Here is a 107,859-nt window from a genome sequence, read left to right as displayed (position 1 = left end):
TAACTGACATAACAGTACAACTGCAAATTAGCAATATAATGAAAATTAACACAATCATTTCATGAGATGATATAGTAACAGAAAGCCGTCTTAGAGGACAGCAACACAGGAATATCAGTATGTGTGCGCTAATGGCTGGCTTTAGTTTGGACAGAGTCAATCATTAAGCAGGTCACTCCTTCAGTAACCAAGGTCTGCCACTCACAAAGTGCTGTTATGTAAGTCAGATTCCACTGTCCTTAGGTCAGGTGCCAAACAACTGAATCATCATGTACCTTTGTACTCATACACAATAGGAGGTACAGTCACTGTCCTCCAATGGTGTTTAAATGTGTGCTTCTGAAACCCTATGGTGACTGAAAGTGACTAACTTACTCAATAGAAATGACCTGTCCTTACAACTTATTGTCACGACTCATATTACATGTACATATTCACTCCCAAGTCTCAGATCGTGCATTTTCTTTGCTTTCTGCCATACCACGTCCACATGTCACATGGCCTAGGGCAGTGTTTCCCAACTCCAGTCCTCGAGTACCCCCAACAGCAGAGGTGATCCATTATCCGCTCTATCAATGAAAACAAATGTCTTAAAAATAAAGGCAGTCGGGAGGCAAGATCAGGTGGGACCATTCTAGCCAATGAAAGGTTGTTTTTTTTGTTAACCAAATTCGACACACTTTGACTTCCATACAAAAACTCCTCGCTTAGTGAGTGGAAAAAACAAAAAACCGCCACCTGCTGGAGAAGATTGATTTTGGGTCCAGTTATACCTCTCGCTTCGCCTCTTCCTCTCTGGCAACAGCAAATATTTTTGTTGTAGCCCCAGACAAGCACAGCTGATTCAACTTGTCAACTAATCATCAGGCCCTCAATGAGTTGAATCAGGTGAGTTTGTCTGGGGCTACAACACAAATGTGTGCTGTTGGTAGTACTTGAGGGCTGGAGTTGGGAAACACTGGCCTAGGGGGTTGGGATAGCTGTTGGTGGTACTTGAGGGCTGGAGTTGGGAAACACTGGCCTAGGGGGTTGGGATAGCTGTTGTTGCTGACAGTTACTGTACTGTATGGACTGCAGTTTGCTCTTATTTGTATTTCATGTAGTCATGTGATTGGTATTTCTGTAAACCACTTCCGTTCTTCATGTGGGTCTTGATTTGCTTAATGATGGATAATATGCCAACTATGAATAGAAAAATAAACAGTTCAGTTAGTTAAACATTACAATGATAATACTGGGTGTATTTTTGACTGAGTTATAGTTCATCAGATGAAAATACATTAGTTGTGATGATAGGGTTGGAGAAAAAAAACTATAAGCTCTCCAGGAACAGTGTTGGAGAGCCCTGGGCAATGTTCAGTACAAAACGTTCTGGAAAGTTTCAGATAGAAATACCACAAATAGAGCTGACATGATTCCTTATTCTACATGTCAGAGATGCATGTTTGTTCTACATAGCATGAGTCTGTTGATTGCATCTCGATCTGGTCAGCCTCATCGTGGTACACCAGGGATGGGCAACTCCAGCCCTCGAGGACCTGATTGGTGTCAAACCTTTTCTCCAGCCCTAATGCTAACACACCTGATGAAACTATTTCCATTCCAAACTGAAGATCATGATAGTTGATTATTGGAATCAGATCTCACTGGGCAAAAACTGTTTGAATCAATGGTGTTTCCACGTGATTTCAACAAAAAAATTAAATGCGATGAATGTGGAAAACTGATTGGATTTGAAAAAAGTAATCAACAAAAGGGAATTTTGAATTTTTTCACCCAACTTTTAACCTAAATCCAATGACGTGGTGACATTTTCGTTGATTTCTTGTTGAAATGACGTTAGTTGACAACAACCAAATGTAAATCAACACTAGAAGTTGAACTGATGTCTGTGCCTAGTGGGATGTGTTAGCAGGGACAGGGGCAAAAGTGTGCCACATACCAGGCCCAGAGGACTGGAGTTGCCATCCCTGTGATACTATCACCATGATCACCTGAAAAACATAAATACAGTGGCTTCCGAAAGTATTCACCCACCTTGGCATTTTTCCTATTTTGTTGCCTTACCACTTGGAATTAATATAGATTTTTGGGGGGTTTGTATCATTTGATCTACACAACATGCCTACCACTTTGATGATGCAAAATATTTTCACCCCCCCAAAGTCAAACTATTCACCCCCCCAAAGTCAATACTTTGTAGAGCCACATTTTGCAGCAATTACAGCTGCAAGTCTCTTGGGGTATGTCTCTATAAGCTTGGCACATCTAGCCACTGGGATTTCCGCCCATTCTTCAAGGCAAAACTGCTCCAGCTCCTTCAAGTTGGATGGGTTCCACTGGTGTACAGCAATCTTTAAGTAATTCCACAGATTCTCAATTGGATTGAGGTCTGGTCTTTGACTAGGCCATTCCAATACATTTAAATGTTTCCCCTTAAACCACTAGAGTGTTGCTTTAGCAGTATGCTTAGGGTCATTGTCCTGCTGAAAGGTGAACCTCCGTCCCAGTCTCAAATCTCTGGAAGACTGAAACAGGTTTCCCTCAGGAATTTCCTTGTATTTAGCGCCATCCATCATTCCTTCAATTCTGACCAGTTTCCCAGTCCCTGCCGATGAAAAACATCCCCACAGCATGATGCTGCCACCACCATGCTTCACTGTGGGGATGGTGTTCTCTGGCTGATGAGAGGTGTTGGGTTTGTGCCAGACATAGCGTTTTCCTTGATGGCCAAAAAGCTAAATTTTAGTCTCATCTGACCAGAGTACCTTCTTCCATATGTTTGGGGAGTCCATCACATGCCTTTTGGTGAACACCAAACGTGTTTGTTTATTTTTTTCTTTAAGCAATGGCTTTTTTCTGGCCACTCTTCCATAAAGCCCAGCTCTGTGGAGTGTACGGCTTAAAGTGGTCCTATGGACAGATACTCCACTCTCCGATGTGGAGCTTTGCAGCTCCTTCAGTGTTATCTTTGGTCTCTTTGTTGCCTCTCTGATTATTGCCCTCCTTGCCTGGTCTGTGAGTTTTGGTGGGCAGCCCTCTCTTGGCAGGTTTGTTGTGGTGCCATATATCTTTTTTTACAACCCTACCCTGATCTGTACTTCTCCACAACTTTGTCCCTGACCTGTTTGGAGAGCTCCTTGGTCTTCATGGTGGTGCTTGCTTAGTGGTGCCCCTTGCTTAGTGGTGTTGCAGACTCTGGGGACTTTCAGAACAGGTGTATATATACTGAGATCATGTGACAGATTATGTGACACTTAGATTGCACACAGGTGGACTTTATTTAACTAATTATGTGACTTCTGAAGGTAATTGGTTTCACCAGATCTTATTTAGGGGCTTCATAGCAAAGGGGGTGAATACATATTCATGCACAACTTTTCCGTTATAATTTTTTTTTGAATTAGCAAAGAAAAAGCCATATCTCAGACTGCCCATCTTAATCTTTTATTTTTATTGGCCAGTCTGAGATATGGCTTTTTCTTTGCAACTCTGCCTAGAACGTCAGCATCCCAGAGTCGCCTCTTCACTGTTGACATTGAGACTGGTGTTTTGCGGGTACTATTTAATGAAGCTGCCAGTTGAGGACCTGTGAGGCGTCTGTTTCTCAAACTAGATACTCAAATGTATTTGTCCTCTTGCTCCGTTGTGCACCGGGGCCTCCCACTCCTCTTTCTATTCTGGTTAGAGCCAGTTTGCGCTGTTCTGTGAAGTACACAGCGTTGCACGAGATCTTCAGTTTCTTGGCAATTTCTCGCATGGAATAGCCTTAATTTCTCAGAACAAGAATAGACTGACAAGTTTCAGAAGAAAGTTTTGTTTCTGGCCATTTTGAGCCTGTAATCGAACCCACAATTGCTGATGCTCCAGATACTTAACTAGTCTCAAGAAGGACCGTTTTATTGCTTCTTTAATCAGCACAACAGTTTTCAGCTGTGCTAACATAATTGCAAAAGGGTGATCAATTAGCCTTTTAAAATTATAAACTTGGATTAGCAAACACAACGTGCCATTGGAACACAGGACTGATGGTTGCTGATAATGGGCCTCTGTATGCCTATGTAGATATTCCATTAAAAATCAGCCGTTTCCAGCTACAATAGCCATTTACAACATTAACAATGTCTACACTGTATTTCTGATCAATTTGATGTTATGTTAATTGAGGTAATAGAGGTAATTAAAGTGACTATGCATAGATAATAAACAGAGAGTAGCAGCAGCGTAAAAGTCTGGGTAGCCATTTGATTAGATGTTCAGGAGTCTTATGGCTTGGGGGTAGAAGCTGTTTAGAAGCCTCTTGGACCTAGACTTGGCGCTCCTGTACCGCTTGCCGTGCGGTAGCAGAGAGAACAGTCTATGACTAGGGTGGCTGGAGTCTTTTACAATTTTTAGGACCTTCCTCTGACACCGCCTGGTATAGAGGTCCTGGATTGCAGGAAGCTTGGCCCCAGTGATATACTGGGCCGTACGCAGTACTCTCTGTAGTGCCTTGCGGTCGGAGGCCGAGCAGTTGCCATACCAGGCAGTGATGCAACCAGTCAGGATGCTCTCGATGGTGCAGCTGTAGAACCTTTTGAGGATCTGAGGACCCATGCCAAATCTATTGAGTCTCCTTAGGGGGAATAGGTTTTGTCGTGCCCTCTTCACGACTGTCTTGGTGTGCTTGGACCATGTTAGTTTGTTGGTGATGTGGACACCAAGGAACTTGAAGCTCAACCTGCTCCACTACAGCCCCGTCGATGAGAATGGGGGCGTGCTCGGTCCTCTTCTTTTTCTTGTAGTCCACAATGATCTCCTTTGTCTTGATCACGTTGAGGGAGAAGTTGTTGTCCTGGCACCACACGGCCAGGTCTCTGACCTCCCTATAGGCTGTCTCGTCGTTGTCGGTGATCAGGCCTACCACTGTTGTGTCATCGGCAAACTTAATGATGGTGTTGGAGTCGTGCCTGGCCGTGCAGTTATGAGTGAACAGGGAGTACAGGAGGGTACTGAGCACGCACCCCTGAGGGGCCCCCGTGTTGAGGATCAGCGAGGCGGATGTGTTGTTACCTACCCTTACCACCTGGGGGCGGCCCGTCAGGAAGTCCAGGATCCAGTTGCAGAGGGAGGTGTTTAGTCCCAGGGTCCTTAGCTTAGTGAATAGCTTTGAGGGCACTATGGTGTTGAACGCTGAGCTGTAATCAATGAATAGCATTCTCACGTAGGTGTACCTTTTGTCCAGGTGTGAAAGGGCAGTGTGGAGCGCAATAGAGATTGCATCATCTGTGGATCTGTTGGGGCGGTATGCAAATTGGAGTGAGTCTAGGGTTTCTGGGACAATGGTGTTGATGTGAGCCATGACCAGCCTTTCAAAGCACTTCATGGCTACAGATGTGAGTGCTACGGGTCGGTAGTCATTTACGCAGGTTACCTTAGTGTTCTTGGGCACAGGGACTATGGTGGTCTGCTTGAAACATGTTGGTATTACAGACTCAGACAGGGAGAGGTTGAAAATGTCAGTGAAGACACTTGCCAGTTGGTCAGCGCATGCTCGTAGTACAAAGCTCCACAGCGGAGATTGGAGTATCTGTCCATAGGACCACTTTAAGCCGTACACTCCTCAGAGCTGGGCTTTACGGAAGAGTGGCCAGAAAAAAGCCATTGCTTAAAGAAAAAAATAAGCAAACACGTTTGGTGTTCGCCAAAAGGTATGTGGGAGACTCTCCAAACACATGGAAGAAGGTACTCTGGTCAAAATTGAGCTTTTTGGCCATCAAGGAAACCCATCCAACTTGAAGGACATGGAGCAGTTTTGCCTTGAAGAATGGGCAGAAATGCCAGTGGCTAGATGTGCCAAGCTTATAGAGACATACCCCAAGAGACTTGCAGCTGTAATTGCTGCAAAAGGTGGCTCTACAAAGTATTGACTTTGGGGGGGTGAATAGTTATGGACGCTCAAGTTTTCTGTTCTTTTGTCTTATTTCTTGTTTGTTTCACAAGAAAGAATATTTTGCATCTTCAAAGTGGTAGGCATGTTGTGTAGATCAAATGATACAAACCCCCCAAAATCCATTTTAATTCCAGGTTGTAAGGCAACATAATAGGAAAAGTGCCAAGGGGGGTGAATACTTTCGCAAGCCACTGTATGGTTGTGTTTGTATGATTAAATGTGGTTGAAATGTCGTATGAATTAAATAGAAATGTCATGGATGTCTGTATCACGTTTTAGTGGGCCTACAACACCGTCTTCAAATTGCCATTAAATCTGGAGTGAAACATAATGGGGATGTATTTTAATCTGCTTTAAGGAGCTACAAATGTGCATGCTCAGAGTGTTGTGGTAATATTAGGTAAAACTTAAATATAACGTTATTTAAATGTTCTGAGGAACTCCAAGATAAGGTCAAATGTATTTTGCATGAACATCAATGGAATATTATGTTAAACGTTAAACAATTATGCTATGATCGTCATAAAAACTGACTTATTTGGAAATTGTGGAACATTGTGCAACATTGTGGGAATATTCTGTGCAACCTTCGTGAATATTACAATAGTATTTGTTCAAAATCCCAGACAACTCCCATAACTTAATTAAATGTTCTAGGAACATACTTGCAACATTCAAATATTATCTGAATGTCAGGACAGTTTTAGTGTTTTCGGAACCTACCTTGTCATATCCCCACAATGTTCCCACAACCTAAAGAAATGTTTCAGGAACTTTTAAAGAACATACAAATCTATTCTGGGAATGTTCTTGCAACATCAGGTGAATGTTTTTTGCAACCTAATAAAAACATTGTAATAATCAGCCCAACTGGAAATGTTTAGTGTTTTGGGAACATACTGTATGTTTTGTGATGTCCCCACAATTTTCATACCAGACAGTTCCCACAACCTAATTAAACATTCTTGGAACCTTTAAAGAACAGACTAAATGTTTTCTAGTAATGTTCTTGTAACATCAGGTGAATATTTTATACAAAGATTGTATAATCATCAGCACGACTGGAACGTATTTGTGTTATGAGAACATTTGCCACAACCTAACGAATGTTCTGGGAACTTTCACAAAACCAATATTTTTTGCTGGGAACTTTTGTTGAATGTTCTGTGGTGGTTGTTACAGATGTTGTGCTTAACATTTTAGTGAATGTTAGGATAACATTTCAAGGATATTTCATTTAAAACATTTTTTAATGTTGGGATGTTATCATCCTAATGTTAGATAAAACCGTAACTATAACTTAATGGGAATTTTAGCTACTGTTCTAACAATGTTCCCGGTTTGCTGGGATGTCTTTACCCTCCCTGGAGAGTGGGAAAGAGAGAAAGGGGGAGAGCCATTAAGAGTATGTGTGTATGTCAATGTACATGTGTATAAACGAATAAGAGTATATCTGCGAGAAAACACAACCGCCCACAGATGCAGTTTTGCCAAATGTGTTTCTGCATTCATGTATTGGTGTAGGTCTGTGATCTCTCTCATGACCCACATGACCCACCTACCCACCTCTAGAAGTGTACTTCCCGTCTCGTTCATGTCGCCTCTCTCCCTTAGAGCCAGCACTGTACTTGTCCTCCTCACTTTTGGCCTCATTGTTATCCAGTGAGACGAGGTGGAAATACTGGGGAGCTGCCCTCTGTCTCATTGGCCAGACAGACTGCAAGCACTTCTCATTGGCCAGACAGACTTCAAACACTTCCCGCTGCCGGAAGTCGTCCGGAGGCACCCCTTCAGAGAAACACTGAGCGTGAGAGATGGGAGGAGAGAGGGATAGAGAAAGAGAGGAAGGCAAAGGGGATAGATGGGAAGGAGAGAAAATTGATATGATTTTATCAGTAAGGTATACCAGTATCAATACAGGTATTCCGTCTGGAAATGGGGTGCTTGTCGAGAAAAATAATGCATTACTAAACCTTCTAAAAAGAGATTGAGGAGCTGATACTCACGTGTACATGGAAAGGCTGAAGTCATAGGTGGACTCCTTGTTGAACATTCATTGACATTCCAGAGATTCGACTGACAGAGAGAGAGAGATGCAAATGGTGATTAGTGTGTGTGCTTCTCCTGGGGTGTATTTCTTAATGCACACCGTGGCAAACAGATGCAATTAGGCACAAAACGCTTTGCAACGGAAAACGTTTACCAACCAAATCGAGTTTCTATTAGACAAATGCAGGTACTGTAGGTGTGTCTCACCGTGTGTGTAAACTTACCTGTGATGATAAAAAAAATCAAAAATAAAATAAAAAAAGATTGACATGGTGTGGGTGATGGGGATGCACACCAACATGCTGCTGGAAAAGGGGATATGCAGGGGGGCTTTGCTCTGGGTCTTTCTGACCTCCCTGGAACCTCAACTGTCAGGCTGGCTGGTGGGGGGCAGCAGGAAGGCTGGGGAAAGTAAGGTGAGGAAGCCGGCGGCTTAAATTAATTAATTAAATCAACTGCAAGGCAGACCTGGTGAGATTTAACACAAAAAATGTAGCTAGCTATTATGCTTATCAAGACCTCTTAGAAATAGAAAGTAAACTCAGCTGCCTGGTTACAGCTAACGTTAACGTAAGATAACAAGATATTGTTGGCTAGCTAGGTTAAAGCAATGTAAAGCTAGTTAAGTCCAGAATAGCTAAATAACTGGCTGGCTAGCTAATGTTTCAACTTTAATGCTAGCTAACGTTTAGTTAGTTAACCTTCGCTGACGAGCTAGCAGGAAGACGTGAGGCTAACTAGCAAGACTAGAGTTGTTAATGATGTCCATGTTACATCAACATAATGAAGCAAGTGTAAAATAAATGAACCACATTCTGGTCATGACGAGAGAAAACAAACTGTCAGGGGAGGTTCCCTCCTGCAACGTTCATCCACTTCAGTAAATGTGGAGGGTTGCCTTGTTAATATTCCGGATGGAAACTTCAGAGAGCAAGCTAGCAAACGTGCCGTAGCTAACTGCTTAATGTTTCACCAGGGACTGTAAACAGCGAGGCGCACGGCCTAAAGCGGAGGTCGGTCACATTCTCTCTTCCTTTTCCCTGAAAACCAGATGTCTCCGCTTTTTGCCAATGGCGCTGAGGGTGGTGTTATGTTGACTGATACGTCACCACCATCTTTGCCAAAGGTCGCAAGGATGTGTAGCTAGCTAGCCAGCTAACTAGCTAGCTAGCTAACTAACGGTAAAGTGTCCGCTACATACAGCTGAAGTCGGAAGTTTAAAAATAATTTTTCAACCACTCCACAAATGTCTTGTGCATGACACAAGTAATTTACTTTGTGCATGACACAAGTAATTTTTCCAACAATTGTTTACAGACAGATTATTTCACTTATAATTCACTGTATCACAATTCCAGTGGGTCAGAAGTTTACATACACTAAGTTCACTGTGCCTTTAAACAGCTTGGAAAATTCCAGAAAATGATGTCATGGCTTTAGAAGCTTCTGATAGGCTAATTGACATCATTTGAGTCAATTGGAGGTGTACCTGTGGATGTACTTCAAGGCCTACCTTCAAACGCAGTGCCTCTTTGCTTGACATCATGGGAAAATCAAAAGAAATCAGCCAAGACCTCAGAAAAATAATTGTAGACCTCCACAAGTCTGGTACATCCATGGGAGCAATTTCCAAATGCCTGAAGGTACCACGTTCATCTGTACAAACAATAGTACGCAAGTATAACCACCATGGGACCACGCACTCGTCATACCGCTCAGGAAGGAGACGCGTTCTGTCTCCTAGAGATGAACGTACTTTGCAAATCAATCCCAGAACAACAGCAAAGGACCTTGTGAAGATGCTGAAGGAAACAGGTACAAAAGTATCTATATCCACAGTAAAACGAGTCCTATATCGACATAACCTGAAAGGCCGCTCAGCAAGGAAGAGGCCACTGCTCCAAAACCGCCATAAAAAAAGACAGACTATGGTTTGCAACTGCACATGGGGACAAAGATTGTACTTTTTGGAGAAATGTCCTCTGGTCTGATGAAACAAAAATAGAACTGTTTGGCCATAATGACCATCGTTATGTTTGGAGGAAAAAGGGGTGACTTGCAAGCCGAAGAACACCATCCCAACCGTGAAGAACTGGGGTGGCAGCATCATGCTGTGGGGGTGCTTTGCTGCAGGAGGGACTGGTGCACTTCACAAAATAGATGGCATCATGAGGAAGGAAAATTATGTGGATATATTGAAGCAACATCTCAAGACATCAGTCAGGAAGTTAAAGCTTGGTCGCAAATGGATCTTCCAAAGTTGTGGCAAAATTGCTTAAGGACAACAAAGTCAAGGTATTGGAGTGGCCAGCACAAAGCCCTGACCTCAATCCTATAGAAAATGTGTGGGCAGAACTGAAAAAGCGTGTGCGAGCAAGGAGGCCTACAAACCTGACTCAGTTACACAAGCTCTGTCAGGAGGAATGGGCCAAAATTCACCCAACTTATTGTGGGAAGCATGTGGAAGGCTACCCGAAACTTTTGACCCAAGTTAAACAATTTAAAGGCAATGCTACCAAATACTAATTGAGTGTATGTAAACGTCTGACCCACTGTGAATGTGATGAATTATATAAAAGCTGAAATAAATCATTCTCTCTACTATTATTCTGACATTTCACATTCTTAAAATAAAGTGGTGATCCTAACTGACCTAAGACAGGGTATTTTTACTAGGATTAAATGTCAGGAATTGTGAAAAATTGAGTTTAAATGTATTTGGCTAAGGCGTATGTATCTTCCGACTTCAACTGTATATCTAGTTAAGGCAGCTACACCATTACACAACAGATAAAAGGGAAATACACCCAGGGTCCTCATTGCTCTTTGCTGATTGCTATTATTGTGAGCTGTTATCTGTGTAAATACTGTCTCACTCCAACATATGTAAAGAACATTCATAGCACTTGTGATGTCACGAGAGGCTGTGTCCTGGAGGGACGTTACATCCCCCTGAGATGGCTGCAAACCCAGACAGCTATGGCTCCATCTGCTGGTATGGTCGGGAACTCCAACCCTCTATGGCCAATCTTCCCACGCAGCTGAAACCAATCAGGAGCTGATGAGCTGAAGGTTTGTTGAAGGGAAGAGACACGGTCTCCAGGCTGGGCTCTCTGGAGGACAAGAGTGCTGCACGTCCACTTCCATGAGGAATATAAGGATTTGGAGATACTTACCTTTGGGAAATACTCACCTTTGGATATATGCACCTGTGGAAATACGTGTGGGATTTTGGAAGGACGTTTTGCTGGGTTGGCCACTAGCTGCAACGTGGAATACAGTAAGGCTGGGGAAAAGTTATCTGAGCGAGTGAGAATTATGATTCTGGATGTGGAAGAGACATCCCTGAACTGTTAACCCTTAAAGAGCCACAAGAGAACAGAATTGTGTTATACTTTCGTTAGTTTCCCAAGACCTTTAATAAAATCCTTGTTTTGGTTGAACCTTGTCTCCTTGCACTACTTGAGCAATCCCGCTGAAAGCTGTGTAGCCTCTCGTGACGTCACACACTGTACACATTTGTCAGTATAATCTATCGCAGAAAAATGGGTGCCACAATTACACTGTTGTCCCTGTTATCACAGCTTCTGGGAAAAAACCCTGTAAATGAATGCACAATGTTTTAAGTTAAATATTTAGCTTTTGTCTGAAGCCGAAAAATATAAGAAATTCCAAAGACCTATGCAATAACAAGGTTTTTCAGCAGAAGCAGCTTCACGCCTTGTTAGTGCATAGGTCAAAAATTTGCTTTGAATTGCCTGTCTTTTTCTGCTTCAGACAAAAGCTAAATATTTCACTTAAAATTAAAATGTTTGTATTATTATAAAACAAATACAAATAAATATTGCTGGAGAGAGAATACCTCGAATGTGATACATACAATACTTCCATTCAAAAACCAAATTTTGATGGTGATCTTTATTCATTTATACCAGCTGTATGTTGTGAATATAGACATTTAAATGAGAGTGAAGGGAACCCTTGTAGGAGCTATTTCCTTGAGGGTGCCAGACACTTAAGTAAGCAAAATAGATTTTAAGGCTTTTAGTCAAGGCTCTCGCTGGGCCACTCAAGGACATTCCCGATGCCACTCCTGCATTGTCTTGGCTGTGTGCTTAGGGTCATTGTCCTGTTGGAAGGTGAACCTTCACCCCAGTCTGAGGTCCTGAGCACTCTGGAGCAGGTTTTCATCAAGGATCTCTCTGTACTTTGCTCCATTCATCTTTCCCTCGACCCTGACTAGTCTCCTGCCGCTAAATAACATCCCAACAACATGATGCTGCCACCACTATGCTTCACCGTAGGGATTGTGCCAGGTTTCTTCCAGATGTGACGCTTGGCATTCAGGCCAAAGAGTTCAATCTTGGTTTCATCAGACCAGAGAATTTTGTTTCTCATGGTCTGTCCTTTAGATGCCTTTTGGCAAACTCCAAGCAGGATGTCATGTGCCTTTTACTGAGGAGTGGCTTGAATCTGGCCACTCTACCATAAAGCCTGATAGGTGGAGTGCTGCAGAGATGGTTGTCCTTCTGGAAGGTTCACCCATCTCCACAGAGGAACTCTGGAGCTCTGTCAGAGTGACCATCAGGTTCTTGGTCACCTCCCTGACCAAGGCACTTCTATCCCGATTGCTCAGTTTGGCCGGGAAGAGTCTTGGTGGTTCCAAACTTCTTCCATTTAAGAATGATGGAGGCCACTGTGTTTCTTGGGGACCTTCAATGCTGCAGACATTTTTTGGTACCCTTCCACAGATCTGTGCCTCGACACAATCCTTTCTCGGAGCTCTACAGACAATTCCTTCGACCTCATGGCTTGGTTTTTGCTCTGACATGCACTGTCAACTGTGGGACCTTATATAGACAGGTGTGAGTCTTTCCAAATCATGTCCAATCAATTGAATTTACCACAGGTGGACTCCAATCAAGTTGTAGAAACATCTCAAGAATTATCAATGGAAACAGGATGCACCTGAGCTCAATTTCTAGTCGCATAGCAAAGGGTCTGAATACTTATGTAAGTAAGGTATTTCTGTTTTTTATTTTTAATACATATGCAAACATTTCTAAAAACTTGTTTTCGCTTTGTCATTATGGGGTATTGTGTATAGATTGATGAGATTGTTTATCTTTTAAATTCATTTTAGAATAAGGCTGTAATGTAACAACATTTGGAAAAAGTCAAAGGGTCTGAATACTTTCCGAAGGCACTGTATATTTGTTTCTGTTGGAAAGCAGCCTGAATCAGATTTTCCTGTACCGAGTTAGGAAGGACATCTGTATCTTTGTATTGACCATGCTCATAGGGATATTCATTAACAGTTTTTTTTTGTTTTACCAATCTACCAATAGGTGGCCTTTGCAAGGTATTGGAAATCCTCCCCCGTCTTTGTGGTTGAATCTGTGTTTGAAATGTACTGCTCAACTGAGATACCTTACAGATAATTGTATGTGTGGGGTACAGAGATGAGGTAGTGATTCAAAAATCAAGCAAATTTCTAAAAACATAATTCCACTTTGACATTCTGGGGTATTGTGTGTAGGCCAGTGGCACAAAATGTAAATTGAATCCATTTAAAATCCGGGCTCTAACACAACAAAATGTGGAAAAAGTCAAGGGGTGTGAATACTTTCTGAAGGCATTGTATACATATTATGTTAATTACGCACATTACGCATTGTGGGAGTGGATACAATACAAAACATGGCTATACAAAAACACCTATACGCATAATCAATAATCAGAGAGGTACATGTAGGCATCAAGGATTAAATTCATATATACAAATCGTGCCGGGTTGGAACCTAGACAACAGTAAGATAATATTACGTTGAAAACTGTTACAATAGCTGGCCCCCAGGTTTAAACCATAGGGAAAAAAATTCCCTCTTTTTCTCTCTCTAGTTAATAACAGAGTTTAAATGTTTATATAATGTGCCTCCCTTTTCCTTCCCCCTCCACCCATCCCCCTCTATAACTGTGTGTGTGTGTCCACTTGCCTGGTCTGACAAAAGCTGGAGCCAGCGTGTGTGTGTGTGTGTGTGTGTGTGTGTGTGTGTGTGTGTGTGTGTGTGTGTGTGTGTGAGAGAGAGAGAGAGAGAGAGGTGGAGAGGAGGGGGTGGAAAGGGAGGCGGGAGGGAGAGTGGAAGAGGGAGGGATCAGGGAGGGAGGCAGCCCCAGCCCAGCAGCACAGTGGGAGGACTATCCCATGCCAGGACTTGTGGCGGCTGCAGCGGCTAGCAGCCTCGACTGACTGGAGGAAGTGTGTTGGGGGTTGAGGGGAGCAGAGCAGCAGTTCAGGAACAGAGCAGAGCTTCCATTTTAACACGGCCAGCAGCAGCCAACAGCCAGTAGTAGGAGCCAGCAGCAACAGCCTGGGAGGGAGCAACAGTGGGGGCAGCAGAGCCGGAACAAAGTGAGCTCACAGAAGAAGTGCCTCTAATCACCCTGCAACCGCATTCCAGCACGGGAGAGCCAGTCAGCTTCCTCTAAGCCTGTGTGACGGGCTGAGAGCTGTTTTACTCCTCTTCACCTGGACTGGACTTTACCCCCTTCTTCCTAGCAGTGTCTGACTGCCGAAAGATTTTAAAGAAAATAAAAGTTAATTTTTTTGTTTTTTAAACGGTAAGGTTGGGTGTTTTGAAGTTGTTTGTAGTGCTATTTGAAGTTGTTTGTAGTGCTATACTTGCAAGGGAGCTGGTTTTAGTGTTGTGCTAGTACTTCAAAGTAGTTTTATAGTAGTTTCATGCAGTTTGGTGAAGTTTTAAGTGCTTCTCTCTTAACCTGTGGTTCAGGCACATTTCATTTCGTGGAATTGATTCAAAATGCAAAATGAGGGCATTGCTTAGTCTAGTGTGTGTGTGTGTGTGTGTGTGTGTGTGTGTGGGGGGGTAGTACCAGGCGGAATTCAGAATAGAGAGAAGGGGGTCATTCAAACTCTACAGATTTCTTTAAATGCAACAGTGAGTGTTGTTAATTAAAAAATATGATCTCCTCATCAAGCTTTGGCTGCAGCTTTTCACACAGTGAGAGAATCGCACAACTGTAAATGTCCTATTTGTTGAGCTGTTATTTGCATTGGTTTGGGTCTCCATGCTGTTTGGGGCTTTGCTGTGCTGGAGACCTTTATAATGTGAAACATATGGGGCCATTCCAGAGGTAGCGTAGTCCTCACATAGCTCTATGAGTCTTGCATTTTTTTCTTCTTCATTTTCACCTCTTTTGTTGAATGACTGGTCTGCTGGGGGAAAGAAAAAGATGGAGAGAGACAGAGAGAGTGTAAGAGAGAGAAAAATAAGTTAGACTCTTCAAGTCACAGCTGCTGTGTGGTATTCGAGGCCCCAGGCCCATTGTTGATGACAAGGGTCCCTCTTACCTCAAATAGGCCACACACCCCTCTTTACTGGTGTCTAGATCCCTCCCTTTTCTCCTTAAAGTCTGGATCCAGACACACACACCTGCATTTACACCTTCGTATCTATAAAACAAACAGAAGAAAAGTTATCTTATCTTCTCTGTCTCTCTCTCCTTTGATAAAAAGGCGGCAATTACAAAAACAGATTAATAGGACCCTGATAATGTGGTTTGGACAAGTGGGTTGGCAGAGGGCTGGTGTGTGTGTACAGCAAGCTAAGCCGAACAGGGCATTCTGGTCTTCACACGACACGGACTGACTGTAGGTCTGAGGGCTGCTGGGGCATTATAGTGTGTCACAGAAAGGAAAGCTAGCTCTTTTGTAGCCACACAGCACACATATGTAAGCCATTAGCTAGAGTGAAGAGAAGGAGCGAGAGAAAGAGAGGGAGAGAGAAAGAGAGAAAGTAAGTGGAAGAAGTGAAAGAGAGGGAGAGAGGGAGAGAGAATTTAGAGGGAGGAGAGAGAAAGTGGGAGTGTAATTCATTTTGGAACGCATTCCTCTATGACCTTGGGAACGAAGGCGGTAATTAGGTGGTGCTTTGGGAGCCTGGTGGGTGCTACTGTTGCACATAGATTCACCCAGAGGCAGGGAAGCAGATCACTTTTATTTCCCTTCAAAATATCCTGTGAAGTTGAGAGACAACTATATGTTTAATTCCAAAATAAACAGCCTAAAAATATCCCCTCTTCTCCAGTTGCCCCTCCCGCAGCTTCTTTCCTGAACAGATTACACGGTTTTATTCATTTCGGTTTGTCTGTGTTGAATGGGCGTCAAAGCCACAGTCCAGCTTTTTTTGCAACAGATTCCACGGTTTTGTTTATATCGATTCTTCGGTGTTGAATGGGCGTCAAAGCCACAGTGTAAACCTATCGAGCGAGACAGGAAACGGGCAGAACAAACTGTGGACTATTCTCTTCTCCCCAAAGCTACTTCATCCATCCAGCCTGTTATGTCATGGTGGGAGATGTTATCCCGTCTACTGTTTGAAGCGTGCTGCTGCTGCTTTCTATCCATGCCAAGTTGTCTGAGTGACTGATGGGAATCAGGGTGGGTTATTAGATGGCATCCAGATTTGAATGCTAAATACCTTCAGGAGCCCACAGTCTCTGAAAAGTAGCCGTAGCAAGGATAAAGTGATATACTGCACCACAAGCAAAGAACATGCAGTGCTGAGTTGAAAAGTTGAACTTCATCCATGCAAAACTGTAACTATGCCTCTGCTCTAGACATTTTGTCTGCCTGTCGTTATAAGCTATATTGCAAATTAGTGCCTGTCATATGTGTTCCCCTGAATCAACACCTAACCTAAGTGTTATTAATATTACATGGCTCCAGATTAACATTTTCCCCTGGTGTCACTGGTGCCACTAAATTTTACACCATCCCATGATTTTCCTCTAACACGTCCAAGTAGGAATGCATGATTTAAGATATTTTGATGTGCAACCTAATCCAGTGATTGTCAGGAATTGGGATTTGGCAATACGTCTATAGTTGCTATATTTTACTGTCAAAATAGAACTCCAGAATTTCCAGATTGTTTTGGTTCAATAGAGATGAATTACATACAGTACATCTTTATGTGCACTAATTTGAGGTTCAACACCTGAGGAAGTGGAAACTTAAAGCAGATCGCTAACTCTAAATATAATACCCACTGCTGGCAGACATGTATTTATCCAACAGTAAATGTAATGTCCTAAAAAACTTTGCAGTTGTAGGCTATTACCCATGAGACCTATAAGCCTATTCCCTCACAATGGCAGGTGCGCATCAAATATCTTTGTTGTAAAATAGTTGCTATTGGGCTGAATATTTAGAGTTGAGAAATAAAAATGACAGAAAGCTGAGACCCTCCTCTCTTCGACAGGGACGAAGAGGACGAAGCTTCCAACGCTGTGTTTTTCCCGCAATTGCATTTTGAAATGTTATACGATCAGAATGCATTTTTCTCTCGAGCGCATGGTGGAGAGGAGAGTAGCTCACTCATCACAGCATCAGGCCCCAGTGGCACAAGCACAGGGACAGGGACAGGAATCATGAGCATAATGCACATTACTGTTTGACCAAATCATAGTTTTAACTGCCTAATATTATGTTTTGAGTGAGGTGACAATGTAGTGTGCTCTTTCTACATTGATAGGGACCCTTTCCATTTTTTTACAATCCATGATCATGGCTGTTTAACTGATGAAAGAGTCAGAGCAGGTCTCTTTGCTGATGTCGCGTTTAACTTTGAATGTGAGTTTGCATGACCTCAGCTCAGCCTATCAGAAAACTGGGCTGGCTTATCTTGGTAGGGGGGCCGGCTGTTGCCCAATGATCAGCCAAAGACTCATTATAGATTAGTATAACAGAGAAATGAACAGGCCCATGGGCCGCCGGCCATGTCACCGTTTTCGTTGTTTAATTTCTATATAAAAAATGTTTTGTGTGTGTGTCAATTTCGATCCAACCAACAAAAAAATTGTCCAGCCCATCTGGCATTTACCAGAATTGCCAGATAGCTAATCCGCCCCTGCATGTGGCCAATATAACCTAAGAAAACATTGTGGTGTACCTACATTCTATCATGAATGTTGGCTACCCCGGTGCAGTAAAATTATTTAGTAGAATGGGGCCTATTTGATGCCAACTACTTTCCCATTGATCTTTGAATCATATACTTTGTTCACTACATTCTTTCCCAGTATCAAACCCTCCCCTATCTATTGACTGATCTACTGGTCCATTGAAATCTGCCTCAATGAATAAGAAATTGACTATTAAGGCAGTTATTATAATGGCTTCTGGCCAGACAGTGCTGTTGAAATGGTGCCTGCTTGGTAAGTCAGGATATATGATATTACCAATAAAAAGATTATTAGAACTTCTAAAGATGGCCAGCTGTGGGAATAAGAACTGAGGACTTTATGGCTGCATAGTGAGTTAAATCTCCTGCGTGTGGTTTTAGACACTGGCTTTAAAGGATTATACTGCTTCTCTTACCTTAAGCTGTTTCATGTGCTGCTCATTTTCCCTCTAAACACAGCTTTTTCCCTTCCTTTACCATTCATATTTCTTGCTTGTTTCACTTCTCTTGAGTTTTATACACATCTCATGCTTCTCATCTATTTCCGTCCATATATATCTTGTTTTTAAACGTATCTCTCTCACATTCAAACATACGCACGGTCGCCATCACGATCACCACAATGTGTTTTTTATGGAAAATGCAACCAAATACAGTGGGGGAAAAAAGTATTTAGTCAGCCACCAATTGTGCAAGTTCTCCCACTTAAAAAGATGAGAGAGGCCTGTCATTTTCATCATAGGTACACGTCAACTATGACAGACAAATTGAGGAAAAAAATTCCAGAAAATCACATTGTAGGATTTTTAATGAATTTATTTGCAAATTATGGTGGAAAATAAGTATTTGGTCACCTACAAACAAGCAAGATTTCTGGCTCTCACAGACCTGTAACTTCTTCTTTAAGAGGCTCCTCTGTCCTCCACTCGTTACCTGTATTAATGGCACCTGTTTGAACTTGTTATCAGTATAAAAGACACCTGTCCACAACCTCAAACAGTCACATTCCAAACTCCACTATGGTCAAGACCAAAGAGCTGTCAAAGGACACCAGAAACAAAATTGTAGACCTGCACCAGGCTGGGAAGACTGAATCTGCAATAGGTAAGCAGCTTGGTTTGAAGAAATCAACTGTGGGAGCAATTATTAGGAAATGGAAGACATACAAGACCACTGATAATCTCCCTCGATCAGGGGCTCCACGCAAGATCTCACCCCGTGGGGTCAAAATGATCACAAGACCGGTGAGCAAAAATCCCAGAACCACACGGGGGGACCTAGTGAATGACCTGCAGAGAGCTGGGACCAAAGTAACAAAGCCTACCATCAGTAACACACTACTCCGCCAGGGACTCAAATCCTGCATTGCCAGACGTGTCCCCCTGCTTAAGCCAGTACATGTCCAGGCCCGTCTGAAGTTTGGGAGAATGTCATATGGTCAGATGAAACCAAAATAGAACTTTTTGGTAAAAACTCAACTCATCGTGTTTGGAGGACAAAGAATGCTGAGTTGCATCCAAAGAACACCATACCTACTGTGAAGCATGGGGGTGGAAACTTCATGCTTTGGGGCTATTTTTCTGCAAAGGGACCAGGACGACTGATCCGTGTAAAGGAAAGAATGAATGGGGCCATGTATCGTGAGATTTTGAGTGAAAACCTCCTTCCATCAGCAAGGGCATTGAAGATGAAACGTGGCTGGGTCTTTCAGCATGACAATGATCCCAAACACACCTCCCGGGCAACGAAGGAGTGGCTTTGTAAGAAGCATTTCAAGGTCCTGGAGTGGCCTAGCCAGTCTCCAGATCTCAACCCCATAGAAAATCTTTGGAGGGAGTTGAAAGTCCGTGTTTCCCAGCGACAGCCCCAAAACATCACTGCTCTAGATGAGATCTGCATGGAGGAATGGGCCAAAATACCAGCAACAGTGTGTGAAAACCTTGTGAAGACTTACAGAAAACGTTTGACCTGTGTCATTGCCAACAAAGGGTATATAACAAAATATTGAGAAACTTTTGTTATTGACCAAATACTTATTTTCCACCACAATTTGCAAATAAATTCATAAAAAATCCTACAATGTGATTTTCTGGATTTTTTTTCTCATTTTGTCTGTCATAGTTGACATGTAAATATTTTATACATGACCGTACCCTTGAACTGTAAAAAATGCACACCTTCCCCCCTCATTAAATGAACTCAAACTAATGATTACAACCACAAATAACAATAACTGTAGCAAACCAAAAATCAAAGTTAAAGAATAGGACTAATTCAAACTTTATTTTAAGTGTATTTTAAGTTACTATTTTTATTACTTAGATTTTTGGTTGAGATGCAGACGTGAATCCAACATATCAATTATTAATTTGTAGACAAACTGGAATTAAATCCAGACTAAGACAGTGGCACAGATATAACTACCCAAGCAGTAGATACATTTAGCCGTTGATATTTGGTTGCATTGTCAACCAAACACAATTCAATATTACTTTTGTAATACAGTACATAGCGTTAAGGCTATCTTACAAACTAATGTAACGTTCAACCTTAAAATGAGTATCACATCCATGGCCACGTTTTGAGGTTACATTAACAATACATTTCTTCTTATGTAATCATATAAACAGTGCATGTTCAAGATAGCATGGTCTGTGGAGGTCATCGCAGGTCTGTGGAGATCTTCACAATTGCTGTAATAATCTGTGCAGAATCTCGAACGGCATTGATCACTTGTACCATATACTTTTAATGTAATCTTTACTGCAATCCAGGTCATTTGGTTCTGCTATTAGATAAAGCACAGTGATAACACAATCTGTTGTATAAATAAACAAAATATCTGACATTATATTCCTATTTTAATTTCCCTGTGGTTTTAAATGGGTTAAATGGCATTTAAAGCACTTTTTGATGGTTGAAAGCATAGTCATAACATATTTGGAGGTCGTCTCTGAATATTGATCATTTTGAACAAGACATGCAATGACAGCAAGACTCATCAATCTCACCAGAGAAAGCATCTGAGTGAGCGAAACAGTGCCCCTCTGTATGTGTAGCCCATGTATCTGATGCTGTCTGGACATGTCATATTAAGTTTGGCCAGACAGCATCAGATACATGGGCTACAAATACTAAGACAGAGGGGCGCTGTTTGCCTCGCTCGGATGCTTTCTTTGGTGAAATAGATTCAATTATGAAACATGGATACACATGAATGAGAAATTATTTTATAAGTTTGTTTATTTTGTTATTGTATATTCTTATGAATACATGCGACTTTGTAGGCTGAAGGTCATTACACTGATGGTGTTTGTAATAGATGTCCCTTTCCATTCAAATGGCGGGTGCACAGTGCACTGTTCGGATGCTGGACTTATTTTGGAGTAGACGAACTTAACCTACGGTTTGAAGTGATTTCTTTGACAGTCAGATGAAAACATCATGCCTGGTTGTGTCCATGACACATTTAAAGGTACATTTTTACAGTTAAATTACATGTACTATAAAGCCCATAAAACATTTGTGCACACGCAAGCAGTTACCTAGCCAAAGCCATCTACTACAGCCATCTTTACCTCTGCACTGTTTTGAGAAAAACTTGTGCTGTTCCCTGCAGCTGCATCGAGCTCTCCATAAAGCCAGCCATACAAATAGCCTTCCCTCCCACTCCCAGTTGTCCCCATTGTCTTAAAGTCAGCCCTTTAATTCTGCTAAACTGCATTTGCCTTTTAATTACGGATTGGAATCATTTTAGTAGCCTAGCGGTTAAGCATGTTGGGCCAGTAACCGAAAGGACACTGGTTCGTATCCCCGAGCCGTCTAGGTGAAAAATCTGTCAATGTGCCCTTGAGCAAGGCACTTAACCCTAATTGCTCCTGTAAGTCGCTCTGGATAAGAGCGTCTGCTAAATGACTAAAATGTATTTTAAATTGTTGGTGTTAAGCTAGGGTATGGCGACTGCCATACCCTGCCATATCCAATTGACGCCCCTGATGCAAACATTGTAACAAGACTTTTGGAATTGATTTATGATTTATTGAACAGGGAAATATGCCAAACCTAAGCTGAAGCATTTAATGCGTTGAACCATCATAATTCTATTGAAAAATCCACCTTGCATCGATTAAGGTTCAAAATGTTATGGTCCCCCTAAACTGGCTCTGTGCCCCACCTTAACCCCCCCCCCATTCAAAATGTTCTGGACACTCCACTGGTGGTGTGCCCAGTGGGAGATCTCTCTTTCCATTCATCCAATGGCGGGTGCACAGTGCACTGTTTGGATGCTGGAATTACAGTATATTAGAGCACAGTAGAAGGGCTTTCTGGCTGTATTTTTACTTCTGATACTGAGATGCGCTTTCTTTAGTGGATTTATATTGAAAATGTTGGTGCAGCTTTGAATGGTTTTATGTGTGGTATGATTGCTAGTTAGCCTATTGCAGATCTGGACAACTGATCCACCTACCACTATTGTCACTATGCATGGTGAATAGAGGGCAGGATAGACAGTAAGACTGGTAGACTATATTGACTTGTGGTATAGTTAGTGTGCTGAAAAAGCGGAGTGCATAAGGGAAGTACCAAAACACCTTGATTGGGGAGGCACATGGAAGCAGATTAGGAAATGTGACTAGGCTGGAAGAAATTAGGCCTACATAGGAAAACCCACAAAACACCTAATGTAAACCATGAGAAAAACGCACTACCCTCCCCTGTGTCCAATACAAAAGACATACAACCCTCCCCAAAGCAACAAAAAAAAGGTTACACCGCCTCCCCTATTTTGGACCCACCCCTCAAGTAATTTTCGAACAGTCCCTTAGATTACTTTATTATTTGTGACAGGCCAGAATGCTGGGTTTTTGGCAACTGTTGTCACCACCCAAAAAATAAACATGGTATCACTGTTCACATGATTGGATCATGCTTCAATTCCCAGAGGCTGACCATCATTGATTACTAGTGGGTGGATTTCTTTTCCCCAGTATGTCAACAGCTCAGTGTTTCCTCTGTTGCCTCCCCTGCAGTTTATGATGGAAGATTCCATGCAGTGTCAACTACAGCCAGCTGAGGGGTGTGGTTCCCAGGAGAGATCAGGGCTGTGTGTCAATACTCTGAGGTGGCACCTCTTCACCTCGATCCTCTCCTTCATAATGGCTGAAAGAAAGGAAGCCATTGGAGACTATTGAGATGCAGTCCCAGGTCTCAGTGCTGAGTGATCTATGCTCATCTAAGCCCTGCTGACAGCGCCCACGCACCACAGCCCAGCCTGGCTTTTACCCATACCTTCAGGGGCTGTGTCAGCCAGGGAATCCAGAGTAACACCTAAATCCCTAGCATCCTAACCGAGCAGACCTGTTTCAGCTTGTTCTCTATGGAGTCTGCTGGCAACCTACTTTTTCAAACACCACTTAGCTTAGCTCTACTACCCCTTTTCTTCCACCATTGCTCTACTGTCTACTCCCAGTCATTGTGCCATGGGTGGGCTGTGGGCTGAGCTTTGCGATCCTTGGCACGGCTGCCTTGGCTGGTTGTTGTGTTATGCCGTTGTGGCCGAGCACCATGCCCTGAACCATGCCCTAAATTAAAGAGCAATTAGCTGTAGTGCGTGCTGGGGCAAGTCTCTGCTGTTTGCCTGACTTGAGTGATGAGAGACAGAATGGGACTATGGGAGAGAGGGGCCGAGTTGAAAAGAACTACCGTAGCGTATGTCTGGATGATTTATATTAATATGTGATTGAGTATAAAGTTAAGGAGTTTTAGGATTAAATGTAATACAGGAGTGGGTTTCCCTAACTTCTTTCACATGTCTGTGCTCACATTGAAATGTACGTTTGTCATCAGGTAGACTGACATATATTTTGATGCATCAAATAGACTATGTTTTGGAAATTAAAATGTCTCAATTGAATAAAAGTAGGATAGTCTGTTTATAAAGTAATTAAACGTTATTATAATTTAGGCCTACCCTCCATAGAACTTCATGGGATAAGGGAAGACTTTGCGCACATTAATTCTTTCAAATACCTTAGCGAGGGTAGACTATTAAACACAAACAGATCTTTAACCTCAGCTTTTGAATAACTTTATTGAAACAACTTTTCCTAACACCTTAGAGTCATTCAGAGGTTAAGTACTGGTGGTTACCAGAATCCCTCTCCTCTCTCTGTCACTATGCTAAAACACAGTCCAGTCCAGCCTCCCTCTCACACAGTCCCCTTCGCCACTGAAAACACAACTGTGTTGGCCGGTCGACCTGTTCATTAATTTCTCATTAGTCAAAAGTTTTTCCTGCAGCTCCTTGGGGAAATAGACTAACCCCACTATTAGCACCAACTGCAGACCCTTGTGACACCCCTTACACACACACACGCACACACACACACACACATAACCCCTACACATACACCCTCTCTTACCCCCAACCACCCAGCTCCATTACCCCCCAGTCTGTTTCCCCTAGCAATGACCCTCTCACATACACACACACACATAGCCCCCTTTTATTCCACTCAGAGGGGTGGTTTAAGCCCCCTGAGTGCAGTAGGCCATGGGTCCCTGGTTTACAACCCTGGCCCCTCTCTCTGGAGTCCTTCAAAGTGTTTGACTTTAGCCTGCAGTCACTTCAGACTTAATTAACAGGCACATTCCCCACTGGGACAGACCAAGGCCTTTTCACTGTTAATAACAACAAACAAGCAGGTGACTCGACTGGAATACTACATTTCGATTTTCCCCTTTTCTATAGGCCTATCTATGTGTGTGTGGTGTTGGGGTGGGAACAGAAAATTCCAAGCTGACTATTTGTCATCATCGTGTTGGTCTAGATTAGATGGAGAACATGCATGAAATAGATTTACATGTACATATTGAGAGTTTTGTTGTTTTGTTATTAAATTTTTACAGAGCCATGCCCTGTTGGGCAATGAAATCAATACTGTTTGAGAACTTATTAAAATGTACTCGGTTTGATTCCTTAGTTTGATTCTTGTTGTTGTCAGTGAGATTGGGAAACTGATAGAATGACATAGAAATATAATATGATTCTGATGTCAAAATGATTCCTAGGAGAATTGTATTTTGGTATTTTGGATGGATTATCTTTGTAGGGATGCCAGTTAACAGCCTGCCTGTTGTTTAAAGAATCACTTCCCAGCTGACAGGCAAGACAGAGCGCTAGGCCAGAAGCCCAGAACACAGATTACAAATGGATAGGCTAGATAAGAGATGTGTGGGGGAAGTCTCTCTCTCTCTCTCTCTCTCTCTCTCTCTCTCTCTCTCTCTCTCTCTCTCTCTCTCTCTCTCTCTCTCTCTCTCTCTCTCTCTCTCTCTCTCTCTCTCTCTCTCTCTCTCTCTCTCTCTCTCTCTCTCTCTCTCTCTCTCTCTCTCTCTCTCTCTAGCAGATACACAGGAAGTTCATGGTCATGAGGTCACAGGAACACGCCATATTTCAGGGATACACAGCACACTGCACACGACTGGTTTCAACCGGAATTCTTACAGAGTCTTCAGAAGTTTATTTTTGTTTCATTGTTGCTGTCTGTCTTGTTTTTACTGTGTCAACTTGATCAGTTGGTGACTATTTCCTTGTTTGCATATTCAAAAGCAGTTACTTTTTACATGGAGTTAATAGAAATTAGGAATACACTTAAAGTAAACACTAAACGTGAAATATTGTTTCATCAACATCTCCATGAGTCATAATGGCAGTCAGTGTGGCACCTGTGCAGACAAACAGTTGTATGTAAACAGGCGTCCTTCTTTGTCATACAACCTACAGTAGGCCTGTGTTCCTATTCTAAAGGTATCAGTGAGGTGGCCGGTCACAATTGCTGACAACAAGGACTTTGCTCATCAAACACTGACTACAGTGAAAACACAGACATACTGTCAATGTGAAGAGGAAATTGTATCGCAGGGCCTGAGGCATCTCTCTTTCTCTCTCCCCAAAAGGAAGAAAACCCAGATGTGAAGATGGAGGAGGGATACGAACTTGACCTGACTTATGTGACGGAGCGGATCATCGCTGTATCCTTCCCCCGGGCATGCTCAGAGGAGATCTACCTCCACATCCTGAAGGATGTCACACGGATGCTCAAGTCCAAGCACGCCGATAACTACCTGGTCAGTTAGGCGCTAGTCCATGTGTCTCACAACATCCTTCATCTCACTGATACCTAGTCCTTTCAAGCTTAAAAACCTAGTCCTCTATTACTGGGTTGTAGGCTTTACTGCGGTGTGTCTGACATCTTGTTGTCAGATCTACAGTGCATTCGGAAAGTATTCAGATCCCTTGACTTTTTCCACATTTTCACATTTTGTTACGTTACAGCCTTATTCTAAAATGGATTAAATAAAAAATGTACACACAATCAATCTACACACAATATCCCATAATTAAAAATACAGAAATACCTTATTTACATAAGTATTCAGACCCTTTGCTATGAGACTCGACATTGAGCTCAGTTGCATCCTGTTTCCATTGATCATCCTTGATATGTTTCTACAACTTGATTGGAGTCCACCTGTGGTAAATTCAATTGAATGGACATGATATGGAAAGGCACACACCTGTCTATATAAGGTCCCTCAGTTGACAGTACATGTCAGAGCAAAAACCAGCCATGAGGTCGAAGAAATTGTCCGTAGAGCTTCGAGACAGGATTGTGTCGAGGCACAGATCTGGGGAAGGGTACCAAAACATTACTGCAGCATTGAAGGTCCCAAGAACACAGTGGCCTCCATCACTCTTAAATGGAAGAAGTTTGGAATCACCAAGACTCTTCCTAGAGCTGGCCGCCCGGCCAAACTGATCATTCGGGGTAGAAGGGCCTTGGTCAGGGAGGTGACCAAGAACCCAATGGTCACTCTGACAGAGCTCCAGAGTTCCTCTGTGGAGATGGGAGAAACTTCCAGAAGGACAACCATCTCTGCAGCACTCCACCAATCAGGCCTTTATGGTAGGGTGGCCAGACAGAAGCCACTCCTCAGTAAAAGGCACATGACAGCCCGCAGGAGTGGCTTCGGGACAAGTCACTGAATGTCCTTGAGTGGCCCAGCCAGAGCCCGGACTTGAACCCGATCGAACATCTCTGGAGAGACCTGAAAATACCTGTGCAGCGACGCTCCACATCCAACCTGACAGAGCTTGAGAGGATCTGCAAAGAAGAATGGGACAAACTCCCCAAATACAGGTGTGCCGAGCTTGTTGCGTCATACCCAAGAAGACTTGAGGCTGTAATCGCTGCCAAAGGTGCTTCAGCAAAGTACTGAGTAAAGGGTTTGAATATTTATGTAAATGCTTTATTTCAGTTTTTTAATTTTTCATAAATTTGCTAAAATTCATAAAAACCTGTTTTTGCTGTGTCATTATGGGGTATTGTGTTTAGATTGATGAGGGGGGGAAAACAATTTAATCAATTTTAGAATAAGGCTGTAACGTAACAAAATGTGGAAAAGGTCAAGGTTTCTGAATACTTTACGAATGCATTGTATATTAGAGTGAGATCATTAAAGTTTATCTAAAGTTTGTTTTCTTGATTTGAAGTTTAAATTGTGACTGTTATTGACCAAGTGACCCTGTGTCATTGGCACATTTTGGGGGGTTTTAGAGAAGTGATGATAACAGGAAAATAGCATATTTTAACCTCAGCACAACCATCTTTTAAGTGTGAAGTACAGAATAGTAGTGTGAAGTACAGAATCTTTTTTTAGTTAATATTGGAAAGAATGAAAACGTTTGAAATAGATACATTTTAAAAAGAGTAATATAAAAGGCATAGAATTAAATAGCAAAATAAATGAATTTATTCATGCATACATACCTGAATCTTTTTTCTTTCTAGATTATCAACCTGTCGGAGAAGAGACATGATCTCTCTAAAATGAACCCTAAGGTAAAGCAACCATGCTGTATTTTTCAGAATGTGCAACATAAACAAAACATAGGGCAGGACACGAAGACATACAGGTATCAACAAGCCGCAGATCGACTAAGCTGTATTTGCCAGAAATCAATGAATATCAATGACACCATGGATCTCAACCATATCTGGGTTGTTCCACCGATTCGTTGCCTTTTGAGATGTGTAACGGATTGATTTCACCTCATTTTGACATTCTGTCATAAAGAGCATGTTTAACTTAATAAAAAACATGTTTTTCCATCTCAAAAGGTTAAATAAAAAAATGACTATAGTAAGTCCCTATTAAGTGCCAAATAAAGTAACAGGGTTGACGAATTCATCTTATGTCAGCCATAAATTCCCTTTGACAGGGGAAATGGAAGCTTGTTGTATGCAACAGGGAGTGGCAATTGAATGCAAGCAACAAAAAAAAAAGGTAACAGGTTTGATGTGTTATGCTCCACCCGCTCAGTTTTCCACCACAAAATCTTCCGGGAAGTCACAGAGGCACATGTTAAAATGCAGAATTTTGCCACTTTAGCAGTCTATTCATATTCAAAATCAGATGTATTATATTCTCAATGTGATGTACAGTACCATGCAAAAATATGGACACACCTACTCATTCCAGGGTTTTTCTTTCTTTTTACTATTTTCTACATTGTAGAATTAGTGAAGACATCAAAACTATGAAATAACACATATGGAATCATGTAGTAACCAATAAAGTGTTAAACAAATCAAAATAATATTTTATTTTTGAGATTCTTCAAAGTAAGCACCCTTTGCCTTGATGACAGCTTTGCACACTCTTGGACACAGCCCTTAGCCGTGGTATATTGGCCATATATCACAAACCCCCAAGGTGCATTATTGCTATTCTAAACTGGTTACCAACGTAATTAGAGCAGTAAAAATAAATGTTTTGTCATACCCATGGTATATGGTCTGATATACCACAGCTGTCAGCCAATCAGCATTCAGGGCTTGACCCACCAGTTTATAATAAAGGGCATTTAATTGAATAACAGGCTTTTAAAATGTAATATTGGTGCACAATTTATACCCACAATATCAAAGGGACGCAAAAGGCTCTCATTTCGTGGATGACCCATCCGTTTGAACAAATGTATCACTAGATAACCCTTTGATTCAGAAAGGCTGTCTCAAGGATTTCTGGAGACTCTGCACATGCTAATTAGGTAGTATACAGTGCATTTGGAAAGTATTCCGACCCCTTGACTTTTTCCACATTTTGTTACGTTACAGCCTTATTCTAAAATGGATTAAATAAATAAAAATTCCTCATCAATCTACACAAAATACAACATAATGACAAAGCAAAAATAGGTTTTTAGAAATGTTTGCTAATTTATTAAAAATAAAAAACTGAAACACCTTATTTACATAAGTATTCAGACCCTTTGATATGAGACTCAAAATTGAGCTCAAGTGCATCCTGTTTCCATTGATCATCCTTGCGATGTTTCTACAACTTGATAGGAGTCCACCTGTGGTAAATTCGATTGATTGGACATGATTTGGAAAGGCACACACCTGTCTATATAAGGTCCCTCCGTTGACAGTGCATGTCAGAGCAAAAACCAAGCCATGAGGTCGAAGGAATTGTCCGTAGAGCTCTGAGAAAGGATTGTGTCGAGGCACAGATCTGAGGAAGGGTACCAAAACATTTCTGCAGCATTGAAGGTCCCCAAGAACACAGTGGCCTCCATCATTTTTAAATGGAAGAAGTTTGGATCCACCAAGACTCTTCCTAGAGCTGGCTGCCTGGCCAAACTGAGCAATTGGGGGAGAAGGGCCTTGGTCAGGGAGGTGACCAAGAACCCAATGGTCACACTGATAGAGCTCCAGAGTTCCTCTGTGGAGATGGGAGAACCTTCCAGAAGGACAACCATCTCTGCAGCACTCCACCAATCAGGCCTTTATGGTAGGGTGGCCAGACGGAAGCCACTCCTCAGTAAAAGGCACATGACAGCCCTCTTGGAGTTTGCCAAAAGGCACCTAAAGGACTCTCAGATCATGAGAAACAAGATTCTCTGGTCTGATGAAACCAAGATTGAACTCTTTGGCCTGAATGCCAAGAGTCACATCTGGAGGAAACCTGGCACCATCCCTACAGGGAAGCATGGTGGTAGCAGCATCATGCTGTGGGGATATTTTTCAGAGGCAGGGACTGGGAGACTAGTCAGGATCGAGGGAAAGATGAACGGAGCAAAGTACAGAGAAATCCTTGATGAAAACCTGCTCCAGAGTGCTCAGGACCTCAGACTGGGGCGAAGGTTCACCTTCCAACAGGACAATGACCCTAAGCACTCAGTCAAGACAACGCAGGAGTGGCTTCCAGAAGGACAACCATCTCTGCAGCACTCCACCAATCAGGCCTTTATGGTAGGGTGGCCAGACAGAAGCCACTCCTCAGTAAAAGGCACATGACAGCCCGCAGGAGTGGCTTCGGGACAAGTCTCTGAATGTCCTTGAGTGGCCCAGCCAGAGCCCGGACTTGAAACCGATCTAACATCTCTGGAGAGCCCTGAAAGTACATGTGCAGAGACGCTCCCCATCCAACCTGACAGAGCTGCAGAGAAGAATGGGACAAACTCCCCAAATACAGGTGTGCCAAGCTTGTAGCGTCATACCCAAGAAGACTTGAGGCTGTATTCGCTGCCAAAGGTGCTTCAACAAATTCCTTAGTAAAGGGTCTGAATACTTATGTAAATGTGATATTTCAGTTTTTTAGATTGATGAAGAAAATAAAACAATTTAATCAATTTTAGAATAAGGCTGTAATGTAACAAAATGTGGAAAAAGTCAAGGGGCCTGAATACTTTTCGAATGCACTGTAGGTGTTACAGAGTGCGTATGTGTATGTGTGACTTACCTTGTGTGTGTTTACAGACTCTGGACACGGGCTGGCCTGACCTGCATGCCCCTCCTCTGGATAAGATCTGTACCATCTGTAAGGCCATGGAAAACTGGCTCAATGCTGACCCTCTACACGTGGTGGTCATACACTGCAGGGTGAGCACCATCATCATCACTCTGTCATCATCACCCTTTCATTATCTCTCAGTATTCTTCTGGCCTCACTTGTTTCACTTTACATTGACTTACCTATTCAAAGCTGATTTTCAAGACAGAGCAGGAGGGAGCACTGTGGCGAAGATGATCGCGTGGGGTTAGCTGGCTAGCAGCAAAGATGGTCGCCTCTTCCTTTCTGCTAGCAGCTAGCCGGGAAGTAACCCAATGACTGTATATATAAATGGACAAAGCCATCGATCACGTGACAATATTCATTCCTATGTGAAGACTCAATAGCATATTGAAGCCAAATGAAGTCGATTAATATGTTTCTCATGGACACATAACATGTGCAGTTTGAGCTACTCCAGAAAGTGACGTTGCAGGCTAGCTCAGTGCTGCCCCCTCTCATTGAGTAACTGAAGTTGAAGGCTCACCGGGGTACTGCAGGCTGCCATTAGTAACTCAATTATCCTTATAACTTCTTCTGTGTGCGATTTTAAAATAATCGGTTCAAGGACATACATCTGGTGTTTTAAAAGCAATTATTGGTACCATGATTGTCTTTGATGTATTTAATTTTTTACAAGACGATTCACCACGAAGGTTGGCATTTTTCTGTTCACTATAATGGGGGATCCTGTTTTCTGCTAACAATGCCTGCAGTACTGCGGTCGGCCTTGAACTTCTGTGACTTCAATGAGAGGGGTCAGTCATTCTTCCCTGAAGAAACCTCGTCCCCAGGCTATTGCGCACAGCGCATTTGGGCGGAAGTGTCTGGGAACGAGATTAAAAGGCTAATTGATCATTAGAAAACCCTTTTGCAATTATGCTAGCACAGCTGAAAACTGTTGTGCTGATTAAAGTTAAATTAAATAGTACCCGCAAAACACCAGTCTCAACGTCAACAGTGAAGAGGCGACTCCGGGATGCTGACCTTCTAGGCAGAGTTGCAAAGAAAAAGCCATATCTCAGACTGGCCAATAAAAATAAAAGATTAAGATGGGCGGTCGGACCATCATATAATTGGCATATACATTATTCTTACTGAATTTCCATGTGGGCGAGGATATTGGAAATTTAATCAAAGCCTATTGGATGATAACTTGTTTTTAACTAGGACAGAGGAATTCATAACTGATTTTGTCCGACATAACATAGGTACAGCAAATCCCCTTATTGTATGGGACACCTTTAAATGTGCCTTTAGAGGCCATGCAATTCAGTACTCATCTCAAAAACAAAAGCAATTTAGGTCAAAAGAGTCCATACTAACAAAGGAAATAGAAGGTCTAACAGAACAGATAGATAGCAATAGAAACTGTAACATAGAGGCTCAGAATAAATTAGAGGAAAAACTAAAAGAAATGGAGAAACTTATTCAAGAAAGATCAAGTGTAATATATTATAAAAAATAGCAAACTGGATGGAATATGGGGAAAAATGCACCAACTTATTTTTAAATCTTCAGCATAGGAATGCCATGAGTCACCCATGATTCACCAAATGATATTTTTAAGGAGGAAACAAAGTACTTTAAGCATATGTTTTCGTTTCAGTCACCTCCATCTCTTCTAACTGAAGCTATTTGTAGAGATTTTTTTTCTATTGATATTGTAAAATTAACAGCCATACAGAAAGACTGATGTGAAGGTGAAATTACAGAGGAGGAACTTCTGGATGCAATTAAAGACTTTAAGTCCGGGAAAACTCCAGGGTTGGATGGTATACCAGTCGATGTATGCCAAATCTTTTTTGATATGCTCAGAGGACCGTTATTAGCATGTTTTAACCACTCCTATGTAAATAGTAGATTATCAGACACTCAAGAAGAAGGTCTGATTTCATTATTACTGAAACAGGATACAAGTGGAAAATACAAAGATCCAGTATGTAAATAGTAGATTATCAGACACTGAAGAAGAAGGTCTGATTTCATTATTACTGAAACAGGATACATGTGGAAAATACAAAGATCCAGTCCATTAAAAAAATTGGAGGCCCCTTACACTTCAGTGTTGTGATGCAAAATTTCTAGCAAAATGTATAGCTCATAGAATTAAAAAGGTATTGTCGGACATTATTCATTCTAATCAGACAGGTTTTTTACATGGAAGATACATTGGAGATAATATAAGGCAAGTACTGGAAACAATAGAACACTATGAAAAATCTGGGAATCCAGGCCTGCTATTCATAGCAGACTTCGAAAAAGCATTTGATAAAGTACGACTGGGGTTTATATATAAATGCCTGGAGCATTTCAATTTTGGAGAATCTCTTATAAAATGGGTTAAAATCATGTATAAAAGGCGGCAGGTAGCTTAGTGGGTAAGAGCGTTGTGCCAGTAACCGAAAGGTCGCTGGTTCTAATCCCCGAGCCGACTAGGTGAAAAATCTGTCGATGTGCCCTTAAGCAAGGCACTTAACCCTAATTGCTCCTGTAAGTCGCTCTGGATAAGAGCGTCTGCAAAATGTAAAATGTAAATGTATAGTAACCCTAGGTGTAAAATAGTAAATAATGGCTTTTTCTCAGAATGTTTTAAACTGTCAAGAGGAGTGAAACAAGGTTGTCCACTATCGGCATATCTATTTATTATGGCCATCGAGATGTTAGCTATTCAAATCAGATCCAACAATAACATCAAAGGATTAGAAATCCAGGGCTTAAAATCCAGGGTGTCATTGTACGCTGATGATTCATGTTTTCTTTTAAATCCACAACTTGAACCCTCCACAGCCTCATAGAGGATCTAGATACATTTTGTAACCTCTCTGAATTACAACCAAACTATGATAAATGTACTATATTACGTATTGGATCACTAAAAAACAAAAAATGTACATTACCATGTAGTTTACCAATACAATGGTCTGATGGTGATGTGGATATATTCAGAATACATATCCCAAATAAAATACAGTGGGGGAAAAAAGTATTTAGTCAGCCACCAATTGTGCAAGTTCTCCCACTTAAAAAGATGAGAGAGGCCTGTAATTTTCATCATAGGTACACGTCAACTATGACAGACAAAATGAGGAAAAAAAATCCAGAAAATCACATTGTAGGATTTTTTATGAATTTATTTGCAAATTATGGTGGAAAATGAGTATTTGGTCACCTACAAACAAGCAAGATATCTGGCTCTCACAGACCTGTAACTTCAACTTTAAGAGGCTCCTCTATCCTCCACTCGTTACCTGTATTAATGGCACTTGTTTGAACTTGTTATCAGTATAAAAGACACCTGTCCACAACCTCAAACAGTCACACTCCAAACTCCACTATGGCCAAGACCAAAGAGCTGTCAAAGGACACCAGAAACAAAATTGTAGACCTGCACCAGGCTGGGAAGACTGAATCTGCAATAGGTAAGCAGCTTGGTTTGAAGAAATCAACTGTGGGAGCAATTATTAGGAAATGGAAGACATACAAGACCACTGATAATCTCCCTCGATCAGGGGCTCCACGCAAGATCTCACCCCGTGGGGTCAAAATGATCACAAGAACGGTGAGCAAAAATCCCAGAACCACACGGGGGGACCTAGTGAATGACCTGCAGAGAGCTGGGACCAAAGTAACAAAGCCTACCATCAGTAACACACTACGCCGCCAGGGACTCAAATCCTTAGGTGCCAGACGTGTCCCCCTGCTTAAGCCAGTACATGTCCAGGCCCGTCTGAAGTTTGCTAGAGTGCATTTGGATGATCCAGAAGAGGATTGGGAGAATGTCATATGGTCAGATGAAACCAAAATAGAACTTTTTGGTAAAAACTCAACTTGTCGTGTTTGGAGGACAAAGAATGCTGAGTTGCATCCAAAGAACACCATACCTACTGTGAAGCATGGGGGTGGAAACATCATGCTTTGGGGCTGTTTTTCTGCAAAGGGACCAGGACGACTGATCCGTGTAAAGGAAAGAATGAATGGGGCCATGTTTCGTGAGATTTTGAGTTAAAACCTCCTTCCATCAGCAAGGGCATTGAAGATGAAACGTGGCTGGGTCTTTCAGCATGACAATGATTCCAAACACACCGCCCGGGCAACGAAGGAGTGGCTTCGTAAGAAGCATTTCAATGTCCTGGAGTGGCCTAGCCAGTCTCCAGATCTCAACCCCATAGAAAATCTTTGGAGGGAGTTGAAAGTCCGTGTTGCCCAGCGACAGCCCCAAAACATCACTGCTCTAGAGGAGATCTGCATGGAGGAATGGGCCAAAATACCAGCAACAGTGTGTGAAAACCTTGTGTAGACTTACAGAAAACTTTTGACCTTTGTCATTGCCAACAAAGGGTATATAACAAAGTATTGAGAAACTTTTGTTATTGACCAAATACTTATTTTCCACCATAATTTGCAAATAAATTCATTAAAAATCCTACAATGTGATTTTCTGGATTTCTTTTCCTCATTGTGTCTGTCATAGTTGACGTGTACCTATGATGAAAATTACAGGCCTCTCTCATCTTTTTAAGTGGGAGAACTTGCACAATTGGTGGCTGACTAAATACTTTTTTTCCCCACTGTAAATGATCTCACTCCAATACATTTTAATAGAAAGTTAGCAAAAATAGATAAGATCTTGCTACCATGGAAAGGTAAATTCCTGTCAATTTGTGGAAAAATCATCTTGATTAATTCTTTAGTATTATCCCAGTTTACCTATTTGCTTATGGTCTTGCCTACGCCTAGTGAACAGTTTTTTAAATTTTATGAGAAAAAAATATTCAATTTTATTTGGAACGGCAAGCCAGACAAAATTAAATGGGCCTATTTATATAATGAATATGAATTCGGAGGACAGAAATTATTAAATATTAAAGCATTAGACCTATCACTAAAAGCTTCAGTCATACAAAAGTTATACTTAAATCCGAACTGGTTCTCTAGCAAATTAGTAAGATTGTCTCACCCAATGTTCAAGAATGGCCTTTTTCCCTTTATTCAGATTACAACCTCACACTTTCAGTTATTTGAAAAGGAAATCATCTCCCAAATATCACTATTTCTAAAACAAGCCATAGAAAGCTGGTTGCAACTTCAATTTAATCCTCCAGAAACCACAGAACAAATAATGCAACAAATATTGTGGTTAAACTCAAATATACTAATTGATTAAAAAAAATAAAAAATTGACAAAATTTTTTAAAAAGGTGTAATCTTCGTAAATGTTATCATCGGTAGGACTGGTGGAGTTATGTCGCACATGCAGCTAACAAAAACATATGGAAATGTCTGCTCTACCCAAAATTACAACCAAAAAATTGCAGCATTACCGCAAAAATGGAAGAGGAAAGTGGAAGGGGGAAAATGTATGGAACTTGTCTGTCGGCCTTGCATTAAAGAACATAATTGGTTAAAGAAAACTGTGATAAATAACAAAGTATACCAGTTTAATTTAAGGACCAAAGGATTGACAGCCATCCCATATAGATTGCAAAATAGTTGGGAAGAGATTTTTGACATACCGATCCCATGGCATAGTGTTTAGGAACTGATACGCAAAACGACACCGGATTCAAAAGTTTGAATTTTTCAATTTAAATTATTATATAAAATTATTGCTACCAATAGAATGTTATTTATATGGGGGATACAATCTTCCCAGCTCTGCAGATTTTGCTGCGAAGAGACAGAATCATTAGATCATTTGTTTTGGTACTTGTTTTTGGACATAGGTCCAGGAATGGCTAAAGGATTGCAATATTTACCTGGAGCTAACCCTGCAGATAGCATTACTGGGTGATCTGAAAAGTCATAGTCAATCGATCAATAATATAATAATACTTTTAGCAAAAATGTTTATTTTCTATTTACAATCTTTAGAAACAATGAGAATAGAAAGGTTCAGAACTTTTGTAAAACATCACAGTACAGTTGAAAAATATATGGCAAATAGAAATCCAATATGGATGGTGTTAAGAGATAGATGGGTGGTGTTGAATGGAGTTGAAGGATGGGACTAATAGCAACTAACAACAACTAATAACAACAATATAACTAATAATGTAAGCATACTGTGTCCATAATAAGTATATAGGTTATAGGTTGAGAGCTTTTGTGAAAGAGCACAGTCAGAAAGATATGGCATATAGAAGCAGACCGGATGGACATCATGAAAATGATCAGAGAGGTTGAGGGTAGAGGAAGTTCAGGAGTAAAAACAAACAAAATAGAATTATTGTAAAATTGACTGTGTCCATAAAATGTATATAGCTGGAAGTAGAGGCCTAAGCATTGTTGTTCACTAGTTTACTCCAATTAGGGAAGGGGTGGTGGGGTTGGAAAGTAATAAAGGGAAATATATTTTTTAAAAGGAAATGTATATTTATGTGTATGTATGTATATATTCCATAGAAAATCAGCCGTTTCCATCTACAATAGCCATTTACAACATTAACAATGTCTACACTGTATTTCTGATCAATTTGATGTTATTTTAATGGACATAAAAATTGATTTTCTTTCGAAAACAAGTACATTTCTAAGTGACCCCAAGCTTTTTAAAGATATACCTTATATCCGAGTTCTTCCCGAGTGGTGCAGTGGTCTAAGGCACTGCATCGCAGTGCTAGCTGTGCCACTAGAGATCCCGGTTCGAATCCAGGCTTTGTCGTAGCCGGCCGCGACCGGGAGACCCATGGGGCAGCGCACAATTGGCCCAGCGTTGTCCAGGGTAGGGGAGGGAATGGCCGGCAGGGATGTAGCTCAGTTGGTAGAGCATGGTGTTCGCAACGGCAGGGTTGTGGGTTCGATTCCCACGGGGGGCCAGTATCAAAAATAAAAAAATAATGTATGCACTCAGTAACTGTAAGTCGCTCTGGATAAGAGCGTCTGCTAAAGGACTAAAATGTAAAATGTTGTATCTGCCAGCTCTCATTGGCTTAAATGATCTCGCCTCCTCCCGCCTGCCTTCCATCTTTGAGGACATGTGTTTCCATTGTTAGAGTGGTCACTCGTCTATCTTATCAATATAATAGAACATCTTTCCGGGAAGTGATGTTGTTAGAAACTTAGCCAAGAGGTTAGCTTTCCCTGCTAATGTTTCACCATTGTTTCACATGTTTAATCTGTGTTTTGTTGATTGAAGTAGCTTGTTTATTCTAACATTGTAAAACACAGTGAAATGTGTCTTGGGTTCGAAGGCGTAAAAGATAACTTATTTTGTCACATTCTCAAAGTAATATAGGCTAATGCTCTCTGTCTCTATCTTTCTCTCTCCTCTCTCTGTCTTGTATTTCAGGGTGGGAAAGGCCGAATTGGAGTGGTCATCTCATCATTTGTACATTTCACTGACATATCTGCCAGGTAGGCTAACTGCTGCAACCAACGGCAGCTCCCATGGCTTTTCCTTAAATTTATTTACCATTGTGAAATGGGACTTTGCTCAAACCAGAAGTTCTGGTAAAGAGTGAGTGGCACTTCTTGAATGTGGGTGTACAAACCCAGATCCTTATCAACTACAACCACGTCTCAGATAAATATAGACACAAATATAATATTTCTAAGTGCCTGACCACTACGGGCCACTCAGCCCTTTCACTGAGTCAGACCGTGAGTCAAACAATAGTTATGGATGTGGGATCAAAGGAACGCCACAAGTCATGAGTCACACTTACAGAATTACACACTCTAAATCAACATAAACAATACATACTAGACATTCATGATAACAGAGTGTAACAGCATTTGTCGTTTACCACAAAGGTCAATGTAATTTTCCCTGAATGGACCTGGAAATGAATTTTGTAATGAAATATGAGTTTCAGTAAGGCACTTGAGTTCAAAATAATTTATCCTCACAAACAGAGATGAATGATATTAACACATGGTAATTTCCAGTCTGAAAGTCCATGCAGAGCAATCCCTAAAGTCATCAACTGACAGCAAACATTAAGGCAGAAAGTGGTTTATAAGTTAAAGGGAAGTGCTGTGTGTGTTTGTGTGTGTCTTGTCTTATGCACTTATGGAGATCCTTTCTGCACACAGACCCTGTTTTTATATGGGTACACATTGGTCGAGGCCGGGTTGGGTTTTGTCAATCAACGTTCCCCCTGCTGTTTTGCTCCCTATGGGAGAGACTATTCACAGGGTGACAGGGTCAGAGAGAGAGAGGGTAGAGAAAAAGAAAATGATGAAGAAGAGATGGAAAATGGAGAGTGTGTGTGTGTGTGTGTGTGTGTGTAGTGTGTGTGTGTGTGTGTGTGTGTGTGTGTGTGTGTGTATGTTTTTGGCTAAAATGTCCTTGTACTGGCACAGCGGTCTTAGGCACTGCATCGCAGTGCTTGAGGCGTCACTACAGACCCAGGTTCGATCCCGGGTTGTGTCGCAGCTGACCGCGACCGGGAGACCCATGAGGCAGCACACAATTGGCCCAGCGTCATCCGGGTTAGGGGAGGGTTTGGGCGTCGGGATGTTCTTGTCCCATCACGCTCTAGCGACTGCTGTGGCAAATGTGAGATTTATGGTTCCAACGCTGTCTTTGTGGCCTCCACAATCACCCGACCTCAACCCAATTGAGTGTTTGGGATGAGTTGGACCACAGAGTGAAGGAAAAGCAGCCAACAAGTGCTCAGCATATGTGGGAACTCCTTCAAGACTGTTGGAAAAGCATTCCAGTTGAAGCTGGTTGAGAGAATGCCAAGAGCGTGCAAAGCTGTCATCAAGGCAAAGGGTGGCTACTTTGAAGAATATAAAATATACAATATATTTTATTTGGTTACTACACGATTCCATATGTGTTATTTCATAGTTTTGATGTCTTCACTATTATTCTACAATGTAGAAAATAGTACAAATAATGAAAAACCCTTGAATGAGTAGGTGTGTCCAAACTTTTTACTGGTACTGTATAACAACAGAGTATGATGGGGAGAAAGGGGGAGAATGGGTGAGTTGATGAGCAAAAGCGAACGATTCATAATGATGTAATCACCAATTGTGAATGAAGAACAGGGCGGGCCATTCTATTGTATTGATCCATTCTAATTATAATCTTTAAATGGTATGTACCTTGTATCAGTCCACCAAATCAAAGCATCTTATTAGTCTACTCTGGCCTACTTGGAGTAGGCTACACAGTGAGAGCGTGCGTAATTGTACATGCTGAACGGCTTTTAATATTTGTGAAAATATCCACATTGGGCAGCAGGTGAGCGGGTGTCGGAGAATGTGGTGATGAGGCTTGTGGAACCTTACGTTGGCAAGGGGAGAAATGTCACAGTGGAAAATTTCTTCACTTCACTGTCATTAGCGAACAATTTGCTTGAAAAAAAAACAAGTCTGGCCGGCACCATGAACAAAGTTAGACGGGAGCTCCCTCCCTCTGCGCAAAATAAGGCACCTGCACAGCCATTGTGCAACAGGGCTGAATAATGACAAGAAGACAGGACACAATAAAGAGAAAACTGGAGACTATTACACACTACAACCAAACAAAGGTACACTCTTAGAACAAAAGGTGCTATCTAGAACCTAAAAGGGTTCTTCGGCTGTCCCCTTAGGAGAACCTTTTGAATAACCATTTTTGGTTCCAGGTAGAATCCTTTTGGGTTCCATATAGAACCCTTTCCACAGAGGGTTCTACCTGGAACCCAAAAGGGTTCTCCTATGGGGACAGACAAATAACCCTTTTGGAACACTTTTTTCTAAGAGTGTACAGTATGTCAAAGTGTGTCAAGCAAGTGAAAGTTACAGAAATTGTGTCATCTGTCAGGACAAGGGATAGCAGCTAAATGAAATCCAACTGAGGCCATTGCGTGAAGACGCACACAAGCAAAAGCTGACAATAATTGACTATTTTTGACTGCTGTCATATCGACACTTACTGTATATTCATTATAATGCAACCATTGCTTTTGTGCTGAGTTTCAATATTTATCAGGGCCACTTGGCACTTATAGTAATGTTTAGGCTACTGATGTTGTCATCATCTGACCGCGGGTCTTGACCCTTTTCCTTTTTTGGGTTGGGGTATTCTTTTTTTTGTTGTTGTTATAAAAAGAAGCTGTTACCATGTTTCAATAAATATGCTTTCTGTTTCATAGTTGTAACAAAGGCACTCCACGAATAAAATTGATTGAAAACTAGAATTTTGGTATATTTGTATATATCCTACAGTAACATAAACTAATGAAAATGCTATTGTGTTATTTGAAATAAAATAAAAAACCCAAGGCCTTCATAAACACAATCAAATGATTATTTTTGCAATAGCATATATGAAACATATTAATTACACTGTTAGAATGTTGCCATCAGAATGACTCATTAGCTTGAAGGGGGTTCCGTTGAGGCCCAGCGGTTCTAGTGTTTAAAAAAAATGATGTATGGAGGAATGGTCTAAGATCCCTCCCAATGTCTTCTCCAATCTCATTGTATTTGTGTAAAGTTATAACATTTCCCCTTTTTTTGCATACAATATAGCTCAGTATGTGTATTATTAATATTGTACAGTTTTTTTTTTGCTCATCTTTATCAAGGGTGCCAATACTTTTGGACCTTGACTGTATATTGAATATTTGCCTATGTTTGTTTACAGTGTTTACTCCACTCAGTCAGCCAGGAGTGTTTCTGGTAATAGGCAGATGACTTACGCTCAGTTCCGTTTAATTCACTCTTATTTAAAACTAAAGCTTACCAACCATGATTGTCGTGCTTACCCTGTCAGTGTTTAAGCCTAAACAGGAGGGTAAGTCAGTGTTTAAGCCTAAATCATTTCTGTGTCTGTCTCGCGTAGTGCTGATCAGGCCCTGGACCGTTTTGCAATGAGGAAGTACTACGATGACAAGGTCTCAGCATTGATGACACCCTCTCAGAAAAGGTAAGGCCTCTTCTCAGGCATAATATGAATCTACTCTTTTAGTATTGAGAGAATGTCCGTTGTGTGATAAGGATGGCGAGGTAAAGGTGTTTTTCCACACCCAACACACACACACCCACACACACATCTCTCTCCGCCCACCCTAGGGCAAGTTCAGGTCTCTGTCCCACCTGAGCCAATAGAAAACCTATTGCGTGTCTTGGTCTTGTTAATTCATTCCCATAGAAAAGGGCCCATGACAGTCCTGCCATTGTGAGTAATTGAAACAGAATGGGATCCCGTGGTGACCTGGTGTAATCTTATCCCGCTGCATCACACTGAGTCACTGTGACTCAGTCACACCGTGGGCGCCTTAGTAAGAATGTTCCCATCATAAACACACAACCTCAATGGATCTTCAGAAAAGTAATAATCCCATGTGTACTACAGTATCTCTGTTATACTTGTCATGGTTGAACCCATCCATTGATGTCATTGTTGTAAGTGATCTGTTGTTGTCTACTTCAACCTACAGTATATGCGGAGGGGTTTAGCTAGTGAGGATCCTCTTGCTAGCTATTGTGTGGATAACTGTATCTCTACTATTCTGCTATGCCAGGTACGTTTGGATCCTGAACAGTCTCCTGAGTGGGTCGATGAAAATCAATGCCTCTCCACTGTTCCTGAATTGTATCATTCTACATGGGATACCAAACTTTGACAATGCAGGAGGTAACTTACTACATGTTTTTGTTCACATATCGGCCAACTAGGAGATTCAAAAAAATGTATTCCACTCAATCAATAGAAGCTAGAAGTCTGACAAATAACTACCAATAAAATCCCTATGAGCCTATCTAGAAAGAAATGGGCTTTTTGGAAAGCTTGAAATGCTAAATGAACCTATCCTTTCCCTCGGACTGACGCACACACATGCACATACATAAACACGCACCACAGAATAACTAATTTTTTGGTCTGTAGTACACTCAAGGGAATCTAAACCCATTTTTTCCACATGAACGAACGTTTTCACACATTTTACTGAAACAACAAAGACTTCCCTTAGATGGAACTACTGGTACTGTTGGGGCAGCATGTAACCTAGCTGTTAGAGAGGTGAGCCAGCAACCGAAGGGTTGCCAGTTTGACTGGAAAAAAACAATAACTGCTCCACGGGCGCCCAGTGTGGCAGCCCCTCTCTCCAACCTGTATGTTATAGTGTCTTTCAGAGGGGTTGGGTTAAAAGCAGAAGTCCAATTTTGGTTGGACATTGTGTACAATTTATGAATAAAGTGATCTTGTTAGAACAGTAGTTAACCACAGTGGAAACATAAAGTACATATCCACGTGATAGGTACAGTGAGGGAAAAAAGTATTTGATCCCCTGCTGATTTTGTACGTTTGCCCACTGACAAAGAAATGATCAGTCTATAATTTTAATGGTAGGTTTATTTGAACAGTGAGAGACAGAATAACAACAAAAAAATCCAGAAAAACGCATGTCAAAAATGTTAGAAATGTATTTGCATTTTAATGAGGGAAATAAGCATTTGACCCCTCTGCAAAACATGATTTAGTACTTGGTGGCAAAACCCTTGTTGGCAATCACAGAGGTAAGAGGTTTCTTGTAGTTGGCCACCAGGTTTGCACACACCTCAGGAGGGATTTTGTCCCACTCCTCTTTGCAGATCTTCTCCAAGTCATTAAGGTTTTTAGGCTGATGTTTGGCAACTCGAACCTTCAGCTCCCTCCACAGATTTTCTATGGGATTAAGGTCTGGAGACTGGCTAGGCCACTCCAGGACCTTAATGTCCTTCTTCTTGAGCCACTCCTTTGTTGCCTTGGCCGTGTGTTTTGGGTCATTGTCATGCTGCAATACCCATCCACGACCCATTTTCAATGCCCTGGCTGAGGGAAGGAGGTTCTCACCCAAGATTTGACGGTACATGGCCCCGTCCATTGTCCCTTTGATGCGGTGAAGTTGTCCTGTCCCCTTAGCAGAAAAACACCCCCAAAGCATAATGTTTCCATGTTTGATGGTGGGGATGGTGTTCTTGGGTCATAGGCTGCATTCCTCCTCCTCCAAACACGGCGAGTTGAGTTGATGCCAAAGAGCTCCATTTTGGTCTCATCTGACCACAACACTTTCACCCAGTTCTCCTCTGAATCATTCAGATGTTCATTGGCAAACTTCAGACGGGCATGTATATGTGTTTTCATGTATATGTGCTTTCTGCAGTCCTTCACGGCGTAGTGTGTTACTAATTGTTTTCTTGGTGACTATGGTCCCAGCTGCCTTGAGATCATTGACAAGATCCTCCCGTGTAGTTCTGGGCTGATTCCTCACCATTCTCATGATCATTGCAACTCCACAAGGTGAGATCTTGCATGGAGCCCCAGGCCGAGGGAGATTGACAGTTATTTTGTGTTTCTTCCATTTGCGAATAATCGCACCAACTATTGTCACCTTCTCACCAAGCTGCTTGGCGATGGTCTTGTAGCCCATTCCAGCCTTGTGTAGGTCTACAATCGTGTCCCTGACATCCTTGGAGAGCTCTTTGGTCTTGGCCATGGTGGAGAGTTTGGAATCTGATTGATTGATTGCTTCTGTGGACAGGTGTCTTTTATACAGGTAACAAACTGAGATTAGGAGCACTCCCTTTAAGAGTGTGCTCCTAATCTCAGCTCGTTACCTATATAAAAGACACCTGGGAGCCAGAAATCTTTCTGATTGAGAGGGGGTCAAATACTTATTTCCCTCATTAAAATGCAAATCAATTTATAACATTTTTGACATGGGTTTTTCTGGATTTTTTTGTTGTTATTCTGTCTCAAATAAACCTACCATTAAAATTATAGACTAATCATTTCTTTGTCAGTGGGCAAACGTACAAAATCAGCAGGTGATCAAATATTTTTCCCTCACATAGGTTATTTGAGAGGCTGCAAATGGTGCACATGGCACACACATAGAGACTAGCCTAGTAGCATCTTAGACAGACTGACACAATTTGTCAAGTCACAAAGTGTCAGGTCAGATTTCCTGTGCATTCTCTGTAATAATAATAATAATTATTAATTTGTATAACGCTTTTCAATACAGGTAACAAAGTGCTTCCCATCATAAAATAATAAAATAAAAGTACTAACAAAGAAACAAAGACAGGAGGAATAGATAATTAAAATCATTCATTGAAATCATACATTAAAAGCATCTTTATTAAAGTGTATGTTCAGCAGGGATTTAAAAAGAGGCACTGTGTCTGCAAGGCTAATCTCCTCTGGAAGACCTTTCCAAAGTCTAGGGGCCCTAATGGCAAATGCCCAGTCTCCTTTCGTTTTCAACCTAGACTTTGGAATGGTCAAGAGTGCCCTGCCAGGGGATCTCAGGCTGCGTTCCGGCTCGTAGGGAGATAAAAGATGAGAGATATAGGATGGGATTTACCAAGCCTTAAACGTGATTAATACAATTTTCCAAAATGGTGTCTGGTAGCCAGTGTAGAGAAGCTAAAATAGATATGATATGCGTACATTTTCTCGTGCATGTTAAAAGCCCAGATGCAGCATTTTGAACTAACTGTAGACGATGGAGTGAGACATGTATGCAAAGAGTTACATTAATCTAGGTGTGAAGAAGCAAGTATAACTTTTTCCAGATCAGTGACTGAAATACTTGACTGTATTTCTTAGATAATAAAAGCAGGACTGGACAACCTTCTTTACAAGCAGCTCGAGGTTTAGGCCAGGCTCAAAGAAGACACCAAGGTTTCTGGCCGTAGGCTTTACATTAGTGGACAAATGGCCAAGGTTTTTACAATCTGCCCACTGGGCAAAAACGGGTTTAATCAACGTTGTTTACACCTCATTTCAACCCAAAAAAATATATGTGATGTCACCAAGGGGAAGCATGTACAGGGAAAAAAGGATGGGGCCCAGAATTGACCTTTGACGGACACCATAGTGCAGGGTTCCCCAACTGGCGGCCCTCGGGTGGTTTTATTTGGCTCCTAAAGTTTACTGAGCAATAAAAAAATCTAAAATAAACATAAAAGACTGTAAAAAGACCAGGAAATGAGCTCTAAGTGATTTTAATTCAAGAAATCTGTTTGCAAGTATTCCCACGCATAATAGAGAGACACATGACCGTATACAAATGTAAGCAAGGTTTGAAATTACTATGTTTTAGTCAAACATTATATCTGTTTGGGCTTCTTGCAGTCAATTTACAGTCCATAAATGATTTGTAGTTATGTTCCCCCCCCCCCCTCCCATCCGCTCAAGAGGAAATCGGCCTGCAGCTGCATCTAGTTGATGATCCCTGCCAAAGTGAATAGGTGCTGGGGACAATACTGAACCACCAATGCTCACTGAGAAACGTCTGCCACATAGATATGACCTGAACAAAGATGTTATGATCAATAGTATCAAATGCGGCACTGAGATCCAAAAGAACTAGAATAGAGCATTCACCATTCATCTGTAATAACTCACAAGAAGCTTGAGGGAAAGGATTTATGCCATTTTGTTAGCATGTATTGTCACTTGATACCAACATGAATCAATGCTTGGTAATACATAAATGAATGTTATGATGCAGTTTATTGATATGAATTACAGTATTGTATTTCTCTTCTCATAATACAATCATTTTTTCCAGTGTGTCGGCCATACCTGAAAGTCTACCAGGGAATGCAATCTGTCTACTCCTCAGGGGTCTAGTAAGCATTTTCCAATTTTGTTTGACAATAAGTGATACCATTTTCTTTGAATGAGAATTTGTTGTTATTCTAATTTGGCGCTCTCTGTGAGTGTCACTGAGGGAGTTAGATTATGGCTATGGGCCGTCACTTTTGCCCATCATGTGACTGGGAAAAAGTGGGGATGGAGGAGTTCCCTACATAAATTGAGCAGTACTCTATGCCGCCTGGTGATATTGTAAGATCTGACGCATGCCAGATCTTACAACGCCTGGATAGGTATTTTACACATCAGCTAACTACATCATATGTTATAGCAATCTGGTGCCTGACGGCACTGTTGATGACGTGGCACGCAACCATTGGTTTATGCATCGTCTGAGCAGGGGAAGGCAACCTATGTCAACAAGGCAGCATGGTACATCATTCAGAAATACACATATTTTTCCATAAGATGTGCTCACATTTTTATACTAGTTTTCCTTGGGAATGCAGATAAAGCACATATGCGTTTTTTTTATCAAGACTAAACACAACGTTTACATATGAAAACTCAGAATCCTAAGTCATTACTCCAGGTGCTTGAAATACATCAGTTTGTTTTGAGCCGACTTTGGCTTTGAACGGGGCACCCGGCTCACGCCGGGAGGCAGCCCGGTTTCAAAATGAATGCAATCAATTTTCACCTGGTGCAAACCAGGCCCCCAGTGTCCGGTCTGGAGTGTGGAGTCACGAGCTCTGCTGGTCGGCTACTACGTAGCAACCACAGGAGGTCAGTAGCACCTTAACTGGGGAGGAAATGCTCGTGGTAATGACTGGAGCAGAATCAGTGGAATGGTATCAAATACATCAAGCACATGGTTTCCATGTGTTTGATGCCATTCCATTAGTTCCGTTCCAGCCATTATTATGAGCTGTCCTCCCCTCAGCAGCCTCGACTGGTAGCAACCTAGTGGTGCCAAAAGCCCTGGTTTGCCCTAGACAGCCTACAGTATGTAGTAAATTATGATCGCCAGAACGGCCAACCCCCAAATGTTGACAGCCTTTTTGGGCTCTAAAATTAGTTGATTATGATCAAGTTCGATCCCCACAGTGAATTATTTTAAAGTTTGCTACAAATCGAGATATTTAATTAAATAGTGATCCATTCTGACTACTATATTTGTCATCACACAGGACCACATGCTGACACAGACCAATCACTGGCCGGCAGGCTACGAGGAGGCTCGTGCTCACCTTTGCTAGTTACGGCCACTTTCACCATGACCCTTATCGATTTTTGGGTGCCATTCAGCCACATTCAGCAATATGGAGAGCTTCAAATTAAAATACTTCCGGCTTCATGAGCCATCAGGAGTTTTCCATAGGAATACGTGGATGACGTCAGCGCTATCACTATCTACTGGTTTTAATGTCTATGGTGCAAACTCTGTCCACCCGGGCCATCTGCCCACCTGGGCACCCTGGCCGTCATAACATGGTCTCTCTGATTGGTTGTTTGTCTCTATTACCCAGTCACATTGGGCCTGGACACAGAGACAGGATATGTATCAGTCTGGAACCTGCTCAGCTGTTAAAGGGAGACATCATGGTAAGAACAACGTCTCATAGCATCACATAACATATCCTACAGAATGTACTGGGTATACCATACATGAAGAAAGATACAAGTTATGACCGATTTAGACTTACACACATAAAATAGTGAGAAAGGTTTTTTAAAAGGTCACATGAATACACACACAAACAGCTGTTACAGCAGCCAGTCTTCCCATGTTCCTGCAGGTGAAGTGTTACCATAAGAGTGATGTCATTTTGGAGCGTGAGGTAATCTTCCGGCTCCAGTTCCACACAGGAGCAGTGCAGGGCTACAACCTGATGTTTGAGAAAGAAGACATGGAGACTGCCAATAAAGGTAAACACACATTGTACACACATTTTATACACACACACACACACACAAACCTGAAACGGCCCAGAGAACGTGTCAGAACGTGTCAAGCATACGTTGAGCTCCACAGACTGCCTCACAGCATGAAGTCTACTGGACTTCATTTTGGTTTGGCTCCTCCATTAATAAAACCAATCATGTGTTTCCATAGACTGTAATGTATTATGGCTTTCTGGGAGAATCTCAGTCATAGGCAGCATCATTCATCTTTCTGTGGCATTCCAACGCAGCCACACTCACTCCATTCCTTTGTGTTGACTCTACAGATCCCAGATTTCTGGATTACGGGAAAGTGGAGCTGGTTTTCTCAGAGGGCCCAGAGAAGATCCCAGGTATTTTTCTCAACTCCAATAACTCCTTAACTATAACCCAGTTAGAAAAGCAGGAGTGTTTGAATCCTCCAGACACATGGTCCTTTCACCACCCAGCTTCCCCCCTCGATCCCCCCTCCTTTCCCCTCTACCCCCTGCCGAGATGAGGATGTGTAAATCCGTAGAGGGGAAATGTAGCGTGAAGTGTGTGCTGACAGAGGTAAAGGAGCACAGCATGCCCTTCCTCCCAGCCCCACAGGAGGGAGTGTGTGTTTGTGTGCATATGTGTGCTCTACACAACTCATAAAATGTAACATTCCTTCAACTCTTAGTTGCAATATGAAAACACTCCGGCCACAAATCACTTATAGAAAAGAAACAAAAAAGGCTAATGTCCAACAGAAAGTTTAAACCTAGAAGAATGTCCCGCTGATCCCTTGTTGTTGATTGAACCCTATAAGAATGTCCCTCTTATTCCTTGATGTTGATTGGACCAAATAAGAGCATCACACAATGATTCCTTGCTTTTAAATGGTCTAGGTGCAGAGCGCTGGCAGAACGGGTCAGATGTCAGTGTGGACTACAACATAGCCGACCCTCTGACACGATGGGACTCCTACCAGAACATAATTGACAGGGAAGGTAACAGCAGTCACTCAGACTTACTTCTCCTCATTACAATGTGAAACATAAAGCTTCCAGTCACTCTACATTAATATCATATTGTCCACCATATCTAACAACCAAGTTCATCAAGTAAAACCAAGCCATATCTGGGGATCATGCGCTTACATTGACCAATAGGGCCGGGAGGTTTTATCTGACCGCATGAATTGATCAGTAAAATCTCTGGACCATATCTAGGCTTTCCCTGTCAGGAACAACTCCTGATCCTAGCTACAGTTTTACCAAACACAGGTACATGTACACCCAGTAAAACCAACCAAATCTGGGTCAGTCAATGTCTGTTTTCTAAATGAATGGAGATCCTTCCTTAGAGGGCCAAGTGATAACTAGTATTTTTTTCAATGCAGAACTTCTAGCAAGACAGATATCTCAGCAACTCTGTAAACCTCATGCTAGTCTCAGTACTGCAGAGCATGACATATTTAGAGTCCTCTTCTCTGGTTAGCCAGGCTCGCTCTGTGCTGTATCATATAGGGACCACAGAGTAATTACATTAACATATACAGTCAGTCTCCACCAGCTTGGTTTATGTGGCAGTGGGACCCATTACTTGTACCAGACTTGTACCACGGCAATTCCTATGTAGACATTCTTTATTTACAATGGTTAACAGAATACCAAATGCAGAAGATTCCCATGTTTGTAGCGCTAAGTTTGGCCATGTCAATCAGCTCGGGTTAGGTAATATCTAGTGCCTGTCTGTTGGTAGTTTCTGGATGTTCTTTACAGTGTTAGTACCATAGGGGATAGGGAACCACTGGGGTCAGAGAGAGAACAGTAGTTCCCTAGAGATTATTATAATTGTTTTATCAAATGAATGGTCGCTCTCACACACACACACACACACACACACACACACACACACACACACACACACACACACACACTCACACACACACACACACACGCACACTGTCAGGGCATCCCTTGCTGCTCTGCCAAATCTTTCCTCTCAGCCGTGGAATTTACAACAACTTACCAGAATAGAGCAATATGGTGGCATTAAAACATGAATCCACCCAGGCTTGTTATACAATATGCATTTTATATATAATACCCATAGAAGCCATTTGATAATAAAGACAACTAGTTAAGTTGCTTTATTTGAGAAACTCTACTACACAATCATAAAGTGAGGTTAGCTTTTATGTTTGAAGTGCTAGATCAAGAGTCTCTAGGCATGTAATAAAAGAGCAAACATTGGAAATGAAAAGATTCATTAAAGGCAAATAACAACAGCCTAAAAACCTATTTTTCACTTTCTCCTTCTCGTTGAGTCAATGAGGCATTCCTGTGGAATATTTACAGCCTTGTTTTCTCATGTAAACTCTAGATTAGAGACAAAAGACTGGGAGCTCTACTGGAATTCAGCAGCTACTTACCAGTCCATTTGATTTGGAAGCTCCCAGTGTCCCTCTGACTGCCTGTCAATCAGTGGGTCAAGGGAAGGAGGAAGTACTCTCGCCAACTTAAAGACAGCTTACCACTTCAGTGTTATGTATGTGGAAGGACAACATAATTTACTTCAATGGCTTTTTAAATCCCTCTTCCCCCAGTCAAAATGTGGGTTTATCCACTAGTGTGAATAAAGTATTGTGTTTGAGTTTGGATATAATGATTTACCTCACACAACATACTGGAAACTGCTCTACTCTTTCCGGGGTCAATTTCCTCCCCATCAACAGAAACAAATCCAGCCGGTCTGTTTTGTTTTTTAGAAACTCATTTCCCGATCATGTACATGAATCAGAGGATGTGCATGCAATCATTACCAGGTGTCTGTCAACATCAACATAACCCCATTTGAGCCAATTAACGGAGAAAGTCTAGGCCATAATAGGTTTGTTCTGTACCAAGGGCTCCCCTCTCTCTCCCCTCTCTCTCCCCTCTGTTCATGCATCTAGCTCCCAGTAAGTAAATGAGTGAGTCAGAGCAGAGCCATGTAACAGGGCCCTGGTTTGACTGCCGGATGAATGAGGAATGTTTTAGCTGAGGGCCGTCTGGCTGGGCCCCAATCGGAAGCCCAAACGGAAAGCTAGGCCAAGCCACGCAGGCCAGGGGTGATGAAAATGAGGATGGTGATGATGATGATGATGATGGTAATCAAGCTTTATGACTCACAGGCCTGGCATACAGTATGAGAGGAGGAGGAGGGGGGATGGTAGATGGTAATAACAGTGATGTGAATGGAACAGGAGTAACAGCAGGGTAATTTCAAAGGTGTAGCAACAACAATCCCTCTGGGGGTAATGAATAGATTGGAGTCGGAGCAACAGTTTTGCAGCTACATTGCCATTTGCCTTATGCTTAGAGAGAGTCAAGGGATTTTGAACAACATAATAACCTAAGAAAATTGACCATGTCTAACAAAAAGTTGTTTGATACATTCTGACATAAATGTAGAGTTAGGATAGATGAAATGGTTCAAAGATAAAGACCACTGGATGGGGCCATACTTGGTTAACCATCTATGGACCTCAGTCTTGCCAATGTGTGTCTTCTGATAGAAAAAACAGTCAAAACAATTGTTGAACCCCATAATTGTGGTTAGAGCACATCTGTTTCCACGCTGTTGTTGTATGGACAGCAGGCATGTAATTTCATGATGCACGAGAGCGAGAGAAAAACAACTTGGCTATCCCAGGGGTTTCATAAAACCGTCAGAGAGCGCCCAACTAGAAGGTAGGCTCGCTCTAATTAAAAAGTTTATCTTTACAGTGTGAAAGAAAGAGGGAAGGAGGAGAGGAAAAGGAATGTTGTTTTCATTTATCAGATCCTCTCTCCTTCTCTCTCTCTCTCTCTCTCTCTCTCTCTCTCTCTCTCTCTCTCTCTCTGATGCAGCCAGGTTACAGCTCACCCCAGGGCCCGCCCGCCCCCACCCCCTCCCGACTTGTTTACATTCCTCTGTCCATATTTGGAGAAATCAAGGTCCCCCTTGTGTGGAGTGCAAACACCCTCACCTTCCTTCTCACTGCTAGGAGAGAGGGAGAGCAGGGCCATTGTGTGTGGTTGGGAGACCTCTGTGGGTTTCTGATCCTGGTCACTATCTGTTAGCTAAACTTCCCATTCTTTATTACCCCTCCTCCTCTCCATATCATCTCTCTGTTTCTCCATTGTATTATGCAGGAGATGGTGGTTGTCTGGTGCACTTATTTACCTGCAGCCGGTGAAGGAGAAGGTTAGAGCTGTGGCTGCATTATTTTCTTGAAGGAGAAGGTTAGAGCTGTGGCTGCATTATTTTCTTGAAGGAGAAGGGGGGGCATGAGGGAAGAGTAGGAGGGGGGAGGGGAGAGAGAAGTGGGAGGGAGAGAGTGGAGGGATGACATTTGTCTTCAGAAGTGTTACCACCTTGCCAGTTGGAATGTTGTAGAGGGATCTGTTGGAATACTCCTGGGAGTTCTGTCCTGGACTGTAGCCTGGTGAGGAGGCCTGAGACGTGCTGTAGAGAGCCAGATGTGAGTTCCAGAGAACCGTGTGTGTGTTGAGGGGGAGGGTATCATTTATCATGCGTGTCTGGTATTCGGATCCTACTACATCCCTGTTGGCTTGAAGAAAGGTAAGTACTTCCCGCGCCAGATTGAGACAAAGGCATGTTGCTGCCTCTCCTTTGTTGAACTAGAGGAGAGAAACACTGATTATGGAATGGTGCTTTTACCATCGACTTTACCACAGCTTTCGGTTGCACTTGAAAATGTACATTGAACTCCATTCTGTAAGCACTGACCAGGCTCCTTGTCTTGTTAGCTAACTAGAAGTATTTTGTTTTTTCTTGAGTATTCTATCCGAGTCATGAGAGAGGGCGCAAGTGGATTTCACTGTGCTGCTTTCCATTTGACCTCTGACTGTAGCTCCAATTTTCTGCTGAGGTTTGAACTGGGCTGTTTAGACATACAGTATGTTGGAGGGTCAGAGGGTAGTGGGGATCGGTAGGTAAATTATGCCACGGTGAGGAATACAGAGGTCAGACATAGTGACTGACTGGCCAGGGACGCAACTGCCCTATATCAGCTCACAGGCAGACAGACGGATGGGTGCTTGGCTTTCATTAACAGTTAGTTACATAACCTGAACATGAGGAACACCTTTGTCTACCGTACAGCACAAGGTACGAACGAGAGTTATAGTGCTTGATAACAGAGTTATAGTGCTAGGTTGATGCTTTTATTTAATCAGAATGGTTAGATGTCATGCGCCACTCTCCCGAGTGGCGCAGTGGTGTAAGGCACTGCATCGCAGTGCTAGCTGTGCCACTAGAGACCCTGGTTCGAATCCAGACTCTGTCGTAGCCGGCCGCGACCGGGAGACCCATGGGGCGGCGCACAATTAGCCAGCGTCGTCCAGGGTAGGGGAGGGAATGGCCGGCTGGGATGTAGCTCAGTTGGTAGAGCATGGCGTTTGCAACGCCAGGGTTGTGGGTTCGATTCCCACGGGGGGCCAGTTTGAAAATGTATGCACTCACTTAACTGTAAGTCGCTCTGGATAAGAGCGTCTGCTAAATGACTAAAATGTAAAATGTAAATGATTAGTTTTGGTTTGAGATTGAGGGGAAACTATTCTGTGGTGCACAGTTGTCTGGGAGAACACTCTTGTTATGTACAGTTGAAGTGAGAAGTGCTGATCTTTCCCATGCTTTGCTATTTTTACAGCCTGTAGCCTACTCATTGTCCTCCAGCTCTGTAAATGTGTCATGAGAGAAGAATGTCTCACTTATTTTCATACCTCTGAGTTAATGTGTGTGTTCATTTGGGTCTTCGTGTGTCAAAAGGTGTGCGTTTGAGTAACCCTGTTTGTTTTATCAGCCAGCTGTACTTGTTGTTCAGTCCAAGTTAACTTATTTGTGTATGTGACATTTTTTTCGTCTTTTGAGGTCATGTGAGCTTCTTTGTGGTCATCTACCTGTACATATGTGTGTCTGTGTGTGTGTGTGTGGTGATGTCTGTGTGTGTCTCCGAACCAGCTGACCGCTTAAATCCATTGCATCTCTTGTCGTTCCAGTGCCCCGCTCTCAGGGACTGGCCCAGGACAAAGCCACCCCATCCAAGAGGAGCCCTAACTGGGGAGGATCCACCACCCTGACCCTGGGCTGTGGAGCCCACCGAGCCACCTCTGCCACCAGCAGCCCCGACCACAGCGACCACGCCCTGTCAGCCAGCAGCGACTCAGGCCTGTCCAGCACCTCTCTGTGGACTGACCGACCCCCAGCCCCCATCACCACAACCACCAGCACCAGGCCCCAGCAGGGCCCCAGCCGTCAAGAGAAGGCCCAGCTGAAGCGCCTGCTGAGCGGGTTCGGCCTGGAGGAGATGTCTGAGTGCGAAGGTGGAGGGCCAGGAGGGGTGACCGTACAGAGGCTGTTCCCAGCCCAGGTGCATGTCAACGGGGACCCGCGACCCCCCAGAGAGAGGGAGACGGACATCCTGGATGATGAGGTCCTCCTGTCGGGTCACGACCTGCTCAGCGTGGACAGCCTGGGGACCCTGTCGTCCTCCTGCCACAAGAGCAGCCAGAACTCCCTGCTGTCGGATGGCTTCGGTAGCCCTGGGGGAGAGGAGCACCAGCCCCACCACCACCAACCCCAGCACCACCACCCAGCCCCGGCCGCTATGGAGGAGTACGAGAGGGCCTACGCAGAGGCCCGGAGGGGCTGCTTTGGCCAGAGGAGCGCCTCAGTCTCCACCCCCGCCAGCGCCGTGCCTATGCCCAAGCAGCAGGTCTACCGGCAGGGCAGCTACTCCACACACACCTGGGTTCGCCAGCAGCAGATGGTAGCAGCCCATCAGTACGCCTACCTGCAGGCCGAGGAGGCTGAGGAGAGGGAGAGGTACCCAGTGGACAACAAATCGCAGGAGGGATGCCCACCCAAACCTCCAGCCCCTACAGTGTCACAACAAGGACCCGTGCTGAGCATGGACACTGCTGCCTCGAGAACGGTGGTGGCACCACAGACTCAAAATGAGCAGCTTCCTGCAGTCGTCAACAACAACAACAACAGCCGAGACGAGGAGTTCAACTCTTTGACTGTAGACATTGATAACTCCATCGACCAGCTCAACCAGTTGATCATGGACCTGGACCCCACGTTCGTGCCGGTGCCCACACGGTCCAGCTCGGTCAAGAGGAACGGCGGGGAGCATGTGAATGGCTCGGCCACCACCAACGCCACCTCCACCGGCTGCCCCAACGGAGTCAGTCCCAGACTCACAGATAACAGTACAGCCGCATTGCAAAACACACATCTGTCAGGTAAGACATCAAGCTCTGGGTGTGGTGATTGGTGGTGAAATGAATGGTGGTGGTTGTAATAATGGTGATGTTTTACAATAGTACTGGTGGTGGTAATGTTAGCGGTGGTTGTGGAAATGTGATCCAACATCTGCACACAGCAGCGCCTCATGAAAAATGGTGGTGGTAACAAATCAATGAGACGATTGAAGATTTGGTATTGTTTCTTTTCTAGGAGAACTTCACTATCAAATCCTCACTTCTCTTACAACACAGTGTTAACTTTTCCCAAAAACACTGTTGCTCTCTCCCACCTTGAGAGCTGTTAGCCAGTGTAAATAGAAGGGTTCGTGCCAGCTTTTCAGATGTTTTCTGCGTGTTTCTGAGGAAGAGGTCGTTGTCGAGGCTTGTCTGTGTACAGCTGTCTCACTCAGAGAGGTACATGGGGGGGAGATGACTGTCATCAGCTCTGTAGATCTAGGCTCACAGCTCTAGAACATTCATACATGTGGCACACTGTACTGCTGACATGGAATGTCTTTGAAGGTTCCTCACACTCTCTCAGGCCTTCCTTGTCATGAGCTCACTGAAGCCACTTTTAACAGTAGAGACACCAGCTTTCAGAAGACAGTATCTTCATGTTAAAGGGAATATTACAGCTGCTGGAGTAAATGTCAGCAGGTCCCGTTGCATGTTATCCATTTAAAAGAATAGAAAACCCAAAAAAGTAGAGGAATATTCTAACATACTTGTATGTTTTGAATACTACAATAGTTTCCCTCTAATAACCCTTATCTACAGTTCAGCTGCCAAATACTGTATTTCCTCTGGATATTGGTCTGACTGATATTATGCTTTTGGACACAGACTGAAACAATGTGCCAAATAATCCTATGAATGTTCAGTGCTTATCAGTAATTGAAAAGTTAACTAGGTCTCCCACCAGTTTTGGACCTAAGCCATTCACAGTGTTTTGGTCTGTTTGTTTCCCCCTATTAGCAATACGTATCTTACAGGTAATTATTCAAATGTACAGATGTAATCTTACGCACTTACTAAAACCATTAAAACCACAAATGTTCTGTCTTTTATCCTTTCACCAAACTTAGCGGTGTCTTAAGTTGTTAAACTTGTGAATGTTGTTGACTCAAGGACTCATTGGCTCTGGAACTGTGGTCCACCATTTTGTTTCTACCTGGAGTGAGTGAGTGTGGTCTGGCTGTCAGTAGAGTGTGAATCACATTAAGATATGTACCTGGAGCAGCCAGGGGGCACAGAAAGAGGTGAGCGCAGCGCGGGGAGGAGGGCCAAGGAATTTCCAAGCGAGGAACAAGTGTGCCTTGAGGCATCGCATTTTCCATCTGATTCCAGATACTTGTACCTGTCTGTGCATATCGGCTACATACACTAGAAATCCCAGACTTGACACACAGCACAGTACAGAAACACGCTGTGTTTAGTTTATTTAAAAATGTCTTGAGTCAATAAGTATTCAACCCCTTTGTTATGGCAAGCCTAAATAAGTTCAGGAGTAAAAATGTGCGTAACAAGTCACATAATAAGTTGCATGGACTCACTCTGTGTGCAACAATAGTGTTTAACCAGATTTTTTTGTGACTAATTAATCTCTGTACCCCACACATACAATTATCTGTAAGGTCCCTCAGTCAACCACAAAGACCAGGGAGGTTTTCCAATGGGCACCTATTGGTAGATTGGTAAAAAAAAAAAAGCAGACATTGAAAATCCCTTTGAGCATGGTGAAGTTATTAATTACACTTTGGATGGTGTATCAATACACCCAGTCACTACAAAGATACAGGCGTCCTTCCTAACTCCGTTGCCGGAGAGGAAGGAAACCACTCAGGGATTTCACCATAAAGCCAATGGGGACTTTAAAACACAGAGTTTAATGGCTGTGATAGGAGAACACTGAGGATCTCTGTAGCTCAGCTGGTAGAGTGCAGCACTTGTAACGCCAGGGTAGTGGGTTCGATCCCCGGGACCACCCATACACAAAAATGTATGCACGCATGACTGTAAGTCGCTTTGGATAAAAGCGTCTGCTAAATGGCATATTATTATTATTATAGGATCGATCAACAACATTGTAGTTACTCCACAATACTAACCTAAATGACAGAGTGAAAAGAAAAAAGCCTGTACAGAATAAAACTATTCCAAAACATGCATCCTGTTTGCAATAACACACTAAAGTAAAACAGCAAAAAATGTGGCAAAGAAATACACTATGTCCTGATTACAAAGTGTTATGTTTGGGGCAAATCCAACACAACACATCACTGAGTACCACTCTTCATATTTTTAAGCATGATGGTGGCTAAATCATGTTATGGGTATGATTGTCATCTGTGTTTATTAGGATAAAAAGAAACGGAATAGAGCTAAGCACAGGCAAAATCCTAGAGGAAAACCTGGTTCAGCCTGCTTTCCAACAGACACTGGGAGACAAATTCACCTTTCAGCAGGACAATAACCTAAAGCACAAGGCCAAATATACACTGGAGTTGCTTACCAAGACGACATTGAATGTTCCTGAGTGGCCTAATTACAGTTCTGACTTAAATCTGCTTGAAAATCAATGGCAAAACTTGAAAATGGCTGTCTAGCAATGATCAACAACCAACTTGACAAAGCTTGAAGAATTTTGTAAAGAATAATGTGTAAATATTGTAAAATCCAGGTGTGCAAAGCATTTACATTTAAGTCATTTAGCAGACGCTCTTATCCAGAGCGACTTAGTTAGTGCATTCATCTTAAGATAGCTAGGTGGGACAACCACATATCACAGTCATAGTAAGTACATTTTTCCTCAATAAAGTAGCTATCAGCAAAGTCAGAGCTAGTAAGGGGGGGTCAAGTGTGAGTGTTAATTTGAAGAGGTGGGGTTTCAGATGTTTTAGGGAGATGGGCAGGGACTCTACTGTCCTGGTTCCACCATTGGGGTACCAGGTCAGAGAAGAGCTCTCCCACCACTTAGGGGTGGGAGGGCCAAGAGACCAGAAGTGGCAGAACAGAGTGCTCAGGTTGGGGTGTTGGGTTTGAGCATCAAATCAAATGTATTTATAAGGCCCTTTTTACATCAGCAGAAGTCACAAAGTGCTTATACAGAAACCCAGCCTAAAACCCCAAACAGCAAGCAATGCAGATGTGGCTAGGAAAAACTCCCTAGAAAGGCAGGAACCTAGGAAGAAACCTAGAGAGGAACCAGGCTCTGAGGGGTGGCCAGTCCTCTTCTCGCTGGGCCGGGTTGAGATTATAAGAGTACAGCGGGGAAAAAAAGTATTTAGTCAGCCACCAATTGCGCAAGTTCTCCCACTTAAAAAGATGAGAGAGGCCTGTAATTTTCATCATAGGTACACGTCAACTATAACAGACAAATTGAGGAAAAGAAATCCAGAAAATCACATTGTAGGATTTTTTATGAATTTATTTGCAAATTATGGTGGAAAATAAGTATTTGGTCACCTACAAACAAGCAAGATTTCTGGCTCTCACAGACCTGAAACTTCTTCTTTAAGAGGCTCCTCTGTCCTCCACTCGTTACCTGTATTAATGGCACCTGTTTGAACTTGTTATCAGTATAAAAGACACCTGTCCACAACCTCAAACAGTCACACTCCAAACTCCACTGTGGCCAAGACCAAAGAGCTGTCAAAGGAAACCAGAAACAAAATTGTAGACCTGCACCAGGCTGGGAAGACTGAATCTGCAATAGGTAAGCAGCTTGGTTTGAAGAAATCAACTGTGGGAGCAATTATTAGGAAATGGAAGACATACAAGACCACTGATAATCTCCCTCGATCAGGGGCTCCACGCAAGATCTCACCCCGTGGGGTCAAAATGATCACAAGAACGGTGAGCAAAAATCCCAGAACCACACGGGGGGACCTAGTGAATGACCTGCAGAGAGCTGGGACCAAAATAACAAAGCCTACCATCAGTAACACACTACGTCGCCAGGGACTCAAATCCTGCAGTGCCAGACGTGTCCCCCTGCTTAAGCCAGTACATGTCCAGGCCCGTCTGAAGTTTGCTAGAGTGCATTTGGATGATCCAGAAGAGGATTGGGAGAATGTCATATGGTCAGATGAAACCAAAATAGAACTTTTTGGTAAAAACTCAACTCGTCGTGTTTGGAGGACAAAGAATGCTGAGTTGCATCCAAAGAACACCATACCTACTGTGAAGCATGGGGGGTGGAAACATCATGCTTTGGGGCTGTTTTTCTGCAAAGGGACCAGGACGACTGATCCGTGTAAAGGAAAGAATGAATGGGGCCATGTATCGTGAGATTTTGAGTGAAAACCTCCTTCCATCAGCAAGGGCATTGAAGATGAAACGTGGCTGGGTCTTTCAGCATGACAATGATCCCAAACACACCGCCCGGGCAACGAAGGATTGGTTTCGTAAGAAGCATTTCAAGGTCCTGGAGTGGCCTAGCCAGTCTCCAGATCTCAACCCCATAGAAAATCTTTGGAGGGAGTTGAAAGTCTGTGTTGCCCAGCGACAGCCCCAAAACATCACTGCTCTAGAGGAGATCTGCATGGAGGAATGGGCCAAAATACCAGCAACAGTGTGTGAAAACCTTTCTTACAGAAAACGTTTGACCTGTGTCATTGCCAACAAAGGGTATATAACAAAGTATTGAGAAACTTTTGTTATTGACCAAATACTTATTTTCCACCATAATTTGCAAATAAATTCATTAAAAATCCTACAATGTGATTTTCTCGATTTTTTTTTCTTCTCATTTTGTCTGTCATAGTTGACGTGTACCTATGATGAAAATTACAGGCCTCTCTCATCTTTTTAAGTGGGAGAACTTGCACAATTGGTGGCTGACTAAATACTTTTTTCCCCACTGTACATGGCCATTAAGGTCAGATCGTTCTTCAAGATGTTCAAACATTCATAGATGACCAGCAGAGTCAAATAATAATCACAGTGGCAGTAGATGGTGCAACAGGTCAGCATCTCAGCAGTAAATGTCAGGTGGCTTTTCATTGCCGAGCATTCAGAGGTCGCGACAGCAGGTGAGAGAGAGAGAGAGATGGGAGAATTATAGGGAGCATACTTAAATTCACACAGGACACCAGATAAGACAGGAGAATTTCACCAGATAGGTCAGACTGACCCTAGCACCCCGGCACATAGACTATTGAAGCATAGATACTGGAGGCTGAGACAACCGGACAGGAAGATCACGTCAGTGACTCAACCTACTCAAGTCGTGTATAGCGAAAAAATCCTGGCACGACGTGACTCACCCCTCCTAGGGACGGCATGGAAGGGCACTAGTAAGCCAGTGACTCAGCTCCCGTAATAGGGTCAGAGGCAGAGAATCCCAGTGGAGAGAGGGGAGCCGGCCAGGCAGAGACAGCAAGGGTGGTTCGTCACTCTAGTGCCTTGCCATTCACCTTCGCACCCCTGGGCCAGACTACACTCAATCATAGGTCCTACTGAAGAGATGAGTCTGCGTCTCTCACATTGATAGGGAGACCATTCCATAAAAATGGAGCTCTATAGGTGAAAGCCCTGCCTCCAGCTGTTTGCTTAGAAATTCTAGGGACAATAAGGAGGCCTACGTCTTTTGACCGTAGCGTACATGTAGGTATGTATGGCAGGACCAAATCAGAGAGATAGGTAGAAGAATGTCCATGTAATGCTTTGTAGGTTAGCAGTAAAACCTTGAAATCAGCCCTAGCCTTAACAGGAAGCTAGAGAGGCTAGCACTGGAGTAATATAATACTTTCTGTTTTGTTCTAGTCAAGATTCTACAGCCGTATTTAGCACTAACTGAAGTTTATTTAGTGCTTTATCCGGGTAGCCGGAGAGTAGAGCATTGCAGTAGTCTAATCTAGAAGTGACAAAAGCATGGATTAGTTTTTCTGCATCATTTTTGGAAAAAAAACATTTCAGATTTTTGCAATGTTACGAAGATGGAAAAAAGCTGGCCTTGCCAAAAGAGAGATCAGGGTCCAGAGTAACGCTGAGGTCCTTCAGTTTTATTTGAGACGACTGTACAACCATCTAGATTAATTAGCAGATCTCTTTGTTTCTTGGGACCTATAACTAGCATCTCTGTTTTGTCCGAGTTTAAAAGTAAAATGTTTGCCGCTATCCACTTACTTATGTCTGAAACACATTCTTCCAGGATATGCAATTTTAGGGCTTCACCATGTTTCATCGAATGTTACAGTTGTGTGTCGTCCGCATAGCAGTGAAAGTTGACATTGTGTTTCCAGATGACATCACCATGAGGTAGAATATAGTGAAAACAATAGTGGTTCTAAAACGGAACCTTGAGGAACACCGAAACTTATCATTGATTTATCAGAGGACAAACCATCCACAGGTCTGGAGCGGAGAGCTGGCACAACCCGTCCTGGCTGACTGCCCACTTTCGCACTACACATGCGGGGTGCTGGCACAGGACGCACTGGGCTGTGCACGCGCACTGGCGATACAGCTAGTAGAACAGGCGCAGGATATGCGGGACCGAGGAGGCGTACTGGAGACCAGGAGCGTTGAGCCGGCACACCCCGTCCTGGCTGAATGCCCATCTTCGCACGACACGTGCGTGGTGCTAGCACAGGACGTACAGGACTGTGCCGGAACACTGGCGACACAGTACGTAGCTCCGCAAAACACGGAACCTGCCCAGTCACATGCCTCCTCGCATGAGTACGGGGAGTTGGCTCTGCTCTACCTCTAGGCTCCGCCAACCACCTTTTTAGCCCCCCAAATTTTTTTTATTGGGGCTGTCTCTCGGGCTTCTTCCTCGGCCGGCGCCTTCCGCGTTGCCGCTGCTCCTCTCTATACCGCGCCTCCACTGTCTCCTCCCAAGGACGGCGATCCATCCCGGCCTGAATCTCCTCCCAAGTCCAGGATCCCTTACCGTCCAGGATCTCCTCCCAGGTCCAGGCTGTCTGCTCCTGGACACGCTGCTTGGTCCTCGTTTGGTGGGATCTTCTGTCACGCTCGTTTATAGACGGGACGGACCAAGGCGCAGCGTGATATGCATACATGTTTATTTATATTAAATAAACACCACGACAAAACAATAAACAAACGATACGTGAAGTCCAAGGCAGCACAACACAACACAACACAACACAACACAACACAACACAACATACCATACCATACCTTAACACGGAACAAGATCCCACAACCCACTAGTGCCAATAGGCTGCCTAAGTATGGTCCCCAATCAGAGACAACGAGCTACAGCTGCCTCTGATTGGGAACCACACCGGCCAACATAGATCTACACATACTAGATCTAAACATAGAAAAATACATAGCAAAACACAACACAGAAAATACACACCCTGACTCAACAAATACGAGTCCCTTGAGTCAGGGCGTGACAATAACACCTCCATCTCCATGCTTTTTGGTGGAAACTACACATGCGGAGATCATCCATTCACCCACACCGCATCTCACAAAGACACGGCGGTTGGAACAAGAAATCTGTAATTTGGACTCCAGAACAAAGGACACATTTCTACCGGTTTAATGTCCATTGCTCGTGTTTCTTGGCCCAAGCAGGTTTCTTCTTATTATTGGTGTCCTTTAGTAGTGGTTTCTTTGCAGCAATTCAACCATGAAGGCCTGATTCACAGTCTCCTCTGAACAGTTGATGTTGAGATGTGTCTGTGACTTGAACTCTGTGAAGCATTTATTTGGGCTGCAATTTCTCAGGCTGGTAACTCTAATGAACTTATCCTCTGCAGCAGAGGTAACTCTGGGTCTTCCATTTCTGTGGTGGTCCTCATGAGAGCCAGTTTCATCATAGCGCTTGATGGTTTTTGCGACTGCACTTGAAGAAACGTTCAAAGTTCTTGAAATGTTCCGTATTGACTGACCTTCATGTCTTAAAGTAATGATGGACTGTCGTTTCTCTTTGCTATTTGAGCTGTTCTTTCCATAATATGGACTTGGTCTTTTACCAAATAGGGCTATCTTCTGTATATATACACCTGTTCTGAAAGGCCCCAGAGTCTGCAACACCACTAAGCAAGGGGCACCACCAAGCAAGCGGCACCATGAAGACCAAGGAGCTCTCCAAACAGGTCAGGGACAAAGTTCTGGAGAAGTACAGATCAGGGTTGGGTTATAAAAAAATATCAGGAACGTTGAACAACCCACGGAGCACCATTAAATACATTATAAAAAAATTGAAAGAATATGGCACCACAACAAATCTGCCAAGAGAGGGCTGCCCTCCAAAACTCATGGACCAGGCAAGGAGAGCATTAATCAGAGAGGCAACAAAGATACCAAAGATAACCCTGAAGGACCTGCAAAGCTCCATTGCGGAGATTGGAGTATCTGTCCATAGGACCACTTTAAGTCGTACACTCCACAGAGCTGGGCTTTACAGAAGAGTGGGCAGAAAAAAGCCATTGCTTAAAGAAAAAAATAAGCAAACACGTTTGGTGTTCGCCAAAAGGCATTTGGGAGACTCCCCAAACATATGGAAGAAGGTACTCTGGTCAGATGAGACTAAAATTGAGCTTTTTGGCCATCAACGAAAACGCTATGTCTGGTGCAAACCCAACACCTCTCATCACCCCGAGAACACCATCCCCGCAGTGAAGCATGGTGGTGGCAGCATCATGCTGTAGAGATGTTTTTCATCGGCAGGGACTGGGAAACTGGTCAGAATTGAAGGAATGATGTATGGCGCTAAATACAGGGAAATCCTTGAGGGAAATCTGTTTCAGTCTTCCAGAGATTTGAGACTGGGACGGAGGTTCACCTTCCAGCAAGACAATGACCCTAAGCATATGTCACACCCTGGCTCTGGGACTCTATATGTTGAGCCAGGGTGTGTTCATTCGATGTGTTCTGTTTCTTTGTTTGGGTGTTCTAGGTTGTCTGTGTCTATGTTTGCCTGTGTGACTCCCAATCAGAGGCAACGAGTGTCAGCTGTCGGCTGGTTGTCTCTGATTGGGAGCCATATTTAAACTGTATGTTTTCCCTTGGGTGTTGTGGGTTTTTGTTCCGTGTTCGGTATTTTGTCACCGTGGACTTCACGAGTCGTTTCTTGTTTTGTAATTTGGATACTTTAACTAATTAAAGTCATGTTTGTTTCACACGCTGCGCCTTGGTCTACTCACTCCTACGACGATCGTGACAGAAAAACCCACCATACCAGGACCAAGCAGCGTGTCCAGGAACACATGCAGGAGGTGACTCTTGTGGATGCCCTCCTCGGTTGGGGGCAGATTACTGAGGAGGAGGCCGTCCGGTACCGGAGGGCGATAAAGGGGGAGACCCAGGCAGGAGAGGAGCAGCGGCGCCAAACGGGTCAACGTCGGACAGGCGAGAGGCAACCCCAAGAAATTTTTAGGGGGGGGCACACGGCATGGGCGACTGGGCAGCAGGAGGCTGCCACAGGGCGAAATGGGAGACGAGGAGAGAAGGCCACCGGGTTACGGGAGCCATTGGCGAGAGGAGGGAAGGAAGTTGTAGAGGCACGGCGAGAGGTACTGAGGTGTATTGCCAGTCCGGTCCGGCCCGTTCCTGATCCCCGTTTAAGGCCAGTGGTGTGTGTTCCCAGTACGGTCCGGCCTGTTCCTGCTCCACGCACCAAGCCTACGGTGTGCGTCGCCAGCCCTGTCCGGCCTGTCCCTGCTCCACGCACCAAGCCTACGGTGTGCGTCGCCAGCCCTGCCCGGCCTGTCCCTGCTCCACGCACCAAGCCTACGGTGTGCGTCGCCAGCCCTGTCCGGCCTGTCCCTGCTCCACGCACCAAGCCTACGGTGTGCGTCGCCAGCCCTGTCCGGCCTGTCCCTGCTCCACGCACCAAGCCTACGGTGTGCGTCGTCAGCCCAGCCCGGCCTGTCCCTGCTCCACGCACCAAACCTACGGTGTGCGTCGCCAGCCCAGCCCGGCCTGTTCCTGCTCCACGCACCAAGCCTACGGTGTGCGTCGCCAGCCCTGCCCGGCCTGTCCCTGCTCCACGCACCAAGCCTACGGTGTGCGTCGCCAGCCCTGCCCGGCCTGTCCCTGCTCCACGCACCAAGCCTACGGTGTGCATCGCCAGCCCTGTCCGGCCTGTCCCTGCTCCACGCACCAAGCCTACGGTGTGCGTCGCCAGCCCTGTCCGGCCTGTCCCTGCTCCACGCACCAAGCCTACGGTGTGCGTCGTCAGCCCAGCCCGGCCTGTCCCTGCTCCACGCACCAAGCCTACGGTGTGCGTCGTCAGCCCAGCCCGGCCTGTCCCTGCTCCACGCACCAAGCCTACGGTGTGCGTCGTCAGCCCAGCCCGGCCTGTCCCTGCTCCACGCACCAAGCCTACGGTGTGCGTCGTCAGCCCAGCCCGGCCTGTCCCTGCTCCACGCACCAAGCCTACGGGGTGCGCCGCCAGCCCGGCCCGGCCTGTCCCTGCTCCACGCACCAAGTCTACGGTGCGCGTCGCCAGCCCGGTCCGGCCTGTTCCTGCCACTCGCACCAAGTCTACGGTGCGCGTCGCCAGCCCGGCCCGGCTCGTTCCTGCCACTCGCACCAAGCCAGGGGTGCGAGTCGTCAGTCCGGCACAACCCGTGCCTGGGTCATCGGTGCCAGATCAGGTACCGCGTTATTGCTCCCCAACGGAGCTGAAGCTAGCCGCTCCTGCTACGTCCAGGTCAGCTCCAGCCAGCGGAGCTAGACTGGACCAGGGGCGCTATGGTGGGTTCATTGGAGGGTGGTGGTCAAGGCCGGAGGCAGAACCGCCACCGAGGAGGTATGCCCGCCCAGCCCTCCCCTGTTTTGCTTTAGTTGAGGCGCGGTCGCAGTCCGCGCCTTTAGGGGGGGGGTACTGTCACACCCTGGCTCTGGGACTCTATATGTTGAGCCAGGGTGTGTTCATTCGATGTGTTCTGTTTCTTTGTTTGGGTGTTCTAGGTTGTCTGTGTCTATGTTTGCCTGTGTGACTCCCAATCAGAGGCAACGAGTGTCAGCTGTCGGCTGGTTGTCTCTGATTGGGAGCCATATTTAAACTGTATGTTTTCCCTTGGGTGTTGTGGGTTTTTGTTCCGTGTTCGGTATTTTGTCACCGTGGACTTCACGAGTCGTTTCTTGTTTTGTAATTTGGATACTTTAACTAATTAAAGTCATGTTTGTTTCACACGCTGCGCCTTGGTCTACTCACTCCTACGACGATCGTGACAGCATACTGCTAAAGCAACACTCGAGTGGTTTAAGGGGAAACATTTAAATGTCTTGGAATGGCCTAGTCAAAGCCCAGACCTCAATCCAATTGAGAATCTGTGGTATGACTTAAAGATTGCTGTACACCAGCGGAACCCATCCAACTTGAATGAGCTGGAGCAGTTTTGCCTTGAACAATGGGCGAAAATCCCAGTGGCTAGATGTGCCAAGCTTATAGAGACATACCCCAAGAGACTTGCAGCTGTAATTGCTGAAAAAGGTGGCTCTACAAAGTATAGACTTTTGGGGGGGTGAATAGTTATGCACAATCAAGTTTTCTGTTTTTATGTCTTATTTCTTGTTTGTTTCACAATAGAAAATATTTTGTTTCAAAGTGGTAGGCATGTTGTGTAAATCAAATGATACAAACCCCCCAAAAATCAATTTTAATTCCAGGTTGTAAGGCAACAAAATAGGAAAAATGCCAAGGTGGGTGAATACTTTCGCAAGCCACTGTAGTTCTCCTGTATATTAAGAGTACAGCGACTGCAATGAGAAGGCATAATGTTACTTAGCTTTTTTTTCGGCCAGAGGAGGTCCCTCAGATCTATGTCCAGATAAAGCATCCATGGTGAAAAAGTTGAATTAAATACGTTTTGAGGACAAAACTAAGACCTTGGTAAACTTGATTAAATAGTTATTAAGAGTAAAAGGTTTGGCAGCTAGCCAAGTAGCAACAAACAGTACAGCAGTACGGAGACAACGCGGAAGTGCGTTGTGTCACCAGTCAGCATAGCCTGAAGGTAGGGAGGGGCAGTTCCTCTTGCTGCTCCGTAGGCAAGTACCATGGTCTTGTTGTGGAATGTGAGCATCGACTGGAAGCGTACGGAGGAGCGGGGTGACATGGGAAAACTTGGGAAGGTTGAACACCAGGCTGCTTCCTGTGTGAGGTAGGGTTATACACCACGGATGTTGTAGAGCATGAACCTGCAGTCACTGCTTGATGTTTGCAGAGAACGACAGGGTGTTGTTCAGGGTCACGCCAAGGATCTTTGAACTCTGGGAGGAGGACACCATGGAGTTGTCAACCATGATGGAGAGGTCTTTGAGCGTGGCAGGCCTTCCCTGGGAGGAAAAGCAGCTCCGTCTTGTTGAGGTTGAGCTTGAGGTGGTGGGCCGAAATCCAAGCTGAGATATCTGCCTAGCACACAGAGATGCATGACGCCACCTGGGTGTCAAAAGGGGGGAATGAGAAAAGTAGTTGAGTGTCATCTGCATAGCAATGATAGAAGAGACCATGTGAGGATATGATGGAGCCGAGTGACTTGGTGTATAGAGAGAAGAGGAGAGGGCCTAGAACCGAGCCCTGGGGGACGCCAGTCGTGAGAGTACGTGGTGCAGACACAGATCGTCTCCACGACACCTGGTAGGAGGGGCCTGCCAGGTAGGATCCAAGAGCGTGCAGAGCCTGAGACACCCAGCCCTGAGAGGGTGGAGAGGAGGATCTGATGGTTCACAGTGTCGAAGGCAGCGGATGGATCTAGGAGGATGAGAATTGAGGAGAGAGTCAACTTTGGCAGTGCGGAGAGCCTCCGTGACGCAGAGAAGAGCAGTCTCGGTTGAGTGACCCGTCTTTATGCCTGACTGTTTAGGTCAAGAAGGTCGTTCTGAGAGAGATAGGGAGAGAGATGGTCAGAGACACCACGCTCAAGTGTTTAGGAAAGAAAAGAAAGAAGGGATACTGGTCTGTAGTTTTTGACGTCAGAGGAGTCGAGTGTTGGTTTCTTTAGGAGGATAGCGATTCAGGACATTTTGAAGTCAGAGGGGACACAGCCAGTGGTCAGGGATGAGTTGATGTGAGAAGTGAGGAATGGGAGAAGGTCTCCAGAGATGGTCTGGAGTAGGAGATGGGGTCGAGCGGGCAAGTTGTTGGGCGGCCGGACCTCACTTGTCGCAGGATTTCATCTGGAGAGAGAGGGGAGAAAGAGGTCAAGGCGTAGGGTAGGTCTGTGTGACTGGGACCAGTGGACTCAATAAATTGAGTGAATGCCAAGCAGAAAGACTCACAGCTGTAATTGCTGCCAAAGGTGATTTTAACATGTATTGACTGAGGAGTGTGAATACTTATGTAAATGAGATATTTCTGTATTTCATTTTCAATACATTTGCACAAAAAAAATGTAATACAGGTTTCCATGGGTGTAGATGGGTGAGAATAAAAAAACAATTTAATCCATTTTGAATTCAGGCTGTAAAACAACAAAATGTGGAATAAGTCAAGGGGTATGAAAACTTTCTGAAGGCACTTGAGTTAGTTTCAACGTCTGTGTCAATGTATAGATGAATAATGATTCAGGTTCAGGTGTGACTCCGTAAGGTGAACATTGTGTACAGGTGAGTTGTTGAAGCTCAAGTGTGATTCATGTGACTTACAGTGGAAATGGAATTCCTTTGTGGTTTAGGGACAATTCATCATGTGACTGTACACATAAGTACACAAGGTAAAGGTACTAATTTATAAGTTTTGTCAGGCTACCGGGTTGTGTAGTGTCTCCTTTCCTTCATGGATAATAATCTCCACCCGGCACAGCCAGAAGAGGACTGGCCACCCCTCATAGCCTGGTTCCTCTCTAGGTTTCTTCCTAGGTTTTGGCCTTTCTAGGGAGTTTTTCCTAGCCACCGTGCTTCTACACCTGCATTACTAGCTGTTTGGGGTTTTAGGCTGGGTTTCTGTACAGCACTTCGAGATATTAGCTGATGTACGAAGGGCTATATAAAATAAAATTGATTGATAAAAAATAAAATTGATTGATGGAAATAGGCTAAGTACTGTCGTACTTATGTTTGCTGAGTGACTAACATAACCTTAACCCAAATCATGATATTATCCTTGGAATATATTATATATCTACAAAGTGAGGTCTCCCAAAAACAGAAAAAGATAGCAACATCCCAAAAATGACTGTGTTTACAAGCTAAAGGACAATGAAGAGATCCCACCTGAGATCGGGAGTTAGAGAAGTGATAGTGAGAGTCATTGCAGTGTTTGTCTATCACATGGTAATTAGATGGCCATTCATTCAGATCCTCTTCAATGAGCTCAAATCCCCATGATGCCTCCTTACACATTTTAGGCTACAAACCCACCCACAACAGAGACAAACTTTTAGTCAAAGCTCGTATCCACTTCAAGACCATGGTACTTGCCTATGGCGCTGCATGGAGAACTGCCCCTCCTTACCTTCAGGCTATGCTCAAACCCTACACGCACATCCGAGCACTCCGTTATGTCACCTATGGTCTCTTGGCCCTCCCACCCCTACAGGGGTCATCTTCTGCTCAGCCCAGTCAAAGCTCTTCTCTGTCTTGGCACCCCAATGGTGGAACAAGTTCCCCCTAACGTCAAGATAGTGTCCCTGTCCATCTTCTGAAAAGGTCTGAAACGCTACCTCTTCAAAGTATCTTAAATAAGACCCTCCCCCATTTAAAAAAAACTGCTTGCACTTGACTTTTATAATAATAATAATAATAATAATAATAATAATAATAATAATAATAAGTCTTTTCCTACTAGCACTGACCTGTCTGATAACTACTTTATTGAGGGAAAATGTACTTACTATGACTGTGATATGTATATACATCTTAAGATGAATGCACTAATTGTAAGTCGCAACAGGAAACGTGAATTATTATGTGCATTAAAATCAATGGACATTTTTGTAGGATTTGATAACATTTTTCGTTAGGGTAAATCACGTCTGAAATGTCAAAGTGGAAATTACAAAGTTTAGAAACCTTTTTCAAACTCAAATACACTACAAGTTTGCGTGTACTGCTTTGCATAAACATTCTCAGCATCAATAGAGTGATCAAATTAAGATCCTTCATCTGTAAATGACTAAAATGTAAATGTTAATGTACAAAGGCACAAGCATGCCTAGCCAGACTGAAACATAATGGTTTTGAAAAAAACAGACACACACTCAAAAGGAAAAGATGCTGACAGAGAAAAAGACACAAATGAAGTCAAAAATAACACAACATGACAGTCACAACAACCTACACACACACACACACACAAACACACACTCATACCTCCGGCTATGCCCTCTGAGAATGTGTGTGTAATCATCATCATCCTGTGCATTAGCACCTCTCTACATTAACATTCTTCAGGGCTATAGGACGGCTGGGAGGCCTTAAATTAGCACCCTGGTGCCGAGTGGAGGGTCACCCCAGGCCAGTCTGTCACAATTCTAACCCCCCATTTCTCATCCCTCTCAGCCCCTGCTGCATTCTTCACCTGTCCACACATAACGACACAGACACTAGTACTAAGCTCAATACTATCCCAGTTGAAGTTATTGGAGAGGTATAATAACTCCTACTAGATAGTGTAGTCAAGAAGTTAGAGCCAGAAGTCTTTGGTATGATATTTCTTCACACATTGCATGTCACTAACATGGCTTAACGGGTTGACATTCTTCAGAAGCGTGTATTTCCTATAGATTTGTGGTGGTAGAGCTTTCTGGTATGTTCAACATTAATGGCCAGTTCTCACCCTCCTCTCCGTCTCTGTGTTTGTGTGTCTGTGCAGCTGCCCCATTGTCCGTTGGTGATGTCAGAGTGGACGCCATGCGGAGTCTGAGTCGGCAGGGCAGTGATGTCACAGATCACCCAGGGTTCTGTGGCTCAGGTTGGGGTGTGCAGGAGGAGTACAAGAGCACACAGACCTACTCACCCTGCGTACCTCACTCACAGGTACAGGAACATACTGAAACCCTGACTCACTGACTCCCAATGTCTGTCAATACCTTGTCATTATCTTACTTGTCATGATGTGCACTATAATGTGTGTGTTCGTGCTGTGTTTTTGCTGAGTACAATGTGGTGATGTTCACACGCATGTTTGTGCTGTGTGTTGTATTTCCATCTGTGTGTTTGTATTACAGCATGGCATGCTGTACAGGAGCGACAGTGTTGACTACAGAGCTCAGGGTCCAGAGATGGACAGTGGAGTGGAGGCTGGTAGTGACATGACTCCTACTCCTGCCTTCCCTATCTCTCCCCCTACACCTTATGGTAAAAGCCTCCATTATTGTCTAGTGTCTTTTTCCAGGGGTTTGTGTGTGTGTGTGTATGCATACAGTGCCTTTGGAAGGTATTCAGACCCGTTGACTTTTTCCACATTTTGTTAGGTTACAGCCTTATTCCCCCTCATCAATCTACACACAATACCCCATAATGACAAAGCAAAAACAGTTTTTTAGAAATTTCTGCTAATAAAAAAATAACTAAAATGGAAATAATACATTTACATAAGTATTCAGACCCTTTACTCAGTACTTGGTTGAAGCACCTTTGGCAGCGATTACAGCCTTGAGTCTTCTTGGGTATGACGCTACAAGCATGGCACACCTGTATTTGGGGTGTTTCTCCCATTCTTCTCTGCAGATCCTCCTCTCATGCTCTGTCAGGTTGGATGGGGAGCGTTGCTGCACAGCTATTTTCAGGTCTCTCCAGAAATGTTTGATCGGGTTCAAGTCCGGGCTCTGGCTGGGTCCAGTCAAGGACATTCAGAGACTTGTCCCAAAGTCACTCCTGCATTGTCTTGGCTGTGTGCTTAGGGTTGTTGCCCTGTTGGAAGGTGAACCTTCGCCCCAGTCTGAGGTCCTGAGCACTCTGGAGCAGGTTTTCATCAAGGATCTCTCTGTACTTTGCTCCGTTCATCTTTGCCTCGATCCTGACTAGTCTCCCAGACCCTGCCACTGAAAAACATCCCCACAGCATGATGCTGCCACCACCATTTACATTTACATTTTACATTTAAGTCATTTAGCAGAAGCTCTTATCCAGAGCGACTTACAGGAGCAATTAGGGTTAAGTGCCTTGCTCAAGGGCACATTTACGTCATTTAGCAGACGCTCTAGTCCAGAGCGACTCACAAATTGATGCATTCACCCTATAGCCAGTGGGATAACCACTTTACAATTTCTGGGGGGGGTAGAAGGATTACTTTATCCTATCCCAGGTATTCCTTAAAGAGGTGGGGTTTCAAATGTCTCCGGAAGGTGGTGAGCGACTCCGCTGTGTGTGGGGGGGGGGGTAGAAGGATTACTTTATCCTATCCCAGGTATTCCTTAAAGAGGTGGGGTTTCAAATGTCTCCGGAAGGTGGTGAGCGACTCCGCTGTGTGTGGGGGGGGTAGAAGAATTGCTTTATCCTATCCCAGGTATTCCTTAAAGAGGTGGGGTTTCAAATGTCTCCGGAAGGTGGTGAGTGACTCCGCTGTCCTGGCGTCGTGAGGGAGCTTGTTCCACCATTGGGGTGCCAGAGCAGCGAACAGTTTTGACTGGGCTGAGCGGGAACTATGCTTCCGCAGAGGAAGGGGAGCCAGCAGGCCAGAGGTGGATGAACGCAATGCCCTCGTTTGGGTGTAGGGACTGATCAGAGCCCGAAGGTACAGAGGTGCCGTTCCCCTCGCTGCTCCAAAGGCAAGCACCATGGTCTTGTAACGGATGCGAGCTTCAACTGGAAGCCAGTGGAGTGTGCGGAGGAGGGGGGTGACGTGAGAGAACTTGGGAAGGTTGAACACCAGACGGGCTGCGGCATTCTGGATGAGTTGTAGGGGTTTAATGGCACATGCAGGGAGGCCAGCCAACAGCGAGTTGCAGTAATCCAGACGGGAGATGACAAGTGCCTGGATTAGGACCTGTGCCGCTTCCTGTGTGAGGCAGGGTCGTACTCTCCGAATGTTGTAGAGCATGAACCTGCAGGAGCGGGTCACCGCCTTGATGTTAGCGGATGCTAACATCTGGCACCATCCATAGGGATGGTGCCAGGTTTTCTCCAGACGTGACGCTTGGCATTCAGGCCAAATAGTTTAATCTTGGTTTTATCAAACCAGAGAATCTTGTTTCTCATGGTCTGAGAGTCTTTAGGTACCTTTTGGCAAACTCCAAGCAGGCTTTCATGTGCCTTTTACTGAGGAATGGCTTCCTTCTGGCCACTCTACCATAAAGGCCTGATTGGTGGATTGGTTCAGAGATGGTTGTCCTTCTGGAAGGTTTTCCCATCTCCACAGAGGAACTCTAGAGCTCTGTCAGAGTGACCATTGGGTTCATGGTCACCTCCCTGACCAAGGCCCTCCTCCCCCGATTGCTCAATTTGGCCTGGCGGCCAGCTCTAGGAAGAGTCTTGGTGGTTCCAAAGTTCTTCCATTTAATAATGATGCAGGCCACTGTGTTCTTGGGGACCTTCAATGCTGCAGACATTTTTTGGTACACTTCCCCAGATCTGTGCCTTGACAGGACAATTCCTTTGACCTCATGGCTTGGGTTTTGCTCTGACATGCCCTGTCAACTGTGGGACCTTATATAAACGGGTGTGTGCCTTTCCAAATCATGTCCAATCAATTTAATTTACCACAGGTGGACTCCAATCAATATGTAGAAACATATCAAGGATGATCAATTGAAACAGGATGCAACTGAGCTCAGTTTTGAGTCTCATAGCAAAGGGTCTGAACACTTATGTAAATAAGGTATTTCTGTTTTTTGTTTTAATCCATTTCTAAAAATGCCTAAAAACCTGTTTTCGCTTTGTCATTATGGGGTATTGTGTGTAGATTGCTGAGGAAATGTTTTTATGTAATCCATTTTAGAGTAAGGCTGTAACATAACAAAATATGGAAAAAGTCAAGGGGTCTGAATACTTTCCGAAGGCACTGTATAATGGCTCTCGTGATCGTTGCTGAATTACTGGATTTTTAAACCTCATCTCTTCTTCTATGCTTCCATAGTGAAAAACATGGCGGAATTCACTCACCTGAGGCAAACTCCATCTCCCAGCATGCAATCCTACGGGGTTTACAGGACGGAGCATGGTAGGTCATTGTGGCAATGTGTACTTTACTTGTGGAGAATGTAGGCTCTAAGCTTTGTGTATCACAGCACACAATTCATTCATTCTTCATTCAGATGAAGTGTGATAAATGTTAAAATATATTCTTTAACACAATGGATTACAGCAGTTACTCAAAATATACTTTTATTTTTAGAGTACAGAACAATTCATAGAAATACCACTAGTCTCTAAATTGGTTGTTCTTTAAAAGTGCTTTCCTCTCAATCTTAAATAAGCATGCCCCACTAAGAACATATATAGCCCCTGGTTCTCCTCAGACTTGACTGCCCTTGACCAGCACAAAAACATCCTGTGGCATACCGCATTAGCATCGAACAGCCCCCGCGATATGCAACTTTTCAGGGAAGTCAGGAACCAATATACACAATCAGTTAGGAAAGCAAAGGCTAGCTTTTTCAAACAGTAATGTGCATCCTGTAGCACTAACTCCAAAACGTTTTGGGACACTGTAAAGTCCATGGAGAATAAGAGCACCTCCTCCCAACTACCCACTGCACTGAGGCTAGGAAACACTATCACCACCGATAAATCTACAATAATCAAGAATTTCAACAAGCATTTTGCTACGGCTGGCCATGCTTTCCACCTGGCTACCACTACCCCGGCCACCAGCTCTGCACCCTCTGCTGCAACTTGCCCATGCCCCCCCCGCTTCTCCTTCACACAAATTCAGACAGCTGATGTTCTGAAAGAGCTGAAAATTCTGGACCCCTACAAATCAGCTGGGCTAGACAATCTGGACCCTTTCTTTCTAAAATTAGCCGCCGAAATTGTCGCAACCTCTATTACTAGCCTGTTCAACCTCTCTTTCGTAACGTCTGAGATCCCCAGAGATTGGAAAGCTGCTGTGGTCATCCCCCTCTTCAAAGGGTTGACACTCTAGATCCAAACTGTTACAGACCTATATCCATCCTGCCCTGCCTTTCAAAAGTTTTTGAAAGCCAAGTTAACAAACAGATCACCAACCATTTCGAATCCCACCGTACCTTCTCCGCTATGCAATACGGTTTCCGAGCTGGTCATGGGTGCACCTCAGCTTCGCTCAAGGTCCTAAACAATATTATAACCGCGATCGATAAAAGACAGTACTGCGCAGCCGTCTTCATCGACCTGGCCAAGGCTTTCGACTCTGTCAACCACCGCATTCTCATTGGCAGACTAAATAGCCTTGGTTTCTCAAATGACTGCCTCGCCTGGTTCACCAACTACTTCTCAGATATAGTTCAATGTGTCAAATCGGAGGGCCTGTTGTCTGGACCTATGGCAGTCTCTATGGGGGTGCCACAGGGTTCAATTATCTGTGTATATCAATGATGTTGCTCTTGCTGCTGGTGAGGCTTGGATCCACCTCTATGTATACATCTGGCCCTTCATTGGACACTGTGTTAACAAACCTCCAAACGAGCTTCAACGCCATACAACACTCCTTCCGTAGCCTCCAACTGCTCTTAAACACTAGTAAAACTAAATGCATGCTCTTCAACCGAACGCTGCTTGCACCCGCCCACCCGAGTAGAATCACTACTCTCGGCGGGTCTGACCTAGAGTATGTGGACAACTACAAATACCTAGGTGTCTGGTTAGACTGTAAACTCTCCTTCCAGACTCACATTAAGCATCTCCAATCAAAAGTTAGATATAGAATCGGCTTCCTATTTCGCAACAAAGCCTCCTTCACTCATGCTGCCAAACATGCCCTCGTAAAACTGACTATCCTATCGATCCTTGACTTCGGCGATGTCATTTACAAAATAGCCTCCAACACTCTACTCAGCAAATTGGATGTAGTCTATCACAGTGCCATCCGTTTTGTCACCAAAGCCCCATATACTACCCACCATTGTGACCTGTACGCTCTTGTTGGCTGGCCCTCACTACATATTCATCGCCAAACCCACTGGCTCCAGGTCATCTATAAATCACTGCTAGGCAAATCCCTGTCTTATCTTAGCTCACTGGTCACCATAGCAACACCCACCCGTAGTCTGCGCTCCAGCAGGTAAATCTCACTGGTCATCCCCAAAGCCAACACCTCCTTTGGCCGCTATTCCTTCCAGTTCTCTGCTGCCAATGACTGGAACGAACTGCAAAAATCTCTGAAGCTGGAGACACTTATCTCCCTCACTAACTTTAAGCATCAGTTGTCAGAGCAGCTTACCGATCACTGCACCTGTACACAGCCCATCTGTAATTAGCCCATCCGACTACCTCATCCCCATATTGTTATTTATTTTGCTAATTTGCACACCAGTACCTCTATTTGCACATCATCTTTTGCACATCTATCATTCCAGTGTTAATACGAAATTGTAACTATTTTGCACTATGGTCTATTTATTGCCTGACCTCCATATTTTACTACATTCACACACACTGCATATATATTTTCTGTTGTATTTTTGACTTTATGTTTTGTTTACTCCATATGTAACTCTGTGTTGTTGTTTTTTATCGCACTGCTTTGTTTTATCTTGGCCAGGTCGCAGTTGTAAATGAGAACTTGTTCTCAACTGGCTTACCTGGTTAAATAAAGGTGAAATAAAATAAAAATAAAAGAAATAAAGTGAATAGATATATTGAAATGTCAGGCCATTGTGAGGTGAATAAATAATGTGGCACTTGACCTTTGACAAAGCCAATTGATTGAAGGAGCCAGGCCGCGGGGCAGTGGAACAATGGATAAGTGTTCTATGTAGGGAAGTGGAGACATTGGAAGTGATGGAGTCTATTCCACTCATTCTCCCTCTCAGCCCTCTCTTTCTCTTTACTTAATCTGTCACTTAATTAAAGACAGAAAGTGGGTGACAGAAAAAGAGAGTGAGTGAGAGAAATAGCTCTAGGAGACAAAGAGGGACCCAGTGACAGACAATACATGGGTATGAACAGGGATGGGACCTTTGGGTTTGTTCATTGTTCATCAACTGCTTTTGACTCCTCCTCTGAGACTGTCTCCATCATGAGAACTTCTCTCGGAATGTAACCGACCATAGCCCTGTAAGGTGTACATGATGTTTATGTGTTTATATCTAGTTATTTGTCTTTATGCAGTTGTTTTCCCTGTGGTATTGCACCATTACTGGTCACATTCCATAACTAATGAATGATCCCTGACCTGTAGTTGAGAGCATTGTGTTTGTTTGAGGCAGTGCACTAAACAAAGCCAGGGACTGCCTCCCTTCCCTGGGGGTTCCATACAAGTCTCTCTCCTCCCATGGTTGGTTTGGAGAACGTCTGTGTGGTTTCAGTCCTGAAAAGTTAGTATTTTATAGCACATTGTGTCAAAGCCTTCAGTGCCTGAAAGAGTTCTATTTTTTGTTTGTCTGTAGAAGTTTTGTTGTGGTCTTAGATGTTTCTCAGTGGTGGAACACACCCAGTTATACATATGTAGGATCTTAATGTGAGTCAGTTTGCTACAGCAGGAAAATAATCCTGCAGCAACAGGAAATGTGAATTATTATGTTGATTATAATGAGTGGACATTTTTATTGGGGTTGATACATTTCAAGTCTGAAATTTCAAAGTGGAAATTACGAACTTCAGAAGCCTTTTTAAACCTAAAATACAATACAAATGTAAAATGTCCTGCATTGCAGGAAAGTTCTCCTGCAACAGGATGCTCAAATTAAGATCCTTCATCTGTATCAGTGGAGGCTCCTCAGAGGAGAAAGGGGAGGACCATCCTTCGCAGTGAATTTCATAAAAATAAAATTATAAATTAAAATTATTAAGTTCTTTTTAAATAAAACTATAATAAATATATTCACATCCCCAAATAATTGATTAAAACACACTGTTTTGCAATACAGTAGCCTCAGCAGCACTCTGTAGGGTATCACCATTGTGTAGCCGGAGAACAGCTAGGTTCTGTCCTCCTCTGGGTACATTGACTTCAATACAGTGAGGGGGAAAAAAGTATTTGATCCCCTGCTGATTTTGTACGTTTGCCCACTGACAAAGACATGATCAGTCTATAATTTTAATGGTAGGTTTATTTGAACAGTGAGAGACAGAATAACAACAAAATAATCCAGAAAAACGCATGTCAAAAATGTTATAAATTTATTTGCATTTTAATGAGGGAAATAAGTATTTGACCCCTCTGCAAAACATGATTTAGTACTTGGTGGCAAAACCCTTGTTGGCAATCACAGAGGTCAGACGTTTCTTGTAGTTGGCCATCAGGTTTGCACACATCTCAGGAGGGATTTTGTCCCACTCCTCTTTGCAGATCTTCTCCAAGTCATTAAGGTTTCGAGGCTGACGTTTGGCAACTCGAACCTTCAGCTCCCTCAACAGATTTTCTATGGGATTAAGGTCTGGAGACTGGCTAGGCCACTCCAGGAACTTAATGTGCTTCTTCTTGAGCCACTCCTTTGTTGCCTTGGCCGTGTGTTTTGGGTCATTGTCATGCTGGAATACCCATCCACAACCCATTTTCAATGCCCTGGCTGAGGGCAGGAGGTTCTCACCCAAGATTTGACGGTACATGGCCCCGTCCATCGTCCCTTTGATGTGGTGAAGTTGTCCTGTCCCCTTAGCAGAAAAACACCCCCAAAGCATAATGTTTCCACCTCCATGTTTGACGGTGGGGATGGTGTTCTTGGGGTCATAGGCAGCATTCCTCCTCCTCCAAACACGGCGAGTTGAGTTGATGCCAAAGAGCTCGATTTTGGTCTCATCTGACCACAACACTTTCACCCAGTTCTCCTCTGAATCATTCAGATGTTCATTGGCAAACTTCAGACGGGCCTGTATATGTGCTTTCTTGAGCAGGGGGACCTTGCGGGTGCTGCAGGATTTCAGTCCTTCACGGCGTAGTGTGTTACCAATTGTTTTCTTGGTGACTATGGTCCCAGCTACCTTGAGATCATTGACAAGATCCTCCCATGTAGTTCTGGGCTGATTCCTCACCGTTCTCATGATCATTGCAACTCCACGAGGTGAGATCTTGCATGGAGCCCCAGGCCGAGGGAGATTGACAGTTCTTTTGTGTTTCTTCCATTTGCGAATAATCGCACCAACAGTCTTGGCCATGGTGGAGAGTTTGGAATCTGATTGATTGCTTCTGTGGACAGGTGTCTTTTATACAGGTAACAAGCTGAGATTAGGAGCACTCCCTTTAAGAGTGTGCTCCTAATCTCAGCTCGTTACCTGTATAAAAGACACCTGGGAGCCAGAAATCTTTAAAATGCAAATCATTTTATAACATTTTTGACATGCGTTTTTCTGGATTTTTTTGTTTTTATTCTGTTCAAATAAACTTACCATTAAAATTATAGACTGATCATGTCTTTGTCAGTGGGCAAACGTACAAAATCAGCAGGGGATCAAATACTTTTTCCCTCACTGTACATGGTTCTTACCCCGTTCCACAGACTTACACAGTAATTATGACTAGGGCTGTTAAGGTGACCATATTACCTCCCGAGTCATGACCACAGTCAAATTCCACGTGACTGTTTAGTCATGGTAGCTAGGCTTCTGCAAGCTATGATGCTGCTGATGGCCATTAGTAGCCTGCCAAACTTGATAACTGCCAGTACTCAGCACTCTATTGTCCCTCTAATCACTCTGACATCAATGCAAATGTTTTCGAAAATCTAATCAAACACTTTATTAGAGCCCATGAGCTCATGGTGCACAACATTTCTATAGGCTATGCAATTGAATGAGTTAACAGAGTTTTGATTGCCTCTATTAAAAAGAGGATCCCATCAGCTTTCTATTGGCTAGGCCTACTACATTTATTTATCAACTTTACTTTCCTAATATTAAGGACATTGCTTTGCTTTAAAACAGGATTATAGCCTACCTGGCTGGCATGAAAATGAACAACGGGAAAGGCGTCTGTCATCCGCTATTTAAGTGCATAGATGACATGTATTTTTTTTTCCCCACGCCCCTGTTCCGAGACAGGTGCATGATAATGGTCAATTTTAAATTAAAAACTAATTTCACACATATGTTATTTGGTTGATGTAAAGACAACATTAAATTAAGAATAGTCTGATGGGTGACAATATTAGCCTATCACTTGTGAATGATATATTATCACTTGTTAATGACGCCCAGCGTGTGCAGTAAGGCAAGAAACAGCGTAGGTTTATTTGAACAGTGAGAGACAGAATAACAACAAAAAAATCCAGAAAAACGCATGTCAAAAATGTTATAAATTGATTTGCATTTCAATGAGGGAAATAAGTATTTGACCCCCTTTCAATCAGAAATATTTCTGGCTCCCAGGTGTCTTTTATACAGGTAACAAGCTGAGATTAGGAGCACACTCTTAAAGGGAGTGCTCCTAATCTCAGCGTGTTACCTGTATAAAAGACACCTGTCCACAGAAGCAATCAATCAATCAGATTCCAAACTCTCCACCATGGCCAAGACCAAAGAGTTCTCCAAGGATGTCAGGGACAAGATTGTAGACCTACACAAGGCTGGAATGGGCTACAAGACCATCGCCAAGCAGCTTGGTGAGAAGGTGACAACAGTTGGTGCGAATATTCACAAATGGAAGAAACACAAAAAAACTGTCAATCTCCCTCGGCCTGGGGCTCCATGCAAGATCTCACCTCGTGGAGTTGCAATGATCATGAGAACGGTGAGGAATCAGCCCAGAACTACACGGGAGGATCTTGTCAATGATCTCAAGGCAGCTTGGACCATAGTCACCAAGAAAACAATTGGTAACACACTACGCCGTGAAGGACTGAAATCCTGCAGCGCCCGCAAGGTCCCCCTGCTAAAAGCACATATACAGGGCCGTCTGAAGTTTGCCAATGATCATCTGAATGATTCAGAGGAGAACTGGGTGAAAGTGTTGTGGTCAGATGAGACCAAAATCGAGCTCTTTGGCATCAACAAGCACATTAAGGTCCTGGAGTGGCCTAGCCAGTCTCCAGACCTTAATCCCATAGAAAATCTGTGGATGGAGCTGAAGGTTCGAGTTGCCAAACGTCAGCCTGGAAACCTTAATGACTTGGAGAAGATCTGCAAAGAGGAGTGGGACAAAATCCCTCCTGAGATGTGTGCAAACCTGGTGGCCAACTACAAGAAACGTCTGACCTCTGTGATTGCCAACAAGGGTTTTGCCACCAAGTACTAAGTCACGTTTTGCAGAGGGGTCAAATACTTATTTCCCTCATTAAAATGCAAATCAAATTCATAACATTTTTGACATGCGTTTTTCTGGATTTTTGTTGTTGTTATTCTGTCTCTCACTGTTCAAATAAACTTACCATTAAATTTATAGACTGATCATTTCTTTGTCAGTGGGCAAACGTACAAAATCAGCAGGGGATCAAATACTTTTTTCCCTCACTGTATACTGATGAATTATTGAAGAATATAACTTATAAATGCCTCATGAGCATTAATAGTTCAACTGTCGTACCCCATCAGAACCCAAAATATGAGCTTGCTTTACTCCAATGTTTGTAAACCACGTAAATGTAAACAAACACTGTACAGCCTCAAAACATAGTTAAAACTATAATTTTGATATCATGGATGGTCAGTCCTTGCATCCATAGCTCTGTCTATGAATTTGAGAGTGGTTACATTTCTTCAGCCCTGTCCCTTAGCTTTTTACCGAAACAGGGGCGGGGATTTCACTTTGTTATTGTTTCAACTGCTGATTGCCCCTTTAAACAATAGTTTAGAGTAGAGACATAATCAGACATGGCATAAGTCCCTTCTGTGGTTCCCTTCCTCTGAAACCAGTCATAAAGAGTTATTTTTTTCCAAATTCAGTTGAGTAGTTGGCAGAGTTGTACCATCCTGTCGTGACTGTGGGTCATTGGTGAGGGATGGCAGTGATGATGTTTGGAGTTACTCACACACACACAGTGACACTCCTAGAGGTTACCTTTATGTCTGTTTCTTTGTCCACCTTTGACCCCCAACCAGCCTGTTGTCATAGTGATCTGTGTCAGAGGGGTTGTGAGAGTGACAGCGTCCCCAGACTGATCTGTTCCCCCACTGGATCCCCTCACAGGATTCAGCCGTGCCATGGTTACAGCGGGTCGAGAAATCGGGGGGCCCACAATTTTTTTGTATTTCCTCAGTGAAAGTACTTATGTGTCAATAAAAGTGGCGAGGGACAAAAAGATACCAGTCCACCTCTCTCTCTCGTCTCTTTGTCTTCCTTGCCCTCCACATTCCAATTGAGATAACTGGTAACCCATGGAAACATCAGTCAGTCACTAAACTGTGTGGAATATGTGGACTGGAAACATGTGGTTTTGGGGGCAGCACCTGTCAGTGCCTCCGTAGCAATGATTAATGTGATAAAAGATTTACTCAATTATGTCGGGGGGCTTTTAATTTCTGTCTTTGAATGAGTGAGGCTGATTTGTTGACAGAGTGGCACTGCTAGGCAGAGTAATCTGCTCCATACTGAACAGAGCGATGGATGGCTGCTGTACTGTTGAGCCAGCAGCAGACTGACTGACTGACTGGAGAATAATTTAACTCCACTGCTGACTGCTCTCTTTGCTATTGGATGTACTCTATTATATCTCACCTGAGGGGATAGCATTTTTATTTGACTGAAATTCTTAAGGTTATGGTTAACAGATGCAACATTTCTGCTCAGTTTCTGTTCATGTGATATCCAGATGTTTTGGAGAAACTGGATGAAATTGGATTTATTTTGGAGTGTCTGTCAATAGACTTAGGTTTAGTGCATTCTATCCCTTGAATGTATTTATCCTATATGTGTAATTTGTAATATATGCCCTCTCAACCCCACAGAGCCCAGAGGTTACTTAGAGATGATTGGTCATGTTCCCCAGTCTGCAGAACAGGGCCTGACAGACTCCTCCCCCAGCTGCCATAGGTCCTTCGGCTCCTCTCGATCTGACTTCATTAGTGGGACGCCCCAACGGACAGACAGGTACAGCCAATCATATACAACCCTTTCGCATAATTATTAGAAGCCCAGCTCATGTTTATTCGAAATGTCCTTTCTTGGAATATACATTTTACATTTTAGCAGACGCTAATTATGGTTATAGGCTACATGTTCTGAAAATACATAATGGTCATACAGTTTCATTAGAGAGGTGTTTTTGATGATCTTCTAATTTTTGTTCTTCCTCCTCTCTCCAGCCCCTCCATGGGTCAGCCCTGGCCAGAGGACAGAGCCCTCCTGAGCCACCACGCCTCCATCAGCAGCTGCCCCACCCCCAGACACCCCCTTCCACGCTCCATGTCCTTGGACTACGGCCACCACTCCCCTCCCATGCACTCCCACCCTCACGCTGCCCACAGCTCCCCCAGGGGCAGCCAGCAGAGCCGCATGGCCCACTATGGCCTCACCCACAGCCCCGCGCACAGCTTCGACGAGCCGGACGACTTAGGCCTAGGGGGCTATGGCGCCGCCGACTGCCCAGCCTCTGCTTCTTCTCTCCTGGGGAACGGAGTGATGGAGAGGGGCCTGTCCATGATGGGTTCCATGGATGGGCAGGGCACCATCCGGACCCAGCACCTGCAGCATCTCCAGCAGCTGCAGCAGCTCCAGGCCCAGGGGGCCTTGCCTCCACTGCTGCCCGAGAAGAGGAGGGAGTTGGACGGGGAGCACTCCTTGGGCACAGCCTCCCCAGCCCCTAGTGGCTTCTCCAGCCCACACAGTGGGAGCTCCCTCAGTATCCCATTTCCCAACATCCTGCCTGACCTCTCAGCCGCTGCACAGATGCCGGGCAACGCTTCACCTCTGCCAGGTAACCCCCGAGCTTACACAGTTAATAGCCAATCACTTCTTATCTGAGCCAATGGCTTGGGTTGGTACAATACTGTAAAGAAGGTAATCAGTTCTGTTCTATGTACTGTATCCTTTAGGTGCTGCCCTGTGAGTTTTCTCTGTAAATTTGGATTTGCCACATATGGATGTCTTTTGAACTTGGTTACAGTGATAGAATGCCTGAGTTTTTTTTGCATTGGCTAACCTCTGGTGTGTTTCGGATACTGTATTTCCAGATGTCCTGGCCAGCAAGCATGTGACTGTAAACTTTGTGCAAGACACATCGAAATTCTGGTACAAGCCTGATATCTCCAGGGACCAAGGTAAAAACATGAGGAAATACTTGTCCTGTCTCCCAAGTGTATTTTGTCTGCCAAATTTCCATAATGCTCTTCAACATTTTGACAGTGTTGGGAGATTTTGACAGTTTCCACACTCCTCCATGACACCGTCATTAAAATGTCTTCCTGTGACGTTCTCTTCTCATTTCCTCCTTCTTTCCTCCCCCTTTCAGCTATCTCAGTCCTGAAGGACAATGAGCCTGGATGTTTCATAGTACGGGACAGCCACTCCTTCAGAGGAGCCTATGGGCTGGCCATGAAGGTGGCCACACCCCCTCCCTCAGTCCTGCAGCAGAGCAAGAAAGGTAGGCTTTGGCTGAGAGAGATAAGGGGGCGGAGCTTTAGGTTACTCAGACCGGTTCCTGTTTGATGTGGGACATAGGACTAGGATAATGATTGATGAAGCCCATATACGCTACACTCCTCTACGTATTTATTTGTACAGTTTTAATTTGGCTCTATACTCAAGCATTTTGGATTTGAAATCAAATGTTTTATATGAGGCGACAGAACAGAATGTCGCCTTTTATTTGAGGGTATTTTCATACATATCTGTTTTACCGTTTAGAAATGAAAGCACTTTATGTATCTAGTCCCCCCATTTGAAGGCTTCATAAGTGTTTGGACAAATTCACTTATGGTGTATTACATTTAGTCAACATTTTAGTATTTATTCCCATATTCCAAGCACGCAACTACAATATCAAGCTTGTAACTCTACAAACTTGTTGAATGCATTTGCAGTTTGTTTTGCTTGTGTTTCGGATTATGTTGTGCCCAATAGAAATTAATGGTAAATAATGTATTGTGTCATTTTGAAGTCACTTTTATTGTAAATAAGAATATAATGTTTCTGAACACTTCTACATTAATGTGGATGCTACCATTATTACGCATAATCATGAATAATGATGAGTGAGAAAGTTACAGATGCACAAAGATCATGCCCCCAAAACATGCTAACCTTTCACCATTACCAATAACAGGGGAGGTTAGCATTTTTGGGGGATATGATATTTATGCCTGCTAGGAATATGGGACCAAATGCTAAACTTCTGACTAAATGTAATACACTATAAATGAATTTGTCCAAATACTTATGACACTTTCAAATGGGGGGACTAGATACATAAAGTGCGGTAAAACAGATATGTATGAAAATACCCTAGATAAAAAAGATGACACTGTAATGTCGCCTCATATAAAACATTTGATCTCATATCCAAATTGCTGGAGTAAATTAAAAGTTTTAGCTTCACTGTCCAAATAAATACGTAGGGGAGTGTATGCTTGTCTAGGGTAAATTTTGTGTTCACCCATGGTCATGGTTAGAATTGTTGGAGGATAAGCTGGTCCTGGATCTGTACCTACGGGCAGGTTCCACACGGTTCCAGAACCTTTCCGTGTTCCAGAAGGCACCAGTAGAACAGGGCTATCACGGAATTGGCTGACTGAGGGGCAGCATCCTGGGAACCAAACGGCTATAAAAGCCCTCTACTGTTACAACTCTCTGAACTCACCTCCATGGAGTGAACATGATAGTTCCCTCTCTGTTTGTTCGACAGCTCCTAGCTTTGGGTCTCTCTTCCGGGCAGCATCGTGATAGAACTAAACAGCCGTGCTCTTTGCTAAGTAGTTTTAGATGTGGCGGCTAGTGTTTCAAGACAAACAATAGATGTGAAGGCTTTATAAACCTGCACAGATTTCAGGCCTTTCTCCAGGGATGCTTTTTGCCCTACATACTGTACTGTAACTTTGCTTGACATACAGTACAGATTGTTTTATTAAGCACCGTGAAATACGGCCTCAATTCAATTTAGAAATGTCCTGGCAAGCAATATATTGCTTTGTTCATGGCATGACTTGTTTCAAGATTTATTTGTCACTTGCACAAGTACAGTGAAATGCTTAACTTGCAAGCCCTTCCCAACAGTGCAGTATTCAATATCAAAATAGTATAACTTAAACATAAACACGAGAAATAAGAAAGGAAGAAAAAAACTGGAGAATGTAAGCTATATACAGGGTCAGTGCCAGTACCAAATTGACAATGTGCAGAGATACTGGAGTAGTTGAGGTAGGGCTGTATAAGTTTCAAGTTTCAAGTTGTAATGTCACATGCACAAGTACAGTGAAATGCCTTTCTTGTAAACTCAAAACCCAACGATGCAATAATTAATAACCATGTAATACTAAACACTAGAAATAAGAATATGCAATATGAAATACACAAGTAAGTAAGCATACTATATATAGGGAATATTTAAAAAGTCAGTTCCAATACCATATTTACAATGTGCAGGGATACAGAAGTGAATATGTAGAGGGGTAAGGTGACTAGGCAACAGGATATAAGATAAACAGAGTAGCAGCAGCTTGTATGTTAGTTGGTGTGCGGGTGTGTAGAGTCAGTATAAATGTATGTGCATATTATGTGTGAGTGAGAAAATTATGGAGTGAGTGTTTGTGTGTTGGAGTGACAGTGTGTATGTAGGGCCCTGTGAGTGTGCATAGAGACAGTGCAAATATTGAGATAAAAGGTCAATAAAGATACAAGGTTAAAACAGATTGTCTGTGTAGCTATTTCGTTAGCTATTTATCAGTCTGATTGCTTGGGGATATAAGCTGTTCAAGAGCCTGTTGGTGTCAGACTTGATGCACTGGTACCTCTTGCCCTGCCGCAGCAGAGAAAATAGTCTGTTGCTTGGGTGGTTGGAATCTTTTACGATTTTCCGGGCCTTCTTTTCACACCGCGTGATATAGAGGTCCTGGATGACAGGGAGCTCGGCCCCAGTGATGTACGCACAACCCTCAGTAACGCCATGCGATCGAGGGGGGTGCAATTGCCATATGCTTTCAATGGTACAGCTGTAGAACCTTTTGAGGATTTGAGAGCCCATGCCAAACTTGTTCAACCTCCTGAAGGGGAAGAGGCACTGTCGCGCCTTCTTCACGACTGTGCGTGTGTGTTTGGACCATTTTAAGCCTTTAGTGATTTGAACACCGAGGAACTTAAAGCTGTCTACCTTGCTCCAACACCCCCCCACCCCCGTAGTTATTATCATTATTTATTCGGGGAAATAAATAAAAGGGGTGCTGATGGGAAAAATGGGTGCTGATAGGATTCCGCTAAGACGCTGGTGTCCCTATGCCCAGCCCAGAGCACTGCCCACTAAGCCCTGACCCCTTTCTCTCTCCTCCACACGGTGTTGGGAGCCCCTTCACTCACAGCAGGCTAGCACTTGTAGGGACATCATGACACAGTCCCTCTCCACACCTTCAGCCCGAGCATTGTGACTTGTTAAGAGGTTGAAACCCAAGCCGGCTCCAGGAGAAGGCTTTTCTATGGGAGGACATTCCTCAGATGCACACTCCTCATGCCCCACCTACACACTGATGTTAAATCATAATAACACTATTCTCAGCTGTGATTGGATAAGATTTATGTAACTCTTAGAATTCAGGATAGGAGTTAACAGGGGTAAGATAAGTGAGACTCCGCTAACACTTAACTTGCATCCAACAGGTATAATGCGTTATAATGTGTTATAAGCATGTATGTGCATTTATAGCATTCTTGAGTATAATAACGTTCTCTCTCTCTCGCTCTATGATTGGAGGAGATCTGTCCAATGAGCTGGTCCGTCACTTCCTGATTGAGTGTACACAGAAAGGAGTGCGGTTGAAGGGCTGTCCCAATGAGCCCTACTTTGGTGAGTGTCTCCACCGTAGCACACGTTTTGTCATACCCTGTTGAAGACAGTGATAAAACAATGGTGACCCCTGCTGGTTGCTCTCTGTACTGATATAAAAGCATAACGTTCCTGTGTGCCCTCTACTGGATAATGATTGAAAGTGTGCTTCAGCTCTTATGATGATGTTCATAGCTAATATGAAATCCTCTTTAAAGTAATATGATGGTTACCATTGTTATGTTTTTGTTTTACAGGTAGTTTAACTGCGTTGGTGTGTCAGCACTCCATAACTCCCTTGGCCCTGCCCTGCAAACTCATCATACCTGACAGAGGTAAGATGTCAAATCTCAATGTCCTTACACATAACATTGTGTTACAGTAACAAGGTAAACAGGGTTTAGTTTTATAAAACATAATTGTGTCCTCTGCCAAAGCAATTTAATGAACTCTAGTCTCTCTCCTCTCTGTGTAACTACAGTGGGGAAAAAAAGTATTTAGTCAGCCACCAATTGTGCAAGTTCTCCCACTTAAAAAGATGAGAGAGGCCTGTAATTTTCATCATAGGTACACGTCAACTATGACAGACAAAATGAGGAGAAAAAAAATCCAGAAAATCACATTGTAGGATTTTTAATGAATTTATTTGCAAATTATGGTGGAAAATAAGTATTTGGTCAATAACAAAAGTTTCTCAATACTTTGTTATATACCCTTTGTTGGGAATGACACAGGTCAAACGTTTTCTGTAAGTCTTCACAAGGTTTTCACACACTGTTGCTGGTATTTTGGCCCATTCCTCCATGCAGATCTCCTCTAGAGCAGTGATGTTTTGGGGCTGTCGCTGGGCAACACAGACTTTCAACTCCCTCCAAAGATTTTCTATGGGGTTGAGATCTGGAGACTGGCTAGGCCACTCCAGGACCTTGAAATGCTTCTTACGAAGCCACTCCTTCGTTGCCCGGGTGGTGTGTTTGGGATCATTGTCATGCTGAAAGACCCAGCCACGTTTCATCTTCAATGCCCTTGCTGATGGAAGGAGGTTTTCACTCAAAATCTCAGGATACATGGCCCCATTCATTCTTTCCTTTACACGGATCAGTCGTCCTGGTCCCTTTGCAGAAAAACAGCCCCAAAGCATGATGTTTCCACCCCCATGCTTCACAGTAGGTATGGTGTTCTTTGGATGCAACTCAGCATTCTTTGTCCTCCAAACACGACGAGTTGAGTTTTTACCAAAAAGTTCTATTTTGGTTTCATCTGACCATATGACATTCTCCCAATCCTCTTCTGGAGCATCCAAATGCACTCGAGCAAACTTCAGACGGGCCTGGACATGTACTGGCTTAAGCAGGGGGACACGTCTGGCACTGCAGGATTTGAATCCTTGGCGGCATAGTGTGTTACTGATGGTAGGCTTTGTTACTTTGGTCCCAGCTCTCTGCAGGTCATTCACTAGGTCCCCCCGTGTGGTTCTGGGATTTTTGCTCACCGTTCTTGTGATCATTTTGACCCCACGGGGTGAGATCTTGCGTGGAGCCCCAGATCGAGGGAGATTATCAGTGGTCTTGTATGTCTTCCATTTCCTAATAATTGCTCCCACAGTTGATTTCTTCAAACCAAGCTGCTTACCTATTGCAGATTCAGTCTTCCCAGCCTGGTGCAGGTCTACAATTTTGTTTCTGGTGTCCTTTGACAGCTCTTTGGTCTTGGCCATAGTGGAGTTTGGAGTGTGACTGTTTGAGGTTGTGGACAGGTGTCTTTTATACTGATAACAAGTTCAAACAGGTGCCATTAATACAGGTAACGAGTGGAGGACAGAGGAGCCTCTTAAAGAATAAGTTACAGGTCTGTGAGAGCCAGAAATCTTGCTTGTTTGTAGGTGACCAAATACTTATTTTCCACCATAATTTGCAAATAAATTCATAAAAAATCCTACAATGTGATTTTCTGGATTTTTTTTCCTCAATTTGTCTTTCATAGTTGACGTGTACCTATGATGAAAATTACAGGCCTCTCTCATCTTTTCAAGTGGGAGAACTTGCACAATTGGTGGCTGACTAAATACTTTTTTTCCCCCACTGTATATGCGGGAGGACTGGAAATTGCAGTGCAGTTTAGAATGATATGATGCAATTTATAAGCCTGTGCATGCGACTCTTGTCAACGTAGGCTAATTGCCTTTACGTGGTAGCCATAAACCAATGTCATCAGTGGCAGAGGGTCAATAGAGAGAGGAAGGGAGAAAAAAAAAATGGCGGCAGAGTGTAATCAGATTTATTTTAATTCAGTGATATGCCACTGCCTCATTCTTCATTTCAAACATCTTGCTTTTACATCGTATACAAAAACATATTTTTTTCCTATGTTGGTAGATCCTCTTGAAGACATGGTGGAAAATACTACTACACAATCTGTCACCAACTCTGCTGCTGAGCTCCTTAAACAAGGAGCAGGTAGGGCTTAAAGGGATACTTCGGGATTTTGGCAATGAGGTCTTTTATCTATTTCCCCAGAGTCCACGAGTTCATCTGACTCTGAGGAAGTAGACAAAGGGCCTCATTGCCAAAATCCCAAAGTATCCCATTTAAATCCCTTTACTAACCACATTTTTAAGCACATGATTAATTAAGCACATGATTATACAGGTGTATGACTATTAGGCTAATCAATGGGGAGTAAATTAAAGGCTAAATAAGTATTGGGTAAGCCTCAACAACCACAACCTCTGTTCCTAAGTGATTGTGTAGATAACATGTTGTGCAGACAGTAATAGTAGCTCCTCTCTTCTGTGGTCTTGCAGTGTGTAATGTGTGGTTCCAGTGTGTGTTCATTGTGTAGTGTGTGTTTAGTGTGTGTTTGTATCCGTTTGTAACGTGTGTTTCTCCGCAGCGTGTAATGTGTGGTTCCTGGGCTCAGTGGAGATGGAGTCTCTGACGGGGTACCAGGCTGTGCAGAAGGCCACCAGTGTAACACTGGGCTCAGACCCCCTGCCCACCTCCACCGTGGTCCACTTGAAAGTCTCCTCACAGGGAATCACCCTCACCGACAACCAGAGGAAGTGAGTCATGGAGAATACACAGACAAACAGACAGACAGACAGAGACACCTATATTAGTAATGCATGTATAGCTAATATAAAATGATATATATACAGTGCCTTCGGAGAGTATTCAGACCCCTTGAATTTTTCCACATTTTGCTACGTTTCAGCCTTATTCGTATTTTTATATTTTTTCCTCAGCAATCTTCACACAATACCCCATATTGACAAAGCGAAAACAGGTTTTTAAAGCTGTTTGCAAATTTATAAAAAATTAAAAACATAAATAACTTATTTACATAAGTATTCAGACCCTTTGCTATGAGATTCGAAATTTAGCTCAGGTACATCCTGTATCCATTGATCATCCTTGAGATGTTTCTACAACTTGATTGGAGTCCATCTGTGGTAATTTCAATTGATTGGACATGATTTGGAAAGTTTTTATAAAGTCCCACAGTTACATTTACATTTACATTTTAGTCATTTAGCAGACGCTCTTATCCAGAGCGACTTACAGGAGCAATTAGGGTTGAGTGCCTTGCTCAAGGGCACATTTACGTCATTTAGCAGACGCTCTTATCCAGAGCGACTCACAAATTGGTGCATTCACCCTATAGCCAGTGGGATAACCACTTTACAATTTTTGTGGGGGGGGGTAGAATGATTACTTTATCCTATCCCAGGTATTCCTTAAAGAGGTGGGGTTTCAAATGTCTCCGGAAGGTGGTGAGTGACTCCGCTGTCCTGGCGTCGTGAGGGAGCTTGTTCCACCATTGGGGTGCCAGAGCAGCGAACAGTTTTGACTGGGCTGAGCGGGAACTATGCTTCCGCAGAGGAAGGGGAGCCAGCAGGCCAGAGGTGGATGAACGCAATGCCCTCGTTTGGGTGTAGGGACTGATCAGAGCCCGAAGGTACAGAGGTGCCGTTCCCCTCACTGCTCCATAGGCAAGCACCATGGTCTTGTAACGGATGCGAGCTTCAACTGGAAGCCAGTGGAGTGTGCGGAGGAGGGGGGTGACGTGAGAGAACTTGGGAAGGTTGAACACCAGACGGGCTGCGGCGTTCTGGATGAGTTGTAGGGGTTTAATGGCACAGGCAGGGAGGCCAGCCAACAGCGAGTTGCAGTAATCCAGACGGGAGATGACAAGTGCCTGGATTAGGACCTGTGCCGCTTCCTGTGTAAGGCAGGGTCGTACTCTCCGAATGTTGTAGAGCATGAACCTGCAGGAGCGGGTCACCGCCTTGATGTTAGCGGAGAACGACAGGGTGTTGTCCAGGGTCACGCCAAGGCTCTTCGCACTCTGGGAGGAGGACACAACGGAGTTGTCAACCGTGATGGCGAGATCATGGAACGGGCAGTCCTTCCCCGGGAGGAAGAGCAGCTCCGTCTTGCCAGGGTTCAGCTTGAGGTGGTGATCCGTCATCCATACTGATATGTCTGCCAGACATGCAGAGATGCGATTCGCCACCTGGTTATCAGAAGGGGGGAAAGGAGAAGATTAGTTGTGTATCGTCAGCGTAGCAATGATAGGAGAGGCCATGTGAGGATATGACAGAGCCAAGTGACTTGGTGTATAGGGAGAAAAGGAGAGGGCCTAGAACTGAGCCCTGGGGGACACCAGTGGTGAGAGCACGTGGTGCGGAGACAGCTTCTCGCCACGCCACTTGGTAGGAGCGACCGGTCAGGTAGGACGCAATCCAGGAGTGAGCCGCGCCGGAGATGCCCAGCTCGGAGAGGGTGGAGAGGAGGATCTGATGGTTCACAGTATCAAAGGCAGCAGACAGGTCTAGAAGGACAAGAGCAGAGGAGAGAGAGTTAGCTTTAGCAGTGCGGAGAGCCTCCGTGACACAGAGAAGAGCAGTCTCAGTTGAATGACCAGTCCTGAAACCTGACTGGTTTGGATCAAGAAGGTCATTCTGAGAGAGATATCAAGAGAGTTGGCTAAAGACGGCACGCTCAATAGTTTTGGAAAGAAAAGAAAGAAGGGATACTGGTCTGTAGTTGTTGACATCAGTGGGATCGAGTGTTGGTTTTTTGAGAAGGGGAGCAACTCTCGCTCTCTTGAAGACGGAAGGGACATGGCCAGCGGTCAAGGATGAGTTGATCAACGAGGTGAGGTAGGGGAGAAGGTCACCGGAGATGGTCTGGAGAAGAGAGGAGGGGATGGGGTCAAGCGGGCAGGTTGTTGGGCGGCCTGCAGTCACAAGTCGCAGGATTTTATCTGGAGAGAGAGGGGAGAAAGAAGTCAAAGCATAGGGTAGGGCAGTGTGAGTAGGACCAGCAGTGTCATTAGACTTAACAAACGAGGATCGGATGTCGTCAACCTTCTTTTCAAAGTGGTTGACGAAGTCATCCACAGAGAGAGAGGAGGGGGGGGGGATTCAGGAGGGAGGAAAATGTGGCAAAGAGCTTCCTAGGGTTAGAGGCAGATGCTTGGAATTTAGAGTGGTAGAAAGTGGCCTTAGCAGCAGAAACAGATGAAGAAAATGTAGAGAGGAGGGAGTGAAAAGATGCCAGGTCGGCAGGGAGTTTAGTTTTCTTCCATTTCCGCTCCGCTGCCCGGAGCTCTGTTCTGTGAGCTCGCAATGAGTCATCAAGCCACGGAGCTGGAGGGGAGGACCGAGCCGGCCGGGAGGATAGGGGACACAGAGAGTCAAAGGATGCAGAAAGGGAGGAGAGGAGGGTTGAGGAGGCAGAATCAGGAGATTGGAGGGAGAAGGATTGAGCAGAGGGAAGAGATGATAGGATGGAAGAGGAGAGAGTAGTGGGAGAGAGAGAGCGAAGGTTGCGGCGGCGCATTACCATCTGTGTAGGGGCAGAGTGAGTAGTGTTGGAGGAGAGCGAGAGAGAAAAGGAAACAAAGTAGTGGTCGGAGACATGGAGGGGAGTTGCAGTGAGATTAGTAGAAGAGCAGCATCTAGTAAAGATGAGGTCAAGCGTATTGCCTGCCTTGTGAGTAGGGGGGACGGTGAGAGGGTGAGGTCAAAAGAGGAGAGGAGTGGAAAGAAGGAGGCAGAGAGAAATGAGTCAAATGTGGACATAGGGAGGTTGAAATCCCCCAAAACTGTGAGGGGTGAGCCATCCTCAGGAAAGGAACTTATCAAGGCGTCAAGCTCATTGATGAACTCTCCAAGGGAACCTGGAGGGCGATAGATGACAAGGATATTAAGCTTAAATGGGCTAGTGACTGTGACAGCATGGAATTCAAATGAGGAGATAGACAGGTGGGTTAGGGGAAAAATTGAGAATGTCCACTTGGGAGAGATGAGGATTCCTGTGCCACCACCCCTCTGACCAGATGCTCTCGGGGTATGCGAGAACACATGGTCAGACGAGGAGAGAGCAGTAGGAGTAGCAGTGTTTTCAGTGGTAATCCATGTTTCCGTCAGCGCCAGGAAGTCGAGGGACTGGAGGTTAGCATAGGCTGGGATGAAGTCAGCTTTGTTGGCAGCAGAACGGCAGTTCCAGAGGCTGCCTGAGACCTGGAACTCCAGGTGTGGGGTGCGTGCAGGGACCACCAGGTTAGAGAGGCAGCAGCCACGCGGTGTGAGGCGTTTGTGTAGCCTGTGCAGAGAGGAGAGAACAGGGATAGGCAGAGGCATAGTTGACAGGCTGTAGCAAATGGCTACAATAATGCAGAGGAGATCGGAATGAAATGAACTAAACATCTGGAAGAAGAGAGAGCAGGGCCTCCCTCACCAAAACTTCCACCTCAGAAACTATAATTGTTTCACTGAACCACCCGAACAAAAACTCTCCCAACTTCCACCTTTAGAAATCAGAATTGTTGTGAACCACAGCGGTTCAATGTTTAAAGGAGTAGACTCAACCCACTTTATTCAGCTAGCTAACTATGACACCATAGCTAACTAGCATGCTAGCATCCAATAACACACAGTTTAGCACCAACACTTGGTCACAACAAACCACCAATAGTGTGTTAACACACTAAGCAGATAATTCGTGTCCGTGTCTAGTTCCTTTCATAACGCAGCAATAATTAAACGTTGGCTAGCTTAGCACAAATATATTGTATTTAGCTGCCACAGTACAGCACACAATGGCTACTGTGTTGACTCTGTTCGAAAAACGGCCAGCTAGCTAGCTTCGTGCTACACCGAAGACAATGCCAACCTACAGTAACTACCCACAACAGCCCACGATGCCTAACTATGACACCATAGCTAACTAGCATGCTAGCATCCAATAACACACAGTTTAGCACCAATACTTGGTTACAACAGACTACCAATAGTGTGTTAACACACTAAACAGATCATTCGTGTCCGTGTCTAGTTCCTTTCATAACGCAGCAATAATTAAACGTTGGCTAGCTAGCATAAGTATATTGTATTTAGCTACTACAGTACAGTTAGCTGGTCGTGTTGGCTAGCTAGCAATGGCCACTGTGTTGACTTTGTTTGAAGAACGGCTAGCTAGCTAGCTTCGTGCTAGACCCGGCACCGCCGAAAAACAATGCTAACCTACAGTAACTACCCACAACAGCCCACGATGCCTAACTATGACGCCATAGCTAACTAGCATGCTAGCATCCAATAACACACAGTTTAGCACCAATACTTGGTTACAACAAACTACCAATAGTGTGTTAACACACTAAACAGATAATTCGTGTCCGTGTCTAGTTCCTTTCATAACGCAGCAAAAATTAAACGTTGGCTAGCTAGCACATTAACATTGGAAACAACTCTTCACCGTTGTTAAACGTTACCAGTAGCTACCCGCTAGCTAGCTAGCCTCGTGCTTTCTCCGGGCTCCGCCGTAAACAATACTTACCTACAATAATTACCTACGGAAACCTACAATAACTACCTAAATAAACTACCTACAATACCTAACTACAACTACCTACCTACGATCAAATGCATGGTTTAAGCTTTACTCAACACCATATAAGAAGCCAAGCTTACCTCAAGCTTACCTCCTGCTAGAGAAAACACAACCTCTCCCGACCACAGCGTGGCCCACTCGACATGAGTGTGCTCATAAAATAAAACTACTGCTAAAACACTTCAATCGTACCTGGTCCTCTTCGGTTATGTCGATAAATGCTGGGACACTCATTTTATAATTATTTTAGTGAACCTAGATCAAATCCACGCTCGCACTACCGATCATTTGTAGTCAGCAATAGGGGAGTGATTGCTTCCTACAAGAGCACAAAAGTTGACAGTGCATGTCAGAGCAAAAACCAAGCCATGAGGTCGAAGGAATTGTCCGTAGAGCTTAGAGACAGCATTGTGTCGAGGCACAGATTTCTGCAACATGGAAGGTCCTCAAGAACACAGTGGCCTCCATCATTCTTAAATGGAAGAAGTTTGGAACCACCAAGACTCTTCCTAGAGCTGGCCGCCCGGCCAAACTGAGCAATCGGGGGAGAAGGGCCTTGGTCAGGGAGGTGACCAAGAACCCAATGGTAACTCTGACAGAGCTGTAGAGTTCCTCTTTGGAGATGGGAGAACCTTCCAAAAGGACAACCATCTCTGCAGCACTCCACCAATCAGGCCTTTAGGGTAGAGTGGCCAGACGGAAGCCACTCCTCAGTAAAAGGCACATGACAGCCCGCTTTGGGGATGACCAGTGAGATATACCTGCTGGAGCGCAGACTACGGGTGGGTGTTGCTATGGTGACCAGTGAGCTAAGATAAGACTGGGATTTGCCTAGCAGTGATTTATAGATGACCTGGAACCAGTGGGTTTGGCGACGAATATGTAGTGAGGGCCAGCCAACAAGAGTGTACAGGTCACAATGGTGGGTAGTATATGGGGCTTTGGTGACAAAACGGATGGCACTGTGATAGACTACATCCAATTTGCTGAGTAGAGTGTTGGAGGCTATTTTGTAAATGACATCACCGAAGTCAAGGATCGGTAGGATAGTCAGTTTTACAAGGGCATGTTTGGCAGCATGAGTGAAGGAGGCTTTGTTGCGAAATAGGAAGCCGATTCTAGATCTAACTTTTGATTGGAGATGCTTAATGTGAGTCTGGAAGGAGAGTTTACAGTCTAACCAGACACCTAGGCATTTGTAGTTGTCCACATACTCTAGGTCAGACCCGCCGAGAGTAGTGATTCTAGTCGGGTGGGCGGGTGCAAGCAGCGTTCGGTTGAAGCTGGTGTTAAAAAACCTCCAAACGGGCATGAATTTAGTTTTACTAGTGTTTAAGAGCAGTTGGAGGCTACGGAAGGAGTGTTGTATGGCGTAGAAGCTTGTTTGGAGGTTTGTTAACATAGTGTCCAATGAAGGGCCAGATGTATACAAAATGGTGTCGGCCGCATAGAGGTGGATCAGAGCGTCACCAGCAGCAAGAGCGACATCATTGATATACACAGAGAATAGAGTCGGCCCGAGTATTGAACCCTGTGGCACCCCCATAGAGAGACGGCCAGAGGTCCAGACAACAGGCCCTCTGATTTGACACATTGAATTCTATCTGAGAAGTAGTTGGTGAACCAGGCAAGGCAGTCATTAGAGAAACCAAGGCTATTTAGTCTGCCAATAAGAATGCGGTGGTTGACAGAGTCGAAAGCCTTGGCCAGGTCGATGAAGACGGCTGCGCAGTACTGTCTTTTATCGATCGCATTTATAATATCGTTTAGGACCTTGAGCGTGGCTGAGGTGCACCCATGACCAGCTCGGAAACCGGATTGCATAGCGGAGAAGGTACGGTGGGATTCGAAATGGTCGGTGATCTGTTTGTTAACTTGGCTTTCAAAAACTTTCGAAAGGCAGGGCAGGATGGATATAGGTCTATAACAGTTTGGATCTAGAGTGTCACCCCCTTTGAAGAGGGGGATGACCACGGCAGCTTTCCAATCTCTGGGGATCTCAGACGTTACGAAAGAGAGGTTGAACAGGCTAGTAATAGGGGTTGCGACAATTTCGGCGGCTAATTTTAGAAAGAAAGGGTCCAGATTGTCTAGCCCAGCTGATTTGTAGGGGTCCACATTTTTCAGCTCTTTCTGAACAGTAGCTGTCTGAATTTGTGTGAAGGAGAAGCGGGGGGCATGGGCAAGTTGCAGCGGAGGGTGCCGAGCTGGTGGCCGGGGTAGTGGTACCAGGTGGAAAGCATGGCCAGCCGTAGCAAAATGCTTGTTGAAATTCTCGATTATTGTAGATTTATCGGTGGTGACAGTGTTTCCTAGCCTCAGTGCAGTGGGCAGTTGGGAGGAGGTGCTCTTATTTTCCATGGACTTTACAGTGTCCCAAAACGTTTTGGAGTTAGTGCTACAGGTTGCAAATTTCTGTTTGAAAAAGCTAACCTTTGCTTTCCTAACTGATTGTGTATATTGGTTCCTGACTTCCCTAAAAAGTTGCATATCGCGGGGGCTGTTCGATGCTAATGCAGTACGCCACAGGATGTTTTTGTGCTGGTCAAGGGCAGTCAAGGAACCAATATACAGAGAGATCCTTGATGAAAACCTGCTCCAGAGCGCTCAGGTCCTCAACAGGACAACGACCCTAAGCACACAGCCAAGACAACGCAGGAATGGCTTCGGGACAAGTCTCTGAATGTCCTTGAGTGGCCCAGCCAGAGCCCGGACTTGAACCCGATCGAACATCTCAGGAGAGACCTGAAAATAGCTATGCAGCGACACTCCCCATCACACCTGACAGAGCTTGAGAGGATCTGCAGGGAAGAATGGGAGAAACTCCCCAAATACAGGTGCGCCAAGCTTGTAGCGTCATACCCAAGAAGACTCAAGGCTGTAATCGCTGCCAAAGGTGCTTCAAGAAAGTACTGAGTAAAGGGTCTGAATACTTATGTAGATGTAAAATTTCTGTTTTTTATTTGTTATAAATTAGCAAACATTTCTAAAAACCTGTTTTTGCTTTGTCATTATGGGGTATTGTGTGTAGATTGATGAAGGGAAAAAACCATTTAATCAATTTTAGAATAAGGCTGTAACGTAACAAAACGAAAAAGTCAAGGGGTCTGAATACTTTCCCAAGGCACAATGCTTTATACACAGTTATACTATGTATTTCTCTTTTCCCCTCCTCCCTCTCTTCTTCCCAGGTTGTTCTTCAGAAGGCATTATGCAGTGACCACTGTCATCTTCTGTGCATTGGACCCTCAAAATCGGAAGTGAGTAGAATAATTAACATAATGTGAAATAAGAGTGCTGTGGTGCTAATATCATCAGCTTATACCGTCTGTATGATGCCTTGTATGTTCTTTCTGTGTTCCTTTCCCCATCCATTCTTAGGTGGAAAAAAGATGGCTGCACTTCAGCAAAGATCTTTGGCTTTGTGGCGAGGAAGACGGGCAGTGGGCAGGATAACGTGTGCCACCTGTTCGCCGAGCACGACCCCGAGCAGCCCGCCAGCGCCATCGTCAACTTTGTCTCCAAGGTGATGATTGGCTCCCAGAAGACCAAGTAGCCCTGCCACGCTGCTAGCTAATTGGCTAGTGGGGCTGTTTCTAAACTGAAAACCGTACAACCCTCAACCTGAAGGTTATGAGCCAGGACTTGGACAGGAAGGCAGTGGACAGGCAAGCAGTGGAACAGAGTTCCACCCACAGAACTAGAATGGGTTTCGTGAGATTCTATTTCTATGGTAACACCACGTAAGAATGGGATACAATTGATAACAAGCATGAAAAGACTTACAAGTTACAACTCCACAACCTATCCAAGTCATCTCCTGCTTACAACACAGAGGGAACTGTGGACCATCAGCAGGACAGGAGACTCGATGAGATCTTTCATTGAGTCGAATTAAAACTCAAAACTCCTTTGACTTCATTTTCTAACAGACTCTTTTCTTATGATGATTATTAGGGGTGTGTCCGGAGGGAAAAAGAGAATATACAACAGCTATGTTATAAGATGTGTATTTCATTTTCATTTATTGTTGTAGAACTAACACAGATGTTTGCATTTCTGGCTCGAAAGGGTTTACAGTTTTATGTATCCCAGCTCTTACAAGCTAGTTACATTTTCCTATTCTCAACATGCTCCGTATGGTGTGATACTATACTATAGGGAAGCATAGAAGCCTGGCATGTAAGGGTTTGTCATGTCTAATATTTAACCAAAAATAAATAAACTATATAAAGCATTATTCAAGCTATTAAAAACGGTAATGAAAAATACTGTAAATCATAACTTCTCCTTATGTTATCAAAAACTTTATTTTTGTAAATGCATCATATACTATTTGAAAAGTAATATCTATTGACTTTATGTTCTAACAAAAAAATTGAAATGTTTTCCCTGAACTGATGTTTCACCATCCCAATCATTTCTCTTGAATTTTTATATTGCTCAACTCTTGAAATGTATGTGAATTAAAACAACTATCAAAACAATAACACATACAAATGCAAAGATCTGGAAGGGGAGTGTTGGAATGAATCAGACCACAGAAAAATATTATATATGTAAACCCTAATATATTCTATGATTTCCTTATATAATTTGTTAATTACGTGTACTTTGAATTCATTTACGACTTTGTTCAGTACTACTTTGTCTGGAAGAATGTTTTAAAATGGATAAATTACTGTCTCAAATAAGTGTTTTAAATTGACTTTTTGGTGGTATATTATTGCCACTAACTATATATTGAAATGTCTCAGTGTTAAAATATATACAGTACACTGAGTATACCAAACAGTAGGAACACCTTCCTAATATTGAGTTGCACCCCCTTTTGCCCCCAGAACAGCCTCAATTTGTCAGGGCACGGACTCTACAAGGTTTCGAAAGCTTTCCACAGGGATTCTGGCCCATGCTGACTCCAATGCTTCCAACAGTTGTGACAAGATGGCTGGATGTCCTTTGGGTAGTGGACCATTCTTGATACACACAGGAAACTGTTGAGCGTGAAAAACCCAGCAGTGTTGCAGTTCTTGACACAAACCAGTGCGCCTGGCACATACTACCATATCCCGTTCAAAGGCACTTAAATATTTTGTCTTGCCCATTCAACCTCCGAATGGCACACATACACAATCAATGTCTCAATTGTCTCAAGGCTTAAAAATACTTATTTAACCTGTCTCCTCCCCTTCATCTACTCTGATTGAAGTCGATTTAACAAGTGACATCAGCTTTCACCTGGATTCACCTGGTCAGTCAATGTCCATGGTGTTCTTAATGTTTTGTATACTCAGTGTATATTAGAGGACATTTGTATTATACATTTCATTTGGAATTCTGAAAAAATTATTGTGTTGGAACAATAGGTGATCATTGGGACTTGATTGAGCTCGATGGAAAAGTACAAAAGTGTCAACATTGCCCACCCAATGCATCAAGCGAGCTCAATTAAGTGCAGCTTTTTAATCACCTTTTTGTCTAGATTAATTTTCTTTATGTCAAATAATCAGGGCAGGGACCACCTAATTCCAATACACTTTGTTGATATACTATACATTCATAGTTTATGTACATTTTAGTTGTATTTTTTTCATTTTGCTCATGATGTACTAGTTATATTATCTACAGTCTGTACCTCATAATACCTTTACTATCTCATATTTGAAAAAATAATTATATTTTATGTTTCATATTGATCTGCAGCAAGTGACATATAAAGTTTATTTGTATATGAGAAATGGCATTTTCAATGTTGAATGTGAATAAACAAAAGGGAAGAGTTATGTCATTGGTCCACTTATCTTTTCTCAAACAGTATGCCAACATATAGTCGAGAGAGAGAGAGAATAGGATGGAGATTTGTTGAGTTGAGTTTGACAGTATGCACAATTTGTGTGTCGGTTTTTCCTCCAGGAAACCAGAAGAGGGTGCTAGTAACACACACATCCATGTCTGTAAGATCCTCTGAATCCTCTGTGACTGTCACGATCGTCATAATGATTGGACCAAGGCGCAGTGTGATATGCGTACATCTCTTTAATAGTGTACTAGCAACACGATACAAAATACAAAACAACAAAACGAAACGTGAAGTCCTCGGTCATGAACACAAACCAACACGGAACAAGATCCCACAAAACACAAGTGCACAACAGGCTGCCTAAGTATGGTTCCCAATCAGAGACAACAAGCAACAGCTGATTCTCGTTGCCTCTGATTGAGAACCACCCCGGCCAACATAGAACCACATAACCTAGAACAGAACATAGAAAACGAAACATAGACACTACACAAAGAAACTAACACCCTGGCTCAACATACAAGAGTCCCCAGAGCCAGGGCGTGACAGTGACCTAGCTCTATGGCTGTTGTTGTGCTTGCTCTAGGTGACATGTACTACAATGTCTGGCCACATTTTCTACACCAGCATTCGAAGGTGAAGTACAAGTCGGCTAACCTTCACATGAAACAGTTGAGAGGTTAGGAGAGTAGATGACAGCAATAGAATGCACACACTTTTGCACAAAAGCAATATTAAAAGAATTATTGATTAGAAGACGATATGTGCACTGGATCGATCCTGGATTGTCTTGTGCACTCACTGCACTGTGTTGGTCATGGTTCTTCCTGTGCACTGTTTCGGTCCTGGATCGTCTTGTGCACTGTGCCGGTCCTGGATCGTCTTGTGCACTGTGTCGGTCCTGGATCGTCTTGTGCACTGTGCCGGTCCTGGATCGTCTTGTGCACTGTGCCGGTCCTGGATCGTCTTGTCACTGTGCCGGTCCTGGATCGTCTTGTGCACTGTGCCGGTCCTGGATCGTCTTGTGCACTGTGCCGGTCCTGGATCGTCTTGTCACTGTGCCGGTCCTGGATCGTCTTGTGCACTGTGCCGGTCCTGGATCGTCTTGTGCACTGTGCCGGTCCTGGATCGTCTTGTGCACTGTGCCGGTCCTGGATCGTCTTGTCACTGTGCCGGTCCTGGATCGTCTTGTGCACTGTGCCGGTCCTGGATTGTCATGACTATCACAGCAAATTGTGCAAATGTTGAGGATGTCACAAAGCAGTCTATTGGTTGATGGACCCTAAAGACAATCCAGGAACATGTCATGTAATACTTGTAGAAATCAGGACATGTTCCTCTGCTCTCTCTGGTTGGTGCAGGTCTGGACAAGTCTTTCTTTGGCTGGCCTGGTGGTGAGACTGTGGCACAAATTGCAGGGTGAGGAGAGTGGAGGAGAGGGGGAGAGGGAACACCCTCCCCCCTACTGTCCTTGGACAGGTGGTGAAAGTGAAGAATTCCCAGGCAGGGAAGAATGGAAGTGTGGTTCCAGGTGTAGCTGTCCCATCTCCCCTGAGTGGCCAACAGAGAAAAAGGAATTTGGGCAAAGTACAGAGAAGCAGGCAACACTAAGAGAACAGAAGGGAATTCTCTGGGGAGGGTAGACGTTTTACAAGAAGAGATTATGAAATTGCAATATTTCAGACAAGTATCAGACATGTTTCATTTAACAGACAGACATACAGAAAGAGAGAGAGAGAGAGAGAGAGAGAGAGAGAGAGAGAGAGAGAGAGAGAGAGAGGGAGAGAGAGAGAGATTGTATTGAGCATGTAGAAGGGAAAGGGAGAGCGATACAGTTGAAGTCGGAAGTTTACATACACCTTAGCCAAATACATTTAAACTCAGTTTTTCACTATTCCTGACGTTTAATCCTAATAAAAAATTCCCTGTCTTAGGTCAGCTAGGATCAGCACTTTATTTTAAGTATGTGAAATGTCAGAATATTAGTAGAAAATTCTTTATTTAAGCTTTTATTTCTTTCATCACATTCACAGTGGGTCAGAAGTTTACATACACTCAATGAGTATTTGGTAGCAATGCCTTTAAATTGTTTAACTTGGGTCAAATGTTTCAGGTAGCCTTCCACAAGCTTCCCACAATAAGTTGGGTGAATTTTGGCCCATTCCTCCTGACAGAGCTTGTGTAACTGAGTCAGGTTTGTAGGCCTCCTTGCTCACACACGCTTTTTCAGTTCTGCCCACACATTTTCTATAGGATTGAGGTCAGGGCTTTGTGATGGCCACTCCAATACCTTGACTTAGTTGTCCTTAAGCCATTTTGCCACAACTTTGGAAGTATGCTTGGGGTCATTGTCCATTTGGAAGACCCATTTGCGACCAAGCTTTAACTTCCTGACTGATGTCTTGAGATGTTGCTTCAATATATCCACATAATTTTCCTTCCTCATGATGCTATCTATTTTGTGAAGTGCACCAGTCCCTCCTGCATTAAAGCACCCCCACAGCATGATGCTACCACCCATGTGCTTCACAGTTGGGATGATGTTCTTTGGCTTGCAAGTCTACCCCCTTTTTCCTCCAAACATAACGATGGTCATTATGGCCAAACAGTTATATTTTTGTTTCATCAGACCAGAGGACATTTCTCCAAAAAGTACAATCTTTGTCCCCATGTGCAATTGCAAACCGTAGTCTGGCTTTTTTATGGCGGTTTTGGAGCAGTGCCTTCTTCCTTGCTGAGCGGACTTTCAGGTTATGTCGATATATGACCTCCCGAGTGGCGCAGTGGTCTAAGGCACTGCATCGCAGTGCTAGCTGTGCCACTAGAGATCCTGGTTCGAATCCAGGCTCTGTCGTAGCTGGCCGTGACCGGGAGACCCATGGGGCGGCGCACAATTGGTCCAGGGTAGGGGAGGGAATGGCCGGCAGGGATGTAGCTCAGTTGGTAGAGCATGGCGCTTGCAACGTCAGGGTTGTGTGTTCGATTCCCATGGGGGGCCAGTATAAAGAAATAATGTATGCACTCACTAACTGTAAGTCGCCCTGGATAAGAACGTCTTCTAAATGACTCAAATATAAATATAGGTCTTGATTTACTGTGGATATAGATACGTTTGTACCTGTTTCCTCCAGCATCTTCACAAGGTCCTTTGCTGTTGATTTGCACTTTTCGCACCAAAGTACGTTAATCTCTAGGAGACAGAACGCGTCTCCTTCCTGAGCTGTATGATGGCTGCGTGGTCCCATGGTGTTTATACTTGCGTACTATTGTTTGTACATATGAACGTGGTACCTTCAGGAGTTTGGAAATTGCTCCCAAGGATGAACCAGACTTGTGGAAGTCTACACTTTATTTTCTGAGGTCTTGGCTGATTTCTTTTGATTTTCCCATGATGTCAAGCAAAGAGGCAGTGAGTTTGAAGGTAGGCCTTGAAATACATCCACAGGTACACCTCCAATTGACTCAAATGATGTCAATTAGCCTATCAGAAGCTTCTAAAGCCATGACATAATTTTCTGGAATTTTCCAAGCTGTTTAAAGGCACAGTCAACATAGTGTATGTAAACTTCTGACCCACTGGAATTGTGATACAGTGAATTATAAGTGAAATAATCTGTCTGTAAACAATTGTTGGAACAATTACTTGTGTCATGCACAAAGTAGATGTCCTAACCGACTTGCCAAAACTATAGTTTGTTAACAAGAAATATGTGGAGTGGTTGAAAAACAAGTTTTAATGACCTAAGTGTATGTAAACTTCCGACTTCAACTGTATATTGTCCATACCTTTCCATCACAGAGTTCAATGCTTCACTATTCATTAGATCCAATAGTCTCTTATACAGAATAACATGGATCATAATGACATTTTTTCTAGGAAATACAGTAAGTTCTCAGAATAAACTGGAGAGAGAGAGAGAGAGAGAGAGAGAGAGAGAGAGAGAGAGAGAGAGAGAGAGAGAGACCTCCTAGAATGTATCGAGCATGTTGTCGATAATATATTGGGTTCAATGCATTCAACATACATTCATTAGATACAGTATTCTCTTGTACAATAATAATAATAACATGCATCATAATAACTTCTAGGAAAATACAGTCCTAGAAAAATTGTTTCTAGGAAATAATTTCTCAGAATACACTGGATACTGACCAGGAATTCCTCAACTACCACCACTATTCTGAAACATCCTACTTTCTGACCCTAAACACAAACCCAATCTCCACTGATGACCCACATGAAAAAAATACTACAGTTTATCATAGAATACGACAGTACTTACTATAGAATTTTGTATTAAACTGTAGTATACTTTAGAATACTATACTACACACTGTAGTATCCCTTGATCATGTGTAGTACTTACTATAAAATGTTGTATTATACTGTAGAATACAATAGTAAATACTACAGTATTATCTCCCAAAACACCACAGTCCGCAAAAACACACACAAAAAAAAAAGGTTTAGTAAATACTACATTATTTAATTTGCATATACCCATTCCCCTCCCCCATATCCCAATTTGTGCCACCCAGAAGTTAGAAACCTACATGCCATGTATAGACCATATTGTGTTCCATAAAGGTTACAGATAAGAGCAGAAGCGCTGAACTAGCTGTTCAGACACAAATCTGACTCCTACCTAGTATTCACTGTAGTGTTTTTGCGGGCCAAAAGTATTTATACCATGGTATACTACAGTATTTTTTTATTGTGGGGAGTCTCAACCGGGGCAGGGCATAAATGCTGCAATTGTCCCATGTTTTCTGATCTGGTCAATGGCCCGTAACAGACACTGATTAGGGCTGTCACACGTACAGTAATAATAAACCCAGCTCTGCCAAACTATTTCACAAGTTTCGAGTAGGAGCTCTTCAAGTCTGGATTGGCCGGTGGTGGCCCGCGGCCCGCCACTGGAGTGTCAGGAACGATGTTGGACTGAAAGGCTTCGGCCATCAGAGGCTAGCTGCTCTATAGAACTCTGCTCTTGCCTGCTCCCCTCCTCCCTCCCTCCATTCACTTGTTGTTTAATTAGAGAGGAGGGGATGAGGAGGGAGGGGAGATCCCCTTTTGGAGGAAGAACAAAGGTAGGAGCGCAGAAATAGAAAGTTCAATTTTGGGATCGCTGCACAATGCCACGCACTGTTTGATTTTGGGCCTTCTTTGCCACCCAGCGCCTACGGAAATACCTTGTTAGGGTTACTGGAGGTCATTTACCCTACTCTGCAGGAGCTACAGTATGTTAGTAGGAGCCTTGTTTATACCTGGTTCTAACTTGCGTCCTTTGTCCTGATCTTGTCTACGTTCTGATTTTACATGACCCTACATACTAGAGGTTGCATGGATGTAAAAGGGCAGGGGGCAGATCGAAAGCTTGAACTAATCATATGTAACCAATAACCATTGCCTAGATTACATTTTTACGATTACATATGAAACCCATATGATGTTTCATCAGTACTCTGCCGACCTGCCTACAGAACAACAACTTTCAACAGTTCCAACATATAGCAGGTTAGGAAGGAGGGAGGTGGCTGGGATGATATCTGATGGATTGCGGTCATTTGAAGGTGAGGCACTACAGTTCTGCAGACCTGCTGATGTGTAACACTTGACTGTGCTAAAAGTGGAGGAGGTGACCCATTTAGACTGACTGTATGCATGGGGGAGTGTGTTACAGGCCAGACAACA

General features: G+C 43.7%; 1 protein-coding gene across 3 annotated transcripts; it reads left to right on the top strand.

The window, feature by feature from the left end:
- The first annotated feature begins 14,151 nt into the window (after window positions 1–14,151).
- Window positions 14,152–101,059, top strand: LOC121581003 (tensin-3-like). Of its 3 annotated transcripts, none has more exons than XM_041896284.2 (26): window positions 14,152–14,602; window positions 25,928–26,094; window positions 27,819–27,869; window positions 30,795–30,917; window positions 38,159–38,223; window positions 41,654–41,737; window positions 42,336–42,448; window positions 46,377–46,437; window positions 47,932–48,007; window positions 48,202–48,331; window positions 48,634–48,699; window positions 49,219–49,320; window positions 54,361–55,608; window positions 71,360–71,523; window positions 71,715–71,844; window positions 74,564–74,647; window positions 83,446–83,587; window positions 83,803–84,413; window positions 84,670–84,756; window positions 84,948–85,079; window positions 88,395–88,487; window positions 88,724–88,801; window positions 90,842–90,922; window positions 91,359–91,527; window positions 99,556–99,624; window positions 99,746–101,059. In XM_041896284.2, exons 2-26 carry the CDS (start codon window positions 25,945–25,947, stop codon window positions 99,918–99,920), a joined length of 4,284 nt encoding a protein of 1,427 aa, XP_041752218.1. In that variant the 5' UTR covers window positions 14,152–14,602; window positions 25,928–25,944; the 3' UTR covers window positions 99,921–101,059. The 3 variants fall into 3 exon arrangements, with proteins under 3 accessions (XP_041752218.1, XP_041752219.1, XP_041752216.1); XM_041896285.2 differs by having other exon boundaries at window positions 25,924–26,094; window positions 88,398–88,487; XM_041896282.2 differs by having other exon boundaries at window positions 25,924–26,094.
- Window positions 101,060–107,859: the final 6,800 nt, after the last annotated feature.

This window comes from Coregonus clupeaformis, chromosome 14, assembly GCF_020615455.1.
Source record: "Coregonus clupeaformis isolate EN_2021a chromosome 14, ASM2061545v1, whole genome shotgun sequence".
Classification (NCBI taxonomy): Eukaryota; Metazoa; Chordata; class Actinopteri; order Salmoniformes; family Salmonidae; genus Coregonus; species Coregonus clupeaformis.
The sequence above is the reverse complement of the archived record's forward strand: the minus strand, read 5'-3'. Positions and strand labels throughout refer to the sequence as shown.

Coding starts and splice junctions, on each gene's coding strand:
- LOC121581003 (XM_041896284.2), top strand. CDS start 25,945: ATGGAGGAGGGATACGAACTTGACCTGACTTATGTGACGGAGCGGATC. Junction 46,438..47,931: donor GTCTACTCCTCAGGGGTCTA/GTAAGCATTTTC, acceptor TCTATTACCCAG/TCACATTGGGCCTGGACACA. Junction 84,757..84,947: donor TGATATCTCCAGGGACCAAG/GTAAAAACATGA, acceptor TCCCCCTTTCAG/CTATCTCAGTCCTGAAGGAC.